General features: G+C 42.8%; 1 protein-coding gene across 1 annotated transcript; it reads right to left on the bottom strand.

The window, feature by feature from the left end:
- Positions 1 to 27,971: 27,971 nt before the first annotated feature.
- Positions 27,972 to 87,679, bottom strand: LOC122816575 (matrin-3-like). Its single transcript, XM_044089450.1, has 5 exons — positions 87,361 to 87,679; positions 65,282 to 65,334; positions 50,469 to 50,615; positions 34,952 to 35,086; positions 27,972 to 28,295 (listed from the first exon to the last, which is right to left on the bottom strand). The coding sequence occupies exons 1-5, from the start codon at positions 87,677 to 87,679 to the stop codon at positions 28,146 to 28,148; spliced, it is 804 nt and encodes a 267-aa protein (XP_043945385.1). The 3' UTR covers positions 27,972 to 28,145.
- Positions 87,680 to 144,179: the final 56,500 nt, after the last annotated feature.

The following is a 144,179-nucleotide window of genomic DNA, read 5'->3' as shown; positions in this document are numbered from 1 at the left end:
AGCAGCATACTCAAATACCCTAATAGATGTCAAGGCCCACACAATGGCCAGACCACACTGCATGCAGTAACACCCTATCAGATATAGAAAGCATTCCAAGGTGTAAATGTACATAGAACATAGGAAAGCCACAGCAACACACTACAGTCAAGACACCTAGCAGGCATACAAGTAGTGAATGTAAAGGGCAAATAATGAAGCCATAGCAACAAAGTGCAAGAGCCACTGCTATATACCAGTTACACCACATGTCCCACAGGAAAGCACCCACACCCACATTAACAGTAGTAGTAGTCTTAGGTGTTAGTGTACATACACACTTAGTACAGGAAACTGGAGAAATGAATGGAGAAATGTTAATCTACAACACAGCTGGAAATATGAGAGAGATACTAACCTTTACACTCACAGAACAGTGTCCACAGTGTACCAGCATGGTCCCTGCCCTTAAAATCTGAAAGGGCTACGCCTATCTCACATACCTTTTTATAGCACTGTCCTGAAATCACAGTGAGAACTGCAATCAGTACACAACTAGCTGCATGCAATTAGCAAATGCTGGCTAACAATTGGTGCAGAGGCCATCACATGGACATATGCAGATACCTACAAAAGCATGCTGCACTCCCAGTCCACACATGCAATACTTTCATTGCACCCTCTGGAGGTAGGGAGAGAGAGAGAGAGAGGGAGACAGAGAAAAAAAATAATAAAACACAAACAAAAACACTTATTAACAAAACGTACTAGAAAGCTGTCATCTGTCAACTGGAGCAGCAGCAGGACACCGATCCAAAAGGCAACACAAGCAGCTGTGACAAACACAGGTAATGTAAAGTAATACTTTAAAAGTCTACATACTGTGAACCCTCCATATGTGTCATTGGTCTGTATCTATATGTATATGAAGATGTGCATAGGGCAGGGGACATACAGCAACTATCAGTGAAGGCTGTACATACATATGTATGTGAGGGCATCTATGTGCAGATATCAATGTAGGTTGTAGTGCAATGTACAATGTAGGTTTCACAGTTATGAATGTTTAGCAGTATGTTAGTGTGTGTATACAGTTTTGTAAACAAACATGTTGATATACCTATCTATCATATGGATGCGTATGTATGTCAATATATAAATATGCATATATGTATACATAGATAAAGAGGGATGTAGGAATACATAGACAAATGTAGATAAATAGAATATGTACAAACATATATATGTAATACACACATACAGATATAGATATATGTAGATACATATACATAGACAGACAGATCTGACTATCTACAGATATGACTGTATATGACTATCTCACACTCCCCCTGTCCCACCCCCTCTGTCACTCTCACCCCCTCTCTGTCACACTCCCCCCTCTCTCCATATCTATAGCAATATATGTACATCGATATATATATGTGTATATGTATACAGACATATATATATATATATATATATATATATATATATATTCTGAGTGAGGCACATGTGTACAGATGTATTGCAACAGGTGCCTGGTGACAAAGGCATGGAGTGAACACCAGTGTCGAAACTGGAGTCCATACCCCATTTCAAATCACCTACACCGGTAACCACCAGATATGTGATTGGCTGCCCACCACTGCATGTGTCAGGGGTGAACAGGGTCATAAACATGTACAATAGGCCCCCCAATGATAGTCACAGTGGCACACTATTCCTGGAATACCTGTACATGGTATGTGTCAGCAGACATGGTGTGTCAGCTATGGACATGTAGGTCAGTGCACCCCTCCACACCACACAATGTCTGCCACGGTATGTACCTCACATGACAGCTACAGATATGGAGAAAGACACAGTGACATGTACGACACTGTGACAATGCACTCAAACACATTACCAATGCACAGTGACTGACAACACCACAGAGTGCACACATACTACCCACATAGAGGTTACCACTCCTGGATTTACATACTTAAGTCACACCCATGACAGATGTCCAACAACCATAGTAACACCTCACACCATCCACAACCTAAATGACTGCTGTGTGTCATCCTTGACACTTCAGTAGAGAGCACATGGTGGAGGTACAGGTTCCTACGCACACATACCCTGCAATAACCCACACAGCATTAAGAAGCAAAACTCCCCAGGAGTACATGTCACACATAGCCCTGCTGAATGTTAGTCAGATAGGTAATATGCCGTATGAGTCACCCTGTGTAACTGTTTGACAGGAGCAGGTACCATCACATCACATGTGTCACAAGGGTCAGGGTAGCAGAACAGTATAGGTTCATAGGTTCATACTAGGCTATCTGCCCGAGGGCATTTACAAGCCTAGCCCATCGTTTTGTGGCTTACGCCACCCCTTTAGTATGGGGAACTATACCCATTATTTTGTTGTGCCTCTGTCGAGCAGTGACACTGAGGTAATCCCTGGGGTATATCTGCGATCTCCCATCCATTGGTCAAGATTTCTCTTGAACAAGGCCAGCGAGGTGCTCTGCCTCACATATACCGGAATTTTGTTCCACAGCATAGAGTCTTTGGGTGATGAATCTATCCCTCCAGCACGTCCTATTAATAGCCGTGTCGAGGTTTAAGTCTCCCACCCTTGTGACTCTGATGGATCTAGATTTTTTGAGGTGAAGCATATTCATCAAATCTGGGTTTGACATGGCCTTGTATGTTAGGCAAAGGTCACCTCTGAGCAAGCGGTAAGCGACTGAATAGAGCTGGAGTTCTTTCAGTCGGGCGGCATAGGACAGATTTTTGAGACCCTTTATCCTTTTGGTGAGGAACTTTTGTGGCCTCTCCAGCTGCTGCAAGTGTCGGGTCAGATACATTCCGAATGGGGCATTGTACTCAATCATTGGTCTGATGAGTGATGAGTAAAGGGAGACCATGACCTCCCTTGATCTAGATGAGAATCCCTTCATGATAAGGTGGGCAATGTAGAAGGTCTTCCTAACTACTTTAGCTACATGGGTGTCGAATGACAGACTACTGTCAACCTGGGTCCCCAGGTCTCTGATGACTTCTGTGCTCAGTGGATTGCCACCTATTTGGTAGCTAGGGGTAACCTTGTTTTTCCCTAAGGGTATGACTATGCATTTTTTGGCATTTAACTTTAGGCCATGGCTCTGGCACCAGTTATCCGTTTCTGTAAGACCCTTCTGAAGGATATCTGTGTCAGATGTGTTTTCTACTATGGCCAGTTTGCAGTCATCTGCAAACTTTGTCAGCCATAACCCTCCTGCTTGCTTGTACTGGAAAAGTAGATGCCAAACAAGAGTGGGCCCAGGACTGAGCCCTGTGGGACACCACTTGTGACAGGCTTTGAGTCTGACATGGCCAGCAACTCTGACCCTGTGGGTTCTGTCACTCAGCCAGTTTGCAACCCATCTTGTAATGTATGGGTTAACATTTAAGCTGATGAGTTTTTCAATGATACCAGTGGGGTATTGTATCGAAGGCCTTCACCAGATCGAGGTAGGCTGTATGGACTGCCTTCCTCATCAATGGCTTTGGTGACTGTTTCAAAAAGTCAACCAAGTTTAAAAGGCATGATCTGCCTTTGACAAAGCCAAACTGGGTTGGATCCAACGTCTGCAAATTCCCTATGTCTTTATTTATGAGGTCCATTATGATCCTCTCCATGGCTTTGCAGATAAGGCTTGTCAAGCTAATGGGCGGTAATTTCCAGGGTCGGTGGAGGCACCGCCTTTGTGAAGTGGGACCACAGTTGCAGTGCGCCACTCCCTGGGTACATATCCAGAGGTAAGACTTTGATTAAACAGCTGTCCTAGCTGTGGGTTTAATTCCTCATTGAGTTCATGGAGCACACAGCCGGGACACCATCTGGTCCCATGGATGCTGTGTTTTTGCTTTGGAGAGCAGTTCTCACTTGGGCGTTGGAAATTTTGGGGGCTGCAATCATTTGGTATAGATATCTCTCCTTTTGGGGAGGGGAGAAGTTTGCACTGAACCTGTCAGCCAGTATGTTGGCAATGTCTGTAGGATCAGTAATCTTCACATCATTTTGAACTAGTTCTGAGCATATCTGGGAGTTTCCTCCCAGGTTTCTAACATAGCTAAAGAAGGCCTTATGATTGTCTTTTGAGTCTTTAGCTATTTTTCTCTCAAAATTTGCTTTGGATGATTTTATGAGAGCTCTTAGTTTTTACTTATAGTGATCAAGGGTGTCTTACCTTTTAAGGATTTTGCTCTATCTTGTAGTAGCTTCCTCCTTTTTGTAGAGTTTGTTTATGGCTGGGGTCCACCAGACTGGACGCTTGCCTTTGGTACAAAGAGTCTTTGTTTTGCTTGGGATTGCCTTATCCATGCAATCCTGCAGGTGCTGGTAGAAGGCATTTGTAAGTGATTCAGCGGCTTGAGTACTGTTTTCCGCCAGCTCTGGGGCCTTAAAGGAGATCACACTAGTCTTTAGAAGTGTGAAGTCGGCTTTCGAGAAGTTCTTTACTGTGGTCTTTTTTATTTCAGGTGGGGGTGGGATGAGGACCTCCAGCGAGATTAGTTTGTGATCTGATCTCACCAGTGAGGGGTATACTTCTGGTGTTGAACATTGTGCTCCCATGTTCGTGATGATGAGATCAAGTATGTTATCTCCTCTTGTGGGGATGGTGACTAGTTGTTCCATGGCATTTGAGTTTATGAATTCCAGGAACTTTTGGGCTAGGGTGTTTGGGCTTGAGTAGTGTTCCCAGTCTATATTAGGGTAATTGAAGTCACCTAGTATGATGGTGTTTGGTGATACATTTATCCCTCTAGTGTTTTCAGGAAGGCCATGTGGGGTTCCTGAGTTTGTGAGGGTGGCCTGTAACATGCTACAATTTGCAGAGCAGTCTTGCCTATGGTTAATTGCACCTGGATGGTCTCCGATGCATCGTGCTGCCATCAGTCTTGAGGTGTGGGTGTCCTTGATGAATATTGATACCCCCTCCTTTCTTGGTATTGTCCGGATTTTGGGGCGGGCATGGTATGAGGTAAAACCTGATAGTGCTGGGGTGCTCTCAGGAGCCTTGAACCAGGTTTCTGTCACAGCACAGACATCGATGTTCTCCATACTGAGAAGGGCCTGAGTGCGTGCATTTTGAGATTTAGACTTCTGGCATTGAGTAGCATTACCCTTAGTTTTTTCCTTTTTGTGTTCTAGGGTGGTAGGTTTAGAATTTGAGCCTTGCCTAAAAGGCACTATGGGGTTGGCAAGAGCCTTTGCCAATATCCGAATCCCAGGGTGACAGGTGCAAGCCGTCCCTTAAGCAGCGTGGCTTGTCCAGCATGTCATCCCAAGCAGACAGACACTGGATCCCTTTGAATGACACCAGAAGTTAAGCCAATTGTTAAAGCTGATCATCTTATCTCTGTATTGTGGCATCATTCTTGGTGAAGGTAGGATACTGCTCAAGGTCAGGGTCATACCTGCCTGGGCTACATAATCAGAGAGCTCCTCAATGTCTCTTTTCATGTAGTCCAAGGAGGTACGTCTCAGGTCGTTTACACCAGCGTGGACAATGACTGAGTCATATTTGTACCTGCTGTTGAGAGACCTGAGTGCTTGCGTTATGTGGCGGATTCTAGCGCCCGACAGGCAGCTTACTGTGACCTTCTCCTTACTCAGTCTGGTGAGCGGGACGTCAGTGTGTCTGACTATGGAGTCACCAATGACTAGTGTGTCTGGCATTGTGTTTGGCCTTAAGGGCTGTGACTGTTTGACACTCTGACTGTGAGGTCTATGTGTTGCAGGTGTTGTGTTCTGAGGTGGTGGTTGTTTGGGTGTCTGCTTTGGTGGCCTCTGCTGTTTTGGTAGATTTTTGATCAGAGCCTCCGAGTATGTCTTTGTGTGTTTATGTGTATGATTTGAGGTTGTGATGGTACTATGTGAGACTGGGTCTATAGTGTGTGGTAACCTTCTCCTCCTGACTGGTCTTGCCAGTCCTATGTTGAGAGAGCTCAGCCTCCAGTTTGGCCGTATAGTTACATCTCTCACATGTATTTGTGTTTTGTGGGAGGAGGAGAGGGTTGTCTGTGTACATGAGGCAGTTGTAACATTGCCTCAATATTCCCAGGTTCACCAGTTGAGCAGGAGAGGACACTAGCAACTGATCCCTCGACATGCTAGAAGGACTAGACAAAAATACTTTGAAAGAGATTCCGGGGGACGTGGGTGACCGAGAAATGGGGGTTTGGCTTTTTGGGGTGCTATCTATAAGAGTGCCGTATCAAGGAAATAAGTGCTGTAGGACCAAATGCTAGGTTAAACAGATAGAGAATAGTCTACTTGGAGTCAAGTAGAGATGATCTTTTTAGTTAAAGGATACGCTGATTAGATCAGTAGTATAGTTTGAGGAAGGTAGTTTTAAGGGAAAATTAGAAGAGTGGACTTAAGGTAGCCCGAATAGTTTAAACCTGCTTAACCGGCACTGCCCTAGTGTGCGACAACAGCAATTCCGCGCTAACGCGCGTATACCGCGTTTTATAGCAGGGGGCTGAAAAGAGCTAGGAATTGGCCCAAAACGACCAATGGGCTAATAGTTTCTGGCTGAAACCTTACCAAAACAGACAGAAAGGTTGCTCAGTGCTTCCCACTCCCACTGGTAAGCAAAGAAACTTCCCTCCTCCCAAGCAAGGCAATGAATCTGCAACAGGAACTAAAATACACAGTCCAGGGATCAGCAAATCTGAAACTGGACTACTCTACTTAAGCAAGGCGGGAAAACAAGAGATATATATATTTTTTTTTTGTTTTTGTTTTTTTTTTTTTTAACACAGACAGGGAAAAATACAGTCAGTAAATGCTTTAAATGCTAAAACTCGGCTAGCGCACTTTAGTGTGTAGCCTACAGAAACAATTAGCAACAATTACTATCTCTTAGTGCAGTAAACAATGTAGCAATGCAGAACTTCCCAAAAACAGGCGAAATGCAGTCGCTCGCTTATTCACAGAGGTAAAGCCACAAAAATACTTATAATCAGGTAGAAAGTCGCTCCTTTAGCTCTCTGCTGCTTGGAACACTCTGCAGGCCACCACGAGGATCTTGTGCTGAGTTGGTACAAGCTGGAAAACGCGTATACCGCGTTTTATAGCAGGGGGCTGAAAAGAGCTAGGAATTGGCCCAAAACGACCAATGGGCTACTAGTTTCTGGCTGAAACCTTACCAAAACAGACAGAAAGGTTGCTCAGTGCTTCCCACTCCCACTGGTAAGCAAAGAAACTTCCCTCCTCCCAAGCAAGGCAATGAATCAGTAACAGGAACTAAAATACACAGTCCAGGGATCAGCAAATCTGAAACTGGACTACTCTACTTAAGCAAGGTGGGAAAACAAGAGAGATATATATTTTTTTTTTTGTTTGCTGTAGTCCCAGGGGCAATAGCATATTGTATTGTATTGTGTTGTATTGTATTGGTATGTAGAGGTGCCTCCTTTGTGGAGTGGAACCACTGCTGCTGTACGCCAGTGTACAGGTACATATCCTGTAGTCAGGCTAGTGTTACATAGCACTTCTATATAGTTTTCATAGTTTTCATAGATTAGTACTAGGCTAATTGCCCTTGTGAGCCATTTTAAGCCTAGCCAATTAGCCCTTGCAAGACTCAAACCCTGCACCATGTGTTTGTAAGGCAAGCACCTTAACTATTAGGCCACCCTCCCAACCTTGCGGGTTTAGCTCCTCTTGGAGTTCATGTAGCATGCAACCGGGGATACCATCAGGTCCCATTGATGCTGTGTTTTTTGCTTTTCTGAGGGCGGCTCTCACCTGGACATCTGTGATGACAGGGAGGTTACATTCAGCTGGGATAAGTATGTCTTCATTTGGGGGAGAAGGAGGGGGGAAAATTGCACTGAACCTGTCTGCCACAATGTTGCCAATATCTGTGGGTTCAGTGAATTATTTGTTGTTGTGTACTAACTATGAGCATATTGGAGGGTTTCTGACCAGGTTTCTAACATAACTGAAGAAGGCCTTGTGGTTATCTGTACTGTCCCTGGTGATTTCCCTCTCAAGGTTGCCCATGGATGTTTGTATGAGAGAACATAGCTCTTTACTAGTGCTGATCAGACATGCCTTCCCTTTATGGAATTACACTCTGTCTTGCAGTAGCTTTCATCTTTTGTTATACAATCTGTTTATAGCTGGGGTCCACCAGACAGGATGCTTTCCCTTTGTGGAAAGTGTCTTGGTCTTATATGGGATTGCATGATCCATGCATTCTCGGAGATGTCCGTAGAAATCATTTGTGAAGGAGTCAGCATTGTGGGTTGTGGCTTCCACTGGCCCAGTGGGCTTAAAGGATACCATCTCAGTCTTAAGAAGTGTAAAGTTTGCATTTGGAATGTTATTCACTGTAGTCATTTGTGCTGGTGGTGGAGGTGGGATATGTATATCCAGGGAGATTAGTTTGTGGTCAGATCACAGTAGTTGATGATGTTCCCCATACAGTACCTCGATACAAACCCCCAGAGTGAGGAGGTGCTTTGGACCTGAATCAGTGTGCTGACTGCTGGGGTTTGGTAGTATGTCATATGGAGTGTGCCAGGTACTGTTGCACAGTTGTTGGCTGAGCACTGATACCTGACCATTTACATGTGTATCCACCAATAGACAGACAGATGCTATATATGGGAGATATGTTGTATCACAACAGTCGAGTAGCATGTGTGATATGTGTGCCAAATTCTGCTGACATATTTTGCTGATATCATTTTATTGTCTTTTTCAGGACCATGGTTCACCAGCGCAATCCGGCATACACTGCAGCCGAGAATGAGGAAATACACCAGAGCCTGGTGCGGGATTTTGCAATATTCTTTTCCCGCACCAGCCAGAATCAGCTGGAGAGGGCTGCACTGTGGCAAGACCTGGTCCGTCGGGTAAATGACATAGGCACGCATAATAGGACATATGAGCAGGTACGACATCACTGCAGTGATTTAATCAGAAATGTCCATCAGTGTGCGTTGGATATCCACAGGCAACAGGTTGCCACAGGTGGTGAGGGTGGCTACACATCCCCCACTCACCAGACTGGAGGGACTACTCCTAAGTGTTGTGGCTCCAGCCCACCAACAACAACAGCAGCAGCAGACCTGCATTATGATGGAGGCTGGAGCCACACAGCACCATGACTACGAGCGTGCAGGTAATGTGCCATATGTATAGTTGACTGTTGTGTACACTGGTAGTTAATGCATGTGTGTGGTGTGTCCTTGGTTTGTAGCTGTCATCATAGTATTTAATGTGCAAGTGTGATATTCTCAATATCAGCAGCTGATCTGTGAAAGGCAACTGTTGTACTACTGACCTGTATCATACTCAGTAACAATGGCACAGTTGTGCCCACTGACATTAATTTCCTCACTTCTGCAGGTCCCTCCGGTGTAACATCAATGCAGCCTATCCATGCTGGTAAATGTGTATTAACCTACCTTTAATAGTCTTGATAGTAATAGTAATATTAGGCTCAATCAGTAGTGCTCTGTGTATGCATGCAGGTGTGTCTGTGTCTGTGTGTTGATATCTCGCATACTGAGTAGTGTGCATCTGTGTGCAAGTGTGCACCTGTGTGCGTGCGCATGTGTGCATGTCTGCATGTCTGCATCACTGGTAACATTGTGTAGACATTGTAAACTGTGTTTCCTGTTTCCCTCCCACAGGTTCTGGTGCTGCTCTGGTGTCATGCAGCAGGGAACCTGAATCAGGTGCCACGGGTAGTGATAATGATGATATCTGTGTAATGGCACAGGAAGGTGTGCCAGGGTCCGTCATTGGTCAGCCAATTGACAGTACACAGCTGTCAACAGCATCAATGCGCACAGTCATCCTGCCAATACATCCTTTGTCACCAATGTCCCTAGGTGATGGACAGGATACAGTGGGCATTGACCAGGGTAATGTGGTATCTGTGGCACATGCTTCCCCACACAGCAGCCATGGGCATGGTCCTGAGATGTTACCACACAGACAATGTCCAGGGGTTCTCGTGGGAGCATCCGTGGGTGTACTGCCCCTGTCAGACGTGCCCACAGAGGTCTTACAACCTGAGCTATGTTTCGGGCTGTCATGCAGGCACAGTCATGTATGGAACTGTACACCAGACAGGGTCTGAGGGAGCTGACAGCATGTCGCACAGCCATGAGTGACAGTATGCGTGACACTGCGGCTGCCATCCGTAATTTCACCAATGTCATAGACAGACGTTGTGGGGACATATTAGATCAGTTCCACAACTACATGTCCATGAGCCAGGGTAATGGTGGACGGTTGAGGCATCAACGTGGGAGTATGCCAGCAACAGCAGCAGCTGGCAGTTGTCGCGGATGACAACAGGGCTGCAGCCACCCCAATAGTGCCAGCAGCAGCCCCAGCAATGCTGGGTCTGTGCTGTCATCAGACCGCCCCAGGAGACCACATGCACGTGGCTCTGGCCAACAGGGATCTGTGTCCAGTCAATGAACACCTGCTTCTGATGACAGTATCCAGTCTGGATTAGTACCGAATACAGTCCGTAGCACCCCTGCAAGGCACAGGTACCATGTCCATGGCCAGAGACACTGATCTGTATGACATGGCAGGTACAGTCTGTGGCTGTCCACAAACACCGGTATATGGCAGCCATGAGGTGGAACTGTGTGCATCCATACACACATGCAAATTGACAACACCTAGGGCTACCGCATACATGCACACACTGCATCAACATTGCCCCACCTTGTACTGCTGTCCCTCACCAACACACATACACGTCAATTGGTGGTATCAGTGGCAGACTCAGGCATACCAAATTCACACCCTGTGCATATGATGAAACTGTGCCACCTCCTGCAATCTGTAACATCAGTGCAGGTACAGGTTAACATGTTGCTGATGCACAGGGTGACTACATTGATGTGGAATAATAGTATCATGTTGTTAACAGTACAGTGTGCTGATATAATTGTGGGTATATCCCAGCATGCCTGATGCAGTAAGGGTATGATTATCTTGTACTGTTTTCTACACCCATGGTAAGTACCATAGTGTATCATCTGCACATGTTTGCATACTGGTGGTAAGGATGTCAACAGAAGGCTACATACATAGGTAGCACAGGGGATAAGGTAAAGAAAGTATTGATACGCAATGATGGACATGTAAACTGCAAGTGGCATGTTGCCCACACTGGACTCTGCAATGTGGATGTTTGAGGATGTTGATATGTGTGCAGTACTACACAACTGGTACTGGACACACAGGAGCACCCTAGCACTGCAAGCTCACACCTCATACCATGCTAGACAGCCCCAACACACAAAACTAACTTTCACAGGAGGGAGAGTCCCCATAATTGTCAGGGATACTGTGGTGGCAGGACAGGTAGCATACATCCTACTAAGTATGGAACCACTGAGTGAAGGCTCAGGGTCTGTTATTTGACATGTGTATTAGTGCAGGTATGAGCACCTGGGTTTCCATCCGGTTATTGTACACCCTGACGGTACACGGTCTGTACACTTGTGTGCGCTCAGACTGGACCCTGGCCATCTGACCTATGTATTTCCATGTACATGTGTATTGTGCCTGCATATTTGCACTGTTACCTACTGGAAGTGGTACAGCTTGTTTGTTGTACAATGGACTACATGCAGCCCTGCTTACTGTAGCTTTGTTTGCATGCATGTTTGCTTGCAGTTACCCTGGAACACTGATTCCACCTGCAATGCAGATTTGCGGAGCTTCTGTGGATTCCTAGTGACATCTGCATAGCTTACTATATGTATGTCAATGTCTCACTTGACAGAACGTCATGTTTGTCCTGTTCGTATGTACGTTGCCTATGACACATTGCATATGACTTACCTGGCATTTGACCACGTGAGCAGTAATATATGCCAGCGCTAACTAATCACAGGCACTACACCCTCACATACTCACCGTCTGTACCTTGTTCCCCATTGGCCCTATGTGCTGCTAATCACCATGGCAATCACAATACTATGGTAGCATGTGCAAATGTCACTTGTCAGTCACCTCTATGGTACAGTTGTGGAATATGAGAGTGATGTGGCAATGTCACAGCTGCCACATGTACACAGTCAACCCTCTCCCCTACCCATGAATGTACAACACATGTGTGAGATGCAACCACATAGCCAAACTGGGGACTAAGCACTCTGAACCCAGTACTGGCATAACATGGCAGGTGGCATGAAATACTACAGTGACTACAATACCAGTCTGATGTAGACCTACACTGACAGCAATCCAAACACATGAACACACTGGGGCATTCTTGGAGCCTCAGAATAGCATCCTGCCTGAGCAGCAGACACCTCTGCAGCTGGCACGCAGGCATACATTAAGCTGGAACACAGCACGTGCAACACATAGCACACAAATCCTGTGTGCCAAACAGTCACAGCCTGTACGGATAGACAACACACCTGCTACAGTTGTGTTGGGTACCTTTATTGTCTGGTACAGTGAGGTCCCACTCACCAGGCTGGACAAGGTGAAGGTCACAGTGATATGCCCGTGGGGCACTATGGTCCACCACATAACACAAGCATACAGGTCAGTCAGAGGCATGGACACATATGACTCAGTCATTGTCCATGCCACTATGGCTGACCTGTGATGTACCTCCCTGGACTACATGATAGGGAACATAGAAGGGCTCTCTGAGCATGTGGCACAGGCTGGTATGACCCTGACCTTGGTTGGCATCATACCCTCACCAAGAATGCTGAAGTATTACTGAATGCTGATGAATTACTGTAGCTACAACACCCTAGCTGAAAGGTTCCTAGCATGTAGTCACTGCATTGCTATGGAACAACTTGTTACCACTCTCACAACAGGTGAAAACATGCAGCACCTGTTCATCAACAACATGTAGACTATATGCCCCAGACCAGATGTGTATCCCTCACTGCTAGGATGATACCATATACAACTCACACTGTATATACACATACCACATGCAGCACCCACACAGAAAACCACAGTCATAATGTTAGCCAGTGCAAATACCATGTATTCACATGTGGCAGGCCTCAGACATGGGAACTATTGAAGGTCACAGGTATATATGTGTAGTTGGCAAACACATACATCATATGTGTGCATTGCCATTACTGGTTTAATCGATGTCATGCATTATTGTGAACAACACACACACATGGGCATTCTGTGTGACAAAAACACACATGGCATTTGTGGAATTCAAAGCCATAACTAACTGTGCTATGACAGTAGTGACAGACACAGCAGCAGAGTGTGCTATTTGCATTACTGGGAGATTTGCCCTCTTCTGCTGTACTTGTAGGGTGCTGACATCATCTCTGTTTAGAGATTGGAATATGCAGCAGCTGGTGTGTTGTACTGGTTGCCAAAAGGGTCAATTCTCTTACACATGTAATTGCACACACCCTACTTCCACCCCCCACACACTTGCCATTTTGCAGGATTCAACCCCCTACCTAACTATGTTATGACACTAGTACGAGATGCAGTAGCCGAGCGTGCTATTTGCATTACTGGGAGGTTTCTCTTCTCCGGCTGTACTTATAGGGTGCTGACATCATCAGTGTTTAGAAAGGGGAATGTGCATCCTGTAGTGTGTTCTCCTAGTTGCCAAAAGGGACATTTCTCTCACACAGAATTGCACACACACTAACCCCCCTCACCCAAACACACATACTGAGCATTTGCAGGATTCAAACCCCTACCTAACGATGTTATGATACTCAAGACAGACGCATTAGCAGAGTGCACTATTCACAATACTGGGAAGCTTCCTTTCTCCGGCTGTACTTATAGGGTGCTGACATCATCAGTGTTTAGAAAGGGGAAAGTGTATCCTGTAGTGTGTTCTCCTAGTTGCCAAAAGGGACATTTCTCTCACACAGAATTGCACACACATACACACACTGAGCATTTGCAGGATTCAAACCCCTACCTAACTATATTATGACACTTGAGGGAGACGCATTAGCGGAGTGCACTATCTGAATTACTGGGCATTTGTTCTGCACCTGCAGTATTTATAGGGTGCTGACATCATTATTTCTACAGAGGTATGTACATCTATTACTACCTGTCAGGTGGGGGATAGCATATATATGCATTTGCAGCCACCTACTTCAGGGTCAGATATGCACATCAGCACTGGCAGGTTATGTTTTATACCATGCTTCGTGACCACAGGACCTGTAACACACAACACAACCAGTTCAGACCACCCCTCCCACATCCAGGACACGCACTTTGCTTCCCTGAGAACAGTGCCAAGATATGAAGGTGTTCACATACACCATTCCAGTTGTCAACGTCAGGTACAGGTATATTGTGTGTGGGAACTACTCAGGCCTCTACAACATTACCCTACAGCCACTACAATTTGTGTGTCCATGTGCTATGGCAGGACCACTCACCACAGCCACAAGGGGGAATACATATTACACCTGACCATCTGCAACATGGGTACTCACTGTTCCACACCAGAGGTAGACCACCAGTGTTGATATCTGACCATACCCATCTTTCCCTGGACATCCATATCCCATCCCCACCACCAGGCAAGGTTGTCACTGCAAACAAAGTGTATTTATCAAGAGCAGACTTTGCACTTGTGAAGACTGGGGTGGAAGACTTCAAAGGACCCATGCTGGGGGAGTATACAGGCCACTCTGCATAATCCTTGACAATTGCATTCTATGAGCATGTGGAAAGTTTGCATTGATCATGCTATCCCAAATATACCCATAACTCCTCCACAACAGGACACCTGTCAGGTGTACACCAGCCATATATGAGCTGTCCAACAGAGTGAGCTAATACATTGCAGAGCAGTAGCCCACAGAGGGAGGACATCTCTGAACAGTACTGGCACACTTCAATACCTCATAATGATCACGACAAAGTGTTGACAGTGAAATTGTCCAGACACTGCAGATAAGGCTCCCCTCAGTCTGTTATTGATGCCCACTTACTGTTAGATGTCCTCACCAACCCTCTTCCAGCAAACACCAGCCACATGGATGTGGCATAGCAAATTCAACCCCTGGGATCTCCACTGTCACTGCTTGATGGAGGCACAGCACACTAGCCTCAAACGGTGTCTTATGTGACCTACTTTACAGTGGCACAGTAGCCTATTGTACTGGGGAGGCAGACGCCAAGCACACTCTGGCTAAGCTTTCATTCCCTAGGACAAACAGCCTAGTATTGACCTCTACACCCATATGTTTAATTGTCAGATGCACAATATTTGTTGCTGATAGACTGTTTGCAGGTCTTTATTGCCATAGCATTCCCTGTTTCTATGAACAACTTGTGTATCTGTGGAAGATGTTTGAATATGAGAGGGATCCACTATATCACAATGTCTCTGTAGTCATTTAACTGTGTGTACTGGGCAGATTGCTGTAATGTGGTTGGTTCCTGGAATAACACATACAAATACCAGATATGTGTGGCCAACTGCTAAACTGAGATATGGCTTAAGTGTGTGAGCATGCCCAGTTCAGGCTTTCCATGGCATGTTGTCTGACATATGTCTCATTTATCAAAGTGTGCGAGCATGCCCAGTGTGAGCTTTCCATATGTTGAAATCTGCAGTCCACCACATTTGTGGATGAGTGTGAACTTCAACAATATCTCACATTTATGGTTGTGTGTTGGGTGTCATGTTGTGTACTTACTGGCCAACTGCTTTGTGTCTGAATACAACAGGGATTATATACTGTGCCTGCAGGGTTTGCATGGGATACTTTGCATACAGTTGTCAACATCCTTTCATACTGACCAAACACTGTAGTACCGTATAGTGTACTGGTTCAGTACTTTCACTGTGGTGGACAGTATCCTGGACTTTAGTCCTATCACTGCTTTAAATTTTCATAGTGAGCACAACAGACTGGATAGGGGCCAGTTGTGCATATATGGCCATGTTGCATTATGTTCAGATATAGACTACTTAAACCAGGCTTGTCCAACATTGGTAGTGTATTCCACAACATAGGTGGACATTGGCAAACACTAGCGATGTGTGATAGGCCATTTCTAATGCTAGTCAGAGTGTGCGTTTGCCCTTCGACACATTGTAACTGGAGTTTGCCGTGACATATGTCATGGTTAGTATACTGTGCCTCAGTCTACCCGTGACATAACAGTGATACCCAGGGTATCAATGAGTGACTCTCTGGCTAACCTGTACTGGGAGTTTACTCGAGTGGGGGTGGCTTCTGTGTTATGGATAAATCAGTAGAGCATGTCCTATGTATGTCAGTGCTGGGGTTCAGGTCTCATGTGCATAGCTCACTGCCATTCAGATTGTACAAGGTGCAGCATTGTTCATTGATTCCAGCTTGGACATGGCTTTATACATCAGGCACAGCTTGCCTCTGGGTGGGCAGTATGACACTGTGTGGAGCTGCAGTTTGTTTAATCAGGCAACACAATGCATCTGTTCAAGCTCTTTGATACTCCTGGGTGAGGTACTTTTGGGGTCTTTCAGGTTGATGGAGGTGTCTGCTGAGGTACATCCCACAGGGGCCATTGTACTCAATTGTGAGGCTGATGACTGCAGAGCCACAACGACCTCCCCTGATCTAGATCTGACTACCTTCATGATTAGGTGGGTATATGGTATGTTTCTGTAACCACTACAGCCACATGCTTGTCCAATGCAAGATATCTATCAACTTGTGTCCCCAGGTCGCTTATTACATCTTAAGTACTTCATAGGTTAACACCTATGTGGTAATTGGTGGGCACTTACTGTATATCCACAGGGGTTGACTATACACTTTTCTGCAATTAGCTTGCTGACATGGCTATGGCACCAGTTGTCTGTTTCTATGTGGCCCTTTTGTGGGATGCTTGTGTCAGCTGGAGGGTCAGATATGGTGGCCAGTTTGTAGTCCTCTGCAAACTTGTTCAGAGACCGTCCTTCCATGTTGGCCTGTACCTATGGTACATATATACCAAACAAGGTAGGTCCCAGAACCGAGCCTTGTGGGATGCCAGTTGTATCTGGTTTGTAGTCTGACATGGCTGCAGCATTTCTGACCATGTCAGCTCTGTCCTTGGTCTGGTTTGCAACCCCTCTACTGACATAGGGGTTTATATTTAAGCTGGTGAGCTTATCTATAATGAACACATGGAGTATTGTATGGAAGCCTTTTGCAAGGTCCAGCTATGGCTGTGTGGACCACATTCCCCTCATCAATGGCCTTATTGACCATTTCAAATTAGTCAGACATGTTTAAGGGGCAGGATCTGCACTTAAAGCCACACTGGGTAGGGTCCAGTGTCAGTAGGTCCCCAATATCTTTATGTCTGAGGTACATGCTGATCCTTTCCATAGCTTTGCAGACCAAGCTTGTCAGGATTCTGTGGTGGTAGTTTGCAGTATCCATTCAGGCAACACCTTTGTGGAGAAGGACTACTGTTGTTGTACACTGCTCTTTGGGTACATATCCTGTGGTAAGGCTGACATTGAGCAGTAGTGTTATTTGGCGTTCCATTCTTCTTGGGAGTCCATCTTGGACTCAGCCCAGGACACCATCTCGTACCATTGATGCTGTGTATTTTGCTTTGTAGATGCTGGCTGTTACCTCAGCATCTGCAATGACAGGAGGCCAGCACTCTGCTGGTATAGATATTTGGCATTTTGGGGGGGGGGGTTGCACTGCACCTGTCCGGTTGGATGTTGGCAATGTGTGTGTGTTTGGTATATTGTTTGTAATATTTGAGTGATTCAGAGCATATCTGTGAATTCCCAACAAGGTTCCTACCATCAGTTAAGAAAGCCTTGTGATTATCCTTAGTGTTCTGTACAATTTATATCTTCATAGGTTCATACTAGGCTATCCACCCTAAGTCATTTTAGCCTAGCCAGAGTGTGTGGCTTTCACCACCCCTTACTATGGGACTATTATGGCCATTTAGGATTTACTTTACTGTGCCTCTGTCTGGACGTGACACAGTGAAGACCCCCAGTGTACATCTACGATCACCCATCCACTTAGCAAGATTCCTGTTGAAGAGAGTCAGTGAGGGGCTCTGCCTAACATGGAGTGGGATTCCGTTCCAGGGTGTAGGGAGCCTCTGGGTTATGCATCTGTCCCTCCAGCACATCCTATTTCATTATGTGTTGAGGTTGACATCTCTCGCTCTCACAGCTCTGATGGATTTGGGTTTTCTGGGGTGGAGCATGTCCATTAATCCTGTGTTGGACATGGCCTTGTACAACAGGCATACAACGCCTCTACGTAGGCAGTATGTTAGCATACAGCTAAGGTGTCTACAGCCAGGCAGCATATGACATATATTTGAGACCCTTTATCCTCTTGGTGAGGTACCTTTGAGGTTTTTCTAACTGCTGCAGGTGTCGGGTAAGGTACATCCGAAATGACGCATTGTACTAAATTATGGGCCTGATAAGAGAACAATATAGGTGCACAATGACCTCTGTTGACATAGATGTGAATCCTTTCATAAGGTGGCCAATATAGGTCTTCCTAGCTACTTTGGCAATGTGTGTCACATGACAGGTTACAGTCCACTTGTGTCCCTAGGTCCCTGATTACTCCTTCCATACGTAACTGATTACCACCTATGTGGTAATTTGTGAGTACCTTGTCTGGTATTTGGTGAGACATTCATACAGTCCAGTGCCTTCCAGAAGGCAGAGTGGAGTTCCTGTGTGCATGTGGTCTGTAGCATGCTACAGAATGTACAGCAGTTTTGCCTATGGTTAGTTGCACATGGGTTGTCTCAGATGCTTCATGCATTGTCATTTACCTGGACGTGTGGGTAACTTTGCCGAATATGGATACGCCCCCTCCTTTTATGGTTTGGTCCAGGTTTTGGGGCCATAATGCATGATATGAGGTATAACCTGGTAGTGCTGGTGTGCTCTCAGAGCCTTGCTGCAGGTTTCTGTCACTGCACAAACATCGATGTCCCCCCCCCCCACATACTGGGGAGGGCCTTAGGAGCATGCATGTTGAGGTTTATATGTCTGGCATTGGGCAGCATTACCCTAATGTTTCTTTCCACTTATGTTTTCTAGGGAGGTGGGTTTGTCTTTTCAGGTGGCAAGAGCCTTAGCCAATATCCAGACGCCCAGGGGTAACAGGTGCAAGCCATCAAAGTAGTGTGGCTTGTCAAGCATGACATCCCAAGCAGACAGACATTGGATCCCCTTGGAAGGACACCGGTACTTGTGCCACTTGTTAAAGCTGATCATTCTGTATTTGTACTGTGGCATCATTCTTGGTGAGGGCAGGATGCTGCACAAGGTCCATGTCATACCGGCCTGGACTATATAATCGGAGAGCTCCTCTATGTCTCCCTGTAGTCTGGGGAGGTACCTCTCCAGTCACACACCAGCATGGACAATGACTGCATCATATTTGTACTTGCTTTGGGGTGACCTGCATATTTGTGTTATGTGGTGTATTGTAGCAGCCTACAGGCAGCTTACTGTACCCTTTCCCTTAGTCTGGTGAGTGGTGTCCAACTATGGAGAGTCACCTATTACAACTGTATCAGGCATGTTGATTCTCCTTCTGGCCTGTGACTGTTTGGCACACCAGCTTTGTGCATTATGTGTTGCATGTGCTATGTTTGGAGGTAGTGGTTGCTTGGGTGTCCACACTTTGGAGACCTCTGTTGATGTGGTATGTTTGTAATTAGAGCCTCCAGGAATGTTTCTGTGTTTATGTCTTTGGTTTGCAGTTGATAGGTCTGTGTGTGTGTGTGTGTGTGTGTGTGGTTACCTTCTCCTGAAGGTGACAGTAGTGTGTTGAGAGCACTCAGCATCCGGTTTGGATAAATGGTTGCATCTCTCACATATATTTGTATTTCTTGGGGGGGGGGGGGGGTTGTCTGTGTACATGGGGCAGGTGTAACATTGCCTCAAGATTCACAGATTCAACTTGTTGTAGCTGGCCTTAGTGGATTGTATGAGTGGACATATTTTATTGCCATAATACTGATCAGAGATTACTTGCTCTATCATGTAGTAGCTTCCTCATTCTCTTGAATGGTTTGATAATGGCTGGGGTCCACCATGCCAGATGCCTGCGTGTATGGCATTGTCTGTTTTATTAGGGATTGCATAAACCATGCATTCCTGGCAGGGTTTGTGGAATTCCTGTATAACGGGTTCAGAGGTGTGGCCCATATTTTGCACATGCACAGGGCCTTTAATGGATTCCACATCAGTTTGGAGGAGTGCAACATTTGCTTTACACATGTTTTTCACTGGTTTTCTGGCCAGGGACTGTGGTCAGGATGTGTATATCAGGTGTGATTACTCTATGGTCAGATCTTACCAGCGAGGGATACACTTCTTGCCATCCAGTACCCATGTTGCAGATTTATCACATCCAGTATGCTCACCCCTCTTGTGGGAGTGGTACGTTGTTCGAGCATTTTGGTTTATGTATTCTAGGAACCTTTGTCCTAGGGTGTTGGAGCTAGATTAATGCTCCCAGTCTGTTTGGGTATTTTCAGTCACCCAATATGTGGTTTGGAGAGCTTGATATATTCATGTATTCCAACATAGGCCAAGTGCAGTTCCTGGTGTTGGGACTGTAGTCTGTAGCAGGCTATAACCTGGGAGGCAGTTTTATCCACTTACTTGACCATGGCTAGTCCATGCTGCTTCTTGTTGTGGTACCAACATGGGGGTGTGGTTATCCTTGACAATTATTGCTAGTCACCTGCCTTTTGTAGCTTGTTCCATGTTTTGGGGCTGTACAGCACAGTATGAGGTGTAACCTGGTAGTGTTAGGGTGCTGTTGAGCCTTGACCCAGATTTCTGTTACAGAACAGATATCAACATTATCCATGCTGGGGGAGTTTAGTTTGCATGCATCTTGCTGTTTAGACTTCTGGCATTGGGTAGCACTACATCTTGGTTCTTATCCCTTGATACCTATGGAGGTGGGTTTGTGTTTGAGCCTTACCTATTCAAGGCACGCTGGGGTAACCGCCTTTGCCAGTATCCATAAGGCCAGGACTGATAGGTGCATGCCACCCCTAGCAGGTGGAGCATCATGTTGTGCTCAGCATGTCATCCCAGACTGGAACACATTGGATCCCCTTTGACCAACAGCAATACTTCAGCCAATTATTGCAATTGATCATCTCATCTTCATATTATGGCATCATGCTTGGTGAGGTTAGGATGTTAGTCAGGGTCATCAAGTTTGCATATACTACATGGTGTTACATTGCTTAACACATGGCAAGCATGCCTCAGGTGGTGCTGCAGGGCTGCCTATGTTGGATGCACATATGACACTCCGTTTGAGATCAGGTTGTGTCAAGTTAGGTGTCCCTTTTACTATATGTGCGGGAATGTGCTATGCTTTGCCAAGGCATACTGGGCACACCTTCTGCCTACTGGGGCAGGCTCAGGTTGTTCCTCCTAGAGTCATGCTCTGCCTGTGATGGACTTGACAATGGTGGGGGGCTGTTTGGCCCAGCTCTATGGTGATCCTGCTGCAGCTGTTTTCACAATCATATTATGTAGCATAGCACATACCATGACGATTTGGGTACATGTAGTTGGTGAGTACTGCAAGGCTCCACCAGATGTATCCAGGCACCGGAACCATGACTTGAGCAGCCCAAACACACGCTCAATTACATTGTGTTTATGCGTGTGCCTCATTATGGTGTTCCTGTTCAGGTGTGTGCATTTCTGATGGGTGTCAGTCACAGCTCCAGTGCATATCCAGCATCCCCTACTAAGTGACCATGTGGGATGTCCCCACTGGCAAATATCTGGTACAGCTGCATCAGATGCCAAATATGGCAATCATGGTAGCTTCCAGGGCAGCCAGAACACACATTCATTATGCCCTGGGCATCACACGACCTGGCAGTTGGGAGGGGAAGCCCTTGCGGTTAATGTAGGCCCTACCCCAATCACCGGCTGGTGCTTTGATGCATATGTGCGTGCAGTCTATTGCACCCACTACCTCCGGGTATTCTGCTATTTGCTGGAAGAGACGCATATTGCTGGCCAATACCTCATGGGCATTGGGGAAATATACATGATCACAGACGTGCTGACATGGCATCCTGACATGGCATCCAAGAACTGGTGCATTACCCTGGAGGCTGATGCCTGTGATATCCCCATCATATCACCAGTTGGTCTCTGGAAGGTACCCATTGCTAGTATTCTTAGGCAAACACATACCTTGGTTTCCACTGGGATGGGTTCCCCTCTGTTCGTTGTGTGTGAGGCATGGCCTACACAGCTCAACAATTTGCTGCAGGAGGTCTCTGTCCACTCTATAGCACTCTACTATCTCCAGCTCATGTAACCCCTGGTAGGTGACCCTGCGCCTGTACACTCCTCATCTCCTCACTGTGAATTGTCTGGCAGCATTTGCATTGTCACCATCCTCAGCAAGTCGCCTATGTCTCCTTATGACAGCTATGGCAGCCCCTAGCATTTCTGCTCCGAGCGAAGCTTTTTCAGTTTTCACTTCTAATAGCTTACTCCTGTGCAGTGTCTGAGAAACATCCTGCACTGCTGTTTGCAAAGTTTTAAGTGCTGGGCTAGTATTCTGCCTGTGTAATTGCCTGCTTCTAATTGTTTTCACCTGTTAGCTCCAGCAGTGTTCCCTGCTAGCTTCCTACTATTTCTGTTGCTTCCTTTTTCTTGGTTTCCTCAGGGGGAGCAATGCGCATACCAGCGGAAACACGCTCAGTGGCTTACAAGCATGCACACATGCTTACACAGTTCAGAATCTACTTATTCGGGTTAAAATGCATGCACACCAGTGCAAACAGTCTTACAAGTCTGCCAACAGGACGTGTGCACACTGCCCACTCCTGCCTCCTGGTGGGCACACGTGCGCATGCACGCCCAGCAAGAAACTTTGGTGTTGGCTACAGTGTACACCTTCCATTTCTTTACTTTCCCCATGCTTATCTTGTGGCACTCCTCTTTCCATGATGTCTGACATCTGTCACGCAACACTGTCCTCCAATGAACTGTATTCTGCCATTCCCCCTGTGATGTCACCTATCTCCTACTCTGTTCCTCCCCTTTATGCAACTCTTACACTACTCTGAATGTGCTCATTTGCTATTTGACAGTGGGATTCAGTATTCTAACACTCATTTACATAAGATTGCCTACCAATGCTTAGTTACACAGCTTCCCCCCTTAGCATCCTCTAAACGGTGGCCATGTTGTTTTTGGTCTGCTGGTCCCTGCATTGTAAATCCATGTATTGCATTTTGTTTTATATAGCGCAGCCCATTTGCGGGGGGCTGCGCTGCGTTGAAACATTGGCGATCGCCGAAAAAAATTTTGCATCGGGGTACCTTGCCAATGCCCACATTTTTGGCCATTGGCATGCTGCCTGAGACATATGCACCCTTTATTTGGAGCCATGGCTCCATTGTGTTATTTGCAGAAATGTACTCAGTTATCAGAGTACATTTCTGCAGCTAACACGACTTACACGGGCTGGTTTGAGCTTTGTGGATTGCTAATCTACCTCATTTGCATGCCTTTCAGCTGCAAGTGAGTGAGTAGCATATCCACGCCCAGTCCGTGTAAGAGACGTTAGCTGGTCTTACACAGGATTTCAGGCTGTTCCTGGATCACAAGGGCTGCATGGAGTCTTACACAGACTCTGTGCAAGCCTTCGTGACTCCTGCCCAATATCTCAACACTACAAAATGCTAACTAGCTACATTCTCATGTATATTTGAATTAGTACTCTATTGCTACTCAATACCTTCCCTGCACACTCGTATAGGAAATCACTACCACTAGACAGTGGTTCTAGGTGAAAAAGCTTTGGCAGAATAGCTCACGTAACCATCTTTCATTGGAGCTCAGAAACTTACGAATCCCCAGAGGGGATAACAAACACTGCAGAATCCCCCCCCCCCTTGCATCAATTCCTTCCACTTACCTGGTGCTAGATGCAACATTACTGACTATGTACATGCAATATTTAATCCTTCATACATGCCATTCTGTTAATAGAAGTTGATGCATAATGGCATCCTATTTAAGTGTTTACCAACTAGGATGCATAATTATTCAAGTTGCAACTTCCCTTCTCAAATTTGTGGACTTCTACACTAGTCTCAAGGCAGAGGAAATGCAATTTGATTTAACCAAGAAATAAGATAATGCATCCAATTATAGGATCACTAGTATTAAGTGGGAATAACGTTTAGGCAGGAGAATAGGTGATAGTACTTGCATACTACAGCTCTGCAAAAATATCAATTTCCATCACATTGCAAGCAATGAGAAATGGAGGATGTTAAAGCAATGCAACTCTAACCCATTTAAATTCCTAGCAATTTGATAGCATATTTTTTGCACATTTTGCATCTCTGGAACTCATCTGAACTTTAACTTGAGGATTTTTGATAGTCATACTTGGTAACAAAAGTTACGTACACATGCATGTTATTCAAGAAGCTAAAAAACCTGCATGTTACCACGATGAGCCATAGAGGAGCAGGAAATGGAGAATGGCCTGAAACACAGGGGCCATTTGTACAAGTTCCCTGATGCATTACCTCAACCTTCTTACTCTCCCACTAAAGGATTTGTTGTACAGAAAACAAGGCACTGTAAGGAGTGCTAAGCTAAACAGTGCCATTAGGATAGCAAGTGGACAAGGCAGACTGCAAACAGTTGAAAATACCCATTTGTGTGAGTTGAATGCAGTAGGAATCTTTAGCATTTTATGCTAACAGAATGCTAGACAAGGATGACTGTAGTGGATATGAAAGAGGAAGGAATGAACGCAAAGTTTAACAGGCTCTCGCAAGACAAGAGCTGGGTGGAGTAGTAAATTAGAATTCATAAAGATAGCTTCAAAATGTTGCCTAGGGAGGTACAACACTACAATCCTATAAGAGGACTAGTTTGATTTCTAGCCCCACTAGCCTCCTACAGCACCTGTATTTTAACTGGCATTGCTGAGGCTCATTGTGGATGCCTAGGGAATCATGGAGGCTCATACATTTCTCTATTATATGCCCTACCCTCTCCTTTTGCATTATATGCCCTACCTACTCACCCCTCCCATACTAGTCACTTGGTTACAGTGAAATGCACTATGCCCTCTTGGGAAGATGGGGTAACTCACCCTGGGACTAGCATACCCATCCTCAGTCAACCAAGCCACTTTTTTCCTGGGTTGTAGTCGTGGCTCGACTGTTTTTTTTTTTTTTAATACAAACCAAAAATAAGCACTTTGCTGGCAAATGTTGGACTGAAGTAAACATTTCAGATTCATCCTTCCTATCAGAACAGGCTTGCCAATGAAAGACCCGTTATTCTTGCAACTTTTGGGCCTTTGTCCCCATCCCCATTAGATTTCTTGCGATCGGTTGATTGGTATATTTGTAGACAGCAATTTGTCTTTTGTCATTCACAAGGGAAGATAAGATTCGGGGAACTGAACAGTACTTGGTTCTACCCTATTCAGCTTCATTAGATCCTTTCAAATTAAAATTTTCATCCACTGTCTAGTAGCTCAGGACTTCTGCTTTAGCAACATTGGGACAAGTTTGTGTGGGCAGGTCACAACTCCAGTGCAAGCTCAAAGTCTGTTGAACAGCAATGTTATACAGAGGGTAGCAGTTTCAGGAAGTTTGACCTTTTCTTCAATAATGTGCTAGGCTGACATCTGCATATGGGAATACCATGATACATTGCCAAAGGAGAAACATGTGCATGCATTCAAAACTTCAGGCCTTGCCCATTACTTCTGCTCTCCTGCACTCAAAGGCAAGTGTTTAGGACCACACTATCATAGTGTTTAGGACCACACTATCATACCTCCCTTAAGACAGACAGGTACTACCACAATTTGTTTCTCCCATGAACACTGGAGGTGGGTCAGGGCTCATTCCTAGCAGAGCTGATGCAATGGCAGCATGTAGCTGCTGTACTCAGCAAGAGGTCATGCAAGCTTCCTGTTTAGCTCAGCTTGCACCATCCCTGCTTAGAGAAGTCTGATCAGTATAAAAGTAACATTCTCCAGCCAGAGGTACAAGTCTAAAGCCACATTTTCTAGCCATTAACACATGTTCAGACTTGCATTAATAAGGAATATTTGCATCCTTACTACCAAAGGACAGATTTAGGTTAGTCCATTTTTTACTTCACTGTCTTAGGCACCACCCTTTATTTGTTCTCAAACCTTTGCTCCATTTTCAATTTTAGAATAGAGACCACATTTACAAATTCTAGAACACAAGGACAGATGCTGGTTTCTGCTAGTACTTTCAAAGCTATGCATGTGTTTGTCTTTATGCTTTAAGCTGTACTTCTTGACATGTTCCTGGAAAACATGATTTTTTTTTATAGGTTTGGCATGATCTGCTTCTCTAGCTTGTACATGTTATTTGCAGCTTCACTGTGTGGGTATGTCCGTATCTAGGTAAGAATGCATACATTGCCAGCTTTTCTACTTTAGTGCATGGTTTTGTATGCAATTTTATTTTACATTTGTTGACTGGGTTTCAGCAGAGGCCCAAGGAGAAAGTCTTAAACTACGTTGGAGCTTATCATACAAGGGGGAGGAGAAACAGAGGATCAAGAAGGGGAGAAACAGAGGATCAAGAAGGGGGGAGAAACAGAGGATCAAGAAGGGGGGAGAAACAGAGGATCAAGAAGGGGGAGAAACAGAGGATCAAGAAGGGGGGAGAAACAGAGGATCAAGAAGGGGGAGAAACAGAGGAGCAAGAAGGGGGGGAGAAACAGAGGAGCAAGAAGGGGGGGAGAAACAGAGGAGCAAGAAGGGGGGGGAGAAACAGAGGAGCAAGAAGGGGGAGAAACAGAGGAGCAAGAAGGGGAGAAACAGAGGAGCAAGAAGGGGGAGAAACAGAGGAGCAAGAAGGGGGGGGAGAAACAGAGGAGCAAGAAGGGGGGGGGAGAAACAGAGGAGCAAGAAGGGGGGGAGAAACAGCAATGACATTTAAAATTCTTACTCTACAAATTATTTGATTGCACACATTCTATGTAGGCTACACCGGGAGTGTAAATTCAGACGCTACAAATGAAGCCAACAATGGTTTCCATAAGCATAGGCATACCAGTTTAATTTGTTACAATGCAGCAATAGAGCTACCCCATTTAGAATGTTAATGGTACAGTTGTGTCCATACCAGCATGAAGCAGGGACAACTGAAAGTAAAATGAAAATATACTTTCCATCCATCTTGGATATATTCGATTCAACTTTAATTAAGCACAGGCGGTTTGCCAGACCCTGAATGGAAGAGTGGCTGAAGCTATGCCCTCACTTTTGAAAAAAGTTCACTGGCACGACACTGCAGTGCTGTACAACGGAACACAGTACTCCGTGCTCTCCTTAGGACCTTCAGTTTAATGGCACTAAGTTCCCTGGCCAATTAAAAACTCAAGTCTCCCTTAGTTTTGTAAGCCTGACAGGTCTCACATGCATTTACTTCAGAGCAAAGAACATTAGTAAGCAGTAAACATGTTACGAATGCCTGTATTGGACATACCACTGAGCAAACATTTAAAGAAAATTTAAGAAATTTGGCCTGCTGGGGTTTTTTTTTACCCTACAGTCACTAGTCTGACCCTTATGATTTTTACTGACAATTGAATTGGCCATGCTGGACTCAATTCAGCCAAGCCTTCTTACCTTGAATAAGCATATCAAAGGGATCAACTCAATGGGTTACACCACCGGAAAGCAGCCATGTAATGTCAAGAGTCTTGAATCAATAGGCTCCTTCCATTTAAAACCAAGGCACAAGAAATAAAATACAGTTAAAGGCTTTAAGTCTAGCTACATCATACACCTATTCAGATGCAAGGGAAGACAGTGCCCTAGTTGGTCACTGGAGATAAATTGTCATGGCACTTTCTACTTAAGACCACAGTAGTCAGAAAGTCCCTTGATTACAGAATGTGGGAGTATTGTTTGATGCAAGTCAGTATACTTTTATTTCATGTATAAAAAGGCTTCCAAAAATGGAAAGACACAAAAAAAATCCATTTAAACAGACTTCACATACAAAATGTAGCAAGAGCATAGGAAATGTAAGCCACCATTCAGGAATAGCAGAATTCAGTCTCTAGAATAATTATTCCAGTTTAAACTTTCTTCTTTCTTCCCCTTTTCTTCACTTCAGTTGTTGCATTTTCCTTATCAGTTTCAGAGGCACCAACATCTTCAGTGGGCACATTCTCTTTTGAAGCATCATCGACTTCTGTAGCAACAGCTTCTTGTTCACTGTTCAATTTCTTAAAGAATTGAAAAAAAGTTATTCCACCCAAGGCAGCTTAACATTGATGACAATATTTCTTTATTTCACTACAATTTCTTTCACTAGTCAATTTATCGGAATACACAAGTATAAAAATCCCCAGGCACACCAGTTTTCTGTTGTAACTACACAGCTACAGCATAACTCACTCAAACCTACTACTCCCAAAGTCCTGTGGGGTGAGAGGGATTGGCATAATGGTTAAGGTGTTTACCTTGCAGACATGAGGTATAGGGTTTCTCACCTTTGATGATATGGCTAGGCTTAAAAATGGCCCACAGAGGCAGTTAGCTAGCCTCATACCTATCTACACCACCTTTTTCCCTATACTTTTTGGGTTGGGGAATCACCTCAGTAATGACCGTATGACAAGGTCAGAAAGCTTGGTTAGGAATTGCATGTGCACACATGAGATTCTCTCATTTGCCATGTTCAAAAAAGAACTTTCCATTTTGTAGATCTTTGGATGAAAACATAAGAGCATATTGATTTGTCAGATCTAATTAGTTTCAGTAGCAGATAGCACATTTGTCTATGGGTTCTGTCCAGAGAAAAAGATTGCACAAGATGTTAAAAGCAAGGCCCCATCAGCATCTCGGAGAGCAGTCTTGCAAGGGACATTTAATTATCTGTAATGCACAAGTGTTTTGCATTATACAATTAGTCTGGAGCTAGTATTTTACCATGCAAGGCTAGGCGGACCCAGTTCATTCCTCCAATCCAACTTACTTTGTTGAAATGCACTGCAGTTATGAAGCATCAATTACAAGTTGCGAGGGTCTGGCAAAAGCTTTGCTTGGATATTAAGCAGAAATACAATAGTTCTCTACAATAGAGTAGCAACGATTAATGCAACTTGACCCAAGCTATACAGAATTCCACTGCAAGTGAACATTTTACAGGCCAAACAATTTAAAGTAGCCTTTTCCTAGCTTGGTTATCTTTGACACTCCTTGCAATGTAATCCTTAAAGTAGCTTTCCCCACAAACTGGTTCTGAAATAGAACTAGTTCTGACAAGTAAAAGGTGTAAAGGGTACTTTGAAGGCAACAGGCCAAGCACTCTATAGTTTACCCTACACCTGTCTTTGCAGCAAGCCCTTCTCATTTGCAGCATTATCAGCTAAATTTCTGCCGAGTGCAAGGAGAAGAGCATCATGCCATCTCCACAGCTGTTTCACATGTACTGGCTGGTTTCAGCCTCTGCAACTTAATTGAGTTATCAAAAATTCGACTGATGCATTGCAATCAGTTTCCTGGTGCAAAAGCATGAAAAGTTAGACTTGGTAGCCCAAAGAGAGTCACTTTTGCCCTCATCAACTAAGAGTCAGTTAAGTCTAATGGATTCATTCACTGGTGGCATCTGTCAGCACTGCATCTACTTCAGCCTCCGAGACATACTGGTGGGTGTCTGGCTTCTGTTCTATTAAGCATTTCTTCACCATACAGCTACAAATCTACTTCAGCCTCCGAGACATACTGGTGGGTGTCTGGCTTCTGTTCCATTAAGCATTTCTTCACCATACAGCTACAACAGGACAATCATGTGACCCATCATACATTATGCCAATCCTTACAGGATTCTTAAAATGGTATCAGTAATTTAGTGCAGTTGTAATTTAGTGCAGTTGAACAGTGCAAATAATGCTATTATGTCAGGCAGTGTGGTACTACTTTGGTGTGGCCCAGGAAGTCCGATAAGATTCACATTGTGAATGACAACCAGTCTGGGAGCCAGGTTCTCCCCACACTAAGTTTTCTAACTTGAAACTGGCATCCTGAGGGCATATGAAACAGAACCCTGCATCAATCACCAGATTGAGTCAAGCAAGTCTGACAAATGGATACTTCAGCAGCACTTTGAAGTTTTTGTACATTGAAGTTACTATAGAATAAGTTAGTTCTAGCATGCCTCATCCAGTCATTCCACTTGGAGGAAGATGAAACTACAAAAAGTCACCAAGATGGTACTCAACACTGCCACAAAGTCTCTACAAACTCAGGGAGACAAGCTCTTTATAGAATTACTTAATTTCATGATTGGTCTGGCCAGCACTGGGCTACTTTCCTCAGTGTATAGCTTAAAAATAATCTAGCTTGGTAACTCTACCTCATAATAGCATGAACAGTACAGCTATGCATTTAGATGATCTTGATTATGCATCAACCCTCTAGCCCCAAAATTTAAAGCCTCCATGAGAGAGGGGCATCCTTCAACACTAGTTTGGTCCAATAGTTTTGAACAAACTCTCTGCAATTAGAAGAGTACTCTTAGCCAACAAAATTAACCCTCTAGGCCAAATTTCCACCATTATACAAATGCCCTTCCAAAGACATCTATGCCATATTAACCCCACCAAAAGCCAACAGCCTTCTCTTCAGGCTATAGAATTCCTGAGTCTGCCTACCTACAAATTTAGTTTGGAATTATCTGTATTTGAACCTTCTACCAAATTGCTAGGAACATGAAATTAGGGTCAACCATACCAAGAAATGAATACCTTATGATCTGTAGTCACAACTTAACTGGCACAATGACTCTAGGTCTACAACTTGGGAGTCCGCACAAGATTATATTTAAGGCAAGGCAATTTTTGCTGCACCAAAGTGTTGCAAGTCTGCAGTTACTTGGATGGTGAGCTAGAAATGTTTTGGTCCAGAAAGATACCAGAAAGCAGAGCAGCTCTGTTGAGGGTATCCTCACCAGCCCTAGTAAAGCTCATTTTAGGCTCAAATGACTACTAGGCTATGATGCTATTAAGGAGTTATGGACAGATGCTATGAACAAGGGGACTGTAAGGGTGTTTGGATATTCCCAACAGTTGGCCCACTAACTCCTTTCCCATGGTACATATTTAGGCTATGGAAAGAAGAGGCAAAATTCCATGTACAACATTTGCAAGCACCAAGGTAATGTTTGAGAAAATGCCATCTCCGTTTAACACTTTATAGAAGCACCCAGTACAATTACTTCACATCTTGGCTGCATTACTGCCAATGTTCTGTCTGGCACACCATGTTTTTCAATATAAATGAACCCATTAACTACTGGATATGTGCTAAAGCTTTTTGCCCTTTGCATTTAAACCCTACATCTCCAAATAGCCTCTCTAGTGTCCCATTCAGAGAGCAGACTGGGATATGGTCCCATAAGCCAGGTGGACTGGACTAAACAGAAGTCAGCTGAAGACAATAACCCTTTATAAAATAGACAGCAAGTATGGGAATAGTTCAGAACATATACTAGATGACTAGTTTTGGTTGCAATTCACATTATACAGGATTACAAATTGGTTTCAATATGATTCAAAGTCAATGCACCCAAATGTCCAAGACCATCAGTGGTGCCTAGAGGCAATGACTGTTCTGGTAATAGTTCTGCAACACCTGCAGTTCTAATTTCATTGCTTCTAAAGCAGTACACCTCTGAACTCAGCTCTAGTGACTGGAAAGCATGTCATTGTAACCACACCACGTTGTAAACGTTCTACTTCTGAAAGAATGCAAATTGCACATTTGACATGCAAAAGCTGAAATAGCCCACAAATATCCAAATAAATCCAGAAGTTATATGCTTATCCAGAGGGTACCCTACCTTTGAGATTCCTTTTAACATTTCAGTAAAAGGATAGCAAGTTTCTACCTACTTTTCCATAATGAGATGCTGCCTCCACATTCAACATGCTTCACCCCTACCTGCCTACACATTCAACATGCTTCACCCCTACCACAAAGAAAGGCAGACACCTGTGATGCCAGGTAATTGATAACTGCAATCTTGATTTTGGACATGCACTCCACCTATGCAGCCCACTGATGTTACGATGAAATGAAACACTGATCACTTAGTCATGGTGCTGACAACTCAAATCCACTTTGTGGATATAAAGCAAGTGGATGAGCAGACTGACCCATTTCAGATTACGGCTATAAAAGGGATCTCACTTCCTTGTCACAACTAACATTTGATTTCCTGTTAAAGCTTACTTTGCTTTCAAGCACCAATCCCTGACCAGCATCTACTAAACCACACACACACAGACACACCACACACACACAGACACACACACACACACACAGACACACACACACACACACAGACACACACACACACACAGACACACACACACACACAGACACACACACACACACAGACACACACACACACACACAGACACACCACACACACACAGACACACCACACACACACAGACACACCACACACACACAGACACACCACACACACACAGACACACCACAGTAAATGCAATTTATCAACTTAAATGCCCTGGATCAGCTGGTAAACCCCCCTACCAGAGGCCGCAACATATTGGACCTGGTCATCACCAACATGGTAGACAGATGTTCCATATCTAATAGAGGTCACAGATTAGATCAGACCAGTCACCCTGATGTCTACACCCCACCACCCCCAGCCAAGGAAACCAGTGAAACTCCTAAAGCAAACCACCTTATTTAAGGCAGAGGTGGTAAGTTTCACAGCCCCCATGCTAAACACTGCCCAAGATGCAGAAACCTTTACAATTGCACTCCGAGCACCTACAAGGATTCATGGATTGTGCCAGCCCTAGCAAAACCAAGACTCACTCCCCTATGAGAAGGAAACAAGTCTGATGGAACCCTGCCATAAAAAGATTTGAGGAAATAGTTCAGAAAAAAGCATATCCCAAGAAAAAAAAAAAAAGACATCCCAATCAGTAAGAAATGGTCCCTCAAAAATCATCCAAAGCTAACTTTGAAAGAACAGCCAAGGCCAACATCTCCAAGGATTCGAAAGATAACCACAAAGCCTTCTTTAGCTGTCAAGAATATCAGTGGAAACTTGCAGATATGCTCCGAGCTAGTGCAAATGCAAAATACCACAAAATATACTGAACCTACTGATATTGCCAACATCCTGGCAGATATTTAGTGCAAACCTCACCTCCCTCTCACCTTCAAAAAGGGCCAACAATACCAGAAAGTGTCCCAGAAATCACATAAGCACAGGTGAAACAGCAATGGTTATTCTGCTCCACAAAGGAGGGGCCACAACTGACCCTTGTAACTCACTCCACAAGCCTGACTAGCCTGGTCTGCAAGGCTATGGAGTGCATCATCATGGAACTCCTTACTAAGACATTGGGAACCTCTAAACACTTGACCCAACCTAGTTCGGCTTTAAGGGCAGATCATGCCTACTAAACCTGGTTGACTGAGAGACAGTCACCAAGGCCATAGATGAGGGAAAGGTTGTTCACAGCCTACCTTGATCTTGCCAAGGCATTAAGACACCATTCCTCACTCTGGTATTCTAGAAAAACTCACCAGCCTGAACATAAACCCCTACATCACAAGATGGGTTGCCAACTGGCTTCTAGACAGAACTCGCACGGTAAGAATAGCAGGCTCCAGGTCAGACTAAACCAGTCACAAGTGGTGTCCCGCAAGGCTCGATTCTGGGACCCCTACTGTTCAGTATATATTTCTCAGAAGTACAGGCAAAACAGGACTATGGCTAAATAAAGTTCGCTGATTACTGCAAACTGGGAGCCATAATGGACTCTCCAGCTGACAGACATCCTTCAAAAGGACACCTGGCATCAGTCATGACCTCAAGCTAAATGCCAAAAAAATGCATAGTCATCCCATTTGGGTAAAAACTCCACAAGTTACCACATAGGTGGCAGCCCCCTTAAGATCTGGGGACCCAGGTAGATTCCTTTGACAAATCATATTGCCAAAGTAGTTGGGCCACAGAAGGATTTCCTATGTAATTACCAAGGTGTTTGCATCTAGAAATAAAAAAGTTTTAGTTCCCTCTACTTGTCACTCAGACCCAGAGTACAATGCCCCATTTGGATGCACCTCAAGAGGATTACTGGCCTCAAACATATGTCCTATGCAACCAGACAAACTCCAGCTGTACTCAGTGGCATATCGCTTACTCAGAGGTGATCTCTGCCTGACTTAAGTCATGCCCAACTCAGAATTGATGGACATGCTCAAAATCACTGCGAGCTACGCACTCTAGGGAGCTAAACCTCGCCACAATAATAGGAATCTATCCCTCCAGCATGTTCCGTCAAGACTCCCCATGCTTTGAAAAGCAAATTCCTAACTACATTAGGCAGAGCCCCTGACTAGTTACCCATCTACTCTTCAAGGCTTCTCTTGAGTGTTAAATACACCCCTGGGATCACTTCATTGACCCTGGGTGGTCAAAGCAGACACTGGCTAGGATTATAAATGCCCTCTGGCAGATAGGTACTAGGCTATGTATAGGAAACAGGCATCCACCATCAGCTATAGTTTAGTGAAATTCACTACACAACTGTACAGTAGAAATCCATTCATACTAAATGAGCTCATTTTCCACAAATTATACCAATGGTGGATCAGTTCCTTCTGGCAAATCACTGAAAAAACAGCAAATATTGCAGAGTTTCAGACTGTATATCCTTCTGAAAGGACATTAAATGAAACTGGTTATTGTAGCAACTTTGGGGTTGCCACATTTCTTGCTCAGAGTTAGAATTTACTTTAGCAAGCTAATGTGTTATTCAGAAATGGACTGAGCCTCAGAATATACTGCAACATAGCCAAGTTCAGAATTCTCTGCATAAAATAGTACCTTTGCTCTTCCTCGCTTCGGCTTTGGGTCAGCAGGTGTCTGTTCATCCTCTGCAACAGCTTTTGCATCTACAGCCTTGTTTCCACCTTTTGATTTGGATTTTGCAGCTCCGTCTTTTTCAGCATTCTCACTTTTCTAAATACAAAAAGGAAACATTAAGGGACCTAGAACCTTCACACCCACATCATAGAAATGTGCAAATTCCCATTTGGCAAAGTGAACATTCTTGCACTTTGCAGTCAAAATACTAGTACTAGTCTTTAAATAACAAGAGTGTTTCTGGCTCATTTCTTGGCTGGAGTGCCTTTATGCAGGACTGGTATGTGTTTTCAGGTTGACTGGCTGTCTCCTATTTGCCCTGTAAATGCTGCAGATAGTGGAGGCTGTCCAGAGCAAAGAGTCTACACAGGAGTGCCATACCTGCCCTCTCAACACCATGCTATCTAGGTTCACCATCCCTGCACATTTCCTGGGGTTGAATTCCAGTTTAATGCACCTATGTATCCAAACTTATTTTCAAATGGGGACTAAACTACTGGCATTGATCTTAGGATTAAAATGTTAGTTAACACTTTAGCTCTATTTTAATTGCTGAAATAGTCACTGTACATTTTTTCAACAGTACTCTGGTGCAGCATGAGCTGCAGGATTTTTTAATACTATGGCTAGCTACAGATTAAACCCCACATGGTACAGAAATGACAGTGGTCAGTAAAGGCTGAATCAAAAGGACCTGAATTAGAAATCCAAGAACACTTTAGGACCAATATGTACAGTTCAGAAAGCATATGGTATCTCACCAATTCCAAACATTGGACAGTCTAAGATCAGAGGAGTGTTAGCCTCCCTCAATGCAGATTCATTGCTACATCTGTAGCCTTCTCATAGGCCAACTTGAGGAATTCACTAGGAAAATTAGAGACTCCAACTCAATGGCTTCAGAAATGTTAGGTTAGAGAGTGGACCTCTGCCAGATATCCAAGATTCTCCTAAGCAGCAAAATCCAAGTCATACATTTTTCCTCCTCTTGAGGACTTGGTCATTCACCTCAACATCTTTATTTGAAAGAAAAAGGAGATTGTTGCCAACACCAAGTATCTTTAGGTTACTTCACATTATGGGAAGTGGAGTCCTTCAAGGATCAGTCCTTGGACCATGCCTTTCTGGTGGCTCTCTGAATTTGACAGGAAAGTCCACTAGGTCAGAAACATGGTCAGTGGAGGTCCAGGGAGAAAAGCTCCATTTACATTAAAACATAAATTGATACATTTAAAGTAAGCATTGGATATTCACTTGATGGCAATCTATTCATATATATTCTGATGAGAGAGGCTAAAAAAGTTATTTTAGAAATAGAGTAATGAAAGTTGGTTAAAAGTTAGTCCAGTTATACAGATTCCTAGGATTAGTTCCAAGGTGGAATTAGATTTGGGCCACAAACAAGTTTGATTAGTGGTGTCTAGGTATATTTGAAGGATTTTAATGAATTAAAGAAAGTAAGAGGGGATGCAGGCCTGGATGAGTATGGGGCAGTTTTTATAATTGGCAAGAACTGCCCTATGGTCTATTGCAATCTGTAAATTTCAACAACAAACAGTTAGAATTCCACAACACAAATGTTATCCAGGATGGACTGAAACTGGTGTCGGAGCCATAGACAAACTAAATGCTAAGAAATGCATAATAGCATCTTTGGGAAGTCATCCACCCTGGGAGCTATGTTGACAACACCCCCCTCCCCAAAGGGCTGACCCAGTAGTCTGACTTGAAACTTACTATATTTGGCATTCAGACCCATCAGAGTACAATTCCCCCTTTTATGTACCTAACCAGGCATATCCAACAACTGCAATGCCCACAGAGGTTAGAGTGCAGGGCACTAAAATGTTCTATGTAGACTGCCTTAAGGCTTGAGAGAGGAGATATGCCTGGCATACAGGGCATGGTCAGACCCCAGGAAAACACAAATTCAACCAACACCATGCCAGTAAAGAGTTTATTGCTATCCGGTACCTCGGCCTTTCGCATTCAAAGGATCACAGATACAATGTGCAGTTAACTATTATTTATACAGAAAAAAGTTAATCAGCACTAATAATTCAATTAACTCATTATATCATTTAATAATCATATTTTAAAGTGCTCTTGCAGTATTTCTTTTCTTGTATATCAGAATTAAAATTAAAAATACAATTAAAGTCAAAATGCCTTCAAGTTAAATATTCTTGAACTATAAAGTTCCACATGTTTAACAAATGTATGAAAGAATAAATTGCTTCTAAATAATTCATGCTATTTCTAAAACAAAGTACTAATAATTAAATACTCTGTATAAATTTTATATCAATTCCCTTACTACATATCAAAATACATAAATTGTATAACATATATAAAAATTTATAACATATATTTGATAATCTATAATTTCATGAAATTCAACCTTTTAAACAAAATTATAATCTCTTAATGACATTTATCTGTAAAGAAAGTTATTATTGTTTAAATACTTAATTCTAAATTTATAATCCATGTGGTTTCAGTGTATTAAATTTCAAAATCATTCTAGTCTCCAATTAAAGTAATTTTTGAGCAAATAATCCCCCATTTTCACAATTAAAGGGTTTACCCAAAACACAAAATTTTAAACTGCTTGGGTCACCTTTATGTTTTTCCAAAAAGTGCTTGGCCACAGGACTAAATTCATTTATTCATAATGTCTTAAATGTTCTAAGATTCAAACACGACCATTCTTTTTGTTTGTCCTATGTACCAAGTATTGTGGCAAGAACAACCTAGGATACACTCCCACTGGTCAGACCCCACCCTGATGGATCTCTTGCATATCCAAACTGCACCAGAATTACTGGTTCTAAAGACTTGCCTGGGATATAAATAGGACCTGCTGGAGAAAGACTACCCAGTTTATGGAATAGGCTCCCCAATCCATGAGAAAATTGGGCCTCCCTAACCCAATTAAGTGCAATTTGTACAATTTGAAGGGGACCTGGAAATTCATCCCCGTTTTGGCACAGTTCCATCTCAAGCCCATGCTTACAGGAAATCTGGAGATTTAGTATGCATGGCTAGGCTTAAAATGGTTTGTGGTCATCAGCCTAGTAAAAACTTATGAATATATGGATTTTCAGGCTAGTGTACATTCAGCTATGCATTTAATGGCTCATTGCAACTAATAATTTTGGAGAACAGTTTAAGAATTTGCCATTATATTCAAAACTTCCAATTTTCCTCTTGGCACTCATATTTGCAGCATGTGGTTTTGGCTATGTAGTCTTATGGTATGATGCTTTCCATCAATAGGAACAGTTGGCAAAACGGCTGTAGTTTGATATCAGGTTAGGTAATTAAGTTAACAGGTCACTATACAAGACTAATATATTTTACATTCTGGTCCAAAAGCAGGGGTTGTTATATTTTGTTGCTATATCTGTACTGATGACAATCTGGAAAATGGGGTGGGGGGGAAGAACAATGGTCATTACAGGCTGGGGTATATTGCTTGTAGGTACAATTATAAAGCTAATGGGTGGGACTAATGGGTGGGTGGCTAGAAAGTCCATTAAGTGGTCTCTTCAGAACACTGCGATGGTCATCATTACATGGCAATGATAATATCCTTCTTTGAGTGGCTAAAAGTTTTGCCACATAATTCTTATTGAATGCTACTTCATACCACAGCTCAGATATTAACTGTTCATTTGAATGTCTTGACTGATTAGTGGGCCATTACCCAAAACAAATCTGGCATCTGTCCTGCATTATAAATTGGTTCAAATAGTCATGTCATTATTCTTCCCCCAATATGCTCCAAGCCTTCAATAATTTGGACAACTGCCCACTGGAATGCTACTTTGCTTAAATCGGACAGGTTTTGGCTAGAAGACTGATGTCCCTTATGGATAATTCCAAGTGCACATACCAAGTCAGTAAAGCCAGTGTCCCACCCTGGTAATTGTGGAGCTACAGTTTGCTTAAAATAAGTCAGTCTCCAGACTATAATCAGTTTATCTAAACACTACAAATAAAGTAAAAAATGAAAATACACATACTGAATTGGCTCTATTTAAAGCACACATTGGATTTCAGTGCTCACTGGCTCTTATGAAGCTGTGTATTGTAGCATATCCTAGACAGATTTTATTGAGACCCATTGCTGTTATTGAACTGTATGGCTACGTCAACATTACTCTTTCCGGTCTGCAAATCCTGGTATTTGCAGTCTGTATGAAAGACACAATTACAAGTGCAGCAATAGCAATTCCCAATCAAGGCTACTTTTGCATTTTCATGGACAGATATGTCACTAATTTTTGATAATGGGTAATCCCATTGGATAAACTTCATTCTCCTATGCTTTTCCCATTCATTTTCCAGTGCTTTAATATTGCAATATTTGCACAATCTCTACGACGGTCTTGCCACAGAGCTTGTGCCATTAGTACAAGACATGCAGCAACAAATTGCAATACTGTTCTGGTTCCATTTAATGTTAAATTGACTTCTAGCCCACTATCCTGGGCTGCTAATGTTAAAACTTTCATCTTTTGGTTCATATTTACTTCTTAAGCATTCCAGTGTCAGATACTGACCATAGGGTGGTACTAGGCTATTGGCCCTAGGGCCTATACAAGCCTAGCCATAACAATTCCCTGGATATTTCTTCCCACAATATTTACTTCCCTGGACCCCTATCTAGCAGGGCAACTGTCATGACTGACATGATCCCCGTGGAATTTCCCCATCTTCCATCCAATAGTAAAGGCTAATTGAAGAGGGCCAAGGAGACGCTCTGCTTGACATGCATGGGCAGTCTATTCCAGAGTATGCAGAGTCTCTGGGTCAGGAACTTATCCCTCCAGCATGTTTTGTTCAGTGAGGAGGTTTAGATCCTGGAGTGTGCGGCTCTGAGGTGGAGCATGTCCCAACAGCTCAGGGTTTGGCATGGCCTTGTATGTTAGATTGTCTATATGGACAGAGTATAGCTGGAGTTTTTTTTTTAGCCTGTCAGCATAGGGCATCTGCTTTAAGCCTTTAGTGCGGTATTTGTGGCCTTTCCAGCTGTTGCAGGTCTTGTGAGGTACAATTACAGTGAGACTGACCTTTTTCCAGATGAAAAGCCCTTTGTGATGAGGTGTGCCACAGGCTTAGGCTTTGCCTGTTGTGGAAATGTGGTTATCAAAGGTGAGACTATTGTCCACCCGTGTCCAAGTCTACATGTAGTAATTCATGGGTACATGTTTTTGCATTTTTTGGTAATAAGCTTGAGCCCATGGCTCTGGCACCAAGCATCCATTCTGTAAGGCCCTTTTGTAGAATATCCACATCATTTGGAGATTCATTAATGGCTCGCCGTTTGCACTCCTCTGCAGACTTCAGCCAGAGTCCTCAGCGTTGGCCTGTAAAACAAGAGTGGTCCCAGGACTCTGGTACTCCATTGTCTGGAGCTGGATCTGGAGTCTGCTACTTTTGCAGTATGGATTCAGTGAGCCAGTTGGTAACCTATTGAGTGACAGATGAACTTACTAAGCTAGGCATAAATCCCTACGATTCCAGAGTTGGGATGTTGTCAAAGGCCTTTGCGAGGTCCAGATGTGTGGATCACCTTAACCTCATCCACAGCTCTGGAGACAGATTGTCAATCAGGTTCAGGAGACAGGATCAGACCTTCACTAACCCAAACGGGGTGGGGTCCAGTGTTTGAAGGTTGCCAATGTCTTGTTTACAAGTTCCAGGATAATATGTTCCATGCCCTTGCAGATCAGGCTAGTCACTGATGGAATGGTAGTTCCCAGGATCAAAGGTGGATCCCCCCCCCCTTGCACCATTCATGTTTGCAAAGCCTGATGGGAGGCTATGATTAAACATGGGAGGTACCAGTTCATTTTGTAGTTAATGTAGTACACAGCCCAGGTAGTCATCTGGTGCCATGGATGCTGTATTCACAGCTAGAGTGCTGTTTCTACCCATGTGGCCATGATTACAGGAATTTGGCAATCTTTTGGTATGGGTATGAGCCCTTAGAGGGTGAAGTTGGCACTAAAAAAAAAAAAATCAATCTGCCAGGATACTGGGATATCCTTGGGATCAGTATATTTAATGCCATTCTGTTGTAGCTCAGAGCATTGCCATTTAGACCTTGTGGTTGCGTTTAGAAACTTTGGCAATTTTATTTTCGTAACTAGCTTGAGAATTTTATGAGGGATCTCAGGTTCTTACAGAAGCTGGTAAGTGTTTTGCATCCTGGAATTTTCCTCTTCTGCATCAAATTCTTCCTTCCATTTAGTTTATGGCAGGGCACCACCAGATTTGCTTCCTTTTTGAGGAGAACACCTCTGTTCTATTTGGAATGGCACGATTCATGCACAAGTGCTCATACAGTGCCTTAGTGTAGGATTCAGTTGATAACTTTCAGCTCCCATCTGCATGGGTTTCATGAAGTTTCACTGAGGAGTAACATGAAGTTGGCTTTGGAGAAGTATGGAGGTTTCCTTACTGGTGGGATGTGGATGTCAAAGGTGATTAGCTTATGGTCAGACCTGACCAATTAGGGGGTGACCACTGGTGTAGAGCATCTCCCATGTTGGTAATTACCAAGTCTAGCATATTGGGAGCCCCTTGTGGGACAATGGATTAGTTGATCCAGGGCATTGGAATTTATGAATTCCAATAACTGTTGGGAAAAGGCATTTGTACCAGAGTAGTTTTCCCAGTTAATGGCAGGGTAGGTGAAAAATCACCCAGTATTAGGGTGTTTGGTTGTATCTTAATATTTTCCAGTATGTTTAGAAAGGTGTAGTGAGAATTTTTGGCCATGGTGGGGATCTGTAGCAAGCTACAATTTGTATTGCAGTCTTACCTAGTGCTAGCTGCACCTGGAGAACTTCAGGATGCATTGTGTTTGGCACCTAGCCTGGAGGTGTGAATATTCTCAAATATGGACACTCCACCTTTGGTTTGCTGGCTAAAGTGTGGCAAGTTGTAGCCTAGTACTGCAGGGATGCTCTCGGGAGTTAACCAGGCCTCAGTAGGAGTGACTCAAGGAGTGCATTTTGAGGTTTAGACAGCATTGCCTTCAGATTTTGCATGCTTGTATCTTTTACAGTGGTGGTTTTGTCCTTTGAACCTTGCCTAAAAAAGGCACTATAGGCGTGGCAAGAGTTTAGCCAGTTAACTGGAATCCCAGGGGTGATTGGTGCAGACCATCTCTGGCAAAGCTTCATGGTTTGTCGATCATATCATCCCAGGCAGACATACTGGATCCTCTATGAATGACACCAAAATTTGTCCTTATACTGTTGTATTATTCTGGGCAAAGGCAGGATGCTACTCAGGGCTAGAGTCATACCTGCCTGGCCCACATGATCAGAGAGCTCTTCCATGTCTTGTAGTCCAGGGAGGTACATAAAGTCATTCACTCAACATGGACAAGGACAGTAGTATGTGCTTGTGGATTGATTAGTACCAGGATCAACACAACACATGCACTCAACAGGCAGCTGAATTTTCTCCCTGTTCAGCCTGGTGAGGGACATCTGTGTGCCTGACTAGTCACATCAGTGGCACATTGGAGTGAGCTGGGTCACTTTTGGTTGAGACAGTGGCCCTTGTTTCTTGGGCAGGTTAATGTTAACGGTCTCTGCATATGTGGGTTTAGTGTTGCTGTGTGTGGGTTTTGAAAGGCTGCATTTCTTGAGGTGTAGTGCAGGTGAGTCTCAGACTGTCTAGCACAATCTTGGCTGGAGAGCTTTGCTTCCAGTTTTGGCTATGCAAGTGCATCTCTTGCAAGTTGTAGTGTTGGGTGGTAGGAGGGAGAGTTGTCTATGTACACGAGGCAGTTGCTGCATTGCTCCAGTATGCCCAGATTCATCAGGTGGACAATCAGGTGGACAGGAGAAATCACCAGAAGCTGACCATTGGACATGCCAGTTAGGTGTTTTGTAAAGTAAAGGCAGTTTTCCCTTACCTTTGCAAGGTAGTTTGCAATTCTAGGCCATTTAGTGCCTACAATTTCCCTTAACAATGAGAGTTGAGTGCTTATCAGTTTAAGGCTTCTTAGTGCTTTCCAGCAGGTTTTAGAGCAAGTAGTCACAGGGTTCAGATTTTAGTGCCACTACTGAGAAATGTGAGGTAGTTCCAGGAGTTGCAACTATGCCTTATGGCACATTCAGTTGCCTGCCTGGAAGTTTTTGGATCTGTGGTCATCCATACCAGAAGACAATCTTGGTATACATATCAGATAAGCATGACATGTCCAAATGATCAAATACTTTAGGGCCATCAACTTTTTGGGACCATCACCTCAAAACTAAGAGCAAATTAGTTTATAGCTTTTGACCCCCCCCCCCCCCAAGTTTCACATTTGGACATTTTTCAATTCCAAAATATTTCCACTCTCCTGCTAAAGTTCCTTCATAAAATCACATAAAATCACATTCCTGTCCTAAACAGGATTCTTGGTGCTGCTGCTTTCCTGCTTTAAAACAAATAGTTTTGAGAAATGTGCAAAGCAACAAGTGACATTCCATCATCCAAGCAAGTTTTAACCACTTAACGGTTAAACTTTCATCTCTTGAACTACAGGTGGCCAAATAACCATGACTAAGGGAGGGGGGGTAGAGAGCTGTGGTGAGTCACCCAGGCATATCCCTCCTTGAATCATCCCCTGGGATAAATTTGTCTTATGGCTTGGCTACCAAGTGATTCACCATTTAGTGCGCTCTAAAATCAATGTAGTCATCTTGCACATCTTGGTACTTTATTAATGTGGTATGCTGTTAAAGGCTTTTTTGTAATCTACCCGTCCCATACTCGAGATTCTTCCCCTTCTCCAGGATGACTACAAAGGATACTTTGATCCATAGGTGTATAGCCATGATTAAAAAAAAAAAACTCTAGCGTTTATACTAGAGAAGGCAAGTTATGACTTGGGATAGCTTGCAGGTTCAAGGCTGGTGTCTATTCAAGGTGCACATACAAGGGGTTTAGAGACTAAATTATCAATACTTTTAGCCAGAAAGTAATACATCTGGGCCTGGAGTCTTCGAGTTAGGAGTTTTATTTCAGTTTCTCTGGCTGTTGCATCTCATTTCCTACCATCCATTCAACTTGTTCTAAGGTCTTCAGATATTCATTTATCTGCACATCTTTCTGTGCAGATTTCATTCACATTACTATACACAAGCTTGGTCTGATCCAATAGTGCTGCTTGTGTTGCTTTACCATGTCTAAAGATCTATTTGTTGCTCTCCCCCATCTACTATACGGCACTCAGTTCCATAATGGTATTTAGATTTCTTCCCCTCCCCTTATTGCCCTTTAATCTACACAGTAATGTATCACATTTGTTATCACATGAATGTTAAATGAAGTGGGCACATTTATCCATGTAGTATCCCTGGAGTAGGTGACCCTTAATGCCTTGTAGGTCAGGCATAGGTTAGTCCTTACTAGCTGGTAGGAGTCAGATAGGACTTAAGTCTATTCATATAACTAGTCAAATACATACCAAATGGCACATGGCTCATTAGACCAAAGTGCAAAGTACTGTGGGACTACAACTTGGAGAGGAAGTGCTATTGATGTTGTAATTTTGACTTCCCAAATTGAGCCACAAGACACTTAGTAACTGGCATCTTCTTGATTTCACCAGCCAACCAAGACTGTCCATGAATAAAAATTTACCACCATTCTTAATGACATGGGGATTTATGCAGTTTTAGAACCTACTGGAGTGGTCAAGTGCCTTAACCAGGTCAAGGTGGTATAGTTTTGCCTTAACCAGTATAGTTTTGCCCTCATCCATGGCCTGTAATCCAGATTCAGTAGGCATGACCAGTCCTTGACAAAGTCAGGTCCAGTGTCATTAGGTCCAGAATAGGATTTCCATAGCCTTGCATACAAAACTAGACTAGTCAAACTGGGTCAGTAGATTGTACTTTATGAAAAAGGGATGCCTGTGGTCCTGGAGGGCCCATTGTAGCAGTATGCAGTGGTAACTGGAGTTGGAAGAGCATTTCTTTTGGGAGAATTGGGGGTGATGGGGAGGCAAGATGCAAGCTGAATATTTGTGGACCAGCACATTTGCTGCATCTTCTGGCTGATATCCTAGAGATGCCATCTGCAACTAATTCAACACTTTAGAAGTTGCCCTCAAGATTGTGGACATACCCCTGGTTGGAATCCCAATAAGTAAGAGTTCATAAGGTTTAGGGTTAGGTGGGGAGAATAGTTTTACCTTTATTTCAAGTGAGACTACTTCATGATAAATCTCAACCAGTGAGCAGATGGCACTTAGCGTCTTCCCATATTTGTAACAGATCATGTTTCTCCAGTGGTAGTCTAGGCTAGCTGCTCCAGGGCATTTGATTTTACAAATTCAAGAAAGTTTAGGCCTGGATGTTGGTGGTTAAAATTTATGACTGAATTATGGGCTTTTGTGGGGGACCTGTAGCCAATATAATGCATTTTACCCACATTGTTCGGGCATGGTGTAGTTCATCCTTGGGTGGTCAGTAGGTAGGTGTGAATATTAGGGCCATGCACTAAAGAGTGCTTTGCAGCTGTGAACCAGGTTGCAGTAACTGCAGACTTCCATACCTCTCAATTGTACAGATTCCCCAGAATGTCCAGATATTTGCCTCATTTTTTGGTCTGGTTCTCATTTGTTTTGGAAGTCACTGGCAACAAGAGAGTTGGTTGAAGCCAGAAAGTGACATCGGCATAAATTTTATCCCGTTTTAAAATGTTTGAGCAATATTTAAAAAAGTGCCCCCATTTTGGGGGTTGTCCCCCCATTTTGACTTTCAGATTTCTTGCTTTAAGAGGTTTGAGAGGTATGCAGAGGTTATTTTCCAGGGAGTGCACTCTTTAGCATGGAGCAGTTAACACTTTAGCTTCCTGTCCATTGTTTTTTATATGTTGGAAGGTTTGTGTGTTTGGCAAAGCCTAAAAAGGCACCAAGGGTGGAAGTCTGGCAACTTTCCAAAAGCCTAGATGTGACTGGTGATTATCCCAGGTAAATCAGCATGGGCCCATCAGCCATCTTACCAGGCTGAATGGTACCCAGTAACTTAAGCCAGCTGTTAGTCTGTGCTGGTATTGGGACATCAAGTATTGAATGCTGCTCAGTACTAGGCTCATACCTGCCTTTGACACACACAACCACATGCCAAATCATATTGGTACTTTGGGGTGCAATTGTAGCCTTCCTTTTACCAGGGGGAAGTTTCTCAGCTGAATCCTACACCATCCAGTTATGAACTCACTAGTTCTCAACATTGACTGCATCCAAGTTTTCTTCCTTTGCTATGCAATTCCAATGAACTTTTGTGCTAGTTTCCCCACTAAAGGCTCAAGAGTAGCTCAGTGTGGCAAATATCAGATGCTTCGTTTCAATAGGGGGACACTGTTCAGTGTCATTGTTCAGAGTTGCACACAATTCACTGTATTTTCTACAACCAGATCCCTCAATTTCACAGGTAATCCATACCTTCAAAGCTTCTCCATCCCCTTTTGTATTGTAATTTTCCATATCTGGATGCCCTGGTTGAGGTTTCCTGCTCTTACCCATTTCTTACTTTAGGGACTTGTTATGCTGCAACATAACACATGGACATTCTGCACAATGACAGCTTTTATTCCACTTCAGACTTCTACTCTACATGTTTGGGGAACATTCCCTATTTGGGCACTTTCTGGCTCACAATTTCAATTTCTCATACACAGATAGTAGGCCATAAAGATAGTTGACCATCTACAACAGGGGGCCATCCTCTTAAGCCTAGCCTAATCATACTGTATAAATGTATCTTTAGGATTCTGCACTCCATTTTATATAGCGTGTATTTGTATATGTGGACAGAAGTTTAGTGTACATCAGTATGGTCTTTGGGAGATTTTGTAAATGGGGTCCACCTCATGAAGGTAGTGGAGACTGAAGGATAAATTAATTTCAGCAATAATCCCTGCCTTCTCTGTTCTGGAAGAGAGCATACAAAGTCCAAGTCAGATATTAAAACTAAGAGAAAGGTACAGTACCACTCCAGTCTTGGAGAATGCAGTTTAGCATGTCACCTCATGTTTATAAAAAAAGGGAGGAGGATTTGTATAGAACACTTTATATCAGAGCTGGAATTTTTCATAAGTAAAAATATATTCTGAAACTTGTGGCTTTCTCAGATTGTGCCAAAGGTTCATAGGTTAGGGTTAGTACTAAGCTAACTGCCCTTGTGAGCCATTGTAAGCCTAGTCAATTATCCCTAGAGACTCAAACCCTGCACCTTGTGTTTTAAAGCCAACACATTAACCATTAGGCCACCCTCCCAACTTGTAAAACCCCTCCCATAAAAACAAGTTGGATGTTTAGCACCTTTATCACATTTCATGTACGTGAAAATTGAAACCCCCATGCAAAAGCTACCATTTTACCTATTAAAACTGCTTAATAGGATATTTAGGATATCAATGCAATCTAATGGCTATTAATTCTGCTGTACCCATTAGGTAAAGTTTGTCAAGTATACAAAGTTGGGGGGGTTTATGCTTTCTACTCAAACTATAACCCACTTGACAGGTAGTGAGCAAATTTTACTTATGGCCACTACTGAGTTAAGACCAAGCTTCAGCGGTTTCATTTTATTGCCATATCATTTCAGTAAGACTGAAGCCATACTGCTGTAGATGCAAGTTTGCACATTACACTGCAGCCCCACAAAGGACACTGCAGCTCTATTGGTGCAGTACAGGCTTAGCATCATGAATTTGCATAGTACAGGCTTAGCATCATGAATTTGCATATGAGGTTTGGACAGGGTCCTGATGTGGTAAAAACTATTTCCTCTACCAGAGGAGACAGATAAAGGAGCAACAGCTGGGGGAGAACTTTCCCCAAGCAGAAGGCATGCAGAGATAAAGCTTAATTACAGGCAACATAACCAATCATGGCTATTGTGGCTGTCCAGCTCCTCGCTTAATCTAATCCTTGACCTAGTACCAGGTGTACTACGGAGAAACATGCCAGTCTAATGGAAATATTGCTCATTACAGCAGCTTAGAACTACACATCAGATTTTCTGAATTTGAATGACTTCAGAAACTGGAATCATGCAGATAATGAAGACATCACGCACAAGTTATGCTCAAAATGCCAAATGCCAGGTCTGCAATTTTGTAGGAATATGAAGTAAAATACAGCCTTTGCTTTGAGACTTTCAAAAGCTGCACTGAGTGTTTGTTATAGGCATTTGTCATATTGGAACAGTATTATTCCAAGTGCCAATTTCTTATATGGCAAGAGTTTGGACAATGAAGAGCTTAAAGCCATTAAATTCTGCATTTTCTAGAATCTAAGAGTGCCATTAGCAATTAGGAAAGAATTACTTGCAGCTTAACTCACTAAAGTGAGCCTCTACTGCATGAAGGCGATTCTTAAGTCTTGGAGCCAGATGCTAAAGGAACTGTGTTCCTAGATTGCAGAAAGATATCCACTGGAAAAAAAAAATCTGAATAGATTACCAAACCACTTCACCCCTATTCAACCAAGATTTTATACCGAATTCTACCAAGTACGCTAAAGATTCAGAGCAGCAGATTTTCAGGAAATATTAAAATTTTTATCTTGTAAAATGTTTGATGCAAATGTGAATTAGGAGTAGTTAATGGGTTCAGAGTTTGTACTAGATACTTATGCAATCAAGTTTAGTTTGATTTTAGATTAAGATGGAGATACAGGAAGCTATATACCAGTTTTTTTGAAGTCCAGGGGATCACCGAGGAGCTTAGGCTGGAATAAAGCTCTGTATGACTAAGTGCAGCTTACAGCATTAACCCTCTACCACCTGCAAGGATTGTCCCCCTTTCCTTTTGAGTTAATGAAGCCTCTACATACTTTAAAGAAAATCTCATCTGTTCCAAACCCCAGTCGTACGCCATTCCATGTTAATTTCCATGGGGGGGGGGAATGTATTAAGTTAAACAAGGGGTTGGGAGGGAGGCCTAATGTTTGCCTTACAAACACAAGGTGCAGGGTTTGAGTCTCAAGGGATAATTGGCTAGGCTTAAAATAGCTCTAAAGGGAAGTTAGCTTTGTACTAATTTAGGAACCTTTTAGCCAGGTATTTTATGCACTAGTGCTCATGTTCATAATGCAGACTTTCATTTCTCACACAGTGGTATACAAGGTAAGGCAGTAATTAAGATGGACTAAGTGCGTACATCATACCATTCTTACCAATTGATTTTTGTGGGATGCAAATCTCAGTAAACTTGAGTGAGATTTGTATGCTGCCCTAGTGAAAGCAGAAACACCAAGGATGTTTTAACACTGTTGGTTAAAGGCTAAATATTTTAATAGGGCTAATGACTAGGAGATGGGGTGCTTTGCTAGAGAGTCCAATCATAGCAGTCATCAGTTTTGATGGATTAAGGTAAACTCTGGCACTAGTCAATATTGTACCTCAGGCCTCTACTTGAGTTATTTGGAGGGGTCAAGGTTTACCCGATAGAAGAGGTAAAAGGTGAAGTGTCCCCACAAACGCAATTAGCCAAGTACTTATTCCATCAGGCTCCTTTTTGCCAGTGGTAAGAGCTTCCACTCCACATTGGAATTATCTAAAATTATACCAACTTCCCCATTCTTCTACCATACTCAAATCTGGGATCTGGTCCATTTGGCAGTCACCCATAACAATCTTCCTGACCAAGTCTTCTTGCTATACAAAAAAAAAAAAGTTGGTGGTTGTTGCTTTAAAATGATCTATGGCTGCTTAAGTAGATAAATTTGCCAAAGACACTACTTGTGGTGATAATGTGGTATGTAGTAGGAATCATACCTCAACCTCTTGGTTAGAGAAATTTGGACAAAGCGGGGGGACAGGGGCAAGGCCCAAAAATAGCATATTTTAAATATTGCTCTTAAAACTCAGGCATATAATTTAGTAACTTCAATACAGATCCCCATAAAATGTTTCTGGCAAATCACTGGGAACAAATCTGGACATTTGAGAGGTACTGAAGTTTAGGTGAATGAGCCCCGAATGCTTTTCTGCATGCATTTTGCCATTTGCAGTCTCAAGAGATTTTAGGACAAAGCAAGGTAACAAAATGCAATTTGATCTGCTAACAAATGTGGGGCAAAACATTATAACTTGGTGCATATTACTCAAGATGCATTGCTCTTGCAAACACTAGATACTGCAAGAGAGACCTGCTGGGAGGCAGAAGTGAATGCATGCACATAAAAAGGCTGAGAAGTAGAGCAAGTTAAAATGCATGCCTGATGCGGAGGGAAGGTATGCAGAGAAAGCTATAAAATGTCAGTAATTAGTACAAGCCCTCTAGGGCAGTTTTGTGGCTCAATCAGAAATTGACCCTTCAAGTGCAGATTAAAACAGTAAACCATCCACAGGAACACCATGTATAGTTGAATCCAAACAAGTTTCTGGCAAGTTACGTTTTGCTTTAGGATTGTGGCTTAAATCTGTAAAACATTGAGAGCACTTACCTTTGGTCTCCCACGTTTTGGCTTTGGCATCTCTGGCCCCTCAGGTTTTTCTGCCATCTCTGCATCTTCTGCTACGTCATTTAAACTTGGCTTCTTCGGTTTGCTGTCTTTTTTTGTTTGTGGTTCTTCATTTGCAGAGGCATCATTCTGTACATGAAGACAAAGCATTTCAGTACTCAACTTGTATAGCTGTAGTAATAATGGACTGAGGTGGAGTAAGTGTCTCTAGTTCAAAGGCTACTTACATAAACGAGTTCTAGTGATATAGAATTGGACATACAGACTCACTTTAAATCAAAAGTGATGTTTATTCATTTGTTCATGAGACTAGCAACAAAGTCATAAAACTGAAATATGAGATTACTAGACATACCAGGGATATTCTGGAAAGTAAAAATCGGCAGTAGGGATAAACTCCCTTCCCATGAACTGTTTATGTCAGAACTCCCAAAGTCTCACATTATATGTTCTTAATTTACCCCAAGTCTTGCCTCTAGCTTACCACACAAGTACTTAACATTTTTTGCAGTCAAGAAGCTTCCATATACAGCTTATGGAACACAGCTAGTGTCCAACATGAGCAGGCAAGCTACATTTTTTATTTTTAAAGTCAGACTAGGTTCCACAGAGCCTGTTTTCAGCAGAGGCCTGGGGAGAAATGCAATACAATATTTTAACTGCAGTTAATTGCATATAATTTGCAGAAGCCTGAAAGCTTTCAGTGCAACAGCTGGCACAAGTGGAGGCTAACAAAGCTCAAATATTAAATTTTGAGCTTCCACACGTGTTGGAAATTGTGGGGACTGTAAATTTGGGGCAACCTTGATGTTTAACAAAGCCACACATGCCATGTTTAACAAAGCCACGGACTCCACATCCATTTTCTGCTCATGGTAAGCACAAGTTCCCAAAACGCAGTCAAGATTTGGGTAGCAAAACCTGTGGTCTAAAGTTAATAAATGCAAAACTTAATGTACAAACTCTTTGGTAAAGAGAGTAATTCCATGAAAATTAAATTTATGATGGTAGATTTATAATTGAAACTTCATTAGGTTGATACTGGGTAAATGGCCCAGGCAACTACACCAACTAGCCCTAAGCAGCTAGTACAGGAAAAGCAATCCTGTACAAACTATACACAATGTAAACCCAAACGAGTAATGGAATCCATTCTAACATGCCATTTAATTGCAAAAAGTAGGAGTAAAATTCCAATATCTCCCCTCTTGGCATGGTCAAGTAACTTGTGGGATTATAATCCCAATCTCTCCCCTCTTGGCATGGTCAAGTAACTTGTGGGATTAGGCCATAAGAGGGGATTTTGAACAGAACCAGTTCTGGGTGCATTCTTGCTGGAGCCTGTGGGAAAGTATACTTTGTCATTTTAGTACTATGTAAAAACAGGGACAATTCAACATTTCAATGGCAGATTCCACTTACCCTTTAAAAACAGACCTGGGTTAATCTCCAGGGTCAGCTTCTGCCTCGCAACCTATTAGATGAATGGTGGAAAAAGCCAAAAGTAATGGGGGAGACAAGATTCTGAATAATGTATTTAACAGACCAGACAAATGTGGACAATTAAGAGGTATGCATAGAAGTTGAGCTACTGATCTGCTGCACAAGTCTGTGATTGCAGATGCATGGGTGTTTAACAGGCATGTTAAAAATACCCATAGAGTTCCATACAAACTTAATGGAGTATCACCAATAGCTACAAGGACCATAAAGGCAGTTTCAACTAAAATCCCATTGTTAAAATTGACCGCACCCCCCCCCCCCCCCGCATGTGCAGCCATAATACAATGAACAGTTCGTACAGTTCATACATTTATTAGCCTATAGTCTTAAGTTTCCAGGTTATTAAAACACAGGAAATAGTGCACAAGATATTTACATTGTGACAACAGGTGACAGAGATTACCTCCCTAGAATTTCAGTTTAAATACTGGAGATTCAAACTACAACTTCTACCCCCAGCCATTTTTAATAAAGCACGGGTGGAATTCAGTATTCCAGACCAGAGAAGTTTGACAAATGACAAATACATTTATACAGGCTGTAAGGTACCCATTACCCTTTAACATCCACTCTGTGCAGTTACCCTTGCTCACTAGATTAAGGATAGATTAGCTGACCATTAGCTCAAACCAAAATTCATGCCATTGTGCATTTTGTCATACAAAATTGAGCCAAGTAAGCTTCCCTATTGCTTTTGACTTTAGCACAAATCAAAACTCAAAGTGCAAATCAGCCTCAACTGTACAGGTGCTAAATTTCATGACTTGAACTGCCTTCTATAGATAAACCTAAGCCAGTTACAGCTGTGTAAAACTTAACAGTAGAGAACACACACACACACTCTCAAGACGCACACACTCTCAAGACGCACACACTCTCAAGACGCACACACACACACACACAAGACGCGCACACACAAGACGCGCACACACAAGACGCGCACACACAAGACGCGCACACACAAGACGCGCACACACAAGACGCGCACACACAAGACGCACACACACACACACACCAAGGCACACACACACACACACACACAAGACGCACACACACACACACACACACACACACACACACACACACACACACACACACACACACAAGACGCACACACACACACACGCACACACACACACCCAAGACGCACACGCACACACACACACCCAAGACGCACACGCACACACACACACACACACACAAACACACAATAGACACACACACACACACACACACACACACACACACACACACACAAGACACACACACACACACACACAAGACGCGCACACACACACACACACAAGACGCACACACACACACACACACAAGACGCACACACACACACACACACACACACACACACACACGCACACAATAGACGCACACACACACACACACACACACACACACACAAGACAGGCACACACACACACACAAGACAGGCACACACACACACACAAGACACACACACACACACACAAGACGCACACACACACACAAGACGCACACACACACACAAGACGCACACACACACACAAGACGCACACACACACAAGACGCACACTCCTGAACCAGGCTTCAGAAATAAAACCCTTAAAGCAGTTCTGAAAGGAAGCTGTTGAGGTAGAGGGAAGCCCTGAAAGGGGGGGGGATTTTCCACACCATGAAGTATCCCTGACAGATGAACAGAAAGATTCAGGAGTGATACTTAACCAATTAGGGAAGGGGCAGAAAAAAATGACTGAGAAAGGAACCAGACTGAGGGAAGGGTCATATGGAAACTAGTTTTAGAAGAGGTTTTTGAGAAGGGGAGTCGCCTAAAGTCTGTCAGAAGAAAATTGTACTTTATTCCTGTAAAGAAAGCTCAGCAGCTGCAGAACCAAGAGCAGCAGCTCTAGAAGTCATCAGGTGCATCATAACTGCATTTAATAGAATGGGAAGCTACTTGAGAAGTGGAGCCTAGGAAAGAGGGCAGAGTTCTTCCTTTCAGAATCAGGCCTGGCAAGCAGGAGTGCTAAACCATACATGGTCTTATAGATAATCGCCCACAAGTCCAAGGTGTGGGTATTACTTGCCCTGCTGTTTCATAGCCTTAGCCTTGTCTGAAAGAAGCAGTTTAGTAATGGACCAAAAGCTTTAGAGATGGGGTCACAGAAGATTTCTAGAGAAATGTAATCAGGCACCTTGTAAAAAGGTGTCAGGTTTCTTAGGGCTGGAGAAAGAACCTGAGGCCACAGAAGGAGCAGAAAGTGCATCTAAAGGGCAGCAGACAGACATGCAGCAGAGGCCTTAGGAACTTGGCAGAGCTCAAATACCTTCTGAACATTAGAAGCCTCTGAGTATGTCTGGAGTACTCTTAAATGGGACTGTGCTATGAGAAAGTGTTCCAAAAAGAGATCAAAAGAAGTCTGGGCCGAGTCTCCTTCAAAGGATTACAAGTGAGAAGGGATCAGAGGAATAAAGCCAAAAACACTTCCTCAGAATACAAGTAGTCCTACTCTGGGTCTCGAGTGGGGTAAAGGACCAAGGGGAGCAAGTACAAAAATTCTGTCAGGAGTCAGTGCCAGCAATACAGTCAATAACCCCTGGGTAAATTCTGCCATCCCCATTTGAGATCTTTTGGGGCAGGGAAAATGCACTACTTTTCTTCAGGGATGTCTTCCCCATACACCCTAGAATGTTCAGTTAGGAATCTCCTCCCAGAAGAATCTGTGGAATTCACTGACCTGCTGAAATCAGGAGGTCCCCCCCTCTACTTCTGGGATAAAGTCTGATCCAGGACTGCCTCTGAAACAGCCACAGCAGAAGACAACCTGGCAATCCTCTCAAGGCTAGTGGAAGCCAGACTTAGGTGGGACAGCAACAGTTTGGCCTGGCCTTTAACAGGTGGCTAAAGAATCAAGACACGAGTATCCCACCAAACTGTGCCAGCAACTTGGTTCTGCAGGTAGATTGACAATTAGCACTATAGGGCCTTGGGGACAAGAGCTCGTCAGACAGAACACAATGGTTATAAGCAGCAGCCAAGAGACACCACTAGTGGTGATCCTTACAGGAAACCTGCCTCACTCCAGCATCTGCCTCTCACTCCAGCATCCCCTTTCTAGAGGACATTCAGACAACACTGAAGAAAAGGCTAAGAAACCCCCAATGGGGCACCAAGAAGTGTTCAGACTTATGTTCAATGAGGGCATTAGACTGGCAGCAAATGCTTATGGGCATCCTTTATGCCCTACACCTTGAATGGGGAGCATTGAGAGATGGTTTGGTATACTGGCCAGACATTGGGCTACCCTTGGCAGCTTTTAGGGCTACACCAGATGTTCTTCCAAGTGCTATAATGCACATACATTGGTGTTCCTCTATTGTTCCTATAGAGGAAGGGAGGCTCACATGTAGGCAATCCATAAATATAAAACACTCCAATAATCCTACCACATCAAGGCAGAACAGGAGAGAGAGTCACAAGATTAGTGACTTGCTGTAATGCCAGTTTAATATATCCAATAAATCCATTTATAGCTAGACTAGCTAAATCAGCTTATTTTGGATTTCTGCAGCTCAAAAAACCTGGTAGAGTTACACAGGCTAGCAAAAGACCAACTTGTGCTAGGACATTTGGAAGGAATGTCAGTCAAGTGTCAAAGGTTACCCATGGGACATGCTTTTGTAGGACTAGTTAATGGTTATGGAACCTAAGGGAGAAGATTTAGTACACATACTATCATTTTCAGGCAGATATGTGCAGAGGGTTACCACCATGAGCACCATAGTCACTCAAGCCTACTGCATGTAAAGCAGCCCCCGCCCCCCCACATTCCACTAAAAGACTGCAGCAAATGTGGACACTCCAAACTGACCAGACACCTCTGTACCAGTTGTAGCACCTCTTGTTGCCTGGAGGCATCCTGAAATACTTTCACATCTCTCAATGTATTTGAAGGCAAACTTGCTGAAATGGATTTTAGAGCCCACAAGATAACCATTGACATGGAGAGCCAGTTGCCCATTTCAGTGGATAATTAGTAGAGTTTACCACTACATTCTTGTGAAGAGGTCAGGAGGCTATACAGAGGGTGGTAAAAAGGGGCCTTTACAACAAATAGGGGAGGTACTATGACCTAAAAAAGGCATGCAGTTGCAACAGGGAACAAGCTCTTTCCAAAGGCATTCTTGCCAGAAACTTAGTCTCTTAGAATTTCCTGTTATAAGCAAGTTTGTACAGAGAGTCACAACCTCAGGAGTTATCCACAGGGTTTGGTTCCACATTCCTGGGGACAGACAGACCCAGTAGAGTGATATTTACCTAAGCTTGTCTTTATCTTTGAAGGTTCATGCTACCTCTAAGTTAAGATCTACTATTAACGGCCCTGTTAACCTAGGCTCCTACAATTTATCAATTTTACTTGTGGCATGGGCTCTCAGCTCCATGCATTTTCAGCCTTATGAAAGTTATTGCAGGTAAAGCAGTGGTTTGCCTTACATGCCTAATAGTTCCTAATTTTCAAAAAGGAGCCTACAGATTTATAATGGTATGTCTAGGGAAACATGTTATGACAAGATTAGAACTAGATCACAATATGTTACCAATTAAGGAGATTTAAATTTCTAGCCAAAGTTAGATTGCCAATGCTTAAGATTAGGGTCTGTTGACAGCTTTGCCTTCCCCCTTGTTTCCAGGGAGCACTCACCTTTTATCTAAAAAAAGGTGAGTTCCTGGTATTTCTCTGGCAAAGGCTATTCTGATATATCAGAGTCCTCAACCAAGGAGATAGAGTTTAAAGAAAATGGGCAACCAAAATTCCTTTTGGTGAGCATATTAATTTTGCCAACATCTGCAAGTCAGAATTGGACTTCTTGTGGATCTTGGTTGTAGCCCTCAAAAAGGGAGCTAGAGGTTTTGGCCATTAGCTAGAACTTGGCCACAGTGAGGAGTTCCCACCAGCCACTTATGCGGCTAGGCTAGGCACAGGTCCTATCCCTTCATTTGAAGACTTCAGACATCCATTATCTTACAAGGGATGGAATCACTTGCATGCTCACTGGGCATGGATTGCATCAGTCTCATGTGAAACTGAGGACAGAAAGCTAAAATTCTAGTAGACAGTTAATTTGCAAAGGCTGAAAATTTGGAATTTTATACAGACACACCCCTGCTAGTTCAGTAAAGCTGAACTTCTATCTTCCAAGTGATCATTCTATAAAAAATGCCACAGCTCTAAAAGCAAAAAAAAAAAAAAAGTGCAAAATGAATGAGTAACAAGAGCTGTGAAAAAAAAAATTGAAGTACTGCTGTGAAGCCCAGAATGGTATCAAGACTTGAGCATAGGGTTATAATGTTCACTGCTGCAGTATTAATAAATTTGATTCCCTGCCATGGGTCTGGCCAGTGTTATCAAAGCCTACTGCTGCTTAAAGGTATGCAGATTGCAACTAGTCCAAACGCAGCTTTTAACTGGTCCATTTGCCTGTCAGTTTTCTACCTTTTTTCTTTATTCCAGTGATTACTCCTGTTTACTGAAGTCTTAACTATTGCAGACAAGTACCCAGTTGGGGGGTACTATTCTTCCTTGTTTTGTGCAGCTTGTGGGGTCTGTCATTCAGGACGGGTAAATGACTGAGAGACTATTCCCCATAATGGCTGCCATAATTGCCTTTTTTGCCTAGCAGCTTCTCCCAACCATGTCTTTAGATTTGTAAAGGCATTTGTCCTGAAAACCCTTCATAGGTTTTCTTCCCTTTCATTGCATGTTGAGAATTGTATGTTGAGAAGGAGCATCTTAACTCATTCACTCCAAAGGAGCTCAGGAAGTTTGCACCAACTTCCAAGGGGCAGAGCCCAAGCCTTTTGACAAATCATGTCCTCACATTTCAAAGTAGTCATCTCTGGAACTATAGGGGTCATAAGTATAAATGGCAAACCAGCACAAGCTTGTTTATAGCTACAGTATTCTTTAGATTCTAGTCATAGTAAACTAGAAGTTACATTTGTAATATTGCAATATCTCAGCAATCACTCAAGTTGCACAATCAGCAACCTCCTATGAAAGCTCCCAGCTAGAAGTTGTCTATTACTTGGCTGTTGAGATACAAAACCTCTGTTCAAATGTCCTGCTGACCATCTTGCATCTGTAGCCATAAGCAGTCTCATTTGCTTCCTTCATTACAAGTTACTGCCTTCCAACAAGGACAGCAGAGCCATGGACAGGTTTCATACTTTAGCTACAAAAACCAAAAATGGACCGGCACAACGATGATGCAGGCAAAAATATTTGACACTGAATGTCATAAACAAAGAAATGCTGAGCAGACCGGTTTCAGCTGAAAAAATAGCCTTCAGTGCTGAAACAAAAATAGATAATTTTGAACAGCCAGAACATATTTGGGTTCTGACCGTGATGGTTAATCATTTGTGAACATATGCTCTGCGTTATAACAATATCTGTGGACATTCTTTCCTATTTGGAGCAATAACATGTTTTTGTCTTCAGTTTCATTACATTTGCTACTGTGGCTGTCTATACTAATAAACAATTAGTACAGGTTAGGCTCGAGGTAACTCGTTTTGAGGTCACTCATTACTTATGTTTTTTTCTAGAGTTTTATACTAGCTAACCAATTTTGTTTTTTTATAATCAACATTCACTGTGTGGCTCATCGACCAAGTAATATTGATGTTTCATTGATAACTTGTACCTTTCATTGGTTTGGATCGTTGCACTGTCCCACGTGCGTGTGCCTTGGTTTATACTTTAGCTACCCTAGCTTTTAGGGCAATTACCAGACCTGTATATCTAGGTATGTGTTGGCCTTCTCAGCCTTATCTGATTTTTTCGGATCTTTCAGACTCCTTAAATCTTCTGCTCTTTCCTTGCTATTGACTTCCCCTCAAGTAGTTTTGTCATTTATCAAATGTAGTTATGATGCAGCAGATGCTGCTGCCTTTGGTTCAATGAGGATGCATTCTTGCTTAGGCTTCAACCTTTACCCAATGATATTAAGGCCAAGTAGATGGATACTCTTCTGGATAAGAAACAAACCAGCAGCTGCTTCCATACAGTCTCTCCAAGACAAAGGCCTTACAGGAGCTAAATGCATTTCTCCTGAAATTTAGGTATGGAGCAACTACCCTTCTAAGCCAACTGAACAATCTCACCCTCCTGATAAAGGTAAAAAGGGTGGTAAACAGGCTCCTCCTGCTATGGCCAGAGTGCAGGGATTCAAAAGCATTCCTTTCCTGACAAACCAGGTGTGGTCTGACTGCTTGTTCAGAGCCACTTTCTCAGCCTCTCTTCCCCATTTGGCTTAGAATCACCTAGGATTCTTTGGTTCAGTCAGAGGTACTTCATGGTGCGATTTCCCCATACCCTTATGGACATTTCTCAGCCTCCTCAGGAAGAGCCCCCCCAGAGGTTGAGATCCATTGCCTCAGGATACTATTAAAGAGATGCTGTGTCACCAAAGGGAGGAAGGGGTTTTTTATTCAAGAATGGTTTAGTGCCAAGAACTTTGAACAGATTCTAGACCTCTTGTCATGTACACAAAGGTGCCTTCCCTTCAACATTTCCCCTTACTCCCTCAGGCCTTTCTGGCATAAGGATGGTGTCTCTGGTTCTCCATATTCCAATCCATCCTCAAGTTTTTGCATTTCTGCTGCTTCCTGGCATTTTCAATTCTGTGCTTTGCCCTTTCTGCCTCAAAAAGGTGCTAAAATGCCTTGCCCCAATGATGGCTTTTTGCAGGCTTCAAGGAATCCAAATATTCCCTTAGACAGAAATCCTTTCTAAACATCCTTTGGCAAAATCCTCATTTCCATTTGTTCAGACCCCAGGGTTCATGATAAACTTCAAAGTCTTCCTACTCTGTCTTTCTGGGTTGTAGGATTCAGATGGTGTCAATGATAGCATCCCAGTCTCCTCCAAAGGCCTTATCTACTTATTTTCTTCCCCTAGCCTCATTACAGCCAGGGAGTTGTAAATCTTGGGTTCATAGCTTCCATCATTCTAATGCACCCTCTGGCCAAGCTTCACATGAAGTTAGTGGCGTCAACATGCACATCTAGAAAATGAAGATGCAGTTCCGTTCTCCCTTGTCTCAAGGAACTTCTCCGGTGGATTCAGTTCTCAAACAAGGCTCCCATTTAATCCAGTTCTCTCAGCAAGTTTAGATGTGGGAACATTTTGCCCAGTGAAGGTTCAGGGAGTGTGGTAGTCTTAAGAGCAGCACATCAATGTCAAGGATAAGTCATAGGAGCAGCACATCAATGTCAAGGATAAGTCATTCTGGCTCTTCGGGTCTTTAAATGTTCCCTCTGGGGCCTCAAGTTATAAAGTGACTTCAGGCAGTTTATTCTTTCTAATCAAATATTGTGGCACAGAGAAGGTCCTTTACTCAATCCCATGAATGGATGCTTCACAGGGATGCATTTCAGGAAATTGCTCACCAGTGGGCTACTCCAGTAGAACTTCAGAGTCCCAGGTCTTCTGGTGTGAAAGGTAGATTCCCTCATTTTCTTGGAAGGGGATGTTTATGCATTCGGATGCTCCCAAAAATTTGGTGACTCCCCTTTGGCCACAACATCAATGGTCCCCTCCACTTCTGCATCTAGCAGAGGGGGTAATCATTCACAAAACATGGATCGCTCATCCATCCCAACCCGTCCACACTTCAACTGACACCAAGGTCAAAGCAACACCCTTTTTCTTGAGGAATTATTGCAAGTCCTGCAAGAGGCCAGGAAACTCACTACTAGGCAATCAGACTTTCACCCCATTTTGGAGTCTTGTAACAGACCCACTTGTGGATGTTACTTTGTGCTAGTTCAATGCTGTTTGGCCTATTAATGACAACTTGAGGATAGGGTGTCCTTTTGTACCAATCTTTTCATGCTGAAAGTGGTTAATGAGCTGTCACATCCATTTGCCTACACCACCCCTCCACAATCTGACAGGGTGCTGCATGCCTTGACAAAAGCATAAACAGCTCAGGTTTTATTTGGATAAAGACTAAGGCTAACAGAAATTCAAGTCATTTACTTTAGTCAGGGCCTTACATCTGTAAAAGGCTCATCCCACTGAGTTGTGGCTTCTGGTGCTCTATATGAGCTCAGACACCAGCTACCTGGACTTCTGTGCCTCTTAGCTGGATGACATCTCCAGAGCTATGGTTTTGGCAATACCACGCTTTACTGTGGTTTCTTCCTATCAAGTTTCTGCTTGAGCTTTGGCACTCTGCCACAAGTTATGAATACTGCAGCAGTGAATTTAAGGAAAGATGTCCTTCCCTCCTGCAGTATTCACTCCCAACTCCTAGTCATTTTCCTTCCTGGATGTGCAGGTTGTCTTCCTTTGACTGCTCTTTTCCTTTGACTGCTGGTCCTACTTGGGCAATCAGTTCTGAAGATGGTATGCCTGAATGTCACCCTAATGCCCTACACAGCAAAAGGTGCATTTAGGCAATGTTCAGTAGACCTTAAAGCAATGGAAGGCTTTGGTAGACTGGCCAGACAATGGGCTTCCATGGCAGGGAATCCCATACGTTATGAATACTGCAGCAGTGAAGGCAATGACCTTGTGGTAAAATTTGACACAACTGCACTTGCATTATTGATATTCGCTCAAACCACAGCAACAAGAACAAAGATTAGCTGTCCAGAGTACTACTATGCATGATGCACAAGCACACATTTAAACTGAGTGAAGCATAAAAGCTACATTGGACAGAGCCCCAACTGTACTGCACGTTACCCAAGTTACAGAAGCAGCTCAAGTGCCAGAAGTTAAGTGACCTGCTGTTGCTAGCTCAAATCATCTTTTTGAAGGGTATGTGATCCATATTCAGAGCCATTCCCAAACCAGCAAACTGGCCTACTTAACATACAGTTCTTGCTAGGGATGAGAAGAGGATTGCAGGAGATCCCTGGGCAGGGATGAATGAGCCTTAGGGTTACCTGGCATAGGAATACCCCATCTCCTACACTACAGAAAGACCAGAAGAGCCACTGGGCATGATTTCAAGCAGTAAACTGGAATCAGACTATGGAAGTCTATTGGAAAGGATTTTCTAGTAAAGGGGAATGGAGTAAAGCACATTTGTATCAAGTACATTTTCAGAGGCTTATATGCAAATGTAAGCAAAACTCTGGGAAGATAATTTGGCAAGACAGCTGGGTAGGAATGCCCAGAGTGGAAGTTCCCCTCAATCTTCAGGATACAATCATGATTGGAAAAACAAGGATTGCAAAAACAAGGATTGCAAAGGCCAACTATTCTGGATCTTGCTTGGAGATAAAAGCCAGAGGTAAAGTACCAGTAAGTCATAGTTTTGGCACAGTGGCACATCAAACTGAACAGTAGAGAAAGAATAAACCTAAAATTAAACATGTTTGGGAGCAGAAAGACAAATGGCAAAAGAAACTCAGGAAACTAGCTAGGAGAAGACCCATCAGGCTAAAATAGTCAATGGAAATCAGAAGTGCAATTGCAGAGTGAGAAGTGGGATAGAGAACCAGCAAACAAGGACTTTACTGTGAAGGAGAAATATGCAGTATGTACAGCTTGGAAGAAAATGCAGGGCACATGCTTCTTGGCAAGTTGAACAGTTTCCAATCAAATTTTATAGGATAAGGGAGATTTTTACATGCTGGGATTTTAAAGTAAAGCCAGTCAGTTATCCACTCGGGCTAATAATGGAAACTAGAGATGGGTGCACCCATCCTGAAGTTGATAGCCAACTCATGCCACCTTTCTGCACCCAATCGCTGCCAGAGGGCAAGAACAGGGTTTATAGTTCACATCTTGGGTTGACTTCCAACATTTAGGCACTACTCTCATTGGGTTCTTTGCAACTCCCAAACAAAACTCAGGCTAACAGACTTTGGCACAGCCATTTCCCCAAACCAATACACTTGACACAGTTACTGAACTGTAATTACTTGCATGCAGTTTAGACCTGTACAATACAAACTGACAACCATATAGCTGCATTCTGCTTGCTGCAGGTGCCAGTTATCAGTTGTATAGCTCTGCTTCAGAAGGGTGCCTGGAAGAGTTCCACATGGGCAGGAACAAATAGGACTCCAGGCAGATTGGAGCAAGAGTGAACATTAAAGATCTGGCAAGTGATTTATTCCATGAGCAGTTAACGGCTTCCTCTAGCTTAGAGTACTACTCCTTCAGGCTCAGTCCAGAGTTCTATGCCCCATGTCTCTGTATAGATCAGTGACTGGGGCAGCACCGACATTGTGCTCAGAGAGTCTGGGCCTGAAAAAGCTAGTCGATTTATGCTCTTTGGACTGTGGAAAGTTTGAGCAACTGGATACCAGCCTGCAGTGTAGCAAGGCAATCATGGAGACTTCCTGCTTGAACATACAGACCAGATGCAATTGTTTAGTTTTGTATTCCTGTCAAAGCCAATCCCATGATTGGAATTGCATTCAGGTGCTCATCTCACAATGGTAATCCTACTGTATTTTAACAGACTTGTGAAGCAGGGCAGAAGATAGTTCCATATTCATCCATAGATGCTCTACACCTTAAATACAGCATTTCTGTTGTCATCCACCCTTAATTGGAGATGTGGCCTCCAAGTGCCAAATTGCAATAGGAAGCATTCATTCCCAGTGAAGAAAGGGTTCCCATCGCTGTACAATCCAGGGATACTGCCCCTACAGATGCAAAGAGAGGAGAATCATGAGTAGCAAGATCATGTGTGCGCCACAGTAATAACTTAGTAAGGCATGGACCCAAACAAGTGTGCTGTAGCATAGGAAAAGGAAGCAAACAGTAGTATACCTCTCTCCCAATATGGGCAGTTATAGTGGTACCATCAGTGTACTTGGTAGTAGTGGTCAGTGCATGGAAAGGGGCATTTCTAGAGGCAGTTCAGTATGCACTGCCACAGGTGGGCCTTGTAAGTGGGCTTCCTCACAGGACATGGCCCAGCAATTGCATGCCAGCCATCAAGCAGTACCCTACATCCTAGTACTTGTGCTAGGAGTGGCACCTCCACAGTAATGTACATCACAACACTGAAATCCTAGTCCAGTTGTGGGGACATACCAATGTTCTCTAGCTACTTATGTAGCTAACCAAGCCATCTCCACTCTTCATGTCACTTGTAGACAGAACCATGCAATAACCCAGTACCGACAAACTGCATAGTCCATTGGTCAGGCTTAGGTGTCAACTCCCTTTGCTGGAGAGACTACTGCCATTAACTGGATGGTTGGCTCAGCTATTCATAGTCATTGTTCCACTGCACTTACACCATTTCTGCTGGCCATGTGAATACTCTGACCAGTATCATACCAGCACACCTAGGGTCATACCCATTTCTTCACCAGCATATGCAAGCATGCAACATACTTGGAACATTCTTCCAGTATTATAATAGTCATACTATATCCACATGTTTGGGATCAAATGTAGGGGGCTACTGTATTTGAGCACAAATGTAGCTGAAGGTTTCTCTAACATCACTCTGTTGAAGTGGTAATATAGCATACGTGCAGCACTTAATCTTTAAGTCTAGGGCAGTCAGTACCACATTAACAAGTGCTTGAGGTTGTGGATCAGATGGGGCCTTCCTATTGCTACTCAGCTGAAATCTGGCACCCAAATTCAGAAAGCAGGCAAGGTCTTAGGAGGCACATGAAGTATTCCTCTCCTGTGGTGTTTTGAAACCATATACAACTCTCCTGTGGTGTTTTGAAACCATATACAAGACTGCTACATGTACAGAGTTCTATGCCACGTCACCATATTTTGATGGTATTTTGATGGCAAGACCACAGTTTCCATAAGTATGAGGTCACATGGGCAATCAACCAAAGCCCATGCAAGGTCACAGGTTTCCATGATCTAGACTCATTGCTTTTCCTTTCCCTGACCAATACTAAACTTAATTTCCACTAGTTTCCATTTACACAGTCTCTTGCAACCAAGCACTCATCTGCACCATTAAAATTACTATTAGCCTGAGACTGCTGCCAATTAATCATGCTGCCTACAAATGTAATGCCTAGACCAAATTTGTGAACCAGCTTGCTTTATAGTTTCAAAAGAAAGCATCTATAAAACTTCAATGACTTAGAAAATCTGGACTCCTCGCTTTTGCATAGTTTGGGTAGGGGTAAGAATCTTCAAACTAGCAAGATCATTCAATAGAGTTTATACCTTTACCTTCCACCCAGTGTTCTGATCTAGCAGTAATGGTAAGTCACCCATGGCTGGAGAAAACTGCTTAGAAACACCAATGTAGATGAGAATTACCATTTGCACAAGACCTACCTTTAACTGCTTATTTTCTGCTCCATCTGTGCTTTTAGTCTGTTCAGGATTAACTACAAGAAAGAAAATTAGAAGAGCTATTAGAAGAGAACTGGAACTTGCTTTCAGGATCTTACTGCTGTACATTAAGTTTAGTAACACTTTCACAAAGTGCTGTTCTGTAGACATCATTACTGCACATTGAGCTAGCCCTCACTAGTGACAAGTAGTTTCCTTGAAGAAATAGCGTCTGCAAAATGTAAGCAAAATATTTCTGCAAGTAATTTCTATCAGAGGGAAAAAAAAATTGTCTTAAGATTATCAGAAGATCAGAAAACTTCTGTCCAGAGGTAGAGTTACTGAAATATCCAATATAGCCTTAACATGCATTACCAAACTTGCTCACCTTCCGAAACTGAAATGAGAATCCTGCTAGGATGGCTCCATTAAGCCATGCGAGCTTCCTCATACATAGTGAAGAATATGGTACTGGACAACCTCTCATGAAAGATCTGCACCTACAATGAAACTGCAAGGCCAATGCAAACCATGCAATTCTAGGTACATCTACAAAGCTGGCCTTTTCTATCTGGCAAAAAGATAAAATTTGGAGCTTCATTACTACTTACAGGATTTAAGTGTTGTGGTTATGGACTATAGATATGAATCTACATCATTAGATGCAACAGATCACTTGCAACCAATAACTAGACCATGGTGCACCCAAGTACTTTTTCTGTGACAGTTAAAAGCAGAGGAATGCAGTATTGAACAATGCAAGTTTCGCTTAGGATCTGTTCCCCCAAGAATTAGATGAACTAGTAGAATTTTACATTTGACTGGGATACTCCAGCTGAATTAATGTCCATTTCCAGCAGTGGCCCAGGGAGAAAAGCTCCAAGGTAAAATATGGTATAAATACATAAGCAAACATGAAGACAAGTTACACAAGTTACTCCTGGTGACAAGTCAGGGGTTAAGTTACAGTAATCTGATGGATGCATTTCACATTCATGAGTTAGCCAAGCTATAATTGTTATTACATTACATAAAATAAAAAGTACATATAAATCACCACTACAGTTGGGATCCTTGGGTAGCCTGCCCCCCAGACTCTGCTGCATACCATCCTTACATGGTAATATAAAGCAGTTTCCATTTAAAATCAACCCCCACTACACAAAGGCTTCAGTACCAGGTTTCTGTAGTTGGTCAAACCTAACCAGAGGAAGTGCAAGTTAACAGTTAAGTGCTATGGCTTCTGCATAGGCAGGCAGCAATAGTAGTAGACTGCTATTGCTCAAACTCACTTTGGCATGGCAATGAAGTCATAAAGACAAGGACAGCAGATGACTAGTCACAGCTTCACCACTTTATGCCAAGCCAGGTTCCCACTACTGTACTTGCACAGTTGTCCATTTGCATACACAAATATCTCTGCACAGCATGCTGTTCACTTTTGCTGTGATCCAGGCTCAGAAAGGTAAAGACAAGTCCACCTAGGAATTTGCTCTGTCAAGTTAACTGGCAACAGTCCCCACTACAGGTTCCATATCCTCTGTTTCAAGTTTACTCCCCACATCTATTCCCTGGTAGACATGGATATAAAATTCTAAAATATTTTTTTGGAATTTTGTTTACTGGGAAAGTCAGACTTGGAATGAAGGAAATTTTCAGCAGAGGCCCAGAGAGAAGTGCTCCAGATGCATGTCTTTATAATGTGGGAGGAAACCCACATGAATGCAAGAACATGCAGACTCCACACAGAAGGTACCCCAGCAGAATTGGAGAACCTCTTGCTGCGAGAATGCAACTGCTGCACCATCCAAAATGAGGCCAGAGGGCTGCTGCATTGGAGAAAAAAATCCACTGGCCCTGAATCTACTTATAAAATCAGAGTGAACTCCCGGCTTGTGGCACAAGTCATGCTTCAAGGTAGCTTGGTTCTTTAAAATTACAACTGTTTACCATCTCCCATAAATAGTAGGTGCATTATCTATGCATTTTAATGCTGCTATATCCAGTATTCTTAACTGGCAGAGACTAGTTAGAATGAATAGATGTTTTGTATGTACAAGATAATGCTACTGAAAGAGGCTTCAAGTGTTTAATCAGATACGATATAAAAGTGCTACTGGAAAAAAGATTTAATCAGATAGATTAGGATCCAATAAAATGCAACTGCACTCCAGGCAGGAAAATAGACCAGCCCCTCACATCCTCAGCCATTCCAGTATTCCATCACCAGTTACCATACACTCTTCAAATAAAGTGTGCATATTGTTCTATTTGCTTCTACAGTGATTAGAGATACTGAAATTTTCCTCCCAAAATACCCACATGGGGAGGAGTCACTGAAAAAGCACACTCCTTTAAGTGGAGATGGCTTCAAACTTCAGGGAGAGGAAGTACTTGTCTAAGATGTGCTCCTGTGGCAATCACAGATAAAGCCTATGAAATTCAATTACACATTCAGCTAGGTTGTGTTCAACCTGTCAAATCAAGTGAATGAAAGCAAGTGGCAGTTTTGCTCACTCACATTAGTGTTAATTGCTGTGGCTTGTAGCATGGTGGGATAAAGCAGTTTCTTTAAGAAACAAGCGGAAGTCACTGATTTAGCATTTCTACTGAAGTGAAAGATGAAATACCTATGGCAATGACAACATGTCAGGTCACTGCATTCATAGTGATCTCTGGGGATCATTGCCAGACTTGTCAAGCAATGAGTACAAAATGGAATGTTAACTGCATGGTTTTAAAGGTGAAAAAAGGATGCGGGTGGAGGAAGTGAGACGGGTGGAATAGAATTCATCAAATAGGTTTGACAGATAGGAAGGTAGAATGAAACATGAGACTGGACAGGATTACAGAAGTCTAGTGGGAGATAAAAAAAATAACCTCATGGCAAGCAGGACTAGAGAACCAGTTCCAATACACTAAAAAGGTTAGTGGGAGAGGAATTGAGATAAGCAGGAAGAGGGAATAAAAATAAAATGTAGAAGGTAGAGCACAGGATACAAGAGTTAGAACAGAGTATGATAGGCATAAGTGATCCAGGGTAGGAGAAGTTGACAAGTAAAATGAGATTAGCAGAGTGGGATCACAAGTATAGCCAAGAGTTTAGATGTTACTTCAGATTGCACTTAACAGCATGGGTAAGGAGGGTCCATTACAAAAATTCAATCAAGTCCATCATCATAAACAGTACTTTGGTGGGTCTTTTAAAGGACTTAAAATATTGAGCAAATCTTATGACCAAGCAGTTTTGCATTGAAATTGCTGGTGTGGAGTCCCACAGGGATGAGTTCTGGATACTCCCTTGTTTGGACTCTACTTCACAGAAGTCCAGGCCAAGACAGATAGGAACCATGTGGCACATCTCATTACCAAAGGTTTTGCATCCAGGAAAAAAGGATGCAATCATGTCTCTCCACTCTTCCCTCCAACTACTCAGTATAATGCCCATTTGGAATGTACCTCACTAGATGCATGCAACAGTTTGAAAAGGCCACAGTACCTCACGAAGAGGACCTTATGCCTTCACATGCCCTACATGGACACTACAGAAACTAGCTTTTCACTGTCTCATTTGAAGAGGCGATCACTGCTTAACTTACAAAGCCATAGCTCACTAAGCCCTGTTAGAAAGGTTACACCTAAAAAACCCCAATCCCTCTGCACCACATGCTCCAGGGACCTCAACCTCATTACCACAAACAGAACATGCTAAGAGGGACAGGTTCATAAGCCAGGGACAGGTTCATAAACCAGAGACTGCCCATGTTTTGGAACAGACTTCCCATACATGTCAAGCGAAGCACCTCACTGGCCCTTCAAGAGACATTTGTTGATGGGAAATAGAAAGTTCTCAGGGATCCCTTCATTGGCTCTACTTGATAGAGGCACTAGGAACTAATGGTGGCATGCCAGGGCACTTGTAGGCTTGTAAAGGCTCCAGAGGTCTAGTACAGACCTATGAACTTATGACTAACACAGGTTTAGGCGAGCAGTTAGTAGCTTTACCAGGATTCAATAGGGATGGAATCTTGGACAAGTTTTATTGTGGGAGACTTTTGTGCTGTGCATACAAGTGTGACATCACCCATGTTGTCATCAACCAAGAGAAATTGATGTGTGGATATTTGAAAGTATGGTACCTACAATTAATCCCCAATATACAGAACTAGGAGACCCAAGGAGCAGTGTGCTAAAAAGAGTAGGACAGTTAAATGGTTTAGACAAACCCAGAAGTGGGTGGATAAAAGGCTACCAAAATTGCTGGTGCTGGTAAATGCCAAGCAGAGTTGTGGTGTAGTGGAGACCAAAACCCATATGGAGTGGAAGGGCAATAGTGAGAAATTGAGACATTTCAGGGTGGCAAAATAGTTATGGTCACAAAATTGGAGAAAGTCACTGAAGTTCTGCCTTTCTAAAGGAGATTATGTGGGATTCTTCATGATAGTGGTAGACTGTCCTAACTAAATGGATATTAGTATTTCTATGGGTTATGCTAGAGCAGTAACTCATTTAAGAAGTCCATTTTCAAGTTTTGGGAATCTTGATAGTCTGCGGGAAAAAGGATAGGTCTAGAATACACACGATACAACTGGCCTAAAGACATTGATAGTCTCATGCTGCTGACTGCAGCCCTTGTTCCAGGAGAGTATAGGGCATTTGCCCAAAACCAATAACCAACTGTATACAATGAGCTGGTGTGGACTGCATAGGGGTGGAGAAGCACAAAGTAGCTGATCCAGCTCAGCCATTCTAAGGGAAGGCATGCTTCTGGTGCGCATACCCAAGGTTGAATCTCAGTAAGGGGTGGTGGCAATCCTCAGCAAGGGGTTGGGATCAGTCGTGGATGGTCCCTAGTTTGGAGAGTGACAGGGAATGACAGAAGGGACCAAACCACTTTCTGGCTAAAATTAGATAAACTTCAGCAAGATAAGCCAATTGCTTGAAGCAGTTTGGAGAACCAATATTTCCTTACAAGCTTGAAAGCTTCAGATTCTTACAGCAACTCAATGGAGATGACAAACTGACTAAAAGTTGAAGCTTGCAAGAAGCTTCTTTTAATGGCAAGGCCCTTTCCCCAATTTGGCTCAAAGCAGATTTTGCTGGCAAAATATCAGACTTTTCCCTCCTGAGAATTAAAGAAATGTTTTAGTCCAGCTACAACAGGCATATTTTAAAGGCCACTGCCTTAAGTTAACCCCCCATCTGAAGCAACTACCAAGTACTTACATTGCGATACACCAAGTTTCACCCCTGAACATCATTTCCATATAGATTCATAAGTGTGTACAGAATTTAAGAATTGCTCTTAAATATTTCCTGAATCAATCACCTTTCATTTAGTGGCTGCAGTCCCCATCAGGGAAAATGCTACACATTCAGATGAAAATTCAGAACAGCAAGGGATAGTTTCAAGATAACACAAAGGTGGATATACCCACATATGGTTGTGTGGCATAGATAAACGGACCTGTTTTATACGACTAATACCAATTTTAAAACATTCACATATTATAATCTAAGTAGCTCAGGACAAAAATGCTCACCCTAAAAAAAAAAAAAGATATTTAGTAGGGGCAAATAAGAGTATCTAGTTTTAGCCTTTACTGTAAAGGCAAGTGCCATGCTGATGGTTACATTGCTTGACATGACCATCTCCACATCTTAGTAGTACCAAGGGTATGCTGCTCACTTGGATAGGTCAGGACTTGCTAGAAGTCCCAAGTCAGAGACTTAATATCAAGGTATGGAAACTTTTGCATAGCCCATGTGGAGAACTTTGATTCTCTGGGATTTGGGTCTTTGGCTTGTTGATTCTCTGGGATTTGGGTCTTTGGCTTGTTGGCACTCAGTATTTTAAAGTGCTGATATTTCAATAGAACTGCTCTCAGCAACCCCTGTGTAATGTGAGCACATTTTGCATGGATTGAGTTGGACTGATTCACTTACTAAGTGATCCGATTAGAGTAAAGGGGTTCCCTATATTAGAGGTCTATAGGTCACCAAAAGCACCCACCCCTATTCACAAATGACAATTTACAAGATTCCAGATAGCTGTGCTGGCAATACTTTGTCACAAGAGGCAAGACAGAATAGCACATTTCATATTAGATGGAAATTACTCATCCAAAGTCAAAGACCAGCAAAAAAAGTCAGATCTTTGGCCCACAGCGAATGTGGTAACCTTGAATAAGGGAAGTAGTAAGCCATGCAACTGCAGGTTAAAATAGGTTCTAGGAGCATTTCCAGGACAGTAGAGGGTTGTGGGCAGAACTCCAAGATTCTGCATTTGGATTTCAGAAAGGATGATCTGGACTAAGGATGGATCTGGACTTCAGTCTAGGTACAGCAATAGTAAAGTGTATAGGTTCAAGTTGAGGCAATGCAGAAAGCATGCAATCACACCATGTTCATAATGAAGTGAAATATTAGGCATCCTGAGAGTGGATATAACAGGAGCCAGGTCTAGTACTAGTGAAGGTCTGAAGCCTACTTTCAATCATGGGATAATTCCCAAACATGCTACCACCATCCTGGACTTTCATGGAACCAGTTGCAAGTGGTAAAAAGCATTAAGTTTGATGCTAACCCAACTCATCTTTCAGGAATACTAGAACATTAAACTTTCTGGGTCAGTAGATTCAGGCAGACTTGCCAACTAAGCAGGATTACTAGATACACTTTCACAGCAAGTAATTTGAAGGTAAAGAGAAGTGCAGCACAGAAACAGACTTCAGAAGCACCAATACACACCCAATAAGAAGCAACACATTGGTAATAGGATGCATTCCTTTTTATTACACAAGTAAATGGGGTCTGAACATTTGAGGGAACCCTACAACATGGAAGTGTTTTCATCCATCAAAAATCTTCCCATCTTCAAGAACATGTCACCCTGTAGGTCCTACAGGTTCCATACAATTTGTTGGCAACTGAATGCTTGGAGGGAAGCTGTATTTAAGGAACTACAGGGTGGTAATTCTAGGAAGAAACTGGGCAGAAACATTATGGCAACTAAGAGCAGATATTTAAGCCTGGAGGTTTTAACAAATGTTTCCTTGGAATAGTCTTGCCACAGGGGCACCCCTCAATGTACACCATACTTTAGATTCTGACCATAATTACCACTACCATGACTATTGTGGAAGGGCAAGGCCCATGGCAAACATGTTTGTTACTATGCAGATCTATTGTTACTATGCAGATCTAGGCTTAGGAAAGGGAACATTATTGTCCAAAAGTGTTACTATGTAGAGATAGTTGGAGATAAAGCTACCAATTACTGTTTCTCAAGTACTTGCATGTTAAAGTGACAGGGTTATGGCAGCCTTTACATTTCACTTTCATAAGTCATGGTGCACTGGCAATAGTCCCTATGGAGTTCTGCCCCCCCCCCCCCATCATACCTTCAGGCCTTCAAAACAATAGCTGGAGTCAATAGTTTGGCTGACTTATCTGTAGCTAGCAATTTCCAAGATCATGGGACATACTTGCACCTCTTAAAAGCCCAGTGCAAATTAACACCTAAAATATATTCAGTAATTTGTAACCATTTATTTCATGCACCTATGAGTTGCCAATAGCCTGACCAAATCTTTTCCCATCCAAGCTAACCAGTAGTCTTAGCCAACACTTCATCCCTGGCTAACACAAACCAGTTAGCCTACTTATAGAATCCCTATTCACATGTGGGCCCAACTGAGAAGCACTGTATTCACCATTGACTAAGCTATTTAGTGTAGCTTAGTATGCTAACCATTTCATGCAATCATCCCCCATGCTGAAATAATTTTGGGGAGGATCACTAGTCCTACAGGGACTAGGCACCCCATGCATTTGCACCCCATGTGTTTTCACTCCTCCATGACAGCTCCAGCAGAATCAGGGTCTACACCTGTAGAGTCAAGTTTGAAAGAGGCTTAATTTGCTAAAGCAGAACATTTTTTTGCCCTTAGAGATAATACAAAACATCTACAGAGAGCGCAATAAAAATACATGACCTCTGAGAGCAATACAAGGATTACACATGCATTGCACTTATTTGGTGGCCACTTTAAGTGCAAGTAATTGTGCTCATGCATATCCTCTACATTTATGCATTATGCACCTTCTGTATAGTAAAGATGTGATTTAGTGACTAGACTAAGTGCACCTTGGACAGAACATGCAGTTAAGGGGCTTCCTTCATGGAGCCCATGGGGGGGGGGGCAAATTCCTACTGCTGGAATCATTCAGAAACAAGAGCCCCAGATAAGTTCCAAGCTCAATTTCCTAGATTTACAAATAATTGTTTTACTCATTGGTAGCTGGTAATTGTCCCAAGTTCTTGCATTATCTATATGCATTTTCTGGAAACTTGATGTAATCGTAGACTTTCCAGAAGCCACAGGGATAAAGATCAGACTGCTGGTCCTCATATTTGCAATGAGAGGCTCTTTAGATTCAGGTGTCCACATCAGCCAGCAGTGCAGTGTCATACCAAGAAAATGACTCATGGCTTAAACTTCAGACAAGCCCAAGATGCCTCCTCCTTTATCCAATAAACTTTTTGAGCAAGCCTTCTTTAGCCACCAAGGCGTTGCCATCACTAAAGTTAGGAGAAACCAACTAGCTACTTCCTCACAAAATATACTACACAGAATGTGCATCTTGGTCATTGCTTTTGGGGGGGGGGGGGGGGACATGCCCAGGGTGCATTTTCTCCTGGTTAAACCCCTAATGGTAGAGGGCCCACAGGGGTACTGTCAAAGATTTAACGAGTTTACTACCATACAAAATGTAGTATGAAGTTTCCAGCAGCAAACTATACGATATCATGGAGAACTAGAGTCACAGACGAAGAGCATGAAAGAGGGAGTCTTATTCCCATCTAGGAGATGGTCCAGTATCTTTTGTTGTAATGCAGCTCCAGTACTTTGTGGAGGCCTCTGACCCAATAACTAGTCAAAAACCTGCATAATGCTTGACAAGACCTGCAAGGCCAAAAAGCTGGTGTTGCAATATGAATACCTTTCTTGCAGTCCTCTCTCTTACATTTGTCTGTACCCAACAAAGCCACTGTCCTACCAAGATTAACCTTTTAAGCAGTGTAAAACTAGGACAGACTTTCCACATGCCCAGTGGACACTAATGAAGACTTTGCTGGACAAGCCATACGTCAACTAATGCAAGAAATATTTTCATGGTGCACTGTTTAGTAGTTTCAGGTCCTCTCAGTACATACATACTCTTGCATAGCTAGCAAGGGCCATCACCAACTCACTTGTCTAGAAAAGCAAAATTTCATAAGACCATCAAGTGACTCACCACAAGCTTGTTGCCTGCAAAATGGTCACAAGTCACCAAAAAGTCAGCAGTACATTTATCAGCTACCACAGTTTGTCCATAACGTAGATGGGTATAACTGTATAAATATTTTCATACCCATCACCCACTTAAGTGACCTTGGGTTCAGCAGATGAGATTTCCCCTCTTTAGGGACAATGCCATTTTACTTTGTGTAAAGCATCCTCAGGAACCCCCATTACTGTTTACTGGATTTTCATATACAAGTTTCTCCATTCAGTTCTGTTGTGCACAGTAGTAACATGAGTCAAGGAATTTACCCCCCCCCCCCATATACAAGGTTTGATTAACTATGCCCGTTTGGAAAGAACACAAAGATAGCTACTGTCTGCAATTTATGAAAAATATGGCTCTAGGTAGTCTGGTCATGGCAGGTAATATTGCCAAAATGGGCATTGGTATTTGCTAGTGATAAGCAAGATTAGGAACAAGCCTATACCAGGAACACAGTGTGGGATGGTTTATGTTCCCTTGACAGTGTGCCCCCCCCCCCCTAAAATCCAGAGCACTTTTAGCAGGTGCCTTGAATTATGCCTTCCTTAGAAATGCAGGTGCCTTGAATTATACCTTCCCTTAGAAATGCACCCCCCATCAAAATGTCAGAGGAGAAAAACAAAGCAAGCTAAAAAGAACACAAGACCATAGCATGTTAGTTACTTTCTAAAGAAAAAGCTAATTAACTGAGCAACAGCTGCATTTGGAGAAGACTCACTGTTGTAAAGGATAAAGGCCAATAACCATAGTAATGCAGCAAGTGGTGGTGTACATGTAGGCATGTCCTATTAACTTGGTTTTATCTTCCAGCAAGGTACTCATACAGGTCATTTGCCATATCCAGTTCCAGTTTATTATGGTATCCTTGTTGCCATTATACTAATTCTAGAGAGCAATTCCCTGTCCACTTACTCCATTGTGTCTTCATGCAGCAGTTAGGTTTTGTACTCAAATATCTGGTGGCTTCTACATTAGGATTTTGGCCTGGATGTTCTTGGTGTTTCCATACTCAAAGGATACACACCTCCACAATGGTAGCCCAACCTAATGCATCAGAGATAGCATTGGCTAATACAGCTATTTCATGTCATAGCCTGCTATAGGTCCCAGACCATGTCCCAAGACTCTCACTCCATTACTAAGCACCCAGGAGAATATTAGGGAAAACTAAGAATTCATTAATTACAATGCCCCAGACCAGCTCATTTGTACCCCAACTGCAGGTGGAAACATCCTTGACCTAGTCATTACAAACATGGGCAACTGTTGCTCTGCACCAATAGTCAAATCCTCCCTGGTTAGATCCAGTCACAAACTAATCGCCTTGGAAGTCCACATCCCCTTCACCCCCCTCCAGTTAGGCAGCTCAGATAAACAGTTTCATAGCCTGTAGTACTGGGGGTCATTTCCAACATGTACCACATTAGCCCTCAGCTAGAGGAGTCAAAAATGGAGCAAAGTTTTGCTCAAAGTTGTGTGGATAATCAAGTTCTGCTCTCACCTTTTGAGAAATAGTGACTATTACAAGAAAATGAAGTCACCAATAAGATTAGTAAACGATTTAGAGCAAAGCAGTTTATAGTAATTTGTCAGTGGTATAGGATCTAAAAATGTATTAATTGAATAATTTTACCCAATAAATGGAGCTAGTCTTCCAAAGAAGCAATTACTGGGAGTGGAGCATAAACCACACACACTAGATTTTGTAGACCTCAGGAAAGTGGATTACAATTGATTTTACATGAAGCTGCAAGAAGTGTCCACCAATACTCTGGTAGAGTACAACCCCCCCCCCCCCCTTATGATTCATGTCACAAAGCTCAAATGAAACATTGTGGCATAGGCAGAAGGGTGGCATGCCCATACTGGGGACAGTAGATCTTGGGCATACTACATATCTGCATTGATGGAAGTGAAGAGTAAAAGGGTTTGATAGGGCTTTAGAAGACTTTCATGCAGAGGCATTGACAATATACTGAACCCAGTGCACAGTACCCATCCCCAAGGTATCAATGGGAGCAGACATTACAGCTCCACACTGCCTGCAATACAGCTCTGGAAGTTTGAATGCAAACTTCCACTAGCTGCATCCTGACTAGTTTGGCAGTGGGGACATCTCTGGAACATTGACCCAGACAGCAAAATCTCTGGGATGTTTAACAGCAACATATACAGCACACATATTACAATGCATTCAAACTCAAATGAAAGTCACTGGAACCAAAAGCAATTTAGTCACTACGTTGAATGATAATGCATTACTCCTTTTACCTGCTTGTGCAGTTAAGTGAAACAGATGTGTTGAACTCACTAGGCTTTAATGAGTTAAAGGGTCCTGGTCAATCGTACGTAGCTAAAAAAGGCTCCAGCAAGCAGAGAAAGGCTGGGGGGTGTCAAAGCACATTGGGTAAACAGGTAGCAAGGAGAGAACCTTAGATCAAAGTTATGTTGGCATGAAGCCATGTCAAGTGCCATTATATGGTGGTGGGGCTACATACTCATTAGTAAATACAGTGTCACTCAAAGTTCAGGAAGACTTCATTCATATGAAACACTGGTGACCAGTACCAAAGTTTACAAATTTGGCCACTATAGTTATGAATTCCTTCATAAAGAATTGGCTCCTGTAAAGTACCAGATGACAGCAGACAACCAATTTCATATCCTTGCACAAGGAGAAGGGAAGTATTCATGGAATTGCAAGTCAAAGCAGGACAGGGATACATTACTAATGCACTGAACGGTAACCAGTGGACTAGTGTTCTAGATCCAATAAAAGCAAACCTACCTGGAGAAGAGAGTCTGAGGGGGTAGTCTGATCAACATAGAGCCATTTGGAAAGATAGCATTAAAGAAATTGTGGACCACGTTAAGCCTGGACAGTTTCACTTGGATTACACTGTTTGAGGGAGACCCATGTGAGAGATGAAGCACTTTTGTAACATCTGTCCATCTATTAATAAGGGGGCAGTCCTAGCTATAAATTTAATTTTACATTTGTTAACCAGGATAGTCCATCTGGATACAACGTCCATTTTCAGTGGAGGCCTGGGGAGAAAAGCTCCAAACATAATATTACCAGTCACATCACAAATAGCATAATAGAATATTTACAGAGGACAGAGACAACCCACAAGTTATATAGAATATATAACTTTTTATATTAAATCAATGAACTACCATTTTTAATAGTTTCATAAGAGAAGTTGAAGTTCAGAGTAGACAAGTCTGAAAGTTGCAGTACAGGATTGTACCAATCTGAAGAAAAGATTAGCCAGGCTTGATACAATAGCATGTCCATTTTGACCCCAGGTATTGTTTGAGCTTAGCTTTGAAATGACCTAGAGAAGAGTGTGAGGTAATCTCAGGAGGTGGAAGGTTCCATGATCTGCCTACAGAGTTAGAGAGTCACCGGCTAGGTTATTTGTTTTACATGTTTGGATAAGGAGTCTGCTGAAGGTCTAGGGTTGTTATACATGGTGACTAGATTTGAGTGCAGGGGTGTATATAATTTTGTGGGCCATAATCAGTTGGTTATATATTAGATTAGGTAGTAAAAGCCATCCAAGCTGAATTAGATTGATGCAATGAGTCCTGCAAGGTAGTCCAGTGGCAAACCTGGCGATGTGAGAATGATTTTGTTCAGGGCAGTCTTACTAGTATTACAGAGAAGAGGGGATGCATACAAGAGAGTAGAGAAGGTGAGATTGAGCAAATGCAATCTTGGCTGGAGGAGTCAGGAAGCTTTTTATTCTATACAATGAGCCTAGTTTTTTTGATGGGACACCTAGTAGTTTTGTAGAATGGTCAGGTAAGATTATTGTGCCATCCTTTGCTTTAATTGTAAGTTAATGGCGCTAGACCTATGGGTTGGTGGGAACAATAGCATTAGTCTTTTTAGGATTCAGGATCGGGCGTTGATTGGCAACTCCATAGGGGATGTTGCTGAGCAAATCAGTGTAGAGTCATCTGCACATTGGATACAGCTGACTTTTGGTATGACAGTGTTCAAATAATTGATGAAGATGAACAAACAGCGGGCCTAATAGAACCTTCTGGTACTCCCAGGGTGTTGGGTAGCAAGAGAGAGAGTTTGGTCTGCCAAACTACAGCCCGTTTACCACTTAGGAATTAAACCATTGAAGGGCTTTGGGATCTAGACTAAGTGATTGGAGGGTGTGGATCAATAATTTGTGATCCACCATATCAAAAGCTTTGGACAGATCAAAAAAAATAGAGCAGAAGAAATATGGTTATTACGATTGAGGTTTATGGTATTGGAAAAGTAGGGCTGAGGTAGTGCGATGGTGAGGTCTAAAGCCATGCTGGGTATCTGCCATGAGGTGGTGCATGAACTGTTTAAATACATTTTTTCCATTATCTTTGCTAGAGGAGAGTGTATAGCTATAGGCCTGTAATTGGAGAGTTCAGTAGAACTACCTCCTTTATGAAGGGGGATTACATAGGATATCTTCCAGATATCAGGAATTTTTGCTTCTACTATGGTGTGATTGATAAGTAATGACACTGGATAGGCAATGGCATCAGCTGCAGCCAGAAGTTGGTCAGCCGAGTGTGGTGGGTTTTAGTTTTCTGATTAGGGTACAGATAAGTGATGTGGCAACAGGTTGAAAGCTAAATAAAGCTAGATTTTTAAGGGTGGAACTGTCTAGGCTGTGGGAGCAGAGAGGCAGTTGGCTGGCTATGGCTTGGGTTGTCTCTAATGAATCTGTTAAAACTGTCAGACTGCTTCTGGAGGTTTATCAGTGGAGGCAGCTGGGACAGGGGTAGTAGTATGACCAGGGTGTAGTAGATTAACCCTCAAGTTCAGAACTTGAGGGTTATTTTGATTATCCGTTTGTAATTTGTAGTATTGTCAAGTAGTACAGGTTTAGTTTAATTCCTAAGTTGCCTGTACTTAATTTGATCATGAGGGAGTTTTAGTAGTTCGCCATAAAGCCCAAGCTTTATTTTGGAGATTAATTTTGAGCCTTTTGCCTTAGTTTTCTTTAAACGAATGTGTGCATGAAAGTAAAGAATCAAGGAATTTTTTGTTAAAATACAATACTGCTTAATTGTTGGAATTTGGCAGAGTCAAAAATTTTTTGTTTGACATTTCTTAGTAAAGGTTGGAGATTGGTTACTTTGTGCTTTATTACATACGCGAGTTGGCGATGTACTCATCATTCCATTATCCCAGATGAAATTTGGCTTCACGTGCAGCAAGTCTAATAGGTTTATAGGATGTCATACAAGGCAGGTCACCCCCACCTGTTCCTTCAAAGTGTAGTGACAGGGCTTCCAAGTCTCTCCATGTTTGATAGAATTGTATCCTCCTCCATCCATTTAGGATAGAAAATACTGGATGCAAACACCTAAACATTAACTGCAGGCATTCCAATTGCTGCAGGTTTTTGAAGAGATGCATGCCAAAGGGACATGCTGGACAATTATGGCCACACCCTGACCTAGACAATCCCTTTGTTTATAAGCTGCAGAGTGGACATCACTGCCCACACAAGTTCCCAAATATCAAATGGGGGTGGGTGCAGCATTGTCAGTGTTAGGAATGCATTTAGACCCAATACAGGATTCTGTTCTGGCAACATTTGTGTTCCTGCAGGATGGCAAATTTAATTTGCTATTAAATGGCTGCTCCTAGCTTGCAGTCATCTTCAAATGTCAGCAGCCAAAGCCCTTTGATACAAATATATATTCAGAAAAACATGCTGCAGTCACACGAGTACCAGGCCCAGTGTTAATTTTCTCCATCCACTGGTCTAGGTTGCCCTTAAACTCTGCTTCACATGGATGAAAGTCTGTTCTACAGGAGGGATGAAAATCTGTTCTACAGGAGGGGCAGTGTCACCTCTCTCCAGCATGTCCCATTTGTCAATTCAGGTCCCCAGACTTTGTATTTCTGATACAGTTTGACTTAAGAAATACAGGAATTACCAAGCGTGGGATTTGGCGATTCTTTGTAAGCCAGGCATAGATCACTGCTCAGCAGTCTATAGACCACAGTAGAGAGAAAGCAGTAGAGGTGCTCAAGAACAAGACAGATTTTCTTATATTTTTTGTAAGGTTGCTGTAGTTGCTGCATATGCCTGGTCAAAGTACATACCAGAGGAAGCTCTGTATCAACTGCTCTCAGACCAGAGTACAATTGGATGACTTCCTCTGAACAGATATCATGCCCTTTAAGTTGTGCAATGTAAACATATTCCCTCACCATTGTAGCCACATGATTGAAGAGATCCTGGTCACTGTTAACTCCCAAGGGAGTAGCAACATGGTAATTATGCCAACATTGTCTTTTTATGACCATGGCTTTGGCAACACCTTAGAGAGGCTTTATTGAATGTCAGCATCTGCAGGGAAGTAGCAGACAGTACAGAGCCTGGGGTGACTGACAGACTAGAATCTTGGAGGTGGCCTCACCTATTTTGATCTAGTGTCCCATCAGAGAGTCATGCTATCCAGCAGGTGATAAGGATTATACCCAAATTAGAGTAGGTCTATAACACCCAAGTGAGGTACTGTATCAAAAGCCAAAGCCTTGGCCAGGTAGAGGTAGGTATAACTTTTTAACAAAGCCAAACCATGTTGGGTCCAGAAATTGCAGGTTACCCGTATCTCCCATTTGTGTCCATGAAGATTCTTTCCATGTCTTTACATATAGGATGGTTCAGACTCATGGCCTTGTAGTTACCAAGATAAGTGGTTTGCCTTTGCAGGGGAAGGATTGTAGCCATCTTCCATTCAATAGGCAGAAAACCTGTAGGCTCCAGATGACCTCTCTGGTCCACTTGAATCACTTAAAACATCCCAGGATATTGTCCAGATCCATGCAGTATTTTTGGCCTTGGAAAGTGCTTGATAACCCAATTCCGTAATAATTCTTGGTGTGCAGCATTCCTCTTGGAATATCAAGGGAGAGGTAAGAGCTGAACCAGTCAGCCAAAAAGGCTGGCAATGACCTCAAGTTCAGTGTGAGTAATGGTCCAAGGACAACTGTACAAAGCTCTGTTATCATTTACCAGATAAGCTTTTTTTCTTCAAAAAATAGCCTTTGAAGCAGTTCTGCCCAGTTTGTCTTAATAAAATTATGCACAGCTCACCATATAGTGATCAGTATGGCTATACAGAGATTTTGTAAAGTGTTCAGCATATACTGTAGAATTTACTGGGTTTGGGGGTAATTAGAATTGGTGTTGCTTAGTAGCTTAATAGTTCCTAAAGTTGTCAGCCTCCTTGCAATCACTTAGTCACCATCTCCCTTGACCCCCCTCCCCCCTCTTGCCAGGGTTGGGGGGGGGGGGCAGATTCCTGAAAGCAGGTATAAGCAGCTTCACAGCCACCATGCCTTCAGTTGAACAAGCACCAATGTCCAAGCCTACACCAAAAAACTGAGCACCTATACAGCTGCATGGATTCAGCAATACCAGACAGGACCAAATCATCTTCCAAAGGAAGAGGAAACCTGTCTGGTGGACAGCAGCAATAAAGACTAAGAAAAGACTGCTGTCCAAGGCCAAGAGCAAGCAGATGCCAAGTTGGAAGTTAATGGTGAAATCACTGGTGAAATCCTCCCAAGGCAGAGTCCAAATTGGCTACATCCACCAAGGACAATCACAAGGCCTTCATATACATCCAGAGTCCAAATTGGCTACATCCACCAAGGACAATCACAAGGCCTTCATATACATCCACAATCCCAAAGATTGCTCTCAAGTCTGCCATGAATTGGGAGTAAAATACTACACAAATGCCAACCTGCTGGCAGAGTGGTTAAGACTTCACCCCACTATCCCCCATATCAGTAAACAAGGACATCCCCAGCACCTGCCCAACTCCCATCACCAGGGGACAGGTCATTAATGCCATCTCAAAGGCAAAAACGAAGCCTCCGTAGGAGCCCAACATCTCTGGCAGTGTCTTATATGAACTCAGGCAAGAGCTCTCTGCACCCCTAGGCATACAATTAAACTTTGCACTGGTAAAGTCCCAGCAGAATGGAGGACCACAATCATCCCTCTACACAAAGGTAGAGCATGCACTGACAAAGGCAGTTATAGGCCCATCAGCCTAACTAGCCGGATTTGAAAAGACCTTATAAACAAAGACAAGCTGAACTGTGGGGCAAGTGTTTGGAGGTTGCCAAAGGGAGATAATGCCTGTTAAACTAGAAACAAGTCAGCACCACTGATGAGGGGGAAGACTTTGCATACAGCCCATCTTGACCTAGTCAAAAAAATGCTGTTCTGCATTCTGGCATAATAGATAAACCCTCCCAGCTAGGCATCAACCCCCCTTTGACCCTCCAACACTTGCCCCACAGTTTGTCAATGTCTTTGTTTATAAGGTCCATAATGAATTCTAGATGAGCTCACCAGCTTAAATATAAACCCCCATGTCACTAGATGGGTTGCGAACTGGCTCAAGGACAGAACCCACATTGTTAGAATTGCTTGAGCCATGTCAGACTCCAAACCAGTTACAAGTGGCATCCCACAAGGCTCAGTCCTGGGACCTCTTGTTCAGTATACATTTCTCAGAGGTACAGGCCAACATGGAAGGACTGTGGTTGACCAAGTTCATAGATGACTGCAAACTAGGCATCATAATCTACTCTCCAGCCGACACAAGCATCCTACAAAGGGGCCTCATAGAAACAGACAACTGGCGCCAGAGCCATGGCCTCAAGCTAAATGCCAAAAAGTGTATAGTCATCCCCTTTGGCAAAAACAAGTGCCTACAAATTACCACATAGGTGGCAATCCATTAAGTACAGAAGTAGTAATTAGGGACCCAAGTTAATAGCAATCTCATTTGAAAACCACATGGCCAAAGTTGTTAGAAAAACATATAGCCCACCTAATCATGAAGGGATTCACATCTAGATCAGGGGAGGTCATCATGCCTCTACCCTCATCAGGCCCATAATATTAATGCCCCTTTTGGGATGTACCTTACCAGACACCTGCAGCAACTGGAAAGACCCCAAAAGTACCTCACCAAGAGGATCAAAGGGCTCAAACAGATGCCATATGCTGCCCAGTTAAAGAAACTCCAGCTCTACTCAGTGGCATACCGCCTGCTCAGAGGCGATCTGTGCCCAACAAAGCTATGTCCAACCCAGAATTAATGGACATGCTGCACCTCAGAAAATCCAAATCCCATAGAGCTATGCGTGACTTTAACCTCAGCACTGAAATAAATAGGATATGCTGAAGGGACAGATTCATAACCCAGAGGCTCCCTTCAATCTGGAATAAAAATCCCAGTCCAGGTTAGGCAGAGTCCCTCATTGACTCTCTTTCAAGAGGAATCTTGATGAGTGGATGGGAGATCATAGGTTCACCCTGGGTATAACTTCATAGGCACAGTATACTACCCTCAAAAAAGGGCATAGCAAAATTTAAAATGGGTGGTGAAAGCCAAACACTCTGGCTAGGCATATAAATGCCCTAGGGCAGATAGGCTATGTATGAGCCAGATGGTTAGCCAACTGGATTAATGATAAAAACCAAGCTTACCTCTAGTAGTAGGCCTGTAACAAGCGGCATACCCAAGAATTTGTCTTTAGGACTTTGCACCCAGGTTGCTGGCAACCTAACTTGACCACCACATGGTCCATTGTGGAAGTCTTATTACATGGTCCATTTCATGCATGGGCATTTCATCCAGGGTCATAACATCCCTGTATTCCTCCCTTATCAGACCCATTATAGAGTACAATGCCCCCTTCGGCATGTACCTTGCCAAGCACATAGCAATTTGAGAGACCAGGTTTCAGTCTCAAACACCTATCATATACTCTGTTCACCTCTGAGCAGTCTGTATGACAATGTCTGGCATACAAGGCCATCTCAGACTCAGCCTTGGAGTTGCATGAGTGGAGTTATACTTGTGGATATGCAGCAACTCACATGCAAGGCCTCAACCTGGTCTCTGACATTTGAACACAAATCTATTCTGCTTAGAAGTTCTATGACCAATACTGCCCCATATCTGTGGGGTAGACTCCCTCTCCACATCAAGCAGAGTACCTCACTAGCCCCAAGAGGAATCTGGATGACTGGATGGGAAACTAAATACAGCCCTGGGATCCCACCCATGTCCCTGCTGAACAGGGAAAAACAGGTGGTGACTGTGGGTGTCCTTCCTTAGCTAGGCTTATAAGCACCTCTGGGCCAATAGCCTAGTATCATCCTACGATACTATGGCTTTGTGGAATTCCCCAATTTAAATTTCAAGCAATACAGCTTTATGGTCAGATCCGATGAGCAAAAGTATTATGAGTAAGGAACAGCACACGGTGACTACAAGGTAAAGGTTGTTTTGTATTTTAAATTCAGAAAAGCAGATGCTAAACAGGAAACATCTTGAACCCTGGGGGACTACACTGGTGACTGGTATCTGTGGAGGTAGCTTCCCCCATTTTGTTCTTCTGCCTCCAGAGTCTCAAATGATGTAGGGGTTTATTCACATCTTATTTAGCTTTACTATGTGCCCAATGGATGAAGGCCTAGGTTTAGTGTTCAAGGTTTGGTTAACACTTGAATTGTAAGATGCATCTAGGAATATTTCATTTGGCAGGACCCCATCAATGCAGTTATTTTCATTTTTGACATTGCTTTTAGTCTTTTGATAGTTAAAGGTGGTTTCAGGTACATCTTGTGAAATAAAGAAAGTTTTGGCAGAATTTTAGACAGTAGGGTTTACTGCATTTTATTCTTTGGCAGATTTATCTACTTTTGGTCAGATTCTTATTCTAAAGATCGTCTGGCTTGGGCAGAAGAAATCCAGACTATATGGGGTGTTATGATAACCATTCTCTTCAGTTAAGTTTGGGCCACATTAAGGTCTACAGTGGAAAATCTCCAATCCAAACCCACATTTAATACACATCTACCTTGTGGCAGAACAGACCACGAGATTGAGGTGGTCAACATGTTCTGCATAGGGACAGCTCTTTTATATGGAGTAGGTATTCTGGGCCAAGATATTGAGGTTATCCAGAACATGCAAGTATTTGTTATAATACTGACTTCACTCCAATCACTTTTTCTAGACTGCAGGTACAGTTATTGCAGTCATGCTGAAGGCAACATTAAGGCAACATTAGAGATTGAGTCCTTAAGTAACCAAGCCTCCCCTGTGGATGTCCGATGTGAACAATTTCATGCAACTATAGGTACCAGTTTAAGTATATGCACAACTCCTTGACAATTACATTACTGCTGATGACAGCACATAGCCAAACCACAGCCGGTGAGCAAGCAATGCCTTCTCACGTCTATTCCATGTTTGCTCATATGAAGCTAAACAGATACTCACTCACCATGGGACCAAGCTGAGTTTTTAAAACTTCAGAAAGCAAGCTAGCCACTGAAAGTTCATGGGAACGCAGCAGCCACAGAATAGAAAGACTGTGGTAGCAGTTACTGGAGGTCTGTGTGTGTGTGTGTGTGTGTGTGTGTGTGTGTGTGTGTGTGTGTGTGGGGTTATGGTAGAGATAACACAAGACTAGCTCGACTTCACCATTATTTCAAAACATGTATCAATATGGTTGTTACAGCCTAGCATCATACAATGTGATGAGACCCAAGCATAGTATTTTTCAAAGCATCATGTACAAAAATACTATTCACAAGAGCATGGGTTTGCAATACAAAGTATATTGCAGGCAAACTGGCGCTTGATGCAAGAGCAGGCAGCATGATTTAGGCAGAGTGACCCTCCCTTTAACTGGCACAATTAAAGTATATATGGCCCATGCAGAGAATTTCTCAGGAGGTTTATAAACATTAGAATTAAGATGGCTGATACCCAAGAAAAGAAAGCTTTTGTTTGAGTCAAAATATTTAAATTGGAATTTTACACACTAGATATTTAGAGCATGTTTGCATAAGCCATTTAACTGCAGCAGTTCTCCTCCAGATCTCAATGCAGATCTACAAACATTTAAACTAATGCAGGAAACATCCTCTCTGAACAGGCAAAGAGACCACACACAGTGCATTAAGGCACAGAGAAAGATCCTTGTTAAGCATAACCTTATTTTATTAGCAAAAATAAAGCCAGGCAGTAGGTGACTGAGCATCCAAAGCCATTATACCCATAAAGCCAGAAGACAAGTTGTTCAGTTTGCTGCTCTGTGGACAACTATAGAAGGCATAGTGATCTTGTGGTCCAGTTGCAGAAAACACCTTCAGCATAGAAGGTAATGAGGGTTGCTACCACTGCAGGAAAAGCAACAATAGGTGCCCTTTGCAAAGGGTAAGACATGCAACTCAATTTTTATTTCTCTGCAGAAGTAAGAGGCTGGGGGGGGGGGGGGTCTAGCCCCAAAGTGCAGCTTTAGAAAAAGCATAATACCTTAGTATTCAAATAGAACTAGGACAACTGCCTTTAAAACGTTATTTAGGAATGTGATAAGGTTACAACACATTGCATAAGTGAACTTTATACATGCCTACAGTCTAAGTCACTATAATGACCTCAACCCACAGGCACCATTTTCAGTTGCTTCCAGTTATTGAATTTAGCACTTCAGACTTTTCTATACTGAGAGACACAAATAAAAATGAAACTAATGGATAATAAAAGCTACTTACCTTAAACATGCATTGTAACAGACAAGGAACTATTATAAAATAAAATATTTGCAGTACTACAACCCATTATTTGTTTAATGGACATTTCTGGAGCCCTTTCAGCCAGTAACATACAGCAAGTACCTTCCTTTCCATCAGGAATGATGTAGGTTTCCCTCCGCAAGTTTTTATGCTTAGAAACAATCTTCACAGGCCTGATATTAGGAAGTGGGCTACATGGAACAGGTTGTGAGGAAGAAATCACAAAAGTTCTTCTTTTGACTGAAGCTTCTGGTAACAGAGAAGCTGGTAAAACAGTCTCTGCTTTCACCCCATTTAGGCCTTCTGACAAGTCAAATGCTACAAGAGTTTGTTTAAGATCCCCTTTGGTTACTTTTCTTGGCACTTTCTTACCCTCTTCTGTTGCAGCTGCTGTTGATGCAGTCTTCTTCTTTGGGGGCATTGTGATTTAAACTAAAAATAAGAAACTAGATTAAAAACTTAATCCAAAAGAATATATACACAAAATGAGGTTACTCAGAGGTTTCCCCACCATCATTAATGTAAAAAACATTATTCTCTATTTATAATTACACTACCTCAAAACAAAGCTAGACAGCCTTTTACAAGATTAAACAAAACTTAATAAACAAACCTTGCCTCTACAGTAATACAAGTACTTCATTAGGAAAGTATTCCAGCCCTCCCTTTTAAATGTGAGCCAATTAGTCCTAGCTAAAGTGTTAATTGCCTGATCAGGTTTGAAAAACAAAATGTCTGATAGAAGTTCTATTTGAAATGTACCTTTTTTTTTAACAAATCTGTAAGAAGTTAACCTGAGTGAATGATTAGTTTTCTTTGCTTTGTTTCCATAAACGAAGCCGCTTAATTTAATGAGGGATTGGGTCTTACAAAACTACCTTAATGTTGTATATGTGTTTTTGTATTTTAATGTAATAATTTTAAAAATAAAAAGTACTTTTCTAAGTTTGTCAAGACAAAAGGCATGGAAACAATATAAAGGCAGGCTTGGTTTCCAGTCATTACAACAGAGATAAGACAAGATATGTGCAATGAGTGTAACAGTAGGTAGGCTTTCAACAGATTGATTAAGTTGCCCAAAGAAGTTATCAGCAAAATTTGTGTGTATACTGATCATGTCTAAATAACTAAATGTGTCTGTAATTTTTCTTTGTGGAGCTTTTCTCCCCGGGCCACTGCTGAAAAAGGGCCTTTTCGGCTCAGTCAGGCACCCCCGTTAACAAATGTAAAATAAAATAAATAAATAAAAATAAATAAATATTAGATGTTATGTGAAGACTGAGGCATAGCTTCTTTCTGACAAAAATGTTATCAGTAAATGAAATTAATTAAGTATGGCATAATGAGCAAGAGAATAATGATATATACAAAGTAACAAAGTTATATATACAATAACTAGCAAGAAAATAATGATATATACAAAGTAACAAAGTTATATATACAAAGAGCTGACCAGCAGGATTGAAATGTTACTGACAGGTAACATTTTATCAAGGGATTTAGATAGGATTATTGCAATACAAATATTAATCATTCATCTTGTCTAGTGCTGCAGTTTGCTTGCAAGTCCTAAAGTAGCACTTCAAGCTTAAGTGGTGATCTCCTCTTCAACATAAATTATCACTGTCAACTGGAACATTTCATTCAGACAAACCACAGCTGTCACCCACTGAAAGCAATGGGAGAAGATGCTCTGCAGTTAAAGTCATTGCAGATCAGCAGAAACATAAGAGGGTGAGTGCATGTATGAGTGTAGCAATGTCTGTCCGTGTCTATAGGGGTACAAATTGAATGCAGTATGATGATTGGGTTGGTGTGTGTGTTTGCTAGGGTGGTTATACTGGGGGGAATTAGGCAGATCTATAGACTGTGTATGTGTGTGTGCACATGTGCATGTGCTCATGTGCATATTGTCACTTGTATATGGATCACTGGGTGTCAGTGACTGCATCCAGGAGTCAGACTGAGTTTGATGTTGAGTGGATGTGTGTGTGAGTTGGAGGGTGGAGATGTCTATGAGTGTGTGTGTCTGCGTGCATTAATGTCCAAATATATTAGAGTGTCTATGTTGTAGCTCAAGAATTTTCATCAAAGCAAAAAAATAATGGGGAGGGAATGGTCAAAAGGAGGGACAGTTCTAAAACATTTGTCTAGTTCATTCAAAAATTGAATGCAACTATAGGTTTTTTATCAACATGCATTTTCTGAACAATAAAAAGCAAGAAACTTTAACTTGAGACACTATTAACTGAGTGTAACCATCACTGTTTTACCATAAATTTTCACATTTTAGGACATAGGAAATATATAAGAGATATGTATGTTGCATGTGCCATTATAATCAATGTGCTACCAGAGCAGTCTACTGAAGCAATGTTTAGCATGAGCAGTAAAAATATGAAATTCAGAGACATGCAAATTGGCTGATAATGAGGTCTTCCTCATTGCAGCTAAAGCTGTCTCTGAATCTCTTTTTTCCACAATCATGTAACTGATATACCTGTGATAAGCACTTTGCGTGACCACAGACCTTTCTTTCTAAATACTCACCTAGATATACTTGTCTGTAGGTGCACTGGTTTTTGATGAATGTGGCTTTGGTAAACATCTATTTTGTTGATGCAGTTTGGTTGACAAAATTGCTGATCAATAGTTTTGCAAGACTGACAATTTCCTTAGCAGGGGAGTATGCCCTTTCCCTGGGGAATGTATGATCTTGGAGTTGGAATAAATTATTAGCAGGGGTTGTGGGGGCTCATGACTCCCTTCAAAAATACTCAGACCATGTTCAGAAGCATGTCAGTGTTAGCACTGTTGACATTAATGTGTCAACATTAGCATCACTGATGTTTAGTCAATTCAATCTGGATCATTAATCCTAATGGTTAAGGTGTTTGCTTTACAAACACAAGGTGCAGGGTTTGAGTCTCACAAGGGATAATTGGCTAAGCTTAAAATGGCTCGCAAGGGCAGTTAGCTTAGTACTAATCTATGAACCTACAAAAAAGATTGATTTTTTATATCTGTCATGGCTTAGTGGTAAATTGCTTTGTCAATGGTGTGCAGTGTCCTGGGTTTTAGCCTTGTAGAAGCTGTTTATTTAGTTGGGAGGATGGCATAATGGATAAAGTATTTTCCTTACAAGCAGAAGGTGCAGGGTTTGATTCTCACATGGGGTAAGTGGCTAAGCTTAAAATGGCCTGCAAAGGCAGATAGTCTAGTACCAGCCTATGAACTATTATATACCTGTATATTACACATACAATAGCTGAGGCCCGTGATAAAAATCACCTCGTATTCTGTCTTTTACTTGACCTCTCTAAAGCTTTCAACACGATCTTTTATCCTTTACTTCTAACCAAACTTTCTAACCTCATTCTATCTCCTTCCGCTCTAGCCTTTTTCTCTGGCTACCTGTCTCATAGACAGCAATCTGTCCGATGTCTCTTCTCCTGCTCACCCTGCCACCCAATGACAACCGGGGTACCCCAGAGTTCCATCTTGGGTCCCCTCCTGTTCAATACCTTTACAAATGAACTTCATACTTCCTGTAAACAATCTGCTCTAACTCAATACACTGATGAATTTACTCTTATCTGCACTTCCAGCAAAATCTCTGACCTTCACACTCTTACCCAGGACACTTTTCTGTCCATTGAAAAGTGGCTGTCTGATAATTTACTCATCCTGTACCCCCCAAAAAAACTCCTGCTACTCCTCTCTCATTCTCACTCTCACCTTAAATCTATACCTTTCTTATCACATCCTCCAATAACACCACCATAAAACCCGACTCCCACACAAAGCTTCTAGGTGCCATCATTGAGGACAAACTTAAATTTAACCTACATATCCTTCAAAGTATAAAAGAAAAACACCAAACACTGGGTATGCTCTATTGAAACCATAATTTCTTGACCTCTAATGCTAGATTGTCCTTTGCACAGGCTCTTCTTCTCCTCCCCTCCCATCTCTATGTCACCCCAGTCCTAACTAATATTCAGTCCATTACCTTGGCCAAACTCCAACAAACTTGCCACAAAATAGCAAGATTCATCACAAACTCCCCTTATAACTCATACCATTGCCTCGCACTTAACTCCCTACAATGGCTTGAACTTCCACAACTCCTCCTTCAATCTCAGTTTCAAATTACTCACTCCATACTTTACAAACCATCCTCCTCCTGCACTGCTTTCTCCTCTTTAGCATCCACTTATACTCCCACTTGCACACTCCGTACCTCTAACCAGCATCTCCTTGACATCTACCAAACTAAGAAAACTATTGGTAAACTACTGTATAAATCAACAGTATCCCAAGCTTGGAATAAACTTCCATCCCACATATGCTCCATTACACACCCTATACACTTTAAAAAAGAACTTAGACTTCACTTAGCACCGAAATGTTTACTTGTCATGACCCTACCTGAAAAAATAACTATCAGGTGCTGCTTACTGTAATGGATCCAAAGTCTTCTTAAGACACTCAGTCTTGCTGGCTGGGTTCTGCTGAAATCAAAGTTTAGTTATAATTGCATTTACACTCTGTTGCCCACAGAAACTTGCAGAGTGTACAGTGATGCAGGAACTAAAACTCTGTCACTTTAAAAACAGTAACCAATAAAAAACTTTTATAACAAATCACACAAACTACTGTTGCAACTTCAGGTACTGTTCTACTTTACTTCTCAAACAGCATGGATGATATGAGAGATACAATACAAAAGAATATCTCTAACAATGTTATCTGCTATAGTCTCTTTATAGTCGTTTTACATCCTGTTTTTCCTCCATGGTACTCTATTTTGGACTTTGTATGAGAACATCTGTTTGCTGGTGTTTGCAGAAAAACATGTTTTCATCCTATAATGCTGATATTGTCTTTTAAGGAAGCACCTTGTGGACAAATGCTGACTTGATCATTCAAACTTCCTTGCATGTCCTGTTGTCCATTCTTTAAAGAATCTGCACACATCCTGTTTTTCACATCTTTGCTTTTACTGACGATGTGAAATGCATACATCCTGTTTTTCACATCTTTGCTTTTACAGACCATGTGAAATGCATACGTCCTGTCTTTAAGTCTGCAAGAAGTCAGCTTTTTTGCTGTCAGTGTGAAATGCACACATTTTTGCTGATTCTGTAGGAGACATGTCCATTAAGCAAATTCCTTATTTTTCAAGCCACGGTCATTTAGTATGGATGCTAATCACATATTGCTAAACTCTATTTCTACATTTAAGCAAGTTTTATTTTATTCCTTATTTATTTTGCATATTTATAACAGAATTACTTTCAACCTTTATTCACTGTTAAATGCACTCTAACACTACCTAACTCCACTACTATCATTTATCCAAATCTTCTACAATTTCTCTATAATTTTCTCCTCATATTTGCCTTAGCATCTTAATCTACCTCCTGGTACCCCTTCAACCCCCATACATGCAGTCTCATCTCTCACACCTCACAATTTGTAGTGTTACTAAAATACTGCTACTTAATGTACACATTACTACTCCACTTCAAAACTGTTATCAATACCATAACAAAACGAGAAACAAAAAAAGGAGGAGAGGGTTTACTACTATTGTGTATATGTCTTCTGATCTGAGTTACCTTATTATTTTACTTATCTAATCACTGTGAATTTCTATGAATTTGTATGGCAAACTGCAATTTATATGTATTGTAAACCAAACTTTTGTGTAGTATACTGTCTGTAACTGGAGCTTTTCTCCTTGGGTGTCAACTGAAAATGGGTGTCTGGCCCAGCTGGACAAACCCGGTTAACAAATGTCAATAAATGTTGTGTTTTTTGACTTTTCCCTGTTAGGGGTCACCACAGCGGAACTCCGGTATGCTAATGATTGGCAGTAGATTTTTACGTGCTGAGTTGCTGGCCCTGATGCACAGCCTTCAACGAAGGTACGCCCATTCATGCATGTCTCCACACAGAAGACGTTCTAGCTGAGAATCGAACAGGACAACGTCTTAGTGTGAGGCGACAACGCTACCGCAGCACCACCACCACAGTCAACAAATGGCAATAAATAAATAAATAACTGTATATATATATATATATATATATATATATATATATATATATATATATATAGGGTCTATATCACATTATCGAAATTCCAAAATATCGAACACCATAAGCTCGACCTTGGAATCTCGAAATGTGATATATTCGAACACTCAGAACAACAAATTTTTTCCAAGGGAAAAAATTTGCTGTTCTGAGAATACACACAGCACAAGCACACCAAAATACATAATCCACACATACACACTTCACAGAACCCTACACTAAACTGTACATACACTACTAGCAATCCACTTCCCTTAACCCAACTCTAAGCCTAAGGTCCCTAACTAATGCACATTCACCTTACCCGCTCCCTAACCCTAAGGTCCCTAACTAATGCACACTCACCTTATCCGCTCCCTAACCCTAAGGTCCCTAACTATCGCACATTCACCTTACGCGCTCCCTAACCCTAAGGTCCCTAACTATCACATACTCACCTTACCCACTCCCTATCCCTAAGGTCCCTAACCATCACACACTCACCTTACCTCAGTCCATTCGCACACTTACCTTAACCCAGTCTGTCACCTTCGCACCACAGTCGAGGAAATAGCAAAGCCACAGAAACAGATCAGAGAATACTTTCCCTAGGAAAATATTCAGTGTTCTGCAGCTTTGCTCTTTGAAGCGTTCGCTGAATAGGGGTCGATATTAGAACAATCAATGTTTTAACACTTCGATGTTCTAATATAGACCCATATAGATATATATATATATATATATATATATATATATATATATATATATATATATATATATACATGTGTGTGTGTGTGTTTATGTATGTATACACACACATACATATATGATTGATATATTTATATATATATATATATATATATATATATATATATATATATATATATATATATTTATAGGGAGAGAGAGCAACAAGCAAAGGTAATGAGAAAATGGAAGAGAAAATGGGGGGAGGAATAGGTTAAGGCAGTATTCAGATAAGTCCCAATTTATACAGTAAGCATACTTTTGTTATGATTTGGTAGGCTAATGCCTATGTTACATTTTCTTCACAATTACATGTCCATGGTGACAGGTGGTTAGATATAGTAAATTTGTTGAACTGTGAATCTTGTGCAGTTCTTCTAATTTCTACTGCTAGGGTACCTTTAATTTTCCAACATTAGAAGCATAGAATTCTATTGTCTAAAGCACAGAATTATGAAGTCAAATATTTAAAGATTCATATAGTCCTAATACACAATGAGAAAAATACTCACCAACAAAATACCACTCGATTGTCCAGATTTTCTCAGAATTTTTGCCTCATGTTTTGGTCTGTTCCTTATAAAATTTGTGTTTTTTCTGGCAAACCTCTGAATATTGATGTCACTAAAGAAAGAAATACATTTGAGTTTCCAACTTCATATTCTTCAGAAAATGTATTTGGGCACAAATCCAGTTAATCTAGCAATTTTCTGAGTTAAGAGCAATATTCCTCCTATTTGAATACCTTTGTCCCCCATTGTTTAAGGCTTTGCCTAGATTTCTTGTGCAAACAGGTTGAGAAGTATCACACACAAACACACACACACACACACACAAACACTCTTTCTTCAATTATATGAGCTTCAAAACCACCAGTTGTAATATAGACATCACAAAAAAAAAAAAAAAACATGTTTGACCCCCCCCCCCCTGCACCCACAACATGAGGTTTCTGCCTTGACTCCCTCTCTCTCTCCCTCTGTATATATACTTCTTCAAAGTTTCACAACATCTTTGAGAAAGTATAAAAAAAAAAATATATATATATATATATATATATATATATATATATATATATATATATATATATACATATAAGATCCATTCTAAATCACTAAAATATCGAAAGTGGAGTTAACCGAAACTGCACTTTATCGAGTGTTACATTACCGAATCTGCTGTTGGGGTGGTGTGTTGTGGTTTGTGTTTGCAGTGTATTGTGGTTTGGGAGTGAAATATTGCAGAATATGTGTGGCTGTGTAAAAGATTCAGGTAAGTTGTTAGTGTCTAAGGGATTTGGGTAGGGTTTTTTGTTTTGTAGTGTTGTGGAAAGTTTTGGGATTTGGTTGGGTTAGATGGGTGAGTGTGTGTGTGTGTGTGTGTGTGTGTGTGTGTGTGTGTGTGTGTGTGTGTGTGTGTGTGTGTGTGTGTATGTTACTGCTGAAGGTAGTGTGTTTTTTGAATGTGTAGTGTGTGTGTGTTTTTCGTGCATGTGTCTGTGATGGTGAGTGAAGTAAGTGTATGGTGCTTAGCAGTATTATTTTTGTGTCTTCCATGGTAGTGCAACCTTGGAGTTGGTATATATATAAGTAGCGGGGGAGAGGGGGGGGCACAACCCCCCATTTGGGGGGTGCAGGAGGCTTTCCCCCCTGTTTATGCATAGGTTTTGTAGGTGTGTGTTTTTGATAGTTTTAGTAAAAGGTTTGGGGGAGGTGGTGTTTGTGATGTTGTGGTGGAGGGTATATTACAGAACTGAATGTCACTTGGTGAAAAGTCAGTATTTTGAATTTTCGGTATAGTGACATATAGTGACGTTTTGTAATATTTCAGTATAGTGGGTGTTCGGTACTTAGATCTCGAGATACTGAAAGTTGGTCTTTCAGTATCCTGAGATTTAGAAGTAGCCCCATATACATATGTATATGTATGTATATCATATCTGTCTAGTCAAATTTGCTTGCATTTAAATACAGAGATGGACATAGCCTAGTATGAACCTATGAACCTATCTGCCCTAGGGCATTTATAAGCCTAGCCAGAGTGTGTTTGGCTTTTGCCACCCATTTTAAATTAATTTTGCTATGCCCTTTTTCGAGGTTAGTATACTGTGCCTCTGTCTAACAGTGACACAGAAGTGATACCCGGGGTAAACCTACGATCTCCCATCCACTCATCAAGATTCCTCTTGAGGAGAGTCAATGAGGGACTCTGCCTAACCTGGACTGGGATTTTATTCCAGAGTGAAGGTAGCCTCTGGGTTATGAATCTGTCCCTCCAGCATGTCCTATTAATTTCAGTGCTGAGGTTCAAGTCTCTTGAGCGCGTAGCTCGATGGGATTTGGATTTTCTGAGGTGCAGCATGTCCATTAATTCCGGGTTGGACATGGCTTTATACGTTAGGCACAGATCGCCTCTGAGCAGGCAGTATGCCACTGAGTAGAGCTGGAGTTTCTTTAACAGGGCAGCATATGGCATCTGTTTGAGCCATTTAATCCTCTTGGTGAGGTACTTTTGGGGTCTTTCCAGTTGCTGCAGGTGTCTGGTAAGGTACATCCCAAAAGGGGCATTGTACTCAATTATGGGCCTGATGAGGGATGAGTAAAGAGGCATGATGACCTCCCCTGATCTAGATGTGAATCCCTTCATGATTAGGTGGGCTATATAAAATGTTTTTCTAACCACTTTGGCCACGTGGTTGTCAAATGAGAGATTGCTATCAACTTGGGTCCCCAGGTCCCTAATTACTTCTTCTGTACTTAATGGATTACCACCTATGTGGTAATTTGTGGGCACTTTGTTTTTGCCAAAGGGGATGACTATACACTTTTTGGCGTTTAGCTTGAGGCCATGGCTCTGGCACCAGTTGTCTGTTTCTATGAGGCCCTTTTGGAGGATGCTTGTGTCAGCTGGAGAGTCGATTATGGTGCCCAGTTTGTAGTCATCTGCAAACTTGGTCAGCCACAGTCCTTCCATGTTGGTCTGTACCTCTGAGAAATATATACCGAACAAGAGAGGTCCCAGGACCGAGCCTTGTGGGACACCACTTGTAACTGGTTTGGAGTCTAACATGGCTCCAGCAATTCTAACCATGTGGGTTCTGTCCTTGAGCCAGTTTGCAACCCATCTAGTGACATAGGGGTTTATATTTAAGCTGGTGAGCTTATCTATAATGCCCGAGTGGGGTATTGTATCAAAGGCTTTTGCGAGGTCCAGCTAGACTGTGTGGACCACCTTCCCCTTGTCAATGGCCCTGGTGACTGTTTTAAAGAAATCAACCAGGTTTAAGAGGCAGGATCTACCCTTAACAAAGCCGAACTGGGTAGGATCCAGTGTCTGTAGGTCCCCAATATCTTTATTTATGAGGTCCATGATGATCCTTTCCATAGCTTTGCAGACCAAGCTAGTCAGGCTTATGGGGCGATAGTTTCCAGGATCCGTTGAGGCACCACCTTTGTGGAGAGGGACCACTGTTGCTGTACCCCACTCTTTGGGTACATATCCTGTAGTAAGGCTGAGATTGAACAGTAGTTTTATGTTTGGGTTTAGCTCTTCTTGGAGTTCATGTAGGACGCAGCCTGGGACACTGTCTGGTCCCACTGATGCTGTATTTTTTGCTTTGGAGAGGGCGGCTCTTACCTGAGCATCTGAGATGTCAAGGGGGCAACACTCTGCTGTGATAGATATTTGCCCTTTTGGTGGGGGGAGAAGTTTGTGCTGAACCTGTCAGCTAGGATGTTGGCAATGTCTGTGGGTTCGTGTATTTTTGTCATTTTGGACTAATTCTGAGCATATCTGGGAATTCCCACCCAGGTTCCTAACATAACTAAAGAAAGCCTTGTGATTATCCTTAGTGTCCTGTGCAATTTTTCTCTCGAAGCTGGCCTTAGGCGATTTTATGAGTGCCCGTAGTTTTTGCTAATACTGATCAGAGATGCCTTCCCTTTTGGGATTTTGCTCTATCATGTAGTAGCTTCCTCCTTCTATTGTATAGTTTGTTTATGGCTGGGGTCCACCAGACAGGACGTCTGCCTTTGGAGGATTGGGTCTTGGTTTTATTTGGGATTGCATGATCCATGCATTCCTGAAGGTGTTCATAGAATGCGTTTATAAAGGATTCTGCGGTCTGGGCCATATTTTCCACAGGCCCGGGGGCTTTGAAGGATTCCACCTCGGTTTTGAGGAGTGTGAAATTTGCTTTAGAGAAGTTTTTCACTGTGGTTTTCTGTGCAGGGGGTGGGGTCGGGATGTGAATATCCAGTGAGATTAGTTTATGGTCTGATCTTACCAGTGAGGGATACACTTCTGGTCTGGAGCATAGAGTCCCCATGTTGGTGATGATCAGGTCCAGTATGTTTTCCTCTCTTGTGGAAGTGGTAACAAGTTGTTCCATAGCATTTGAGTTTATAAATTCTAGGAACCTTTGGGCTAGGGTCTTTATAGCTAGAGTAATGCTCCCAGTCTATGTTTGGGTAGTTGAAGTTGCCCAATATAATGGTGTTTGGAGTGACCTTCATATTTTCCAATGTTCTCAGGAAGGCCGAGTGGAGTTCCTGGGTTTGGGAGGGTGGTCTGTAGCAGGCTATAAGCTGGAAGGCAGTTTTACCCACTGTTAGTTGCACATAGTCTCTGATGCTTCATGCTGTGCCACCAACCTGGAGGTGTGGGTATCTTTGACGAATATTGATACTCCCCCTCCTTTTGTGGTTCGGTCCAAGTTTTTGGGCCGAAAAGCATGGTATGAGGTATAACCTGGTAGTGCTGGGGTGCTCTCGGGAGACTTGAACCAGGTTTCTGTTACTGCACAGATATCGATGTTCTCTGTGCTAAGGAGAATTTCGAGTGCGTGCATCTTGAGGTTTAGACTTCTGGTATTGAGTAGCATTACTCTCAGTTTCTTATCCCTTGTGATACCTATGGAGGTGGGTTTGTCTTTTGAGCCTTGCCTAAAAAAGGCACTATGGGGATAGCAAGAGCCTTTGCCAATATCCAAAAGCCCAGGGGTGACAGGTGCAAGCCGTCCCTAGCGAAGCATCGTGGCTTGTCGAGCATGTCATCCCAGGCTGACAGGCATTGGATCCCCTTTGAATGACACCAATACTTAAGCCAATTGTTGAAATTGATCATCTTGTCTTCATATTGTGGCATCATTCTTGGTGAGGGTAAGATGCTACTCAAGGTCAGGGTCATACCGGCCTGGGCTACATGCTCAGAGAGCTCCTCTATGTCTCTTTTCATGTAGTCCAGGGAGGTACATCTCAGGTCATTCACACCAGCATGGACAATGACTGAGTCATATTTGTACTTGCCTTGGAGTGACCTGAGTGCTTGTGTTATGTGGTGGATCCTAGCGCCTGACAGGCAGCTCACTGTGACCCTCTCCTTGTTCAGCCTGGTGATTGGGACGTCAGTGTGCCTGACGATAGAGTCACCTATTACAAGTGTATCAGATGATTGTTTAGCCTTAAGGGCTGTGACTGTTCGGCACACTGGCTTTGTGAGCTATGTGTTGCACATGTTTTGTTTTGGGGTAGTGGTTGCTTGGGTGTCTGCTTTGGAGGTCTCTGCTGGTTAGGCAGATTTTTATTTAGAGACTCCGAGTATGTTTTTGTGTGTTTATGTTTTTGGTTTGCTGTCGTGGTAGGACATTCAAATGTAAACAAATTATTCTGCAATAGGTGGAACAAATGAGTATGTATTAGAGTGCAGACACACACACATATTTTTGTCTACTTCTGCCTTTAATAATGCCTTTGCCAATTACTTTCTTTTTATCACTATTTCAACGTGTTTAAGATGGCATATGATGTCTAGCTCATCCATAAACTGCACGCATTTGCTAAATGATTTTTTGAGAGTGGCTTAACTTAACCAATAGATTTTACTTATGTGCAGTCATAGCACAGTCATTTATCAGTTAGCATTGCTACTTCAAAGTTCTTTGCTATGTTCTAATATGGGTTACCTTTTGTGTAAATTTTGCAGTTCTTCCCTTTGCATACATGTATTTTTGTCAGATGCCGCAGTTTATAAATCCTGAAATTACTTTATGAGGTAAACTGGTGATCTCTTCTGAATTGCCTATAGTTGTGTGTGTGCATGTGTCTGTGTGATTATGACTGTAGGTATGCGTACGTGTGTGTGTGTGTGTGTGTGTGTGTGTGTGTGTGTGTGTGTGTGTGTGTGTGTGTGTGTGCGTGTGTGTGTGTGTGTGTGTGTGTGTGTGTGTGTGTGTGTGTGTGTGTGTGTGTGTGTGTGTGTGTGTATGCGCATGTGTTCTGCATTGGATCCAGCATTACTTTTCTGCTTTACACCCACTCACTGCTGGCATATAGATATGCATTTGTGTATTCTTGCTGTCTTTCAGCTGACCATTATTCATTGAAAGGTAGCTTTTTCAGCACATTTTCATCAAATTATTTTCTGATGGTTTCATCAAATTATTTTCTGATGGTTAATTTGTCTTAGATCTTCTCATTATGTTTTCCAACCATCAACTATATACTCACTTAACTGTTTTCTTTACAAATACCACACAAATAAGCTTATCAGAGATCAGAAATATCTGTAATGTCTTATAGTTTTTTTCTGTTCTTATGGTAACATTTATGCATGTATACATGAAAGTCTGTGTCATGATGCACACATCTGATTACCCAGTCATGTTCAATGACATTAATAACATCAGAATACACCAGCTTTTGTAATACAAATGGAAAAGTGCATGCTGTACAAAATGCCTACACAGCAAGAATGATGTTAACAGTTCACGCATTATGAATATACCCGCTACTGGCAGTATATTCAGTGCATTATGGGATACAGTATTTCTTCAAGCAGTAATGCTGTACATTTATTTTAAAGTGGCAATGCTGTAATACATATTCACAACAGATACACAGACTCATAGTAACCTGTAAAGTACTGATATGGAAACAACCGATGCACATACATTAAACATTCTATAATTATCTTGTCAGTGTATATATATATATATATATATATATATATATATATATATATATATATATCTATTTAAGAAATAACCGACAATGTGGTGTGGTAAACTGAAGATTTACCCATGGTTGGCGTGGCTTAATAATGAAGGCAAAGCCCGAATGATTAAATAAAGCCAGCCGTGGGTAAATTTCAGTATAGCACTACCACAAAGTTATTGCTATTATACAATGACATTATTTAAGAAAAAAAATACTTACTTTTCTTAAATAATCCCCTGGATTTACTAATCTTCCATGCAGGACTAGTCTAGTCCTGCATGGAAGCGGCTGCTTAGGAGCAGGATGGCAGCAAGCCATGCATATTAATGAAGATGCGCTGCCCGACCTTCTAGGCATACATGGAGCATGCACGAGTGCAGAGGGTGTGTCTGAGAGCAGAGCACTCAGAATAAACATGCCCCTGCAAAGTAGAGCAGCAGAAAGTGAAAATAAATGAGCAAGGCCGCTCATAGGTATCCGCATATCCCCACCAACAGTCCCCCATGTGTAAAACAGCAACAGTACATATAAATAAACCAAAGCGTCACAACTATGCAGGTAAAATCTGCACTCTCTAAAGCCAAAAACACAGCATCCATGGGACCGGACAACATCCCAGGCTGAGTTTTACATGAACTTCAGAACAAACTGCCTCCCCACCTAAGCACCATGTTCAATAATAGCCTCACATCAGGCTTTGTGCCCACTGAATGGTGCACAGCAACAGTTTTCCCACTCCACAAAGGGGGAGCCACCACTGATCCTGGGAACTATCGCCCTATTAGCCTGATGAGCCTGGTCTGCAAGGCTTTGGAACATATCCTCATGGAACTCATAACCAAAGACATTGGTAACCTCCAAACACTGGATCCCACCCAGTTCGGGTTTCTGAAAGGCAGATCATGCCTCCTGAACCTGATTGACTTCTTTGAGGCAGTCACCAAAGCAGTAGATGAGGGTAAGGTGGTTTACACAGCCTATCTTGACCTTGCCAAGGCTTTCAACACCATCCCCCATTCTGAAATTATAGATAAACTCACTAAACTAGGTATAAATCCCTATGTCACAGGATGGGTTGCCAACTGGCTTACTGACAGAACCCACACTGTAAAAGTTGCAGACTCCAAATCTGACCTCAAACCAGTAATAAGTGGAGTACCACAGGGTTCAGTCCTGGGACCTCTCCTGTTTGGTATTTCCTTCTCTGAAGTACAGGCTAACACAGAAGGCTTCTGGCTAATGAAGTTCACAGATGACTGCAAACTAGGAGCCATAGTCAAGTCCCCAAATGATGTTGACATCCTACAGAAGGGCCTTCCTGAGACAGATGCCTGGTGTCAGAGCCATGACCTCAAGCTCAATGCCAAAAAGTGCAGTGTCATCCCCTTTGGTAAAAACTCTGTACCCATGAACTACCACATAGGCAGCAATCTACTTAATGCTGAATGTGTGATAAGAGACCTTGGGACCCAGGTGGACAGTAGTCTCTCCTTTGATAGTCACATCACCACAGTAGTCAGGAAGTCCTTCTATGTGGCACACCTCATCATAAAAGGGTTCCCATCCAGGAAAAAAGAGGTTATTGTTCCCCTCTACTCGACACTCATTAGACCCATTATAGAGAACAATGCCCCTTTTGGAATGTACCTCACAAGACATCTGTAGCAGCTGGAAAGGCCACAGAAGTACTTCACAAAGAGGATTACTGACCTCAAACAAATGCCCTACACTGACCATCTCAAAAAACTCCAGCTTTACTCCACAGCATATCGCCTACTCTGAGGTGATCTCTGCCTAACATAACATAAAGATATCCCAATCCCTCCGAGCTACATGCTCTAAGGACCTAAACCTTGTCACCACAATGAACAGGACACACTGGAGGGATAGATTACTATCCCAGAGACTTCCCGTACTCTGTAACAGGCTGCCCATCTATTTCAAGCAAAGTTCTTCATTAGCACTCTTCAAGAAAAATCTTGATGAGTGGATGGGAAATAGGAAATACACCCCGGGGATCACTTCTGTGTCTCTGCTTGACAGTGCCACAGGAAAATAACTTTCTTGGGTGGCATAAGCGAGTGAACCTTGTTGACTAGGCTTAATTAGGCCCTTCGGCCGATAGCCTAGTACCTACATATGAACCTATGAACCTATAAGAAAACCCATCATATTTATCGTAAATCCGAGTACAGCTAACCGTAGGTGCCCAGGTGTGCCCATCGCTTAGCTACGGTTAAAAGCAGCTGAAAAGGTCGAAGAGAATAACAATGAAGATATATGCAAATGAAGCAGCACAGCAATAGTGTAGTGGGCAGGGCTTCTGCCTAACGAGCAGACATTCCCAGTTCGAGTCCCACTGCAGCACATACCATTCTTTGTGTGAAATCTGTATATGAACATTTTTTTCTCATATATTTCCTGTATAACCTACTAAATAACATTAAATGTGAAATGGGCGACTGTATTAATAAGGCACTAGTAAGCAGTTGTAGCACAAATAAGCAGTAGTAAGCATATATAAGCACTAGTAAGCATGTGTAAGTGCGTTTGCATGGGGGTAAGCATTACCAACACAGATTAAGCAAAGTAGAAGCCAACTGATTGTTAGAAACTGTAACCGGAGGTTAGCAGTGCTTAGCTCTGTGCAAACCTGCACACACCTGCATACAACCGCTTTAATGTGCTGTAATCACTCAGTACCCAATGGCCCATGTTCTGCCCAGCAACAAAATAAACAGCTCCTGCAAGGCTCCTGCACACCATAGACAAAGGGAATTACCACTAAGCCATGACAGATACAAATAAAGCCGACATTGTCAGAAGCATATCATTCAGTCCAGTCATACAACAGCACAGAGAATGTAAACCAACAGCTAGATGGACGTGTGTGTCCAAATATATAACTATCTAAACAGATACAACATATCTATAGATGTAGTCACATATATACATAAATATATATATATATATATATATATATATATATAAAACTATCCACACGTATATATATATATATATATATATATATATATACATATATATACAAATATATGAACAGATATACATGCAAATGCCGACAACTACACATATATATATCAACATATATATGTCTACATATGCACAGCAAGTTACACATATGTACGCAGAGAAATGTCCCCTTAGGTATATATGGACATAGTTAGAAATATGTAAGCAAATATATACACCCTCAGAGGTATATATGGCCAGACATCTGTAGACAGCAATGGTCATGCAATGGACAGCAATGGTCATGCAGACCTGAAGAGACGGACCTACTGAACCAATGGATACAGGAGGCCCGTGACATGCAAGATGCCCCACTACTGAGTAGGTAGCCATGGAATGCAGTATGTAAGACATGCTAATATAGTCTGTATAATGGATAGGTATGTCTCAATATCCCTTCATTTACTTCACAGCTGCAGGTGTCCGTGCTGCGAATCAGCTAACCTATGCAGATAGGCTGCTACGGCTGCACCACCAGGCAGGTTAGTAATTATTCTGCATGTATTGTTATATAAATTACGTGGGAGAGCCTGAAAAAAAATGTTGTAGCCCAATAATACAGCCATAAAGTGCCCTGAATAATTCCTCTGCATGTACTGTTATATAAAATAAGTCAGAGAGCCAGAAAAAGAGTGTAGTAACCCATTAATAAAGGTAAAATAAGTCCAGAATAATATCTCTGCATGTACTGTCATATAAAATAAGTGAGAGAGCCAGAAAAAGAGTGTAGTAACCTATTAATAAAGGTATAATATGTCTTAAATAAGTCTTCCGTATGCACTGTAATATCAAATAAAGGAGAAAGCCTGTAGAAAAGTGTGCTATGTAATTAATAAACGTATAATACTTGGAGTGTGTCTGTGTCACTTACTTTGAAATGTTGTTGTACCCTTGCATTATATAAATAGTACTGTTGTATTAAGTGCTGTCAACCCACAGTTGGGCAGTCCCATATAAAGTGGATGAAGGAAGTGCCAGTAGCTTTGAAGCATATATACTGTCCTCAACAGTCCTCAACAGTCGGTTAATGGCTGGCATGCATAGGTAAATCTGGCACACGAGTAGCTTGTTAATGTGTTCCCCAGAAATGTGAGTGTGCTACATGAAATGTAGGGTTCTGTAGAAATTTAACTGAAAATGTCACATGAACACATCCAGATATGTAGATATATAAATATAAATAAAATATATAACTATGTAGCAGTAACATCTGCATCTTGGACAGTTAGTATGTCAGATATAGGTCAGGTATATAATGAACTAGCCAAACCAATTACACAACCTAATGCATGTTGCCTAGTGTAATAATACATGTAGGGGATATACACCTGCAGTCAATAGGAATGTATTGTAGACTAAAAGTACTTATAAGATGTTAATGGAGGTTTCTTTTTACACCCTACTGTATGTGCATAAACAATGCAATTCCACAACTCAATGGGTACGTCTAATCTCAAAACATTTGTTGGGACATATGTCCTATTGTTCTATAAATATCTGCGTTTACTTTGATGCATGTGCCCTGTTCAGACACCACAATCTTGGTGGCCTGTTGCCACCAATCATCCCTGCATGCTGTTGTAATTTCCACTGTCGTTCAATATACGCATGTGTTATGCTTGCTGTTCAACTGTTGGAAGCCTGGTGTGTTGGATTAATGGAAATATTACTGCATGCTGTTACAACTAATTTGGAATGCTGTTGTCTATGTTGTAATTAAACACACCTAATCACAGAACGTATGGGAAGGCCGGTCCCACCGGACCCACCTGTCTCTCCTCAGCTGGAGATTGCACCTGGCACTAGCAGGTCCGGTGCCCAGCCCGTGCTCCCCTCCTCCGTTGGTCCTGTGCCACCTTCAGGTGGAAGCACTGCAGGGGATGGTGGTCATCCCCCCATGCAAGCGTGGAAGGAGAAGGGCCACCTGTCACCCTCCAAAGGGTCCAGGTTGTGGTGTGTAGGGAGACCCAGCATTCAGTCGCTGATCCCCTATGCCAGCTCGAGGCGAGAGTGGCACAACTCATGGGTGAGCCTGCCCCTCCTACGCAGCCCCCAGCTCAGCCACCCTCAGGGCTGTGAAGGTGCAGTGGTGACTGCCCATGGGTGGGGATCTCAGTTCCACTGTAACCATCTGTGGAATCATGGGCTTGCAATTTCCAAACATCCGTCCCCATCAGTTGTGTTCACCCACCCCATGTGTCATACTCCACCCCTGTATGCATCTTGTTTGTCTTGTCTGTTTACCTCCCCAACCTACCTCCTCAAATATACCTACTTCCTCCTAGCATTCCACTCTCATTTGAAAAAAAAAAGAAAAAAAAGGGCAATCTGTTCCCACAAAAAAATTACACCCTATACATAGCTGCCCATTTCGCACACATGTCTGCTGGACATGTAAACCGATAATTATAATTGGCAGTACAACATACTTTGTTGTCCTCACCCCTCTCTCAAGGGTGGAAGGTTTCAAATTTCACTCCAAATAACTAACATATGCACAGCTGTTGCTGGTAAAGAAATGGGCAGCTATGGACCTTCCCTACACCCGTCCTGCACATCCCGAGGTGGTTTTCCTACTGTCTTTCCCTCTTTATGCCCCTTTTTCACCACTTTCTTATCTCCCCATTTTCTTTTCTTTCAAAGAAATTAGCGTGGGGGTTAGTGGGAGTAAGCACTTTTAAGCAGTTATTAGCGGGTTTGAGCGAGTGTGCGCATGTGTGCGCTTAGCTAAGCATCACTAAGCATCACACAAACTCGTGCAAACCCGCTTACAACTGCTTAAAAGTGCCTTAGTCACTCTGTATGTCTCGAACCCCAGACCTTGGACACACTTGACTGCATGAAGTACCACTAAGCCACAGCAGATATGCAATAACTTGGTGCTGAAATAAATATATCATGCAATACAATGAGTGAATGTAAAGGAAAAATAGGAAGGCCATAACACAAAGCTTGTTCTGTGGATCTTTACCAGCAGTTGTTGTGGAATTGCATTACATGACTGTGATAAGAGAAGCAGCCATTCTAGCAGCAAATAATGTTATAAGGGCACTTTACAACCCCCACATGGTATCATAGCAGGACAAACACTGGCATAACTGATTAGGGCAGAGGCCATACTTCCTAACTGTGACTACTTTTCAGGGATGTCCCTGATTGTGAAACATATTTTAGCTGTATCCCTCTGAATCCCTCTGAAAAGTACTGATGTTAGTCAGAGAGGTGGTGTATTACACAATGAATAATCACAACAATAACAGTAGACACCGCTTGTACTTCATAAAGGGAGTACTAATCCATATGCACTGCTTCACTCAAGTCTACACTTACTGTCTCTATTATTTGGAAGGTGTACCTCACTTTTAACTACCTATCCCTGACTCCATGCGAATATGTATCTGAGTGTTTCATAGGCCTAGCAGAGGCACAAACACACAGGCATATCAGCTTTTCTGCTGTTACACACTCTGCAAATAGCTTTGGGAGGACTTCCACAAGCATACCCTTATGTAGGAGTACAACACAGAAATACTGAAGGATGTATTTTATTTATTTATTTTATTTTATTTATTTAACATTTGTTGACCGGGATGTAGCCATGTACTGGTAGCAACTGACTGTAACAATGCCATTGTATCAGTGCTGAAAACACCTGTGGGTTGCAGAGACAAAGAATAACAGGCTAACTTATGGCTACCATCTGGATAGGTTCACAGTTGGGAACTATGCAGACAGGCCACCTGCCTTGATAAACTAACAGGTAGACACCAATCCTTTAAGCCCAGTAAGATAACACTCACACAATAATACATAATGCTCTCTGTATGTCTGCATCCCCCCCCAAATTTTAAATATATGTGTGTGTTTAGGGTCTACCAAGGATGTAGGTAGGCATACTCAGTACTGGAATTGTCCAGTTTTCCTGAGAATCCTGTGCTAATGTCAACAATAAAAAACACAAACCCTGCAGAAGTGAGTACATCAATATTTATCATTTATTTTACATTTATTACCCGGGAAATTCTGACTGGACCAAGTCCATTTTCAGCGGAGGCCCGGGGAGAAAAGCTCCAACATCAAGTTATACAAATACAGTACATCCAGCATAATACACAAAACAGGTTACATAATGTATGCTCAGCATAGTAATATAACAAGAAATTAATAAAACACTCCAGGTAAAAGAAGCTATAGAACATGGGTAAAAAGACAATGTCAGTATATAAGTAGAAAAGAAACTACATACTCACATATATCTTGTGTAAGCATTTGTAGGGGTGAATTAAACTCTACACTGATAGCTCTGTACTGGAAGTGGCAACAGTCAGGTCTGAGTCCAACATGTACATCACTGTCTACACCTCTAGCTTCAGATATAAGAAGTATACTAACCTTCTGACTTAAACAAGTGTCCACAGCAAACAAGCATGGGCGCCACTCTGGAAATCTGAAAGGGCTACGCCTACATAAATTAGCAATTTATAGCATTGGGTTGCTATGACAGTGAGTACTGCAATTACTACACATTTACCAAATGCTGGGCACCAATTGGTGCAGAGGGCATCACATGCACATGTGCAGATACCTATAAAAGCAGACTGTACTTGCTTTCCCCACATGCAATCATTACTTTGCATGTGTTATAGCATCTGTAAACCTGGAGAGGAGTAAAAAAATATTATTACTTAATAATACAAAAATTTAATTAAGTAAAACAAATTTATTAAATTACTAACCAAAAATATTAATTAAGTAAAAAAAACTTAATTAATAATCAAAAAAATTAAGTAAAAACAAACTTTACTTAATTAATACCAAAAAAAAAAAAAAACTTATCAAAACATACACAGACGGACCTGAAAGTGACAAACAGGTATTTAATAGATATGTGGTTACCAGCAAGTAGTAGATGTCTATGAAGAGTACTGTAAATACTTTGAAACATGCATATGTGACAGCAGTAGGTATGTATGCACTGATGCCATGCATGACTACTGCCATGGACAAATTAGTGTGTAGCTGTGTGCAGTGGGACTTAACTGTGACATATGTAGCTCAGCATTAAATGTCAAACATCTGATCATGTCATCTATGTTCTGTACAGTACTGTGTATAATGGCTGTTTGGGGGAGTAGTGCAAACAGCTATATAAACCCGGATGTGACAGAGTAACACATGTATGATAGTTATATAATGTGTAGCTTAGCATTGACAACTACTGTACCAGGCTAATATAGTAATGTAGCATTAGCATCTATAAATACTCCCTGTAATATTACTGTTATGCACACATGTGACAACTGTTCGTGTTGTAGCACGGCCCAACAGGTCATCCGTGAGGTCTATGGACATACAACAGTGTGGACCTTGTGTGTGTATGGCACACACATATGGAGGGACATACGGCAACTGTTTGTGAAGGGTGGACATATATATGTTGGTGAAGGTTGTTATGTGCATATTTTCATGTAGGTTGTAGTGTGTGGCAAACAAGACAGCATACAGTGCTGGTATATGACATGTGGTGTTTAAATGCTGTGGGTATGATTTGCTAGGTTTTTAGTCTTCCAGACAGGGAGTCCTGCTAAAGATACATGGCCTGAGAATACCCTCAATGCATTCTGCACAAGACTGTGCAATATTATTACATAACTGTATCCAGCTCAACCCTTGCATAATTGATATTCCCACCATGAAAGGTGTACTGTATATGTGCCTACATGTAAATCTATATATACACCAATGGATGTTTATATGTACGCTCAAGCTCAATGTTGTAAATGTATTGCCATCACTTTTGTTAAAAGCCCTGTACCCATGTACTACCACATAGGTGGTAGTCTACTCAACACCAAAAGTGTGATAAGAGACCACGGGACACAGGTGGACAGTAGTGTCCCTTTTGATAATCACAGTGCCACACTAGTCATGCAAACTGTATATGGTCCACATGTCATCACAAAAGGTGTATCATCCATGGAATAAGAGGTCAGTGTTCAACTCTACTCGTCAGTCATAAAACCCATCATAGAGTACAAAGGCCCTTTTGATATGTAACTCAGAAGACATCTACAGCAACTGTAGACACCAGGCACATACCTTACAAAGAGTATTACCAAACTCAAACAGATGCCCTATGCAGACTGTCTTACAAAACCACAGCTACACTGTGTCGCATACCGCCTACCCAGAGGCAACCTCTGCCTAACATACAAAGCTATGCCAAACCCACAGGTATTGGACATGCTCCATGTAAACAGATCAAAATCCCTACAAGCTACACACTGTACTGATCTAAACCTTGTAATGTCAAAAAGCAGAACATGCTGGAGTGGTACATTCTCATCTCAGACACATACGATACTCTGGAACTAACTACCTATCAATAGCAAAGAAAGGTCCTCATTAGCAGTCGTCATGAATAATCATGATGAATGGATGTGAGATAGGAAATACAACCCGGAAATCACCTCTGTGGCTCTGCATGACAGGGGCACATTAACTTAAATTACATGGGTGTTGAAGGGCAGGGTACTGTATGGCTAGGCTTCTATAGGCCCTACGACTAATAGCCTATTAGCTACCTAGGACCCGATACACACACACATGTACATGTTGCATTAATTGCTATGTGAGGTTGACTGAGTGTGATGGTGAATGTGTAGGTGAATGTGTCAACGTTGTGTATATGTGTGATAGCCTAGTGGGAAACTGTTTATATCATGGTATATAGTGTTCTAGCTGTGATCCTCGCAAAAGATATGTATGCTATTGCTAGGCAGGAAAAGCAGTATGGCATACGGTGTGACGTAGTCCCATGGTGTTGACTAGAGTGTGCCATTGTAGGCTAAAGCAGTACATGTATGCTTATTGATTGTTAACACTAGTGAATACAAATCCCATATGAACTGTAGTACTACCTGAAGCTGTAGGCCTAAACAGCACAGTATGGTGTATATCCATATTGCTTGGAAACACTGTTTTGTTAGTTACCTGTAGTCCTCACACATTACATACCTCAGGCATAAGGTTTTGTAAGTGCTGACACACAGTACTGTATGGTACACAGGTAAACTCATCTGGGTTGCCATACCTTTGTGTCTTGTAGGTATGTCTGATGTGTTTATGGGTATGCCTGTAACATGGCCTCGGTCATATGTGTGTTACAGGATATAAGTGCATATCTAGCAACATGTATAGTGTAGTACAGCAGTATGCCACCTATATTGATGAATGTGCACATATGTTACTTAGGGGTTTGCTATCAACAAGTAGTATGGTGTACTGGTAGTACTGTAACTGTACTTTACAATTAATTTCAATGGATGACATATTTCTGTATGCATTAGCTTCATATATACCTCTTGTGGCTAGGTGGTGCATTGTGTCACATACAGTGTGCCATGTACTGTTGTATAGTCTTACATACTGGTTTCACTTTGTTGCTGTGCAGAATATGGCTTAATATATAGAATGTGCCAGGCACTGTCAGGCAGTTGTGGGCTGAGCACTGATATGTGGTATTAAAAGTGTGTATCTACTGACAGCCAATAGGTTGCTATATATGGCATTTCACTGATATCTGTACTTTAGAATGTTGTGTGCCACATGACTTGCTCACAATTATTGTTTTATTGTCTTCCAGGGACATGTCTCACCATCGCAACCCTGCGTATTCCCCTGAAGAGGAGGAAATCATAATATCCACCCTAGTACAACATCACACCCTGCTGTTCTCCAGAACCATCCAGGACCAGCATGAGTACACTGCACTGTGGCAAGATGTTGTCCGTCGGGTTAATGACATAGGCATTATGAGCAGGTACGCCATCACTGCAGTGATTTAATTAGACATGTCCAGCAGCATACCTCCAATGTCCGCAGACAACAGCTTGCCACAGGTGGTGGTGCAGCATTACATCCGCCCCTCACCAGAGTGGAAGAGCTGCTCCTCAGCATGGTGGCTCCTGGCCAACCACAACAGACATGTGTCATCATGGAGGCCGGATTCACCCAGCAAGTTGACTCGGAGCATGCAGGTAACATGGCATATCTGTAGACTACTGTTTTCTCAATTGTTAGAACATGCATATGTCAGATGTGTACTGTGTATTTAGAAGATGTGGAGCCTGGTGTTGTGCAATACTGATAATTTGGAACATAATCTGTATACCTGTGACTGTCAACCGTTGTACTACTGTAAAACTGCAAACTCACAGCAGCAATGCCATAGTTGTTGACACTGACAAACTGTCTCATATCCTTGTAGGTCCCTCTGGTGTGACAGCAAGACAGCAGATCCATGCTGGTGAGTGTTCTACATTTAATATAGCAAATAACATGTGCATGTCATAGGTGAGTTGTAGGCCATATACACATGTAAAACACCTACACATAATGCATGCTCAGCATGTTTTCTGTGGGACTATGCACATCCCAGTAACATGAGTAGCTGCCTCAAACACATGCAATACACAGAGCATCCCAAACAATTGTGGTACACTGTAGTGGATATTGTATAGGCAGAGTCAATACACATGCACACAACATACACCACTTTGTCATCATGATGCGTGTTAATATGATACACATGGCGTATTTAGACACCTGCTGTAAGGTCAGACTCCAGTATCCCAAATGTCATCCACACAGCACACATACTATACCTGAGGGGTAGAGGCCTATCATGGGGCGGTGTGACACTCTTCAACACACAACACATTCATGTTAGGCAATGCTCCCAATTGAACACCTTACATACCCATGTAACAACTGCCTGTGAAATGGTTAATGTAGCCACAGTGCTGCAGTTCAGGTACAGCAAGATAGTTGCCAGTGTGGCACACATCAGTGGCCTTGAGTGACTACATGATGCTGCCTGATGATGGCTCATGGTACTACACTACATCCAGTTACAGTAACTACAGTACTACACATAGCATTCATTGCTATACACCTGACAGTTGTGTGCATCCAGCCATGGTATGTATACCTGTAAGTGATGCACAGGACATTGAAAAGCATTTAATATTTGCACAGCAATGTTGTGTCCATGTACAAATTGTGTTCCAGGGTGAAACCAATCATTGAACAACACACATGCATCAAAGGCATGTATACTGTTATTAACAATGACTCTCTACACTCGCACTGCATGCTGTTAAGCAACACACATCCTGCATGCTGACACGTGTGATAGGACTCTTTGGCTTATGATACTGTACTCCACCATCAACCACTAATGAGTATGTTCTGGATTGCTGTTGGTGTGTGTGTGTGTGTGTGTGTGTGTGTGTGTGTGTGTGTGTGTGTGTGTGTGTGTGTGTGTGCGCGTCTACTTTAGTGAGTAGCGTAGTTGTGTTCATGTGTTCATGTGTGCATGTGTGCATGTGTGCATGTGTTCATGTGTTCATGTGTGCATGTGTGCATGTGTGCATGTGTGCTAACATCATGTACAGATTGTAAAGTGTGTTTCCTGTCTTCCTCTCACAGGTGCTGAGGTTGTGTTGGTTGAGTGCAGCAGGGAACCTGAAGACACTGCCATAAATAGTGGAAATGATGATACATGTGTTGTGGCACAGGCAGGTTTGACAGGGTCTGTCGCTGGGCCGCCAATCAACAGTACACAGCTTTCCAACCCATCTATGCACACATTCATACTGCCAATATATCTCTCATCACCAATGGCCTTAGCTGAGGGACAGCATGCAGTAAGCATTGACCAGGATAGTGTGGTATCTATAGCACATGCATCCCCTCACAGCAGCCATACCCAGATTCCTGGAATAGTACCACATGGGCAGATGTCCAGGGGTTCTCGTGGGAGCACTGCTAGTCGTAATGCCCTTGCAGACACGCCCCCACAGGTCTTACAACCTCAGGTATGTTCCGGGCTGTAATGCAGGCACAGGCATGTATGGAACAGTACACCAGACAGGGACTAAGGGCACAGAGGGCCCATAACACTGCTATCAATGACAGTATCCGTGAGCTTTCCGGTGCTGTCTGTAATTACACCGAGGTCATTGATAGACATTGGGGAGAGACATTAGATGTCCTCAGCAATGTCATGTCCATGTACATAGATTGGGTACATTATTCTAGCCCTAATACCCTAGCCCAAAGGTTCCTGGAATTCATAAATTCAAATGCACTGGAACAACTAGTCACCTCTCCCACTAGGGGAGATAATATACTAGACCTGATCATCACAAACATGGGGACAAAATGCTCCACACCGGAAGTATACCCCTCACTAGTGAGTTCTGACCACAAACTAATCACCCTGGATATACATATCCCACCTCCACCCCCAGCACAAAAGACTACAGTGAAAAACTTCTCAAAAGCAGACTACACTCTTCTTAAGACTCAGATGGTATCCTTTAAGCCCACTGTGCCAGTGGATACCACATCCCACAATGCCGAATCCTTCACAAATGCTTTCTATGGACATCTCCAAGAATGCATGGATCATGCAATCCCAAACAAATCCAAGTCCCTCTCCACCAAATGTAAGCGTCCTGTCTGGTGGACCTCAGCCATAAACAAATTGTATAACAAAAGAAGGAAGCTACTGCACGTCAGAGCGAAATCCCATGAAGGGAAGACATCTCTGATCAACATTAGCAGAAAACTACGTTCTCTCATAAAAACATCCAAGGCAAACTTTGAGAGAAAAATCGCTAAGGACACTAAAGATACCCACAAAGCCTTCTTCAGCTATGTTAGAAACCTGGGCGGAAACCCTCAGATATGCTCAGAGTTGGTTCACAACAACAAAAAATACACTGAACCCACAGATATTGCTAACATTCTGGCTGACAGGTTCAGTGCAAATTTCTCACCACCTTCACCCCCAAAAGAAGAAATACTTATCCCAGCTGAATGTAATCTCCCTGTCATCTCAGATGTCCAAGTGAGAGCCACCCTAAACAAAGCAAAAAACACAGCATCAATGGGACCTGATGGTATCCCGGGGTGCGTGTTACGTGAACTCCAAGAGGAGCTAAACCCACACATAAAAATGCTATTTAACCTTAGCCTTACTTCGGGATATGTACCTGAACACTGGCGTACAGCAACAGTGGTCCCACTCCACAAGGGGGGTGCCTCTACAGACCTGGAAACTACCACCCCATAAGCTTAACCAGCCTGGTCTGCAAAGCTATGGAAAGAATCATTACTCATAAACGGAGACATAGGGGACCTACAGACGCTTGACCCCACCCAGTTCAGCTTTGTAAAGGGCAGATCCTGCCTTTTAAACCTGGCTGACTTTTTCAAAACAGTCACTAGAGCCATTGATGAGGGCAAAGCAGTCTATACAGCATACCTGGACTTGGCTAAGGCCTTCAACACAATACCCCACTCAGGCATCATAGATAAGCTAAACAGCTTAAAAGTAAATCCTTATGTTGCTAGATGGGTTGCAAACTGGCTAAAGGACAGAACCCATAAAGTTAAAATCGCTGGAGCAATGTCAGACTCAAAGCCAGTCACAAGTGGTGTCCCACAGGGATCTGTCCTGGGACCCCTCTTGTTCGGCATTTATTTCTCAGATGTTAACGCAAATGTGGGAGGGCTGTGGCTGACAAAGTTCACAGATGACTGCAAACTAGGCGGCATAGTCGATACACCAGCAGATACACACATCCTACAAAAAGGCCTCACTGAAACGGACAACTGGTGCCGTAGTCACAACCTTAAACTAAATGCCAAAAAATGTATAGTCATCCTTTTGGAAAACAAAGTACCCACAAATTATCACATAGACAGCAACCCACTGAGTACAGAAAAAGTAATCAGAGACCTAGGGACCCAAGTAGGCAGCGACCTCTCATTTGACACCCACGTTGCCAAAGTGGTTAGAAAAACATTCTACCTTGCACACCTCATCATGAAGGGTTTCACATCCAGATCCAAGGATGTCATTGTACCCCTATATTCCTCCCTCATCAGACCCATGATTGAGTACAATGCCCCATTTGGTATGTACCTCACCGGCACTTGCAACAGCTGGAGAGACCACAAAAGTACCTCACCAGAAGGATCAAGGGTCTCCAACATATGTCTTATTCTGCCAGACTAAAGAAAATTCAGCTCTATTCAGTAGCATATCGCCTGCTCAGAGGTGATCTCTGCCTGACGTACAAGGCCATGTCCAATCAGGATCTGATGGACATGCTCCACCTCAAAAAATCCAAATCCATCAGGACCACGAGAGCTAAAGACTTAAACCTTGGCACAAGTATGAATAGGACATGCTGGAGGGATAGATTCATAACCCAGAGGCTTCCCATGCTTTGGAACAGGATCCCAGTTCGTATTAGGCAGAGCCCCTCACTGACTCTTTTCAAGAGAAATCTTGAGATCGTAAGTTTACCCCAGGGGTCACATCTGTGTCACTGCTAGACAGGGGCACAGTAAACTAATTCTATTATATAAGGGGATCTTCACTGTGTCACTACTAGACAGAGGCACAGTATTCTAGATTTATTCTGTACATTTTTGTACCATTTCATGGGGTGGCAAAAGCCACATCACTATGGCTAGGCTTACAAATGCCCCAGGGCAGATAGCCTAGTACTATACTATGAAACTATGAAACTATGTGCCAGGACAGCGCAGGGTGGCTGAGACGTCGACATGGATGTATGCCAGCAACATCATCGGCTGGCAGTTTTCACGGATGACACACAAGTCACAGCAGCTCCCGTAGTGGCAGTACCAGCCGCAGCAATGTTGGGGCTGAGCTGTAAATAGACCATCCTAGAAAACCACATGCACATGGCTCTGGCCAGTCCCAGCAGGGACATGGGTCCAGTCAACATCCCTCTGCCTCTGATGATAGTACCCAGTCTGGCTTACTACCTGATATTGTCCGTGGCAACCCTGCCAGGCACAGGTACTGTGTCCGTGGCCAGAGACAGTGATCTGTGTACAGGCAGGTTCATAGGTTCATACTAGGCTATCTGCCCTAGGGCATTTATAAGCCTAGCCAGAGTATGTTTGGCTTTCGCCACCCATTTTAAATTAATTTTGCTATGCCCTTTTTCGAGGTTAGTATACTGTGCCTCTGTCTAACAGTGACACAGAAGTGATACCCTGGGTAAACCTATGATCTCCCATCCACTCATCAAGATTCCTCTTGAGGAGAGTCAATGAGGGACTCTGCCTAACCTGGACTGGGATTTTATTCCAGAGTGAAGGGAGCCTCTGGGTTATGAATCTGTCCATCCAGCATGTCCTATTTATTTCAGTGCTGAGGTTCAAGTCTCTCGAGCGTGTAGCTTGATGGGATTTGGATTTTTTGAGGTGCAGCATGTCTCTTAATTCCGGGTTGGACCTGGATTTATACGTCAGGCACAGGTCGCCTCTGAGCAGGTGGTATGCCACTGAGTAGAGCTGGAGTTTCTTTAACCGGGCAGCATATGGCATCTGTTTGAGCCCTTTGATCCTCTTGGTTAGGTACTTTTGGGGTCTTTCCAGTTGCTGCAGGTGTTTGTAAGGTACATCCCAAAAGGGGCATTGTACTCGATTATGGGCCTGATGAGGGATGAGTAAAGAGGCACGATGACCTCCCCTAATCTAGATGTGAATCCCTTCTTGATTAGGTGGGCTATATAAAATGTTTTTCTAACCACTTTGGCCACGTGGTTGTCAAATGAGAGATTGCTATCAACTTGGGTCCCCAGGTCCCTAATTACTTCTTCTGTACTTAATGGATTACCACCTATGTGGTAATTTGTGGGCACTTTGTTTTTGCCAAAGGGATGACTATACACTTTTTGGCGTTTAGCTTGAGGCCATGGCTCTAGCACCAGTTGTCTGTTTCTATGAGGCCCTTTTGGAGGATGCTTGTGTCGGCTGGAGAGTTGATTATGGCGCCCAGTTTGCAGTCATCTGCGAACTTGGTCAGCCACAGTCCTTCCATGTTGGCCTGTACCTCCGAGAAATATATACCGAACAAGAGAGGTCCCAGGACTGAGCCTTGTGGGACGCCACTTGTAACTGGTTTGAAGTCTGACATGGCTCCAGCAATTCTAACCATGTGGGTTCTGTCCTTGAGCCAGTTTGCAACCCATCTAGTGACATAGGGGTTTATATTTAAGCTGGTGAGCTTATCTAGAATGCCCGAGTGGGGTATTGTATCAAAGGCTTTTGCGAGGTCCAGGTAGGCTGTGTGGACAACTTTCCCTTCGTCAATGGCCTTGGTGACTGTTTCAAAGAAGTCGACCAGGTTTAAGAGGCAGGATCTGCCCTTAACAAAGCTGAACTGGGTAGGATCCAGTGTCTGTAGGTCCCCAATATCTTTATTTATGAGGTCCATGATGATCCTTTCCATAGCTTTGCAGACCAAGCTAGTCAGGCTTATGGGGCGATAGTTTCCAGGGTCCGTTGAAACACCACCTTTGTGGAGAGGGACCACTGTTGCTGTACGCCACTCTTTGGGTACATATCCTGTAGTAGATTGAACAGTAGTTTTATGTTTGGGTTTAGCTCTTCTTGGAGTTTATGTAGGATGCAGCGCAGGACACCGTCTGGTCCCATTGATGCTGTGTTTTTTGCTTTGGAGAGGGCGACTCTTACCTGAGCATCTGAGATGTCAGGGGGGCAGCACTCTGCTGGGATAGATATTTGCCCTTTTGGTGGGGAGTTTGCTGAACCTGTCAGCTAGGATGTTGGCAATGTCTGTGGGTTTGGTGTATTTTTTGTCATTTTGGACTAATTCTGAGCATATCTGGGAATTCCCACCCAGGTTCCTAACATAACTAAAGAAAGCCTTGTGATTATCCTTAGTTTCCTGTGCAATTTTTCTCTCGAAGCTGGCCTTAGATGATTTTATGAGTGCCCTTAGTTTTTTGCTATTACTGATCAGAGATGCCTTCCCTTTGGGATTTTGCTCTATCATGTAGTAGCTTCCTCCTTCTATTGTATAGTTTGTTTATGGCTGGGGTCCACCAGACAGGACGTCTGCCTTTGGAGGATTGGGTCTTGGTTTTATTTGGGATTGCATGATCCATGCATTCCTGAAGGTGTTCATAGAATGCATTTATAAAGGATTCTGCGGTTTGGGCCGTATTTTCCACAGGCCCGGGGCTTTGAAGGATTCCACCTCAGTTTTGAGGAGTGTGAAATTTGCTTTAGAGAAGTTTTTCACTGTGGTTTTCTGGTCAGGGGGTGGGGTCAGGATGTGAATATCCAGTGAGATCAGTTTATGGTCTGATCTTACCAGTGAGGGATACACTTCTGGTCTGGAGCATAGAGTCCCCATGTTGGTGATGATCAGGTCCAGTATGTTTTCCCCTCTTGTGGGAGTGGTAACAAGTTGTTCCATAGCATTTGAGTTTATGAATTCTAGGAACCTTTGGGCTAGGGTGTTGCAGCTAGAGTAATGCTCCCAGTCTATGTTTGGGTAGTTGAAGTCGCCCAATATAATGGTGTTTGGCGAGACCTTCATAATTTCCAGTGTTCTCAGGAAGGCAGAGTGGGGTTCCTGGGTTTGGGAGGGTGGTCCTTTAGCAGGCTATAAACTGGAAGGCAGTTTTACCCACTGTTAGTTGCACATGGATAGTCTCTGATGCTTCGTGCTTTGCCACCAACCTGGAGGTGTGGGTATCTTTGATGAATATCGATACTCCCCCTCCTTTTGTGCAGTCTGTGGCTGTCCCACAACCTCCCGTATATGGCAGCCACATGGTGGAACTGTGTGCATGCAGACACACACACATAAACCAAACACCTAGGGCTAACACATACACACACACATTGCATCAACATTGACCCATGCTGTACTGTTGTCCCTCACACACGCACACACACACACACACACACACACACACCCACACACACACACACACACACACACACACACACACACACACATACATGTCGACTGGATGGGTCAATGTCAGGCTCTGGCAAACCAACAACACACCCTGTGCATATGATGAAACTGTGCCACCTCCTGTCATCTGTAACATTGATGCAGGAACAGGCTAACATGGTGCTGATGCACAAGGTGACTTTATAGCAGTGTAGCAATGTTAGCATGTTGTCAACAGTAAAGTATAATGATATTCTTGTAGGTATATCTGAGCAGGCATGATGCATTAAAGCTATGATTATCAATGTAGTATTGTTTACACCAGTGTTAATTCCAAAAATGTATTGTCCGCCCATGTGCCACTTGGCTGATGTGTGTAGTTTTGGCAGCATGTGTTGGTGAGTGGACAATACGTGTGTGATGTGTGTAGTACAGATTTTCAGGTGTACATTTGTGAACATGGTGGAGGTGCACTGTCTGCATGTACGTGCATAGTGGACACATGGGAAGGGTGACATGCCCTGTATTACACAGTGTTAACACTTCATAGTTTCTGTTGGTGGCCAGTATGCATTTTACTACACATATGTTTTAACTTGGGTACACATGTGTGTATGACATGGTTTGACATTATGCTGTGGGTGATACTGTTACTATTTGTCATTGGTTTGCATTCTGGTAGTATACATAACCTCAACAGCCTGACTATAACCAATCGTTAGATGATGTCTTGACAACTGACACACAGATGTAGGAAACAGTAGCATTTGGATCCTTCCGGTACTATACTATACCAGTAACCAGTGGTATTGACCGCCACCCATTCCTTGGACCACTCCTGTTTGGCATATAGCCCTCTTAGGTACAAGCAAGCACACTAGGGATATGTCCATCCACGTCTGGAAATGCATACAGTGGCCTACAATGCATTCTCCGGATGAGACACTTATCCTCCAGAAGGGTATCATACAGACAGATACCTGTTGTCCAACCCATGCTGTAAAGCTATAAGCCAACTATAGCATAGTCATCCACATTTACTAAACATAGTATCCCGACAGTACCACATAGGTAGTAGCTCCCAACATGTAGAATGGGTACCAATGTGTACATACAGCCAAGTGTTATGTCATCTGTCCTTTGGTATTCACATTTCCAAAGGTATTCTGAAGTCCCTTGGTGTATCACATAAGCAATAAGGGGTCTGTATGCATATCCACAAAGTTGTTGTACACCTATAATGAATGTCCATTATTGACTGACTTTGTTGTGTTTGAACATGTCTGAAATATACCCCAGGCATGAACCCTCACTCACACTATCATGGGTGTGTGTGACACAGATGACCTAGGCCACAGATCACTACAGTGGCTGGCCTTGTCACAAACATGCATATGTGACCTAAGGTCTGAGAAGCAGCAGCACAATCTGTCAAAGGTAACAGATGTATTCATGTAGAAAGCAGGCTTTACACCTATGAACTAATTGAGGTCACATGTACATATATGTATTTGCCACACAGATACCTGAAGTGTGCAATGCACATACTGTTGTTATACTGATATGTCATACAGTAGTAAAAGCAAAACCCACAACACATTGACCAACAGTGTCACACACACACACACACTCAGCAATTGCAGGCATACCTCTAAACCTCTTAAAGCACGAAATCTGGACAAAGCCTAAAATAACGAGGGGACAAAGGCCCAAAAATAGGGACAAATTTTAAATATTGCTCTTATAAACTTAGAAAGCTGCTAGAATAACTGGATTTGTGTTAGCATTCATTTTCTGAAGGACATATAATCTAAAATTCAAATATATGTCATTGTTTAGTGACTTCAGTCCTCTGTGATTTGCCAGAAAACAACAGGTTTTATGACGAACAGACCAAATATTTGAGAAAAAAATCTGGGCATTCTGCAAAAATCTGTACAGTTGAGAGGTATGAAATTGCAGGTTTCAAACACCTACCTAACTATGTTACGATATTAGGGAAGTACACATTGACATGACTCGCTATATGCTTTACTGGGAGTTTGTATTTCCACTGCTATATTTGTAGGATGCTGACATCATCAGACTTGCCAAAGAGGAATATACCACTTTTATGGTGTTTTCCTAGTCTCCAAAAAGGGCACTCCTCTCAAAGAAAATCACACAGAAACATACACCCCCCACACACACACTCAGCAATTGCAGGATTCAAATCCCTTCTAACTATGTTAGGATACGAGAGAGATACGCATCAACATGACACACTGTATGCTTTAGTGGGAGCTTTCATTTCCACTGCTATATTTGTAGGATGCTGACGTCATCAGACTTGCCAAAGAGGAATATGCCACTTTTATGTTGTTTTCCTAGTCTCCAAAAAGGGCACTCCTATCAAAGGAAATCACACAGAAACATACATCCTCCACACACACACACACACACACACACACACACACACACACACACACACACACACTCATCAATTGCATGATTCAAACTCCTACCTTCTTATGTTATGATATTAGAGAAATACACCTTAACACGATGCACTATATGCTTTAGTGGGAGCTTTTATTTCAACTGCTATATTTGTAGGATGCTGACATCATCAGACTTGCCAAAGAGGAATATACCACTTTTATGGTGTTTTCCTAGTCTCCAAAAAGGGGCTGTCAAAGGAAATCCCACAGAAACATACACCTCCCTCCCCCACTCAGCAATTGCAGGATTCAAACCCCTACCTAATTATGCTATGGTACTACAGAGATACGCATTAACACGACGCACTATATGCTTTACTGGGAGTTTTTATTTCAGTAATTGCAATATTCAAACCCCAACTTAACTATGTTAGAATACTAGAAAGATACACATTAACACGACGTGTTATATGCTTTACTGGGAGTTTTCATTTCCACTGCTATATTTGTAGGATGCTGACATCATCAGACTTGCCAAAGAGGACTATACCACTTTTATGGTGTTTTCCTAGTCTCCAAAAAGGGCACTCCTTTCAAAGAAAATCACACAGAAACATACATCCCCACACACACACTCAGCAATTGCAAAATTCAAACCCCTATCTAACTATGTTATGATACTAGCGACCTACACATTAACACAACGCACTATATGCTTTACTGGTAGTTTTGATTTCCACTGCTATATTTGTAGGATGCTGACATCATCAGACTTGCCAAAGATGAATATACCACTTTTATGGTGTTTTCCTAGTCTCCAAAAAGGGCACTCCTCTCAAAGTAAATCACACATCTCCTCCCACACACTAAGCAATTACAGGATTCAAACCCCTACCTAATTATGTTATGACACTAGACAGATATGCATCAACACGATGGGCTATATGCTTTACTGGGAGTTTTTATTTCAGTAATTGCAGTATTCAAACCCCTACCTAACTATGTTAGGATACTAGAGAGATACGTATTAACACTACACGCTATATGCTTTACTGGGAGTTTTCATTTCCACTGCTATATTTGTAAGATGCTGACATCATCAGACTTGCCAAAGAGGAATATACCACTTTTATGGTGTTTTCCTAGTCTCCAAAAAGGGCACTCCTCTCAAAGGAAATCACACAGAAACATATACCCCCCCACAGACACACACAGCAATTGCAAGATTCAAACCCCTACTGAACGATATTATTATAATAGGGAAACACGCATTAACACGACACACTATATGCTTTACTGGGAGTTTTTATTTCCACTGCTGTATTTGTAGGATGCTGACATCATCAGACTTGCCAAAGAGGAATATACCCCTTTTATGGTGTTTTCCTAGTCTCCAAAACAGGCACTCCTCTTGTGGAGTGTGCCATATGTTGCTGTACCCATTCAGCAGTTTCATATTCTGTAGAGAGGGTGAGGCTCAACAGACTGTTCAGGTGCAGGGTCTATTTCTTCTGCAGTTCACTTATGACACATATGGGGAAACAATGTAATCCAATTGATGCCATGTTTTCAGCTTTGGAAGGAGCTGTTTACCCATTCTACATGTGATATCTCCTGGTATGATGATAGAGCCTTTTGTCAGTGGGAGGTGGGTATGTATGTATGGGCCTGTCTGACAGCATGTTGGCATTGTCAGTCATTTACAGTTGGCCCTGACTCAGGACATATATGACTGTACATTGCTATTTATGACATAGCTGAAGGAAGTGTCATGGTTCTGTATGGACTCCTTCGCAGATAATCTTTCCATAACCTGGATTGGATAATGTTTGGAGTGCACATTGTTTATTGATGATACTGATAGCAGGTTTTTATCTTCTTTGCTTTTCCACTTTCTATGAACAACCTAAGTATCTGTAGTATATATTTAATTATGACAGGGTTCCAATATATTATATATGTGTCTGTTGTCATATAACTGTGTGCACAAGGCAGGATTGGTGAATAGTGAGAGGTTCCTGGGTTAACACATGCAACTGCCAGATATGTGTGGCCCACTGCTGTACTCAGACATGGCCTAAGTGTGTGAGCATGCCCAGTTTGGCCTTTCAGTATGTTGTTGCCTGACATTTGCCTCATTTATTCAAGTGTGTGAGCATGCCCAGTCTGACCTTTCAGTATGTTGCTGTCTGAAGTCTACTACATTTGTTGACGTGTGTGAACACGCCCAATATTAACATTTATACTATATGTGTGTTAAAAATCAAGTTGTATTTTTACTGCATGGCTCACCTTTGTGTCATAACTCTACAGGGATTATGCTGTGCTGCAGGGTTCCCATGAGACACTTTGCATAGACTTATCAACATTTCTTCATACAGGCTGACCATTGAAATATTGTCATGGTTTTGTGGTTCAATAGTGTGACTATAGTGCGCAGTATTCTGGGTTCAAGGACTGTCACTGCTTTATATTTTCATACTGGGCAGACCAGACTGCTTAAGGACCAGTAAAGCAAATATGAGCATGTTTACCTGCTTTTGCTCAACTATGCCCAACTTTGACCGAACTTGCCCAACATTGCTCAATGTTAACCAACATTGCTGAACGTTGCCCAATATTGCTCAACATTGCCCAAAGTTGTGCTAGTTAGTGTGTGCAGTTTTGTTTGCATATACTAAATAGTGGTAAAAGTTGTTTAGCACTGCTTTATATTGCTTAAAACATGGTAATCATGCCTCAGGTGGTGCTGCAGGGCTGCCTATGTCGAATGCACATAGTACACTCTCTATACATGTTTGAAAACAGGTAGTGTCAAGTTAGGCATCCCTTTTACTATATGTGCGAGTCAGAAAACGGTATCATTTCCAGGATTCCTACTGAGCCAGTGTATGTGCTATGCGTTGCCTCTTTACCAAGGTTAAAGCATATTGGGCACGCCTCCTTCTGCCTACTGGGGCAGGCTCAGGTTGTTCCTCCTCTGAGTCACGCTCTGTCTGTGATGGCCTCGGCAATGGTGGGGGATATTTGACCCAGCCCTATGCTGGTCCTGCTGCAGTTGTTTTTGCAGGATCATATTATGTAGCATAGCACATACCATGACAATTTGGGTACATGTAGTTGGTGAGTACTGCAAGGCTCCACCAGATGTGTCCAGGCACTGGAACCATGACTTGAGCAGACCAAACACACGCTCAATTACATTTTGTGTTTGTGCGTGTGCCTCATTATGGCATTCCTGTTCAGGTGTGTGTGTATTTCTGATGGGTGTCATCAGCCACGGCTCCAGTGCATATCCAGCATCCCCCACTAGGTGACCATGAGGGATGTCCCCATTGGCAAATATCTGGTACAGCTGTGTCAGATGCAAGATATGGGAATCATGGTAGCTTCCAGGGCAGCCAGCACACACATTCAGTATTATGCCCTGAGCATCACACACGACCTGGCAGTAGATGTAGGGGAAGCCCTTGCAGTTAAAGTAGGCCCTACCCCACTCACCAGTTGGTGCTTTGATGAGTATGGGCGTGCAGTCTATTGCACCCACTACCTCAGGGTATTCCGCTATTTGCTGGAAAAGATGCATATTGCTGGCCAATACCTCACGGGAATTGGGGAAATATACATGATCACCGACATGTGCTGACATGGCAGTCAGGAACTGATGCAGTACCCTGGATGCTGATGCCTGTGAAATCCCCATCATATCACCAGTTGGTCTCTGGAAGGTACCTGTTACTAGTATTCTTAGGCCAACACATACCTTGGTTTCCACTGGGATGGGTTCCCCTCTGTTGGTTCTGTGTGTGAGGCATGGCCTGCACAGCTCAACAATTTGTTGCATGAGGTCTCTGTCCACTCTATAGCGCTCCACTATCTCCAGCTCATGTAGCCCCTGGTAGGTTACCCTGGGCCTGTACACTCTTCTCCGTCTCCTCACTGTGGGTTGCTCAGCAGTATTCGCATTGTCACCACCCTCAACATGTTGCATATGTCGCCTTATAACAGCAATGGCAGCCCCTAACGTTTCTTTGTCTCACTAAAGCTTTTTAAATTTTCACTTCTCTTAGTTTACTGCAGTGTTGCAGTGTCTCTAAGGAAAACATGGTGGAAAGTTGTTTGCAGAGTTGTAAGTGCTGAGCTGTGCTGGGCTAGTGTACTGCCTGTGTAATTGCCTGATTCTAATTGTTTTCACCTGCTAGCTCTGCTAGTTCTTCTTGGTTAACTTCCTACTATTTATTGCGCTTCTTTTCCCTTTCTGTTTCCACAGGGGGCAGCGCCACGCAAACAAGCGCAAACATGCACACACCGGCTCACACGCGCACACATGCTTACACGTCCTAACACTTGCTGACTCCTGCTTGAACGTGCGCACACAGGTGCAAACGCGCTTACACAGATTTCAACAAACTTACACATGCTTACTCCAGCTTAAACACGTGCACACAGGCGCACACGTGCGCACACAGTCTTACTCGGATTTACAGGTGCGCACCTGCACACAAACACGTTGCAGGCACTTTTACAAGAAACTTTAGTGTTATCCACGGCATACACCTTCAATTTCTTGCCTTTAGTTGGGATACCTGTTGACGCGCCTCTTCCAGTGATGAGTAACTGACAGCAAACACATGCCAATGAGCTTACATTCTTTCATACATACCCCCCCCTCATGATGTCACCTATCTTATACTCTGATATTCCCCTTATCCTACTCTTATACTCCACGGACTTTGCTCATATGCCATGTAAAATTGGGATTCACTATCCTTACCCTCATTTGCACAGGATTGCCTACTAATGCTTGGTGACATCTCTTAGACTGAGCTTCCTCCCTTAGCAACCTCTACTCAGTAGCCTTCAGCCTGCCATTCACTTGCATGGCAGTTGAATATTTTAAATAAAATCCCTATTTGAGGCTTTTATTTTTTTTTCATGGTTTTTAGAGCGCAGCACTTTTGCGCGGCTCTGCACTACGCTTAAACTTCAGAGAGCGAGGTAAAAAAATATATATATTTTTTTTGCAACGGGAAGAATTGCCAATGGCCGTATATTTGGCCATTGGCATGCTTCCTCAACTGGATGCATCCTTTATTTTGAGCTGTCATGGCTCCGTTTTGCTATTCGCAGAATGGTACTCAGTTGACAGCAGAGTACATTTCTGCAAATAACACTACTCTTACTCAGACAGGTTAGGGTTTCCTGGATCGCAAATCTACCTCATTTGCATAGCTTTCAGCAGCAAATGAGGTAATTTGCATAACCTAACCCTGTCCATGTAAGAGTTGTTTTAGGAGCTCTCTTGCATGCCCCTGCCAGCTGTTCCTGGATCGCTCGGCAGACATGTTGGCTGCATGGAGTCTTACTCTATTCTTAGACTCCGTGCAAGCCTTCGTGAATCCAGCCCGGAATGTAGTCCATGCTGGGACCACCAAAAATTGTAAAACGCAAATGGCCATAGTCCATAACACCAGGAAAGGGACATATGTGCAAATATACATGGCGGGAGACCCTGTGAATACAGGAGGTGGGACAAAATGTGTGTAGGGCCCCAAACGCTCTGGAGAGGGCAATGTGTAAAGGTCTGTTATGGCTGCGATAAGTAGATAATGGATGTTACACATGTAAATTAAACATGGGTAGGGTGGGGGAACTATGGGTATGCAATTATGGATCCAGGTGTGCCAGGGTTGGATGGCCCGGTTCTAATGGACCACGCCGTGGAGGTCAGCTAGTTCATAATAGGTATATATGCATACACACATGCAGACAACAATATGTTGAAGTACATTCTCTGTAACACATGAATTCCATTTGTTGACATAAATAATAGGAATATGCACATACAAACATTGACAGTAGATGGAATAATAGGCTGTGCAGAAGAGGGACGGGTCGAATCACTGTATCACATTGCAATTGCCATCGGTAATCCGTACATGAACATATTGTGACATCTGTCTGCTGTATAACATGCTAAATACTGATTACAAGATAACTGGAGTGAAGTGTGGGTGTCATAATGAATAAGGCACTAGTATGCTGGTGAAGCATATATAAACACCATTACGCATGTGTAAGTGAGTATGAGCGGGGAATGTATTCATAGGTTCATAGGTTCATAGGTTCATACTAGGCTATCTGCCCTACGGCATTTATAAGCCTAGCCAGAGTGTGTTTGGCTTTCGCCACCCATTTTAAATTAATTTTGCTATGCCCTTTTTCAAGGTTAGTATACTGTGCCTCTGTCTAGAAGTGATACCCGGGGTAAACCTATGATCTCCCATCCACTCATCAAGATTCCTCTTGAAGAGAGTCAATGAGGGACTCTGCCTAACCTGGACTGGGATTTTATTCCAGAGTGAAGGGAGCCTCTGGGTTATGAATCTGTCCCTCCAGCATGTCCTATTTATTTCAGTGCTGAGGTTCAAGTCTCTTGAGCGCGTAGTTGGTCTACAGACACGCAGATGTATATATATATTCATATATATATATATATATATATATATATATATATATATATATATATATATATATATATATATATATATATATATATATATATATATATATATATATATATATATATATATATATATATATATATATATATATATATATATATATATATATATATATATATATATATATATATATATATATATATATATATATAGATAGATAGCAAGATATGAATATACATGTATGCATACATATGCAGATATATCTGTCTATATTAGTGTAAATAGATATATATATATATGTTACAGTAAATATACACATGTATATACCTAGGTTATGTTACAGCAGTTACGAGTAACATATGTTCAGACAGGGCATATGTTGGTGGGAGGTCCAATAAACAAACGTCTACCTCCCACCCCCCCAGCTAGGCCGGTGAGACATACAGACATGCAATAAAGGTAAATACACCACCGCTTCCCAGACCACCGGCAGGAAACTACCAGTGGGAGAGATCTACAAGGTCTACACTTTAAACATGGACAGCGATGTCCCTTGTGGGACAACAAAAATTTTGTTCTTGTAGCCAGGATGTAGCTGTACATGGAACAGTAGGTTGTGCAAGCCTGATAACACATGGGTTGACACAATGTATGACATGTCTCCCGACACGGGGAGAGTGGGCAGTGTGTAGGGGTGTGTTCATACCCCACCTGCACCCACAGTAAGGATGAGTGCTGTAGAGGAGTGGCAGGTAGGGGAACTATGGGTATGCGATTATGGGCCTAGGTGTGCAGGTGTTGGCTGGCAGAGACATATTAGGACCGCCCCATGGATGTAAGTAATATTCCGATGTGGGTATAGCAGATGCCCATACCTCCCAAAACTTAAGAGCACATCTACTAGATAGTCCGTAAACCATTGGGGGAAGACATAGGGACCATATCATTGAACTGTCCCCGATTACCAGGGACGTCCATGATTACGAATCAGAATTTTACACAGTCCCAACTAAACCCTCCAAGAACTAGTGATATTAGGAGGACAGGTGGCGGAATACACGTAATGAATAATGACAACATGTAAGAATCATAAACACCATGTACCTCAGACAATGTGTATGAATACATATGCTCTGGGACTGTCAATGTGTCAGCTTAATAGCACCAAACATCTAAATGTGTCCCTGAGGTTGTTATGCAGTGTCCCAGATTCAGTGTTCATTCTTCCCCATTCATATGAGAGGTCTGCTAGTGACAGAAAGCACATATTCCAGTGACTACCTTAGAAAGATGATAGAATAATAGGTTGGGGTTACCACCTGTCCACCTTTGTGAGGGACACTCCCCTTTGGGCAGTTGTGTCCTGCAAAATAAATGTAATTATGGCAAATGTTCTGTGATTTGGGGCAGAAAGTTCCTATATTGTCTGTAGTAGTTGCATAAAACAGTTATTTTGTATCTGAAACACCTAAATGTTATAAGAAACAGTATAAGCAACTATAATGCTACAAGAATAACCTTTTATTTAGGCAAAACAGTGAAGTACTCTCCTTTCTACTGGCTGTGGGTATGTGCTGCCCTTCAAAATCTGACGTCTCTACATACAGGTCCTATAGGGTTGCCACCTTTCTAAATGGCCAAAGTGGGACATGTTCTGTAGAAATGTCAGACTTTCCAGGACAAAACATACCTACAGCCATGCATAGTACAAAATTATACTTATTTGCACAAATAAAAGCTTATTCTACTAACATTTGAATTGCTTATGCTACTTCACATAACATATGGAAGTTTCATATATAAAATAACTGTTCTATGCAACTATTAAAGAAACGTAGAATATAATATTTTCCTGTAATCAGGACATTTGCTATGTAGAGGGACTGTCCCTCACAAAGTGGGACAGGTGTTAACCCTAAAGTCCCACCTTGGCCAATTGAAAAGGTGGCAAACCTATAATAGGTATGCGGTAGCATGACTTGGCCGACGGATGTGGCCCCCAAAACCCAATTACTTGTTTGTATTGAAGAGTCCCGGTTCCCATGTATCAGACAGACAGGAGCAGATTGTATGAGGAACACACAAATAATATGATTAATTCACTGGACAGGCTGCTGATTCCTTACAATCGAATGCCATGCCGTTGCCTAATGGGCAGCCATTGCCGATACTGTAGTCATGTAGCTTGATGTAATAGGCATCACAATGTAATATTGTGGTCCTCGCTCCCACCCAGGGGTGTGAGTGACAGATGCAAGCACCAATGTCGGTGCATTTGCAAATGCGAGAGCGAGCGTGTGTAAGCGTGTTTGGCTACCAGTATGCGAGTATTGCACTGGTAAAGCAATGTAGAGGCTAACCAAGTGTAAGAAGCTGTAACCAGAGGTCAGCAGTGCTTAACACCACACAAACCCATGCACACCCGCTCCCAACTGCTTTAATGTGCCTTACTCCCTCCGTATCCAATGGGCTTGTTCTGCCCTGCAACCAAATAAACGTCCTTTGCAAGGGTTGGAACCAGGACCCTGCGCACACAGCTAATGTAAATTACCAATACGTCATGGCAGATATCAGACAACAGATAGTACCACAAACATATCATACAGCACAGTCATTCAACAGTATAGGAATGTACCGGCAGATATGTCCGGACCACTGGTGTTTGCAGACATGGCCTTCATGTGTTTAAGTGTGTGAGCATGTCCAGTATGACCATTCAGTATGTTGTCGACTGACATTGCCTTCATACCTTCAAGTGTGTGAGCATGCCCAGTATGGCCAACTGTATAGCATGTGTTACATGTCCAGGTAGTCTGTACTGTGGTGCTGACCTTTGCGTTGTACACTGACAGGTGGCATGCTGTGTCTGCAGGGTATCCATCGGTCATGTGGCATTGACTGTTGCTACATTTCTGCATAGCGGGGGGGGGACACCTGACTGTATCTACATTCCTACACAGGAGCAGGGGGGCACACCTGACTGTTGCTATATGTGTACGTTGGATGGGGGGGCACACCTGACACTTGTACACATTTTCTAGTACTGTACTGGTATGTCAGGCACTCCATTTCAGTGTGTAGACCTACTTATTGTGCTGGCTAGAGGCATACCAGTGTACTACAGATCTTAGCTTTAATTACCAACATATTATTTTCTGACTTCCTAGCCTTCACAACCTACATCCAACTGCCTGGTCTACTGTATTCTGTCTGTGTGGGTCTGTGGGAGGGGTTACCCACAGGGCACATTCAGAGGCCATAGTACTGCATTTGTTTGTGTTGGTCTACACCTGTCCAGCTGGTTGAGACTTGTGTGGGTTGTATGGACACACATGATGCTCAGCCCATTACCCGCAGTGGGTTTTGTCACCCTGTGTAGTACTGGCTACTATGGTGACACCAGTATGTGTTACAGATGTCATGGTGCCACAATGGCATCTACTGTCTGCTGCCTTAACATTCGGCCACCAAATTCCCTTGCATGCTCACATTCATACCATAGCTACAGGTACACATTCTACTACATCTGGCAATTGGTAGGTTGATTGACTTACCTTGAGGGTGTGCCACACTTGAGGATGGTGCTGGAGGGCTGCCTATGTCAGATGCACATAGTACACTCCCTATACATGGCTGAACACAGGTAGTGTCATATTTGGCATCCCTTTTACTGTCTGTGCGAGTCAGAGAGGGTGACATTCCCTGGGTCCCTACTGTGTCAGTGCAAATGCTATGCATTGCCTCTTTGCCAAGGCCAGGTCATACTGGGCACGCCTCCTTCTGCCTACTGGGTCAGGCTCAGGTTGTTCCTCCTCCGAGTCACTCTGTGCCTGTACAGGCCTTGGCATTGGTGGGGGGCTGTGTGGCCCTGCCCCATGCTGTTCCTGCTGCAGCTGTTTCCGCAGGATCATATTGTGTAGCATAGCACATACCATAACAATTTGGGTGCATGTAGCTGGTGAATACTGCAAGACTCCACCAGATGTGTCCAGACACTGGAACCATGACCTGAGCATCCCAAACACATGCTCTATTATATGTCTGGCCTGTGTGTGTGCCTCATTATGGTGTTGTTGTTCAGGTGTGTGTGCATTTCTGATGGATGTCATCAGCCATGGCTCCAGTGGGTATCCAGCATCCCCCACTAAGTGACCTTAGGGGATTTCCATATTGGCAAAGCTGTGGTACAGCTGCATCAGATGCCATATTTCTGAATTGTCATAGCTTCCAGGGCAGCCAGCACACACATTCATTATAATGCCCTGGGCATCGCATACGACCTGGCACTTGATGGAGGGGATGCCCCTGTGGTTGATGTAGGCCCTACCCTGCTCACTGGGTGGTGCTTTGATGTGTAAATGCATGCAGGCTATAGCACCCACTACCCCAGGGTAGTCTGCCATTTGGTGGAAGAGATGCATATTGCTGGTCAACACCTCACGTGTGTTGAGGAAATGTATGTGCTCACTGGCATGTGCTGACATGGCATCCAGGAACTGGTGGAATACCCTGGATGCTGATGCCTGTGAGATCCCCATGATGTCCCCAGTTGTGCTTTGGGAGGTACCTGTGGCTAGTATACCTAGGCCTACACATACCTTGGTATCCACTGGGATGGGTTCCCCTCGGCCTGTTCGATGTGTCAGGTGTGGCCGGCACAGCTCAACAACCTGCTGTAGGATGTCTCTGTCCACCCTATAGCACTCCACTACCTCCAGCTCATGTAGCCCCTGGTAGGTTACCCTGGGTCTGTAAACTCTTCTCTGTCTCCTCACTGAGGGTTGTTCGGCAGCATTCACATCTTCACCTCCCTCAGCCTCTTGCACATGTTGGTCTATGTTGCCTGCTGCAGCCCTTCTCATTTCTTAGGTTTGTTTGTTAAAATTTCCCCACATGTATACACCGGTGGTGTAGAGTGTGGAAAAAACAGAGGGGAAGGTGTTTGCTTAGTTTATGCTAGCGTTCTGGGCTGGGCTGGTCTGCTGCCCCTGTAATCGGCTGATTCTGATACATATCACCTGTCAGCTCAGCTAGTTCACTTTGATTACTCTCCTACTGTTGTTGTCCCTCCCAATTGCACTAGGCAGGTATAGACACACCCCTAGCGTAGCCATGCTAAGCTAAGAGCAATACCGAGACACAGGGCTCCAATCCACATACAGTATGCCTGACACAACCCCCCATGATGTCACCTATATCTGTGACCTGCACCCAGCTATCTATACACATACACTCTTGGGATCTGCCTCACACCCTGGGGATAACCGGGATTCACTATCCTTTACCTCATTTGCATAGGATTGCCTTCTAATGCATAGCTACATGACCCATACTGAGCCTCCCCAAAACTAACCACTGCTTACCGTCACACAGACCCACACACAACTGCTTAAAAGCACCTTACTCACACCATATTCAATGGCCCTTGTTCTGCCCAGCAACAAAACAACTGGCCTCTGCAAGGCTAGAAACCAGGACCCTGCACACCACAGATGATGTGCCTTACCACTAAGCCATGGCAAATATACATACAGTGGAGGTTATCATGTACAGATCATCCAGCACAGGCATTCAACAGTATAGGACATGTATTCCATCACGTAGATGTATGTGTGTTAATGTCTATATATATATATATATATATATATATATATATATATATATATATATATATATATATATATATATATGTATACACACACACACATATATAGATATAGAATATATATCTCAAGAACAAACCTCATGACACCAAAGCATTAGACAAAAATTAAAAGGAAACCACCAATGCCTCCTGTATTATGTACTGATGTTAATCCCGAGGCAAGTGTGTTTCTTTGTAACACACAGGTTCAGACTGCATTCAGGGTAATGTTAGGGTTGCTGACTTTACTCACCAGGCCTTTTACCAAATGTATGGGTATGTATTGCCAACCCAGTCTTTTGGCTGATTGTGACAGTTATAGGCACTATGTAGGGAAACAACAAAACACGCTCCTGAACACATCCAGTGGCTAGCCACTCATAGCCACCAACACATAGGATATGACTGGCAAACACACACACCTGCCATGCCTTGGAATAGAACACCTGCCTGACTATTTTATCACACTACAGCATTACGCAGTTACAGAACATGCTATCAAAATTACTGGGTCACAGTAATCCCAGAGGAGTATTCCTAGGTGGATGACATCATCAGCCTTGCCAAAGCTGAGTATAGGAATCGTACAGAGTGTGAGTACTCTAAAAAGTATTGTTCTGTACACCAGCAGACAGACTCACACACACACAGTTGGCATGTCTGAGATTAGAACACCCGACCTAACTACCTTATCACACTATAGGAGTACACAGTTACAGAATGAGCTACCAAGATTACTGTGTCACACCACTCCCAGAGTATTCCTAGGTGGGTGACATCATCAGCCTTGCCAAAGCTGAGTATAGGAATCGTACAGAGTGTGAGTACTCTAAAAAGCATCGCTCTGTCCACCGGCAGATGGACTCACATACACACAGTTGGCATATCTGGGATTAGAACACTGATCTAATTACTTTATCACACTACAGCAGTACGCAGTTATAGAACACGCTATCGAGATTAATGGGTCCCATCAATCCCTGAGGAGTATTCCTAGGTGGGTGACATCATCAGCCTTGCCAAAGCTGAGTATAGGAATCATACAGAGTGTGAGTACTCTAAAAAGCATTGTTCTGTCCACCGGCAGACAGACTCACACACAGTTGGCATGTTTGGGATTAGAACACCAATCTAACTATTTTATCATACTATAGCAGTACGCAGTTACAGAACACACTACCGAGATTACTGGGTCACATAAATCCCAGAGGAGTATTCCTAGGTGGGTGACATCATCAGCCTTGCCAAAGCTGAGTATAGGAATCGTACAGAGTGTGAGTACTCTATAAAGAGCATTGCTCTGTCCACCAACAGTTAAGCACACAGATGGCATATTGAGATTACTGGGTCACATAAATCCCAGAGGAGTATTCCTAGGTGGGTGAAATCATCAGTCTTGCCAAAGCTGAGTATAGGAATCGTACAGAGTGTGAGTACTCTAAAAAGCATTGTTCTGTCCACCAGCAGACGGACACACACACCAGTGATGGGATAAGAACACCTGTCTATCTACAGATCACTATTACAGTACTATGCAGTTACGAGTTGCACCACAGAGATTACACCTTTCAAGGCAGTCATCATGACCTTCTAGGATTGCGGACATCAACAGGGATGCTGACAGTTACGTTGCACATAGCTGCGAACCTGTGTGTTTACCGTAGGAGTCCATCCCAAACAGAAGTATGCCTTTTTGTGGAATGGATGACTACTATCACTATAAAGGGTTGCACTCGCCATGCTCATACACATAGTAGCACATAACTTACACAAGGTGTCAGTGGGCATGCTCACACACTTAGTAGCACAGGGCTGTTTGGAATGCACTATGAGTCCACATACACAGGGTTATACTGGGCATGCTCATACACTTAGTAGCACAGGGATGTTTAGGATGCACTCTGATTCTGAACATGGAAGGCCACAGTGGCCATGCTCATACAGTTAGATGTACAGAACATGTTGTAATGGTCTCTGGTGTTAGTAGTTGTCATTGTTAGCAGGAACGCTGCACTACATGTATCTGACACTGGTCATCTACACAACACCTGCTGCTGTCCGACACCTTAGATGTATCAGTCTATAACAAGCACAATACTGCCACTCGCAGTGATTTCATGCTGGGAATGGCAACTGCTTGACCAACACAATGATCCAATGTCCTGCTGTAATTACATGGTTGTCCAGTGTCTGTCAGTCAGGGTCGCAAACTGGCTCAAAGACAGAACCCACAGAGTGAGAGTTGCTGGAGCCATGTCAGACTCGAAACTGGTCACAAGTGGCATCCCACAGGGTTCTGTCCTGGGACCACTCTTGTTCAGTATATACTTTTTCGAGGTACAGGCAAACGTGGGAGGACTATGGCTCACCAAGTTTGCAGACGACTGCAAACTGGGTGCCATAATCAACTCTCCAGCTGACACAAACATCCTTCAAAAAGGTCTCACAGAGACAGATAACTGGTGCCAGCACCATGGTTTAAAGCTAAATGCCAAAAAATGTATAGTCATACCCTTTGGAAAAACAATGTGCCCACAAATTACCACATAGGTGGAAACCCATTAAGTACAGAGAAAGTTATTAGGGACCTGGGGACCCAAGTTGATAGCAATCTCTCCTTTGAAAACCACATTGCCAAAGTGGTTAGAAAGACCTTCTACATAGCCCACCTCATCACGAAGGGTTTCACATCTAGATCAAGAGAGGTAATTGTGCCCTTTATTCATCCCTCATCAGGCCCATCATAGAATACAATGCCCCTTTTGGGATGTACCTTACCCGACACCTGCAGCAATTAGAAAGACCCCAAAAGTATCTCACCAAGAGGATCAAAGGTCTCAAACAGATGCCATATGCTGCTCGGTTAAAAAAACTCCAGCTCTACTCAGTTGCATACCGCCTACTTCGAGGCGATCTATGCCTGACATACAAAGCTATGTCAAATCCAGAATTAATGGACATGCTCCACCTCAGTAAATCTAAATCCCTTAGAGCCACATGCTCGAGGGACTTGAACCTTAGCACAGAAATAAATAGAACTTGCTGGAGGGACAGGTTCATATCCCAGAGGCTCCCTTCACTCTGGAATAGAATTCCAGTTCATGTGAGGCAGAGCACCTCACTGAATCTCTTCAAGAAGAATCTCGATAGGTGGATGGGGGATCGTAGGTTTGTCCCAGGGATTACTCCCGTGTCACTATTAGACAGAAGCACAGTAAACTAAACCTTAAAAAGGGCACAGTATACTCAAATCAAGGGGTGGCGTAAGCCATACAGAATCGGGCTAGGCTTATAATTGCCCCAGGGCAGATAGCCTAGTATGAACCTATGAACCTATGAACCTATAACATGACTGACAGAAGGCAAGCCTTTGTCACAGATTGCATGCATCCATGATTCTAGGGAGTGTTGATAATACCTCGTTCGCATTTCCCCATATAGTGCCATTCCAAGGTATATGACCTAAACACAGGATAACACCCTGACACCTAGAAGACAATTGCATTGTATGCTTATGCTAACCAGTGCTAGATGTGTTGCTGTCATAATCACAGCTGCTCACTGTTGAACCTACAATGGGGAATACAGACATCTGTGCAGTGAGGAACACCTGGCTGACGGCTCTGTTGTGCACAATAGCACTACCACCATATAACTCAGAACCAGACATGTGGGCCATAACACTGGTATGGACCACTCCAGGTGGTAGTGTCCCCACATTCATAATGGTTACTCACATGTACAGACCTATACTCCAACATATATCATCACAGATGAGCCAGGTGCAGGTCACAGTGTTAAAAGCTGCATTCTGGGATGTAATCCTCAGACACCACCATGTCCTCAGACCACCAACACACATCCATACATGTGGTATGACATGCAATGGAATAACACCAAGTAACCTTTGACTGGTGGACTGTACCTAGCCCTACAACAACTGTGCAGAGTACCCATGTACTGACACAGTTACATCATGTGTTATGCAATGCAATGATACCACTGTTTGCAACCAGGTCAGCTGTACACATACCAGGGTCCCTTGGATATTGACAGCATTAACAGATGACTGTTGCTGTGTACATTGAGTGTGTACACAGCCTGACATGCAGCTATGATTGTACGAGATGTTTATGTGAGGGGCAGATAGTTTTGGCATTTGTGTAGGATATAACCTGGAATGTGGACAGGTCCCATGCAGCCTGTATGTATGGCATTAGAGAGTGTAGCTTGTACCTGCATAGTTGTTATTACAGGGGCTCTGTAGTGTACATGGATATATCAATGTGTACCTGTTCGGAGGGAGACAGTGTGTTTATATTATCCAAGACCCTATCTGGATGAACAGGTGCTATTTCTGTAGGTGAAGTACCTCTCATGCCATAGTGCTGTGAAGCACAGCAGGTCTTGTTGTTGCCATTATGGTTCATGACACAGCTATGGAATCCTCTGTGTTTGGCCTCATAATATGTGGATGAGTAGTTTCACGTTGCGTGGCATTATATGGTGTATCTGCATCTTACTGAGGCTGACCATGGATCAACTTCCACTCATGTGTGTTGACCCTTGCAACAGTTACTACCTTCTGTGGTACAGTTTAAGGCAGGGTACCACCAGTTTGCCTTCATGGTTGTGTTTGTTTGAATCCTGTTTCTGTTTCAATGGCATGATCACTGCACATATGTGAGTGCCTAAAGTGCATTTGTGTAGGACCCAGCATTTGCACATGCATTGTACATCTGTATGGGTGCCATGACAGTCACCACTTCACTCTTAAGGAGCATAACATTGGCTTTAAAGACTGACCATGTGTGGCATACTGTTAGCCCTGTTGGTGTGACTATGGTGATCCAGGTCATTGGTGTTGATGACATCCTACATGCATTGAGCACATGTGCTGGTACATGCTGAGTCTTCCTGGTTCATAATGGGATAGCTGAGTGGCCATGATTATGGTGACCTATCTCACAATGGGTATTCCCCATTACAGCACAATGACAGTTGTGATTTCTGAGGCATGGTGGATGATCTGTCACAAGGTGCAATTTGGATTACACTTTGGCACAAAGGTAGTTGCTCAGCATAATGCATCTTACATTGTGCAAGTGCAACTTGTGTAGGGGTGTACATATCCCTCAGGAAGATGGACACACCTGTGGCCCATGTGTTCCAATAAAGGATGTTGGCCAAGAAGTGAGGTATGTGTTATAACATGGTCATGCAGGGGTGCTCTCCAAAGCATTGAACCATATCTCACTCACTGCACAGTTATGTTCTCCATGTTTTGGATTGCCATAAGTGAGTCCATATTGAGTACCTGATTTGTATCATTGAATAGCAAGACCACAGTTTATTTCTTGGCTGTCCCTGTTGCACCAGTGGATTTTCACTTGAACCTGGCATGATGAGGGCACTATAGGGGAAGCATGGGCCATTGCCAGTGTCCAGATTCTCAGGGGTGACAGATGCAGACCCTGTCTGGCAAAGCATCATGGTCTATCAACCATGTTATCCCAGGCAGAGAGATGCTGGATACACTTTGAATTACACCAGTAAATGTCACGATTGTGGAATACAATCCTTATCCCTGTACTGCTGCATCATTCTGGCCACTGGCAAGATGCTACCCAGGCCTTGGGACATCCCCGCATGGGCTACATGACCTGACATTTCCACATGTGTTTCCATGCAGTCCAGGCTACTGCATCACAGGTCCTGCACAACAACATAGCATATGCCAGAAACATGTGTATAAGTCTAAAGGTGGTCGGAGTGCATGGGTATGTGGCTAGTCATGGCAGATAGGCAGTTGACAGTATGTTTGCCCTCAAAGAGCTTGGAGTGTAACATAGTGCTAGGGTTTACCTTCACAAATGAGTACTGTTGACCATGTTCCAGCCACGTGTTCTGAGGTGTGACACAATTATGCGAACTATGTCGTACAGTCTTTGTATTCTGTTGTCTGTCTATTCTAACTTGGGAGGCCTCTTGCTTGGCCAGATACTTAGAGGCCTATGTGGATGTGTGTGATACCTGGTGTAATGTGTGTGTGTCCTTACTGTGTTCTTGTAAGGGTATGTGTTGGTTGTGGTGATGAGATGCATGTGTTAACCTACACCACTTGACTGTCTAGTCCAGTCATGGGTGTAGTATGGACTGCCTCCAGGATCACCCCTGTAGCTGCATCCCAGACAATGTGTGGGGTGTGGTGTTAGAAGGATTTGGCAGTTTACATGGCATAGAGAATGCATCCCCCCAGGATGGCCACATACACAAAGCTGACATTAGTAAACACCAGTAGCTGAGTAGTGGACATGCCTGTATGAGCATTCAGTACTACAAGTACCACGTATTGTATTTAGTATACTTACTACTTATGAAGATGTTTTAGACAGTGATGCTCACATGTAAATATTTGAGGTATGGATGTGGCAACACTAGCTATTAGAGGAACATGGTAGCTACCTTAAGTAGCAATCCCCCTCTGAGGGCCACATCACATCCTGATAGTTGATTACAGATGATGCAAGTGTGAACAGGGCTGTATCCTTGTCTGGGTATAAACTCACATACCCAGCAGAACCATGAGCTCTGTTGGGCACAGACACTCACTCCCCACACAGAGTCAAATATCAATAGACTCTGCTGCCACTATCAACATGATCAGGATATAATCATATAGTGTACGCCATCACCTATGAAGCTGCTATTACACATGGGCAGCAGTTTCCTACATCTTACATGCCTACTGCAGATGTCACACTGGAGTTAAAGATGATATGCACTCTGTTTCATTACCAGTATTGTCAACATATTTCCAAGCAGCTGTTAGTCTGGCAGTGAGAGGTTAGGCTACACAAATCTACACGTTCAACCAGTGTGTCTCTACTGTCAATATCCACTCTATGTAGGTGTGCATATGGCCATTTGGCACAGCCCTGTAACAAGGGTCAGTACACATTTGCGGAACATGTACACATGCACAACTGTCATTGATTGCAAACAATAGTAGAGATGTGGATATTAGGCAAGGTGGACTTTTAGGCAAGGCTCATAAGATAAACCCACCACCGTACATAGCACATGTAACCAGAGACTGAGGGTATTTCTACTCAACGCCGGATATCTAAACCTCACATTGCACACATTCGAGGCACTCCTCAGTATGGAGAACATTGATATCTGTGCAGTAACAGACACCCAGTTTAAGGCTCCAGAGAGCACCCTAGCACCACCAGGCTATAACTCATACCACACCTTTCAGCCACAGAACCCAGACCAGAACACAAAAGGCGGGGGTGTATCCATATTCATCAAGGATACTCACACGCTCCAGGTTAGTGGTGCCTTGCTGGTTAGATCAGACCATAGACTAATCACTCTGGATATTCACATTCCACCCACAACCCCAAACAAGGAAACCACCATGGAAATCATTTCCAAAGCAGACTTCATGTTGCTTATGCCCGAAGTGGAACGGTTCACAGTCCCCAGGCCAATGGACAATGCTGTCCAAGATGTTAAAACTTATACAAAGGCACTCTATGATCATCTGCAGGAATGCATGGATCATGCTATCCCAAGTCTAACCTAGACTCACTCCTCCTAGAACAGGGAACCAGTCTGGTGGACCCCTGCCATACGCAGGCTCTACAATAGTAGGAGGTAACAAGTATAGATAAGAGCAAAATCCCTAGAAAGAAAGACATCCCTGATCAGTATCAGCAAGAAACTATGATCCCTCATAAAATCATCCAAGGATAGCTTCAAAAGACAATTTCCCAAGGACCCTACAGACAACCACAAAGCGTCCTTTAGCTACATCAAAAACCTAAGTGTGAACTCTCAGATCTGTGCAGAGTTGGTGCAGACTGGCACAAAATACACTGACCCGACTGATATTGCCAGCATTTTGGCAGACATGTTCAGTGCAAACTTCACACCCCTCTCAACCCCTAAACAGCCCTTATCCATACCAGATGAATGTATGGCCCTGACAACCACCGACACACAGGATAAAACAGCTCTATCCAAAGCAACATATACAGCCTCAATGGGACCGGACAATGTCCCAGGCCATGTCTTACATGAGCTCCAAATGAACTAACCCCTCACCTGAGCACACTGTTCAAACACAGACTCTCCACAGGCTACATACCCACAGAGTGGCATACAGCAACAGTGATCCCACTCCATAAAGGTGGCACCACAATGAACCCTGAGAACTATTGCCCTATAAGCCTGACTAGCCTGGTCTGCAAGGCTATGGAGCACATCATCATGGAACATATTAACAGAGACATTGGGTACCTCCAGATACTCTACCCAACCCAGGTCTGTTTGATGAGTGCAGATCATGCCTACTGAACCTGTTTGACATCTTACAGTCACCTAGACTTTAGGTATGGGGTGTGATAGTTCACACATACTACCTGGACCTCGCTAAGGAGTATGACACTATTCCCCACTCAGGTATTGTTTATAAACTCACCAGCCAGTACATACACCCATATATCACAGGTTGGGTTGCCAACAGGCTTACATACAGAACCCACATGGTAAGCCTAGCAGCCTCCAGGTCCAACTCTTAATCAGTCACAACTGGTGTCCCACAAGACTCAGTCCTGGGACCCCTACTGTTTGCCATATACTTCTCAGAGGTACAGGCAAACACAGGTGGACTACAGCAGACAGCGTTTGGTGATTACTTCAAACTGGGGGCCATAATTGACAATCCAGCTGTCACAGACATCCTTCAAGGGACCTCACATACACCAGCACAGGATGTCACAGTCATGGCATCCAGCTGAAGGCCACGAACTGCATGGTCATTCCATGTTGGGAAAACTAATAACCTACATGGTAACACATGAGTGTCAGCCACTTTAATACAGACGGGGTAATGGATATGTGGGAACTACATTAGATAGTGAGTTCTCCTTTGACAATCATGTCTCCACAGTAATTAGGCCATCCATCTATGTAGGCCATCTGATTACTTAAGGGTTTGCATCTAGACATACTGAGGTTATAGTGCCCCTTTACTCATTACTCATCAATCCCATCATCGAGTATGATAACCCATTTGGGATGTACCTCAGAAGACACATCCAACAGCTGGAGGGTCCACGCACATACCTCGCCAAGAGCATTACTGGCCTCAGACATGTGTCCTATGCTGCCAGACTGTATGAACTCTTGCATTACTCAGTGGCATCTTGTTTACTCAAAGATCATCTTTGCTGCCCGACAAAGCCATGTCCAAGTCAGGCTTAATGGATATACGCCACCCATGGGAATCCATGTCACAGTGAGCCACACACTGTAATGAGCTAAACCTTGCCACAACCATAACTGGAAGTTGCTGGAGTGACAGATTCCTGTCACAGGTACTCCCCATATTTTGGAAATACATCCCTGATTTCATTATATGGAGCCCCTCACTAATACTCCAGGGACACCTTGCAGACTGGATGGGGAACAGTGGGTACACCCCAGGGATCCCACAATTGGCTCTGCTCCACAGAGGGACAGTTAGTTAATCAATGGGGTGGAGACAGCAGACACATTTTGGCTAGGCTTATGAATGGCCTCAGGCAGTTAGGCATGTACCTACCTATGTACCTATAAACCTATACATACAGTATCGACACATGCTGATAGCTTAATTTACTGTTCAGGTATTTACTTACCTTGTGCCAATGGCAGTCG

The sequence above is a fragment of the Protopterus annectens genome, chromosome 1.part1 (assembly GCF_019279795.1).
Source record: "Protopterus annectens isolate FY-2018-M chromosome 1.part1, PAN1.0, whole genome shotgun sequence".
In the NCBI taxonomy this organism is placed as follows: Eukaryota; Metazoa; Chordata; order Ceratodontiformes; family Protopteridae; genus Protopterus; species Protopterus annectens.
Note: the sequence above shows the minus strand (reverse complement) of the source record. Positions and strands in the feature narration are given on the sequence as shown.

Bases quoted from the DNA above. Each gene is read 5' to 3' on its own strand.
- LOC122816575 (XM_044089450.1), bottom strand. From the start codon at position 87,679: ATGCCCCCAAAGAAGAAGACTGCATCAACAGCAGCTGCAACAGAAGAG. The intron at 50,616-65,281 runs GTAGGTCTTGTG...CTTCATGTACAG, and splicing joins CAGAAAATAAGCAGTTAAAG to AATGATGCCTCTGCAAATGA. The intron at 28,296-34,951 runs GTACTATTTTAT...CAATTCTTTAAG, and splicing joins CGAAGCGAGGAAGAGCAAAG to AAATTGAACAGTGAACAAGA.